This window comes from Polypterus senegalus, chromosome 10 (assembly GCF_016835505.1).
Source record: "Polypterus senegalus isolate Bchr_013 chromosome 10, ASM1683550v1, whole genome shotgun sequence".
Lineage (NCBI taxonomy): Eukaryota > Metazoa > Chordata > Cladistia > Polypteriformes > Polypteridae > Polypterus > Polypterus senegalus.
The window spans coordinates 33460848-33583353 of NC_053163.1; the positions used below are offsets into that span (position 1 = coordinate 33460848).

Below are 122506 nucleotides of genomic sequence, written 5' to 3' on the forward strand. Positions count from 1 at the left end.
CAGGAAGGGGGCAAATAGTTTTCACACCACTGTATATATATATATATATATATATATATATATATATATATATATATATATATATATATATATATATATATATATATTGTAATATCCCTTCCCAGACAGGCAAATGAATCTCGCAGGCAAGTGGTGGTAAATTATCAAATAAAAGAACTAATCAATGGTTTTTATTCACTTTCCTTCTTACTTCAACAAGCTGACAACCACAACATAGTCAGGACAAAAAAAAAAACCAGCAAAACACACCCCACTAAAACCCAACCCACCTACAAGCACCCCAGAGGCTGTTTTATTAAGAGTGGCAGTTGTTTCTCTGCCCGCCCCCTTTTTCTTTTTTTTTTTTTTAACTATTTATAATTAAACACTCTGCCCAGTGGCAATTTCTTTCCCAGATCGTTACACTGCCCACCCCACTAGCTCCTTGCCCCAGAGGACACTTCAAAATGTTGATAACGAGCTGGTAATCGGATGCCTCGTCTGGGCCGCTCAGGACTGTTCTTGGTTTACATCCCGGTCGGCTGGTGCTCCGATCCTTTCATCAACACGAAACCTTCCCCGATAAGGCACCAACCGATCCTGATGCACAAACACCCGACGTCCCCTTGGTGACATCTGCACCCAGTACACTACTTCGCCCACGCGCTCGAGCACTTGGCAAGGGCCCACCCATGCACTGTCAAGTTTGGGGGAGAGACCTTTCTTCCATCGGGGACTATACACCCACACTCGGTCGCCGGAGGAGTATGGGTGTTCTCTGGCTCTGATATCATAATGCCGCTTTTGGGTAAGGCCAGCCTTGTGCAGATGGTCCCGTGTGAATGCGTGAGCCCTGTCGATTCGGTCCTGAAGACAGTGGGCATAGTCTTGTCCAGACTGATGTTCTTCCCTTTCTGGTGGCAAACCATACTCGAGAGAGACTGGGGTTCTCAATTCCCGACCCAGCATCAACATGGCAGGGCCTGGACTGCTGTCCGGTATGCCAGGAGAACCAAAGGTAGTTGCTGATCCCAGTCGCGTTGGTCCTTGTTTACCACCATAGCCAACTGAGCCGATAAAGTACAGATGAATCGCTCGGCCAAACCGTCGCTCTGGGGGTGAAGCGGGGTGGTGCGCGTTTTCCGAATGTGTAGCAGATCGCACACATGATGAAAAACTTTACTTTCAAAATTACGCCCCTGGTCTGAATAGAGTTCTAGTGGCATGCCAAACTACGCCCCTGGTCTGAATGTTTAGCGGCATGCCAAACCTACTAAACATGCCTTCATCTAGGGCAGTAGCCATGGTTTCCATATCTTGGCTCGGAATAGGGTACACCTCCGGCCACTTGGAGAAATAGTCTACCCCAACAGGGATGTACCTATTTCCCTGACGCAAACGGGGAAAAGGCCCCAATATGTCTATTCCAACCCGCTCCATAGGCAGACCGACTAGATATTGTTAAAGAGGGGCAACCGATTGTTCAGGGGGCCCTTTTCGCGCGGTGCACACGTCGCAACGGCGGCAGTGATCTTCAACATCTCGTCGGCACTGCCCCCAGTAAAACTTCTGTCGGAGGCGCTTTAGCGTCTTACTAACCCCAGAGTGGCCAGACCCCACACCCCCATGCACCGACTTAAGAACATCATCCTGTTTCCCCTTTGGCACTATCACCTGCCAAGTGATCTCTCCAGTGGCAGGGGCTCGCCATCTTCTCATCAGCACCCCATCCCAAATTGTCCCACTGGGCCCAGAGACCCTTAACAGTCATACCCTCTGGGGCTACCTCCTCCCAACTAGGGCGTTGATGGTCTGTCACCCAGGCTGTAACTTTCTTTATCTCTGGATCCTGGTTCTGCCAAAACCCCCAATTGCATTGCCCCTTAGACAGCGCTAACATTGAGCAACTGTGTCTCACCTCCACTGTTCGCTCTCGGTCCTCCTGACGGCAGCAGTAATCACAGTTTGTCTGAGCACATGGCCTGTGGGATAGTGCATCTGCGTTGTGATGTTGACCCCCCCCAGCGATGTTGGATTTCAAACTGAAATTACTGTAGCCATTCCAGCCACCTTGCCACTTGCCCCTCCAGCTCCCTAAAAGACATTAGCCATTGTAAGGATGCATGATCGCTGCGCAGTGTAAATGCAGTCCCTTTTAAATAGTGTCGAAAATACCGGATTGCTTCCACTACTGCCAGGAGCTCTCTCCGTGTGACACAGTAGTTTTTTTCTTCTCTGCTTAGGGCTCGGCTGAAATAAGCAACTGCTCGTTCTCCCTGGGAGTATGGTTGTGACAGGACGGCACCTAGACCTACATTGCTGGCATCCGTGTCTAAAACAAAAGGCAGTGCAGGGTCAGGTGGGGCTAAGATGGGAGCCTGGCATAAGGTATCTTTCAGGGCTTGGAAAGCGGACTGTTCCTCTGCTCCCCAGTGGAAATACCGACCCTTCTTTGTTAGCCGGTGCAGGGAAGCAGCCACCGTAGCGAACCTAGGAACAAAACGCCGATAGTAGGATGCCAATCCGAGGAACTCCCGGATTTGCCGTACATTAACTGGAGTCGGCCAGTCACGGATCGCTCGAGTCTTGCTGTCTTCTATGGCCACCCCCCTTTCACTTACTCTGTGTCCCAAGTAGGTGGTGACTTCTCGGCACAGCAATTGGCACTTATCAGGGTGTAGCTTAAGTCCTGCCTCCCGTAATTTTGCTAGTATGGTTCTAAGGGAGTGCAAAGCAGTTTCAAACGTGGGTCCATGTGCCATCACTTCGTCTAAATATACCAGGCATCTGGAACGAGGGATGCCCGAGAGGACACGGTCCATTAGCCGTTCAAAAGTTGCCAGTGCATTGCACAATCCGAAAGGGAGCACTCGAAACTGCCAAAGCCCACCCCCGGTTGAAAATGCAGTTTTTTCCTTGGCTTCCGGGGCTAACTCCACCTGCCAGTAGCCACTTCTCAAATCTAGCGTGGAGAACCAACGCGACCAAGACACCAGATCAAGGGCCTCGTCGATACTAGGAAGCGGATACGAATCTTTTCCCGTAATTGCATTCAACCGGCGGTAGTCAACACAGAAACGCCATTCTCCTGATTTCTTTTTAACCAAAACAACAGGGGAGCACCAAGGAGAATCTGATGGTTCAATAATTCCAGAATTCAACATCTCAAGTACCAACCGATCTGCCTCGATCTGTCGTGCCAGGGGAATGCGCCGCAGATGTTGTTTGATCGGGTGTGCATCTCCCGTGTCGATGTGATGGTGTACGAGGTGAGTTCGCCCGATGTCCTTAGAAGAGGTGGCGAAACAGTCTCCAAATTCCTCCAATACATCCTTAAGTTGTTGTTGCTGAGGTTCCTTTAATCCCTGGCAGCTTCTTTCCCAAAGGTCTTCCAGGATATCATTCCATTGCCCACCGTTATTGCTCACAAGGGTGGGGAAGGCTCCCAGTTGATTGACAGAGTGGGGAGGTGGTCCCGACTGAAATTGACAGCCCATCAATTTACAGGGTGCACTGCCAGATATCAACAGAGTCCCGTGGCCAAAATCAATCTGTGCCTGGGTTTTAGTCAAAAAGTCTACACCCAAGATGCAAGCGTCTCTAATTTTTGCTACCCAAACAGGGAATGTCCAAACATGTCCTCCTATTCTTAGAAGAGCGGTGGACCGGCCCTCCATCATAACATGCTCACCCGTGGCAGTAACGAATTGGCCGGGAATGGCTTGTAGGGAGCAGTTTTTAGGTAGCAGATCACATCGCACTACAGTAGACGTAGCCCCGGTATCTATCAAAGCCTTCAAATCAGTGTCCCAAATTCGAATAAGCAAATGACAATAATCTCCACAGCCTAGTTGTCCCACTGGGATTACTGACTCGTCCCGGCCCGCATTTGTTGTCAGTTGCAGCGGGACTACTAAAGGGTCCGGAAATGTCCCGCTTACTCCGAACCCTGGCCATTTCCCGACATTTCTCTGGAGCTCAGAATAGTTGCTGGACAGAAAGGACAAAATCGATGAAGATGCCCGGGTTGGCCACAGCGCCAGCAAGTAGGTGGTGTAGCGGCCGTAGCTGATGTTCTCATAAGGTTTAGTCCCACCGGGGGAGTTCCTCCTGAGGGTTCCTCTCCCAGACACAACACATAGTCGCGTGGTGGCTGGTGGCACATCCTTTCCCGCCCCCTCTCCCGACCCTCCGTATAAGTCGATTCCCCCTCACATACCAATTCAAACTCTACAGCCCGCTCGAGGTCCGCTTCTAGAGTTGCTGATCGGGCAAGTTGAGCGTGGTGGCGCAACGCTTTAGGTTCAAGTCCCCGGAGAAATGTGTCACGTGCCAATTCATCCCGGACCCTGCGGGGGAAATGTGCATAGGCTCGCCCCACCAGCCCCTGCACTTCCGCGGCAAATGTTCCTAGACGTTCTCCAGACCTCCGAGTTCGTTTGTGCAGTTGCCTTTGAAGTCCTAATATGGTTTCTGTCCTCCCGAAACGACACTCAATGGCCTTCAAAAGCAGTCCTAAGTCTGTTAAATCCTCCCGCGGAACATCCTCAAGGATTTTCAAAGCCTCCCCTTTCAATGCCGCCACCAACTGCACTGCCCTATCCTTGACTCCCCACCTATTCGCCTCTGCAACAACTTCAAACCTGTTCCAAAAGGCTTCCCAGCTGCCCGTCCCGTCGTAGCGTCCCGGTTTCAACCTTGGTAAATCATGCCTTTCCCTTGCGCCTCTCGGTTCTTAATGTTTGACCTCGGGTTCTTCTTTGCACTGCAGTAACCACCAGGGTGGAGGGGGAAATTCGTCGTCCGCCATTTTCACGTCCTCAGTTTTTTGCAACAGCCGTCTCAATGGGATGCCTCGTCCCGCTTCTGACACCAGTGTAATATCCCTTCCCAGATGGGCAAATGAATCTCGCAGGCAAGTGGTGGTAAATTATCAAATAAAAGAACTAATCAATGGTTTTTATTCACTTTCCATCTTACTTCAACAAGCTGACAACCACAACATAGTCAGGACAAAATAAAAAAAAACAGCAATACACACCCCACAAAAACCCAGCCCACCTACAAGCACCCCACCTTCCCAGCAACCCAGAGGCTGTTTTATTAAGAGTGGCAGTTGTTTCTCTGCCCGCCCTCTTTTTCTTCTTTTTTTTTTTTAACTATTTATAATTAAACACTCTGCCCAGTGGCAATTTCTTTCCCAGATCATTACAATATATATATATATATATATATATATATATATTTTTTTTTTTCCTAAGCAGGAAGCAGTTTGAAGCAAACTGGACTAAAACAGGTGAAAAAAAATCAACACTTTACTACTGTATTTACGCGTGTACAATGCGCACATTTTTTCCCGAAAATTAGCATTAGAAAATCAGGTGTGCGTCATACACGAGGAAATGTAATTCTGTAATGTTTACTTCTTCTGCTTGGGCTCACGCGCTCTCTCGCTCGCGCACTCACACTCTCTCTCTCTCTCTCTCGCTCACTCACACTCTCTCTCGCGCTCTCTCTCTAAATGCTTCCTATACAATCACAATGCGCGTCGTACACGGGGCAAAACAATTTCCGCGATTTTCTTTGTAAAAATTAGGGTGCGTGTCTTACACGAGGGCGCGTGGTACACGAGTAAATACGTGTACGTTTTTCAGAATTGAGCGTTACTGACCGAAGAGCAAACACGATCACTACCTTGTGAGGCTACACCAGATGGCCACATTCCTAACACAATTCTCTCGAGTGCTTTTACACCAGCAGTGATGGAGGGTGGGAGCGCCACTGCCTCACAGTAAGGCCATCGTAGGTTTGCATCTCAGGTCCTCCCTGAGTGGAAAGTGCCTTGAGTAGTGAGAAAAGTGCTATATGAACACAACAAATTATTATTTAAACATCCAAAGTTTCAAAGCTTCTGATTATTGTAAAAATGTTAGTCAGGTATTTCAAACATACTGGACAGCAAGGTAAGCTTACAAGGTCACTCAAACAGGTCTGTGGAGACAAGATGGAACTCTCATTTTGATATGTTGGATTCAGTGTTGCAGCAATTTGACAATTGGTCGTAAACTGTTCAAAGATAGGCCGACTGATTTCGAATCAGATATTAACACATCTGAAAGAACTTGTCAACACATTGTTTAGCACCAGCTCCTATCCACATGCTCTACAACAGGGCTATTCAATTCCAAATTCAGTTGGGCCAGATTTTCAAACCAAGACATTTAACTGGGCCAGGCATTTTCAGCAACAGGTAATGACACATTTTAAATCAACACAAATAAATGTATTTAAAAACAAGTAATGTTTATTCATTGTTTCCCTTTTCAATTTGGACACATCTGCACCTACAATCGGAAGGTTGCTTGTATGAATCCCATAAACGCCAGAAGTGACTCTGCTTTGTTGGTCCCTTGAGCAAGACCCTTAATCTGCAATTGTTTCATACTGGGCATGATGTTAATCTTCATCCAGCCAGGTCATCCAATTTACAGGGAAAACTTTGGGGGTTTGTGGCAGGACTGGCACTACAGCCACCATAAAAAAAATAAACTCACACTCTTTCAGTGTGGTGCTGAGGTGGTCCCTCATGTCGTTGGTGCAGCAATGAGTTGTAATAAGCGCACATCTGACTTGGGCACATCTCAAATAAAAAAAGTACATAGTGTTACCAATAACATTTGTTTCCCTTTTGAAATATGAGACCCCCACACACACACACACAGTTTAAGGGTGTGGTCATGACAGGCAAGGGATTTTTTTTCATAGAATTTAGATAGATAGATAGATAGATAGATAGATAGATAGATACTTTATTAATCCCAAGGGGAAATTAGGGTTATCCTAACCCTAATTTAAACTACTTCATTCACACAGTTTTAAATCACTTATATTACAGAGGTTAAATCTGAGCTCCACAACAACGCCCTTACTGTGGAAATTGATTGTTTAAGAGCAAGGCACCACGTATGGCGTGTAAGTGGATTAGGACATTTATTTTAATGATTTGTCTATAAAATGTCTTTGCACAGAGTTCTTATCTGTCAAGTAATGAATTATTAATTATAATTATTACTATTATTATTTTTTTACTAAATCTTATTTTCTATGTTTCTTTGTTGATGAGCTCCCACTGAGTAACTTATTGGTAACAGAACATTCAAATCTGAATATGTTAACCTATTTAAATAGAAAATTAAAATGACGTATAGAGAAACTGCAATAATTGTCACATATAATTATTTAAAAGCATCAACTAGACAAGAATATTGTATAAATGTACTAAGTACTGTTCTCATTATTAGTTTAATATAATTACGCTGTGAAAACCAGTACCAGTGTAGTGTACAAGTGATAGGTGGTGATGTTTTGTGGGCAGAGCAAGAAGGCATTTGGATTGATAACGAAATGAAATTATAAATTAGTCGTTTATCTTCCTGGAAATTATTATCGGTGTAATGTTTGTGTTTATTTTTGTTATTGCCTGATAAATTTCAACTGCTGTTTCATGCGTCTGGAAATTATTTTTGAAGCATTTGTGGATATAAATCACAGAATTTTACTTTTTTCATTCATGAGTGTTATTATTCCGAACCCTGCTGCTTACACACAAATTGTACTGAGCCTTTTGGCCAATAATGCCACCCCCAAAAATGTGCCGCCCGGGGCGGACCACCCCTAGCTATGCCACTGGCCCTGTAGTCTCCTTACTGTGAGGCAGCTGCTCTACTACTTCACAACCCCTTTAACTGGTCCTTTCCTTTAAAAATGTTTTAAGTGTTTTGATGTGATCAATTATGTGTAATTATAAACATTTACAATTTATTAATTAATAAGAAAAGCCTTAAACTATTCTTCTAAAACACCTTTGCACTTACTGGTTCTACCGGTAGTCCAGCTTTCTTTTTTATTGTGTTACATTTTAGCCAATATAATAAGATACTTTTTATGAAATCGTTCAAATTGTTATTTATATTTCTAAAATCAAAATCTAAGACTAACTGAAAATACAAATTCACTTTGTTACTTACTTTGTGACATCTGCAGAGGTGGAGATACAGTATGCCAGTGACGTGCAGTGAGGTTCATGGCTGATGAGGCACGGACTCCTTCAGAATCAGATTTACAAACATATGAACCCAAAAGAGTAGCTTGTTCACTATTCAATTAGCAACATGCACTGATTACTGGTTATGTTTCATATCTCATCAGCATTCTTTACACACACACATAGGTAAGTTACATATTGGCTAAGAAGGAATGTTACATTCATAGCGGCAAGAGAGAGCGGAGAGAGCGGAGACAGCACATTTGCTCCTCACCCTCCATGTGTTCTAAATTTGCCATTGCAAGTCCACAATTCATACTCGTTCAATACAAATGAAAGTATAGAGAGGTGTACGAGAAAGATGGATTTCAATTTGACCTTAATTGAAATATTTAGTTGTTTTTTTAAAGCTTTTAATTCTGATGCTTTAATCAATTTTAATACAGACAGTCCAACAAAAGGATAACAAGAAAAACAAAAGAATATTTTATTTAAGGTCAAAACTTAGTTTTTAAGCATTGGATTGTTTTTTTTTTCTTAATCTGATCCCATTTTTTTTTTTAAATTGAAAACCGTTTATGGTCTTACCTTTATTTATAAACTAACAAAATACCCGCGCTTCGCAGCGGAGAAGTAGTGTGTTAAAGAAGTAAAGAAAAAGAAAAGGAAACATTTTGAAAATAACGTAACATGATTGTCAATGTAATTGTTTTGTCACTGTTATGAGTGTTGCTGTCATATATATATATATATATATATAGCAAAATACCCACGCTTCGCAGCGAAGTCGTGTGTTAAAGAAGTTATGAAAAAGAAAAGGAAATATTTTAAAAATAACGTAACATGTTTGTCAAAGTAATTGTTTTGTGTATTTGGCGGCAGTGTCACAAAGTTCTTTTCGTCTAGCTGCATCAGAAAATGTACCACGACGTCTGACACGTCTCCTTTTTACTGTTTTCTCACAGCTCGGATTGCTGCTGTCATAATGGGTTTGAGTCTATATATATATATATATATATATATATATATATATATATACATACATATATACACTCACCTAAAGGATTATTAGCAACATCATACTAATACGGTGTTTGACCCCCTTTCGCCTTCAGAACTGCCTTAATCCTACGTGGCATTGATTCAACAAGGTGCTGAAAGCATTCTTTAGAAATGTTGGCCCATATTGAGAGGATAACATCTTGCAGTTGATGGAGATTTGTGGGAGGCACATCCAGGGTACGAAGCTCCCGTTCCACCACATCCCAAAGATGCTCTATTGGGTTGAGATCTGGTGACTGTGGGGGCCATTTTAGTACAGTGAACTCATTGTCATGTTCAAGAAACCAATTTGAAATGATTCGAGTTTTGTGACATGGTGCATTATCATGCTGTATCCTGTAAATACATTTCTAGGGTTTACAAAGAATGGTGTGAAAAGGGAAAAACATCCAGTATGCGGCAGTCCTGTGGGCGAAAATGCCTTGTTGATGCTAGAGGTCAGAGGAGAATGGGCTGACTGATATAAGCTGATAGAAGAGCAACTTTGACTAAAATAACCACTCGTTACAACCGAGGTATGCAGCAAAGCATTTGTGAAGCTACAACACGCACAACCTTGAGGTGAATGAGCTACAACAGCAGAAGACCCCACCGGGTACCACTCATCTCCACTACAAATAGGAAAAAGCGGCTACAATTTGCACGAGCTCACTAAAATTGGACAGTTGAAGACTGGAAAAATGTTGCCTGTTCTGATGAGTCTCGATTTCTGTTGAGACATTCAAATGGTAGAGTCAGAATTTGGCGTAAACAGAATGAGAACATGGATCCATCATGCCTTGTTACCACTGTGCAGGCTGGTGGTGGTGGTGTAATGGTGTGGGGGATGTTTTCTTGGCACACTTTAGGCCCCTTAGTGCCAATTGGGCATCGTTTTAATGCCACGGGCTACCTGAGCATTGTTTTTGACCATGTCCATCCCTTCATGACCACCATGTACCCATCCTCTGATGGCTACTTCCAGCAGGATAATGCACCATGTCACAAAGCTCGAATCATTTCAAATTGGTTTCTTGAACATGACAATGAGTTCACTGTACTAAAATGGCCCCCACAGTCACCAGATCTCAACCCAATAGAGCATCTTTGGGATGTGGTGGAACGGGAGCTTCATGCCCTGGATGTGCATCCCACAAATCTCCATCAACTGCAAGATGCTATCCTATCAATATGGGCCAACATTTCTAAAGAATGCTTTCAGCACCTTGTTGAATCAATGCCACGTAGAATTAAGGCAGTTCTGAAGGCGAAAGGGGGTCAAACACCGTATTAGTATGGCGTTCCTAATAATCCTTTAGGTGAGTGTACATACCTATGTACATGATATATACACACACATACATACATACATACACACACACAAATTATATATATGTGTGTGTGTACGTATGTATGTATGTGTGTGTGTATATATACTGTATATATATATAATGTAGATAGGGGTGTGTGTGTGTGTGTATATATACACTGTATATATATACACATACATATACTTGTGTGTATATTTGTATGTGTCTATATGTGTGTGTATAGCTTTGGTCACTGAGTGCAAGGGAAAAATAATGAAATGTAGTCTATAAGTTATTAAACAGTAAAACATTAACATTTTAAGAAGTAAAGCTACATTGAGAGCACTACTGGAGTGGTTTCGGGTAAACTACATTTTAAAGACTGTGTAACACAACAGTTAAGTAGTACTAACAGCAGCTAAAATGTATATGGATGATCTCTCGGTAGTAGATCCCTTTTGAAAGGCGCTACACAACGGCTGTGGTATAGAAATTACATTTTTACATTACATTACGTTCAAATTTCTGCCTCTGGTAATGTGCCTTACCGGCATTACCAGCAATTAAAGAAAATTAGTTTTGTGTCCTCTGCAGTGTTAAGAGAGAAAGGCTTTGGTTTGGGATAAAAGGAAAAAAGGTGTAAAGAAAGGAAAGTTGCCTTTTTCTTTTATATAGTGTAGAGAGATGTCTTCGCTGACGATATGAGCCTTTTGGGGACAGTCGCGGTGGGTCTTGTGTAGACTGGTGAGACGTCCCCGCCATTAATCGGCTGTGATGGCACTGTCAGTCCTCCACTCCTGTGCGTGTCTTCATAATCCGAGCTGAGGACCTCATAATCGTATACGTGCAAAAGAAAGTGTGAATCGCCTTAATATTATTTTGCCGTGGTGTAGAAAAGGGTCCCGTGTTTGCACTTGTCTGGGCTATAGCGCAGGGGAGGATGAAAAAAATTAAAAGTGCTCACTTTGACTTAAGGCAGAAGCACAGTCAGCGTCTCAAAGGCCAGCACAGCTATGCGTGCGCGCCGGCTGCTCGACTTTTGCTGGGCAGGAGACGCCACTTTTTGCAGACACGTTCACGTGATCAAAAGTCTCCGCTCTTTGGAGGTCATTCATATATATATATAGCAAAATACCCGCGCCTTGCAGCGGAGAAGTAGTGTGTTAAAGAAGTAAGGAAAAAGAAAAGGAAACATTTTAATAATAACGTAACATGACTGACATTGCCATGAGTGTTGCTGTCATATATATATATATATATATATATATATATATATATATATATATATATATATATATATATATACATATACATATATACACACACACACATAAACATATATATACATATACACACATATATACAGTATATATAAATATACATCCACATATATATACATATATATATGTGCACAAAACCACGCTTTTATCAAGGCTTCCGTCGGCTAGTCTTTTGAAATGAAATTTTCCTCCAATCAGTTGTAGCAACTCGCTTTCTTCCGCCTGTTACATTTTTGTAGCTCTGATGTGTACATCATTGTAATAGGTGTACCAGGAAATCATGCATTGACAAAAGCTCCCCTTTGCTTGGAATGCAAAGTGTGATTAAATGCGTTATTTTTTAACGCGTTATGAAGCACATGCATCGAAGTTTCTCAGCTGTGCTTGTGCTAAGAAAAGAAAACATTTTAAAAATAACGTGACACGATTGTCAATGTAACCTTTTGTAAGTAGTGCCTGGAGGATTCAGAGTGTGGAGAAACTCTAGAGACAGCGTGTGTATTAATTTGTGGATTGTTCTGTGAGTATTTGGTGGCAGCGTCACAAAGTTGGTTCCGCAAGACTGCGATGCGGAGCTCAGCTCACAACGAAATGAGGTGAATGGGAGGGGAGATGATGACGTGACTCTCCCACCCGCCTTAACTGTCAATCCCCCCACAAAGACAGTCTCTCTGAATTTGCATAAGCACAGCCCTTCACATGCAATTTTAACTTAGTTACAAAGTGATCAAAACTCTCGTTTATATCATGCGTCCTCTCATTAAACTTGTATCCCGCATTAGCCATGGGCATGACAAACGCCAGCGGCAGCCTGTCTATGAACTTAATTTAAACTTTAGGTTTACACCGTGCTTTGTTTCCGAAGTAGCAGCACTCATGAATATGGTTGTAAATGTCAGTCGCTCGCTTCTTATTGTTTCGCTGCCTTCTCAATTATATAATGCATGTTTTCCTCAGCGGTTTTGGAGCTCTTCCTTGTTTTCTACATATTGTGTCGACAGTCAGTTCACGTGATTACGTGGGAGGCGTGATGATGTCACACGAAACTCCACCTCCACGGCCATCGAGCTCAACTCCATTACATTATATGGAGAAAAATAGGTTCCAGTTATGATCATTATGCATAGAATTTCGAAATAAAACCTGCCCAACTCTTTTAAGTAAGCTGTAAGGAATGAGCCTGCCAAATTTCAGCCTTCTACCTACACGGGAAGTTGGAGAATTAGTGATGAGTGAGTGAGTGAGTGAGTGAGGGCTTTGCCTTTTATTAGTATAGATGAAGTCCATGTGCCTATCCTTCTCCACAAAAATCTCGGTCACGTTCTTTTAAAAGTCCCTCCTTATTTTCCTTTAGTTTCAAAAATCTTAGTCTTCCATTTTGGCAGTCAGTCGGAACAAAAAATAAAAATAAACGGACCGCTGCAGTGCACTTGACTTTCTGATATCACTAACTTATTGGCGCCTCTGCGTAGAAGAACAGCAGCAACGAGAACCTGTTGTGCTCACATGCGCCCCCTTCAGTGCAGCACGGTACTGTCTGCCTTAACTTGTGCCTTTTCACTGCGGTTTTATGTCCAGTCAGCAAGACTGAATATGTCACACACAATCATTAAAGATATTAGAAAGTCAGGGTGTATAATAAACATGTCTGCAAACCTTATATTGGCAACATACAGAGAGAAGGCGACGCGCCAATTGCAAGCATCAACCCCGTGTGTGAGGGAGAGCGCAGTGCCAAGTGAGGTGAGGCTCGTCGCTGCTGCACCTCACGTTTCTCTCCTGTATTTGAACAGGAAATGCGCAAATTCAGTGATTTTGACTTTAAAAATTATCAAAATTATTATAAAACAAATTAATAGCACAGACCAGTGGATACATTTATTTATCATTATTAGTTTTTTTACTTCTCATGATGACAGGTGAGGTCACCTGCCTCCCCTGACCGCATGTCCCTGAGATATGCTCTGGAGAGGAGAGTAATGAAGGTCTGTAGGAATGGTGAATGAATGAGTGTCTGCTTAGAATTCCAAGAGCTAAACTTAAAAGAAGTGGTGAGGTGGCCTTCTGCTGTTATTCACCTAAAATCAGGAGTAGCCTGCCAATAGGAATTCGCCAGGCTGATACAGTGGAGCACTTTAAAACACTGCTGAAAACACATTACTTTAACATGGCTTTCTGATAACTTCATCTTAGTTTAATCCTGATGCTCTGTATATTCAATTAATTATCATTACTATTCATGGTGGCTCCAAAATCTGTGCTAACCCCTACTTTCTCTTCTGTTCTTCTTTTGGTTTTCTGTGGTGGAGATCTGCGCCACCACCACCTGACCAAAGCACCGTGATGTCCCTACATTGATGGATTAAAGGCCAGAAGTAGGGCAGCATGGTGGCACAGTGGTAGTGCTGCTGCCTCGCAGTAAGGAGACCTGGGTTCACTTCCTGGATCTTCCCTTCGTGGAGTTTGCATGTTCTCCCAATGTCTGCATGGGTTTCCTGCGGGTGCTCTGGTTTCCTCCCAAAGTCCAAGGACATGCAGGTTAGGTGCATTGACAATCCCAAACTGTCTCTGGTGTGTGTGTGTGTGTGCCCTACGGTGGGCTGGCACCCTGTGTTGGCTGGGATTGGTTCCAGCAGACCCCTGTGAACCTGTGTTAGGATATAGCAGGTTGGATAATGGATGGATGGATGGAGGCCAGAACTCCAAATGGCCATCATCATCAAGTTCTTTCATGTGAACCCTGAATACCATGAGGACTGATTTATGTTAGGTAGAATGCCTAGAGGGGGCTGGGTGGTCTTTTGGCCTGGAACCCCTGCAGATTTTATTTTTTCTTCAGTAGTCTGGAGTTTTTTTTTGTTCCGGACCTTACTTTTACACTAGTGTTCCCTTATTTTACTTCTTATTTATTTTGTCTTTTTTCTCTTTCTTCATCATGTAAAGCACTTTGAGCTCCATTATTTGAAAATGTGCTATAGAAATAAATGTTGTTGTGAGGATGCAGGGAGTAGAGTTGGCGAAGGTGGATGAGTTTAAATACTTGGGATTAACAGTACAGAGTAACAGGGATTATGTAAGAGAGGTTTACAAGAGAGTGCAGGCAGGGTGGAATGGGTGGAGAAGAGTGTCAGGAGCGATTTGTGACAGACGGGTATCGGCAAGAGTGAAAGGGAAGGTCTACAGGACGGTAGTGAGACCAGCTATGTTATATGGGTTGGAGACGGTGGCACTGACCAGAAAGCAGGAGACAGAGCTGGAGGTGGCAGAGTTAAAGATGGTAAGATTAGCATTGGGTGTGATGAGGATGGACAGGATTAGAAATGAGAACATCAGACTGCAGTGCTTCCCAAACTCGATCCTGGGGACCCACTGTGGCTGCAGGTTTTTGCTCCAACCAACTTCTGTTTTTCATTGGACTCTTAGCCTGATTAAGTGAGTCATTTCTCTATTTTGGAGTCAATGTAGAAATTACAAACTAAGTTTGGAAGATTTTTTATTCAAATGTAATAAACAGTTATATCGAGAAATTGTAGTTTGTTTTTTTTAAGTCGTTATCAGTATTTTCAACCTAATTGTCATTCTGCTTTTCCAGGCGTTCTAGTTACTTAATTGATCATTTACTAATCAGCAAGTCTGACACTGAAGTCGTTGCTCCTTTCATCATCGCGGGTGTCTGCTGTGCTCATTGTTAATTGTCTCATTTAGGGTTGAATGAAGGTAGCAAACTATATAGGAAAAGGGGAAAATAATAGGAAAAGAACAAAAGATAGGTAAGCATTTAAAGCTTTAAAACAAAAAACAGAATCATTTCTAAATGTCTTATAAATGTAAAAAACATACTGTTGTGTTTTTCTGAATGCAGAATAACGAGAAGAGTAAAAATGACCAGCTAATTAAATGAGATCAGTTGTTATTGATTATTATCACCGATTGTGAATCTGATTGGAATAAAAACCTGCAGCCACAGGAGGCCCCCAGGATCGAGTTTGGGAAGCACTGGATTAGAGGGTCAGCTCAAGTTGGACGGTTGGGAGACAAAGTCAGAGAGGCGAGATTGTGTTGGTTTTGTCATGTGCAGAGGAGAGATGCTGGGTATAATCAGTGAGGGGTACTAAGGATAGAGGAACAGAGGAAGGCCTAAGAGAAGGTTGATGGATGTGGTTAAAGAGGACATGCAGGTGATGGGTGTGACAGAACAAGATACAGAAGACAGGAAGATATTGAAGAAGATGATCTGCTGTGGCAACCCCTAACGGGAGCAGCCGCAAGAAGAAGACGACTTACTCTGTGACATCATTAAAAAAAGTGGCGATTACACTGGCCAGCGTTACCAAACCACCACCCAGCAATGAGGGGGGGCTAACTAAGCTTGTACTGCCAGAAATCAACCCATGGGCCACTTTGGGGGCTTTTCTAAGGGGCCCCTTTTTACAGCCCCCTTCCACACTGGGCCAGTGTGTAATTTAACTACAGTTTTCCTAAAATGGTGTGCCTACAAGGGGCCACCGTCTGTGTGTTTGCTAAGTGGTTTCACCAGCAGCATTTCCTAATACACTCTCTGGTATTTTCTGCAGTTCCCACAATCAACTGGCTCCTCTCAGAATGCTCCATTTCTTACAACAAATATCCATCCATCCTGCTAATCCTGAGCAGGGTCGTGGGGAACAATCTGTGAACACGGTGCCAGTGCATCAGTAACTCCACAAGTCTTAGATAACACACTGCTGTTCACATTGTACGTTCGTTGGGTCGTTCTGGCCACACGTACAACTGATAAGTCTCAGATTAAATGAAAGCGACGACATGCACGCCGTAATGAATGAATGAAATAGCTGACAGCGTAAGCTCCAGAGTCTCCACCTTCTCCAATGAGCTTCAGTTTTGCGTATTCCAGCTGTAATGTCACTGCTGCTAGAAACTGATAAACGGGGAAAGAACATCGAGAATATTGACAGATCTCTACAAAGACACACACATCATTTTTAAACAGGTTACCAGTGCAGGGAATATGGCGGATAAGGTGTCGTGTCAGAAACGTGGCCATCGCCTGCGTCAGAGACATTAAAAGACAATACAGCAATTTAGTAATCAATATCAAATTAAATTATACAGAAGCGCCTGTCGCATGCATCTTTCTTCTACATTTAGTGTTCATCAAAAACACTTTATTACACAAAGTGGTTGAATTACTGTAAAAATGTTCATTTATACAAAAACAGTTGTTCTCCATAACATTTATTTTTGTAATGAAAATGATACCCTTTGTCCTGAAAGGAGAAAAACAAAGAACCGATTACAATCAAGTAAAAGAACACATTATACATTGAGAAGTTGTAATCGGGGTTTTGTCTCCAGTGCAAAGAAGAGGTAACCATTTTACACAAAGGGTGGAATATGTCTGTAAGCTTAGGCCAGTAAGCTTAATGTGCATCACAGGAAAATTTATGGAATTATTAAGGATACGATTGAGCAACACCTGGCAAGGACAGGAGTTATTCTGAACAGTCAGCATGGGGTCAGAAGAGGGAGGTCGTGTTTTACTAACATGCTGGAATTCTATGAGGATCCAACAAAAGGATACGATCAAAGTGGAGCTTATGATATTATTTATCTGGATTTTCAGAAAGCATTTCATAAGGTGCCACATGAGAGGTTGGGCATCAAACTAAAAGAAGTGGGAGTTCAGGGTGATGTTTTTAGATGGGTGCAGAATTAGTTCAGACACAGGAAGCAGAGGGTGATGGTGCGAGGAACCGCATCAGAACTGGCCAATGTTAAGAATGGCGTTACACTGGGGTCAGTGCTAGGGCCACTGCTATTTTTAATATTATAAATGATTTAGATAGGAATATAAGTAGCAAGCTGGTTAAGTTTGCAGATGATACCAAGATAGGTGGATTAGCAGATAATTTGGAATCCGTTATATCATTACAGAAGGACTTGGATAGCAGACAGGCTTGGGCAAATGAAATTTAATGTCAGTAAATGTAAAGAATTACACATAGGAAGTAAAAATGTTAGGTTTGGATACACAAAGGGCGGTCAGAAAATCAAGAGTACACCTTATGAGAAGGATTTAGGAGTCATAGTGGACTCTAAGGTATCAACTTCCCGACAGTGTTCAGAAGCCATTAAGAAGGCTAACAGAATGTCAGGTTATATAACATGATCTGTGGAGTACAAGTCACAGGAGGTTCTGCTCAACCTTTATAACACACTGGTGAGGCCTCATCTTGAGTACTGTGTGCAGTTTTGGTCTCCAGGCTACAAAAGGGACATAGCAGCGCTAGAAAAGGTTCAGAGAAGAGCGACTAGGCTGATTCCAGGGTTACAGGGGATGAGTTATGAGGAAAGATTAAAAGAGCTGAGCCTTCACAGTTTAAGCAAAAGAAGATTAAGAGGTGACATGATTGAAGTGTTTAAAATTATGAAGGGAATTAGTACAGTGGATCGAGACTTGTATTTTAAAATGAGTTCATCAAGAACACGTGACACAGTTGGAAACTTGTTAAGGGTAAATTTCGCACAAACATTAGAAAGTTTTTCTTTACACAAAGAACAATAGACACTTGGAATAAGCTACCAAGTAGTGTGGTAGACAGTAAGACGTTAGGGACTTGATGTTTTTTTGGAATAAGTAGATAGGACTGGCGAGCTTTGTTGGGCTGAATGGCCTGTTCTCGTCTAGAGTGTTCAAATGTTCTAATGTCTGTGTGGCCTGGGAGGACACGTAATTTCTTCTGATTCCAAGTCTTGCTCAAAAACTGGAACACACAATGGAAGACTCCGGCGAGAGGACTTCAGATTGTTAACACAGATAATCGATGCCATACAGGCATTCCCTCCTTACTGCTTGCCAGATCTGTTCTGCCCGGTGTGCTCACCTCGTCTGTCAGGTGGTGGTGGCGACATGACAGTAGGCCTGGCCGTGTAAGCACCCACAAATGGCTCCAGTATGTAAGGAAGCCAGTTATCTGTGACAGACACAACTGAAGTTGTGCGGTGTCAAGAGTTAACACAGCATTTCAGATTTCACATATGCCAAAATAACAAACTCCTAAAAATCTGTTCCTTTTAACGTGTGGCACCATTTTTACACAACCACAAGGCAAAATAAAAAAAAAAAAGAAAGAAAAAAGAATCCTGTCATGAAATAAGTGACAACAGATGCTTTGCCATGACATCAATATTAGTGAAGAAAGATAATCACCTGGACACCAGCTTAACTTTGTTCGTTTAATCATTAATCTTAAATGTCTAAAAAAGCTCCAATAACTTCTTTTTTTAGTTTGTTTTAACAAAAATCCCCATTTATGTATGAAGAGGAGACTCCACATCCAGAAAATCTATTCACAAGAACAAAGAAGAAAAAAACAAAACAAAAAACAACAACAAAACAAAGTACAAATATTTGTATTTTCTGTACTACAGACATGGTAGCCACTGTCATGCCCTGTTCGTGATCTTGAGATGCGGCCTTTTAACACCCACGGGATGCTGCTTCCAATTTTCATTTTGCTTCAACCCATTGCCTCATAGTGTTTTTAACAGCACATCACATTGCATTGCATTGCTCCTTAATGAAACCTAGTTAAGAACTTTGTTTTATGAAGAAGGAGTGTGGTGGCAGGGAGCTTTGGGCACTTTATGACATGCCATTTAAGTGAATGTAGTCAAAAGCAACAAAATATATATACTGCATATAAAATAAAATCAATGATAAACTTAGCAATTTACATGTACAGTATAAGGGTTTTATGTTACAATTCTTTATTTCTAAAAAGACGACGGATGCTGATGATAACTACATTGGTAAAGAAGAAGAAAGATCAACTACTTAAGCACATCTTAAAAGGAGTAACGCCCAATTTCCAACTATTATTCTCCGTTTAGTGGCTAAATGAGAATCTGAAAGTCAACTGCCATTTTTGTGTATATGGTACCTGCTGAAGCACATCTTTCAAGTTAATGCAAAAAGTCCACATATATGACAAGGAGGAGGGCAGAGAATCCACACTGCCTCAGAGAAGTGGATGGATTAAAATCGCTCTCAGATTAAAGGCTCAATCAATCAATGCCTCTCTTTAAAAAATCCACAGATCAAGGCCTTATTTACTTTTCATCCCAACACCCTTGACTCGGAATCCCAATCCCTGTTCTCCATCGTGGCTCATACAACCCGATCGCAATTTATATTTTAATACGGAAAGCAGTGGCCTGTGTTATTACAGTCGAGGGTCCCGATGACTTAAACAGAGCTTTCAAGATAGTATCAGGGTCCACTTCAGCTTGTGGCTGTGTAGGGGGTCGAGGATTACTGTTGCGCTGCAGCGAAGCAGGATCCTTCTTTTGCCCAGGCGAGTCACTCAGTCTCCTTATAAAAAAATAAATAAATAAATAAAATAAAATTGGGGGTCAGAATGACGGCCACGTTTTCTTTAGGTAAAGTTTTTCAGTAATACATCTACAAACAGATGAAATTTAAAACTTTAGAAGCTACAAGCAAAATCTGTGAAATGAGATGCACACAAATGATTTAGTTCAAGTCAATTAAATTATAATTGGACAGGCAGAGTACTGTAATAATGCTATGAAGTACTAGAAAATAATATAATTGAGGCTCTTCAGGAGAGTTGGGCTTTTACAAATCTATGTGAGTGTTGAAGTACATACATATCTATATATATCTATCTCTCTCTATATCTATAGCTATCTCTATATATATATATATATATATATATATATATATATATATATATACTATATATACACACACACACATATACATATATATATATATATATATATATACACACACACACATATACATATATATATATATATATATATATATAAATACACATATACATATATATATATATATACATATATATATACATACATACATATATATATATATATATATATTTATATTATCTCACAAAAGTGACTACACCCCTCACATTTTTGTTAATATTTGATTATATCTTTTCATGGGACAACACTGAAGATAGGACACTTTGATACAATGTAAAGTAGTCCGTGTACAGCTTGTATAACAGTGTAAATTTGCTGTCCCCTCAAAATAACTCAACATACAGCCACTAATGTCTAAGCCGCTGGCAACAAAAGTGAGTACACCCCTAAGTGACAAATGTCCAAATTGTGCCCAAAGTGTCAATATTTTGTGTGGCCACTGTTATTTTCCAGCACTGCCTTAACTCTCTTGGGCATGGAGTTCACTAGAGCTTCACAGGTTGCCACTGGAATCCTCTTCCACTCCTCCATGACGACATCACTGAGCTGGTGATGTCCACCTTCCATTTGAGGATGCCCCACAGATGCTCAATAGGGTTTAGGTCTGGAGACATGCTTGTTCACTCCAGCACCTTCATCCTCAGTTTCTTTAGCACGGCAGTGGTCGTCTTGGAGGTGTGTTTGGGGTCGTTATCATGTTGGTATACTGCCCTGCGGCCCAGTTTCCGAAGTGAGGAGGGATCATGCTCTGCTTCAGTATGTCAACAGTACAAGTTGCCATTCATTCTTCCCTCAATGAACTGTAGCTCCCCTGTGCCGGCAGCACTCATGCAGCCCCAAACCAGACACTCCCACCACCATGCTTGGCTGTAGGCAAGACACACTTGTCTTTGTACTCCTCCCCTGGTTGCCGCTACACACACTTGACACCATCTGAACCAAATAAGTTCATCTTGGTCTCATCAGACCACAGGACAAAGCTGATAGAGAAGTATCCCAACAGACTGAAGGCTGTCATTAAAGCAAAAGGTGGTTCAACAAAAAGACATTGACATTGGGGGTGATCCTTTATTTATCTCAGTATGTCTTGTTTTTGATCTTTTTAATAATATTTCTGAACTGTAACTGTGATATCTTTCACTTGGATGTTATAGGTTGCATAGAGATAGGCACCCCTGGTAAAGAGGAGTAAAAAATGAAAAATCACTTTTAGGCGAATTACCTTAATCTAACATTTTGGAAAGAGAGAAATCCAACCTTTAACTGAAGTAAACTTATTCTGAGAAAAAATTAATTCCTCATCAAGAAGTAATTATTTTTTAACAAAAACTACATGTGCCACGATTATTGGTATCCCTGTATCTAAGACAGTGTACAATCTCCCTTTGCCAATAAAACTGTAGAATATTCAGCTATAACATCTGATAAGGCTGGAAAACACACAGCAGGCAATTTGGGCCCATTCCTTTTTACACATTCTCTCCATACCATCAAGATCCTCTCTTGTGCAACCTCCTCTTCAGCTCATCTAACAGGTTTTCAGTAAGGTTTAAGCATGGATTTTGAAACAGTCAAAGCAGAGGTTCAGTTTTGTGTACCTTTAACAATTTTTGTGTTGATTTGAATATACAGTGCATCCGGAAAGTATTCACAGCGCATCACTTTTTCCACATTTTGTTATGTTACAGTCTTATTCCAAAACGGATTAAATTCATTTTTTTCCTCACAATTCTACACACAACACCCCATAATGACAACGTCAAAAAAGTTTACTTGAGGTTTTTGCAAATTTATTAAAAATAAAAAAATTGAGGAAGCACATGTGCTTTAATTAATTATGGAACTATTCATAGCACTGTAAACTGTAAAATGAAAGCACAAGTTTGAGCAGTTCTGTACTTACAACAAAATTGGCTGTTCAGATGTGATGACATTTCCTTGTATGTGAAGATTACATTTCATTGGCTGGCCTAAAAAGAAATGTACACAAAGAGTCACATGGAAATGCAGTGCCAAGGAAATAACTACACAAAATAAGCAAGACCACAACTATTGCATATGAGTGTTATGCTTTAAAGGGATATTTTACTGTTCTTTGTCAAGTGTTTTAGTTTTCACCATCAATATGGAAAGTAAAGGTCTCTGTACGGATCTATCACAATATATCTATATCTATCTTGTATATAAACGCCTACGCGTGGAAGTGTGTGTGTGTCTTTATGGCCTAAGAATGTAATGCTCTGATCTTCACCCTTTCAAATAAATGAATTGGCCCGCTGCACAGTGTCAGAGGTGTTTGCTTTAGCCTCTGACGTCTGAGGTTCAATCCCGAAAGGGGACAAGGATTTTATATGGAATGTTGTTTACCGTGAAGTTTTTTTTAAGGTGTATGACATCGAATGGGACAATGAAAATAATATCATGAGTGCCTAATTAACTGGGCCAGTGGGACAACATCAGAGATAGATCCTCATCCCTTGCCCAGAGGCGTTCCTTTCAATTACCTGATCTGATCATCAAACACATTTAACCATTAGTCAAATATAACACAAGTAAACACAAAATGCAGTTTTTAAATGATGGTTTTTATTATTTAGGGAGAAAAAAAAATCCAAACCTACACATGGCCCTGTGTGAAAAAGTAATTGCCCCCTGAACCTAATAACTGGTTGGGCCACCCTTAGCAGCAATAACTGCAATCAAGCGTTTGCGATAACTTGCAATGAGTCTTTTACAGCGCTCTGGAGGAATTTTGGCCCACTCATCTTTGCAGAATTGTTGTAATTCAGCTTTACTTGAGGGTTTTCTAGCATGAACCGCCTTTTTAAGGTCATGCCATGGCATCTCAATTGGATTCAGGTCAGGACTTTGACTAGGCAACTCCAAACTTTTCATTTTGTTTTTCTTCAGCCATTCAGAGGTGGATTTGCTGGTGTGTTTTGGGCCATTGTCCTGTTGCAGCACCCAAGATCGCTTGAGCTTGAGTTGACGAACAGATGGCCGGACATTCTCCTTCAGGATTTTTTGGTAGACAGTAGAATTCATGGTTCCATCTATCACAGCAAGCCTTCCAGGTCCTGAAGCAGCAAAACAACCCCAGACCATCACACTACCACCACCATATTTTACTGTTGGTATGATGTTCTTTTTCTGAAATGCTGTGTTCCTTTTACGCCACATGTAACGGGACATTTGCCTTCCAAAAAGTTCAACTTTTGTCTCATCAGTCCACAAGGTATTTTCCCAAAAGTCTTGCCAATCATCGAGATGTTTCTTAGCAAAATTGAGACAAGCTCTAATGTTCTTTTTGCTTAACAGTGGTTTGCGTCTTGGAAATCTGCCATGCAGGCCGTTTTTGCCCAGTCTCTTTCTTATGGTGGAGTCGTGAACACTGACCTTAATTGAGGCAAGTGAGGTCTGCAGTTCTTTAGATGTTGTCCTGGCGTCTTTTGTGACCTCTCGGATGAGTCGTCTCTGCGCTCTTGGGATAATTTTGGTCAGCCGGCCACTCCTGGGAAGGTTCACCACTGTTCCATGTTTTTGCCATTTGTGGATAATGGCTTTCACTGTGGTTCGCTGGAGTCCCAAAGCTTTAGAAATGGCTTTATATCCTTTACCAGACTGATAGATCTCAATTACTTCTGTTCTCATTTGTTCCTGAATTTCTTTGGATCTTGGCATGATGTCTAGCTTTTGAAGTGCTTTTGGTCTACTTCTCTGTGTCAGGCAGCTCCTATTGAAGTGATTTCTTGATTGAAACAGGTGTGGCAGTAATCAGGCCTGGGGTGGCTACGAAATTGAACTCAGGTGTGATACACCACAGTTAGGTTATTTTTTAACAAGGGGGCAATTACTTTTCACACAGGGCCATCTAGGTTTGTATTTTTTTTCTCCCTAAATAATAAAAACCATCATTTAAAAACTGCATTTTGTGTTTACTTGTGTTATATTTGACTAATGTTTAAATCTGTTTGATGATCAGAAACATTTTGTGCGACAAACATGCAAAAGAATAAGAAATCAGGAAGGGGGCAAATAGTTTTTCACACCACTGTATATATGTGTGTATATATATATATATATATATATATATATATATATATATATATATATATATATACATATATATATATATATATATACACACACACACACACATATACATATAAATACACACACACACCATACACTGTGTGCACAATTATTAGGCAAGTGAGTATTTTGACCATATCATCATTTTTAATGCGTATATTCCAACTCCAAGCTGTATTAACTTGAATGCTTATTGGATTTAAGCACGTCAGGTGATGTGTATTTGTGTAATGAGGGAGGGTGTGGCCTAAGGAGATCAACACCCTATATCAAGGTGTGCAGAATTATTAGGCAGCTAGTTTTCCTCAGGCAAAATGGGCCAAAAAGAGATTTAACTGATTCTGAAAAGTCAAAAATTGTAAAAAGTCTTTCAGAGGGATGCAGCACTTTTGGAATTGCTAAGATATTGGTGTGTGATCACAGAACCATCAAACATTTTGTTGCAAATAGTCAACAGGGTCGCAAGAAACGTGTTGAGAACAAAAGACGCAAATTAGCTGCCAAAGATTTGAGAAGAATCAAACGTGAAGCTACCAGGAACCCATTATCCTCCAGTACTTTCATATTCCAGAGCTGCAACCTACCTGGAGTGCCCAGAAGTACAAGGTGTTCAGTGCTCAAAGACATGGCCAAGGTAAGGAGGGCTGAAACCCAACCACCACTGAACAAGAAACATAAGTTGAAACGTCAAAACTGGGCCAAGAAATATCTGAAGACAGATTTTTTTCAAAGGTTTTATGGACCGATGAGATGAGAGTGACTCTTGATGGACCAGATGGATGGACCTGTGGATCAGTAATGGGCACAGAGCTCCACTCCAACGTGGAGGTGGGGTACTGGTATGAGCTGGTATTTTTAAAGATGAGCTAGTTGGACCTTTTGCATTGAAGATGAACTCAAAATCAACTCCCAAACCTACTGCCAGTTTTTCAAGACACTTTCTTCAAACAGTGATACAGGAAAAAGACCATGATTTTTATGCAGGCCAATGCTCCATCACTTGCATCGAAGTTCTCCACTGCGTGGCCAGCCAGTAAAGGCCTTAAAGATGAAGGAATAATGACATGGCCCCCTTCCTCATCTGACCTAAACCCTATCGAGAACTTGTGGGCACTTCTTAAACGCTAGATTTACGGGGGAGAAAAACAATACACCTCTCTGAAGAGTGTCTGGGAGGCTGTAGTCACTGCTCCACAAAAAGCTGATCGTCAACAGATCAAGAAACTGACAGACTCCATGAATGGAAAGGCTTATGACTGTTATTGGAAAGAAGGGTGGCTATATTAGTCATTGATTGATTGATTGATTTTTTTTGAAATGTCAGAGATGTTTATTTGTAAATTTTGAGGTGTTTGTTTATTATTCTCACTATAACAGATGAAAATAAACAAGTGAGATGGGAAAATTTTCATTTTTCCTTTAGTTGCATAATAAATCTGCACACTAATAGTTGCCTAATAATTGTGCGCACATATGTATTCCCCTGATGATGTTCACACTCACATTTCCGTTGTGAAACATTCAGGTTTCAGGTTTATTAACATTTTGGATTGACTGATAGCACTGTGTTTGTTTCATATTAAAATTAATCCTCAAAAATACAACTTGCCTAATAATTCTGCACTCCCTGTATATACTCATGTTTAAGTTCTCCCCCAGATTAGTCGGGGCTTGATTTTCTTCCGGTATTATAGAATGTCAGTCGTATAAGTCGAATGTGGAAAACTCTATTGGTCCAAGAGATTATGATATGCTAACGCACACCTGAGAGAGTAACCATGGAGCACACTGGCTTTTTTTTTTCCTATGTATTGTGCCTACGTGACCACACAGCAATACCCGAACTATTCCGAAGTGATGATTGCACTGTTTTGTGTGTTTTGGATCTCACACTCTTATACACCTTTATCATAAGAGCATCCCTTATCTACAATGGAGTGTTTGATCAGAAGAAAATATGAAGCTGGCTTTCAATTAAACATCGTTGAAGTGGCGAAAGAAATTGGTAACTGCAATGCTGCAACAAAGTTCGATGCGTCTGAGAAACTGATGTGAGATTGGAGGAAGCAAGAAGGTGTACAAAAAATTAAAATAAAAATGCGTCTTATTTTTGAATGGGTGTATAAGTCGGGGTCTGATTTTATGATCGATTTTTCTGGTTTCAAGACCTGACTTATACGCGAGATCTATATCTATATATATGCAGTATATATCTCTATCTATCTCTCTCTCTCTATATATATATATATATTATACATATATATATAAATATCTATATATGGAACATATCTGTATGTTTGGAATTGAATATTATAGTATTTTTTTCTTAAAAAGAACCATGGCCATTTTTCCTCATTTGTCACTTGGCATCTTTACAACACTTCTGTCAGAGCAAACAGTTTAAACAATATGATAACTGTATTTAAACTAAAAACCAATAGTTAAATTAAAAATGTAATACCGGAAGATGTGGTCTTACCATCAAGGCACCTGTTATTGTATTTCTTGTAAGCAGCGATGGCATCTTCTTTTTTGACAAACACGACTTCTGCCATACCAGCTTTAACCAACCTGGCTCTCTTCAAAGCACCACAGACGCAGAAAAGCTCCTATGAGTAGAAAATGGATTAAAATTAACAAGATCTGAATATCACAAAGAAGCCAATACCAAAACATATTGAAGATACCACTTACCACTATGTCTTCCTCTGTTACTCTTGGATGAAGGTTATTTACAGTCATCTTTGTTCCTTCCAAAGGACTAAATGCAGGCTGCTACAATGTAAACATAATAGTCATACTTTATCATGTAATATGAGACAAACACAAATGAAAAGATGCCATTATACAGTGCTGACTTGTAATTTCATCCAGAGGATGTCACATATCTTGCCTTAGCTTAAAATTGCATGAATATATATATTCTACAAAACCTTAATGTAAAATGCTTTAGAATGAAAATATCAACAAAGCCAACAGACAGTTAAATGGAGGGTCAAACTTTTAACTGCATTCTAAATCAACTGTGATGGATACCTTCACCATGATTTACAATAAGAGATGTTTTAGCTAGTAAGGACCGACCTAACCTGCTTCATATAAGAGGTGGCCAAACCTGCTACGATGAGTCGCGTTCACTGCAAGGTCACTGCAAATGCTGTTCATTTTGTTCTCAGGTTATGGATGTAAAATAATGTACTGTAATGCAGCCCAAAAATAAATGGTATTGTATTTCTAATAGCCTAAAATAAAAACATGCTGTAACAGCCAAATATAATTGCATTATATAAAATGCATGATTACAGTTCAAAGGGACAAATACTTGAAAAGCAAAACATGCCCATATTGCAGAACACTGAGGAACTGTGAACAGTGCGGTTGTATAGACAAGGGGGATTGGCAACATTAAATTGGCCCGTCTGTGGTGTATGGTGTGTGTTTGTGCGTTCCCATGTGATGTACCGGTGCCTGTCCAGGATGATTGCTGGACAAGCTTCAGCCCCTCATGACTGCTCAAGATTAGGTGGGTTTAGGAAATGGTATGGTATGGCACATTTAAAAAATATATTTTAATTAAAGCATTTTAAACCAAATTTAGTTTTAAATGGCATTAATTTAAAAATTATAAATTTCAATCAAAACTGCTAATTCATAAAGTGGATAGTACAAAATTATGCAGAATGGAATAATATTACCACAACCAAAAGACATAAAATTATCAAAATCCAAATTAGAAGAGAAAAAAAACACAGATTTTAGTTTTCTGTCCTACACAAATGGTTCAACATCTTTCAAAAACGACCAGACTACACACTGCACACGTTTTATTAACTGTTAGAACTGCAGCATCAGGAGTTTATGGGGTGTGTTGTCAATTCATTACTTTCAAACTGTAAGTTGAATTAATAAGGTTACCTACCTTTCATTCTAAATGGGTCACAACAACAGAAATAAGTAATATACACTCAGTGGTCACTTGATCAAGCACTAGGCCTGACAGAGCAAACATTTCAATTCAAATATAATTTGAATTTATATAAAAAAATGTTGTGTTCAAAGGCAAAATCTGATATTCCATTGTAAAAGAAAACCCGGTTGTTTGTTTTACTTGCACTAATTTTGCCATCGTGTTACTCCAGATATTCTGTGCAAAGCTGCAGTATTTTACCGATGTGTTTTTGCTCTTTTTTATGATCAGCCTTTTTGTAGTGTTGAACAGCTAGCTTGTTATCTTCATTAGTAAAACATACAGTCAGAACTCTTCACAATGTTGTCTGGGAGATTTTGTTTTACCCAGCTACTCTGCACGTTGATCTACAAAAGTCAAAATTTTATTATCCCTCCAATGCTAGTCAAAAGTGATCAAATCATTCTATGAAAGAGACAGGATTGTGATTTAAATTCCACATTTTACAAGCTAGGTAATGTGCTACTTCACTTTTACAAAGACCTGGCTTCGGTTCTCAACGTGGTCTCCGAAAGTAAAAAGTGGGCATATTTACTGTGTTCTCATGGGTTTCTGCCTACATCCAAAACATGGGCATATTAGGTTGAATTACCTGGCCTGATACTTGTGCATGGGTACAGGAACACACTCGCCAGTTAGTTCCTGCGTTCCTTTTGCTTAAGATAAACTTGAACTCCCAATGACCCAGTAATGAAATATGTGTCAAAATGAATAAAGGAAGCTGGGAAATGGGTATTTTGTTTACAAGGCAACCACTGAGAAGGCACTTTCTTAAACAGAGAAGCAAATGAACTACAGAATTTGCTCTTCCTTCATGTACAGTATATTTAACTCACACAGAAAGTAGAACTTGCATGTTTGAGCCAAAAAGCCTAACGTTTACATTGTGGTTACCAAACGACAAACTTCCCCTGCTCTTATAAGACTCACTCAATGGCAATATTACTGCTCAAATTAGAATCACACCCAATAAACAAAGCAGACTTTTAAATACCTGTGTCGGTGTTTGCTCTGTTGGGGTTTCAACAGCAGTAGTCTGCTGTGTGACCAATGTCCTTGACACACCGGATAGTGTCTTCGCTTGGACTGTTGAGAAAGACTGCTGCTGCTGCTGCTGTTGTTGTTGTGGTTTTGCAGCCGGTGCTGATCCAACAGGGACGGCAGGTGAAGGTGCTGTATAAGCGTCATTCTGGACTACTTTTGTTAATGGCACGGTACTAGACAAAGAGAAGCGGGACCCACCAGAAGTAGACTGCAAAGGAAAGGAAAATGCATTAAACAGAGAAAATTTGAAACATTAAATATTTTGAATTGTCTTAATAATATTTCAGCTCCTTACAGTCAAAAATCATTGACTTTAAATAGGATTCTTCAGCTTTCAAACTCAAACAAATAGTATATTAAATAATACTCAAATTCAATAATTCTTGTTAATATTCATTAATATTCAAAATGAACAGATTAAATCATTTAAAACAGGTGCACAAATAGTAAAGAATTAGGCAAAAAGCAGTTTTTCATTCAAGTTAATTATACAGTTACTTAGGATTCTAAATAAATAAAAAGAAAACAATCACACAGCTTTACTACTCAACTGTCAAAGTGCATATGGGGCAGAAAATGTGTTGTAATGTGACTAAATGTGGAAAAGTTCAAGGGGGCCGAATACTTTTGCAAGCCACTGTGTGTGTGTGTGTATTGTAAAACTGTATGTGGGTACTACAAGACATGAATAACTGTCTCAGATTACAGCAGCGCCACAATACTTTGGATGATAAATACAATGCAGGGTTATAGTGTGGTGAAGACACCTTCTTCATGTGCTTTTGCATTAACCTACAAATCTTGTACGCTTGCCACTTGCTCCGTTTCTGACCTACTACACTGCAGTACTGCACAAGTTTGAAAGGAACACATTGCTTTCACTCTGCAACATGTTACAGATGTTTTGCCAAAAACTTCTGCTGGTAATGTGTAGTTTCAGTTCTCATAAACACAATGGGACAACTTCACAGAGGTAGAATTTTGAGCTTGGCCTTAGCAATGCTTATTTACTGCTTAATTGTGGTTAATTTCATGTGCAGCTTCAACTTGCTAAAAAAAGAGATTCAGAGAAATAAAATAAACCAATCTATATTACTTCTTGTATTAAAGTATATGAAGATGAATGCACTTCATTATCCATATAATCCACGTGTGATATTAAGGAGGTAGCCCATTATGTGAATATGTTCCTTTTCAGTTTTACAGTAAGTGAATATTATGAAAGACAAACAATTGAGTCGGGCAAATCAGCTCACCAGTTTTTGTGCAAAATTATTAGATGTGGTTATCTTCATCTGTTTATTTGGAATTATACCATCTGTGCCTTCATCTTGAGAGAGACCCTGGAGAGAAAAAGAAAGTATTTCAGAGAGATAAATCAGCATAAATCACACCTTCTTATGCTTTAATTTATATAAGAACCATTTCTTACCCACACTGCCCAATTCATAAAATGAAGGAATGTGATTTTCAGCCCACCAAGACTGGCACAGTATGCAGTTATAAAAGGTGACTGCAGTAGCCTGAAACAATACCTGGATCCAGCAGAGCTGTAACTGTTTTGAGGGTGGCATAAACATTCATCACTAATGATGAACTGACGTGCATCTACAGCACATCTCAGAGATCAAACAAATAAAGCAGCCCCTTCTGCACAATGCTGTCAAGACATAATAATGCTGGTGTATTCCGGAGTCACAAGCATCACCATGATATTCAAACGCATAATAAGCACACAATGGGCAAAATTACAATAGAAATGTTAAGGAAACATGTAGTAAAAAAAACACTGGGATGACACCACAACAAATGACAAGAGGGTCACCACTAACTTTAACATGCAGATTAGATTACTTTGCCTGAAGAAGGAGCCAGAGCCTCAAAAGCCTGCATATTGTAATCTGTTCGGTTAGCCAATAAAAGGTGTCATTTTGCTTGGCTTCTCATTGCATCCATAATGGTAAACACGGTACAACACCGTACTTAAACAGACATGCAAGCTTGTAAACAAAGCACAGCCATAGAATAGAAGGCAGACGCCTGTCTTTTTATCGTCTAGATGTGAATTGCTGTTGACACAACACATTGATTAAACTTTAAATTAATGTAAAACCCACTGAAGCAGTACAAGCCCAGCATTTAAGTTACTGTCCCTCAGATCAGTGACAAATAGGCGAATCAACATATTTTAATTTTTTATATTACAAAAGGAAAAATACAACATCTTTCAAATATGTTGACATCCCTGATACTTAATTTTACACTTAAAATTAGACTAAACCTTTATTCCACAAAGATTGCTCACAGAAATTGATTTTTACAAATCAAAACCAAAATTACATTACCAAGGACATCCTACATCCTGCATAAATGTGTCAATTGGTACAAAAATGGCTTTAAAAATAAATGCACATATGAAATATTTCCACTGGACAAACAAGTTCACTCATTGCGCCAGTTTACTTCACCAACTACTGAACTAGTTGTAGGCATATCCAATGAAGAAAGCAGGTACATATCGACCACCAATAAAAATTTGACTTTTAAAGTAAAATATCCAAGGCTCACAGCTGAAGAAATAGAGAACCGTTTGTGCAAAGTAGTGAGAACAGGGATTTGGATTCAGCTTTGACCCTGTGACTGCTTTTGGGATGTATTCATGTTATTTCTTCTCCAATTGGTTTATCTCCATGTGCTCTGGTTGTAGGGCTGGGCGATTAATCGAAAAGTAATCGAAATCGACATTCAGAACCTATAATCGATCAAATTTTTCCAGGTCGATTATTTCGATTACTTTCCCTTTAAAAACACTACCGCATGTGGAGTCACATTACGTTATTCCGCCGACATGTCGAGCATGGAGAGCTTAAACACTGACACAACTGAGCAACAAGAGCAGCGTGTACCAAAGAAAAACGCAGTCTCCGTCATTTGGACACATTTTGGCTTCAGTAAGGATGACATCGAACAAAATAAAGTCAGATGTAGACACTGTAGAAAAACAGTTGAGACGCCCAAAGGTAACACCACCAATTTGTTTCAACACGTGAAGCACAATCACGTTACTGAATATGAACAGTGCATGGCTCAAAAAAACAAAAAGAGACTGACAAGCGCCCAGCAACAAGTGCCTCCGCAAAGCAGATGTCGATAACACAAGCGTTCACAAATGCCACACAGTATGAGAAGAGTTCAAGAAGATGGAAAGAAACAACTGACGCTATTTGTCATTACATCGCAAAGGTTATGACTCCCTTGGCTACAGTGGAGCAAAGCGGGTTTAAACACCTCGTTAAAACTCTCGACAGAAGATACACTGTGCCATCGCAATCACATTTTTCTAAATCTGCGCTGCCAGACATGTACAAGACATGTTGTAAAAATGTAGCTGCTGAACTGAAAAATGTTCAACACTTTGCAGCCACATCTGATCTCTGGTCAAGTAGGACGATGGACCCATTCTTGAGCCTTACTTTGCACTACATTGACGACGACTGGAAGCTGCGCCAGAGATGCCTTGAGACGGCATATTTTCCAGCCGATCACACGGCAGATATGATATGAATGGGACCTCGCGGAAGAAAAACTTTCAGCCATTACGACAGACAACGGTGCTAATGTTGTCAAAGCTGCTGCGCTTAATGGATGGTTACGGCAGCAGTGTTTTGGACACTGACTACACCTTGCAATTGGTAAATACACGTCAGCTTAATTAAATATAATAGCATTGGGATGTTATCAAATTGGGCATATCTGGGGTTTACTATATTCTGGCTATGCTAAATTTGTTCATAAAGCACCTTTATAAATGTTACAATATGCTTGATATTACAGTGTTACAATGTTAAGTTCACATTACAATGTAACAGAACACTACATCATTAGAGTAAAAATCATTGTGTTGTAAAATGTGTTGTTAATCTGATATTATTTAAGAAATATAAGAGGTTCATTAATTTTGGTACTGTTAAAGCTTCAGGTATAAATAAAATATTGTCAATAATAATAAAAAAATTATTAATTTTATGTGTTTCAGAAAATGGATTGAAAGATCAATGTGTGACACGTGCAGTGAGGGTGTGCAAAAACATAGTCAGTGCTTTTTCCTATAGCTGGAAAAAAAAGAAGGCATTAATGAAGGTGCAACAAGAACTGAACCTGCCACAACACAAACTAAAAACAGCATGCGTTACCAGATGGGGATCGATGCAAATGATGATTGGAAGAGTCCTCGAACAAAGGAAAGCTATTACACAGGTCCTTTCTGAAGACAAAAAATCCAGGCACCTTGTTCCATCGTGGGTTGACCTGGATGTCTTAAGAGGCTGTCAGCAAGGCTCTTTCCCCCTTGATGGAGTTCACAGACGCCCTATCAGGGGAAGAGTATGTGACCATTTCATTTGTAAAGCCTGTACTGCACATCCTCAATTCACGAGTGCTTGCTGAGGAGGAAGATGATGTGGAGCTGACTAAAACTATCAAAGCCAGCATCCTCAGGTAACTTAAGGAGAAGTACTCAGATCCTATCATAGAAGAGCTACTGGACACAGCCAGTTTTGTTGATCCTAGATTTAAAGCTACCTACATTTCTGCTCACAATGTCCCCACCATTCAGGAGAAAGTGAAAACAGAGATGGAGAAGATGTCAGAAGCTGAAGTCTGCAGAGATAGTCAGATTACAGAGACTGCAGAACCAACAACTTCATCACCAGTAGCAAAAAAGCAAAAGAGGTCATTAGGAAACTTTTTTAAAGGGAGTGAGGCAACACCTTCAGCAAGTTCAGCTACACCCACTCTGTCACTTCAGCAATCACTAGAAGCAGATATGAGCAGCTATTTGGTGTCCTCCATGCTGGATAGTGAGGCAAATCCACTGGACTGGTGGAGGAAGCATCATGTACACTTTCCCACTCTAAGTAAGGTGGCAAAAAAATATTTCTGCATACCAGCTACTAGCTCCCCATCAGAGCGAGTTTTCAGATTGGGCGGAAACATTGTTACATGCCTCAGGTCCTGCCTGAAACCTGAAAAGGTTAACATGCTTGTGTTTCTTAGTAAGAACTTAAGAGTAAATTTATGTTCATATAGTGACATGACAAGATCGCTAAGATCACCTCATGCAACAGTGTTTAGAGAGTTCTATTTTCATTGCAACAATCTGTTGTTTACATTGATACATTGCACATTAAAATATTTGTTTACAGAAGATGCAAGAAATGCACTGTTTAAAATATTATTTACAGGATATATAAGAGTTATTTTATTTAGAAGAGATACTGCTTATTTTCTACTTTTAATAAGAAAAACATTGAAAATAATTTATTTTGTTTCCAAAAGTGCAAGTTATTTATTTTTACTTTTTTTTATAAGAACAAAGTGACTGTTCGTTTTAGGCAATGTGTACTTTAATTTCAGTTGTTCAACATTGATGTTCAATAAATAATCACAGATAGTAGATAGTAGTGTTTCCTTCAATCATTTTAAAATCAAGTAATGCACCCTTCATTCAAAAATCTCTCACTTGTAATATGTGAGCATATTTACTGTACAAAACTTGTCAGTGAACTATGAGGGCAAAAAAAATAAAAATAAATAAAATAATCGTTCATTAATCGTAATCGAGTTAAAATGTTCAATTAATCGAGATTTTGATTTTAGGCCAAATCGCCCAGCCCTATCTGGTTGTCTGCTACACCAGAGGGATATAAATGTTATGTAAATTCAGTAGGTGTTTGTTTGGAATTAACAACCGTTCTGGTCTAATATTATTAATACTGTTTACATATTGACATATTTGGATGATACCTTTGTCCAGAGCGACTTATAAGAGCAGTAATCATTATAATTATTTTCTTATACATTTTTCTTTCTATAACTGCAGCACATGCACATTAAATTAATTGCTGAGGATCACACAGTAAGTCACAGGCAAGGATCCAGCCAACACTGTGTTTTACACTCTAGTCCATTAGACTCTACAACCAACTGTGTATGGTTAGTTGCTGCCTTGCCCCCAAAATAGCTGGACTAGGACTCCATAACTTATAGGGTGTAGCCATAACAGAGGTTGGAGCAATCCCCTTTTACTCCAAAGGGAAACTGTGCTGGAATGGAAGGGTGGAATACTTGTCTGTATTGGAGTTGAATGAAGGTGCTGGTAGTACAAACCTTGCTGAGGAATAGCAAGTGCATAAGCAGAGACAGAGACCATAAATAAAGCCGCACATTCACCTTGCTAATTGACATGAGCTGACTGACCACCAGCTGACCCAGCAGATATAACAATGCTAGCAACCAAGGACACTGTGTGTAAAAACCTTCAAGATATAACTGCAGTGCTGTCCGCAACCACGTGGTACAACCAAGATGAAGAAAGACAGAAGATGCCAAAACAAAGAAAGAAAAGCACACTGAAGTTCCTTCCATGTGCCTGGAGAAAGCCAACCAGGAAAGGAACAATGCATCGCCTATACCAAATCCTAAGTACACCTGCTTTGATTCCAACACCGATCAATTGTAACTTAAGTTTACTCTATACCTTCTGTTTTCTTATAATTCCAATTATTTAATTTTAACAAACAAGGCTAAACATTTCTCACTCTGTGATAACATAATTTAACGTGAACTGTATGTCTCAGCCAGAAAAATTAAAGCTGGCTGTAAACAAACCTTGCCTGAAGAAGGGTCTTAGCTGCCTTGAAAGCTGGCATATTGCAATTTGTTCAGTTAGCCAATAAAAGGTGTTGTTTAGCCTTCACTTCTCATTGCTACACCTGTGTGTGCACAGCGGGTGCCCTCCGCTCTTGGCAGAGACAAACAGCTTGTGCATACGCTTTGAAATGGCAACATTCATGTGCCCGTTTCCAAAGTATGTTAACGGACAACATGAAACAATTACTCCAGCCCTTATCCTCTAACCCACCTCTACAAACCCGCTTTCCCACTGCCAGTCTGACATACTTCAGCATACATGAAATGTGCACACTTACACATAACTGTACAGACAAATCAGTGGGTTGCTGACATCACATAAGTGACTCTCTTTCTTCCACAGACAACTGCTTGGAGCTACAGTAGCCATACCTGTCCCTTTAGTATTATCTTGCTAGTAACAGGCCTGTTGAGAACATTTATTCAAACACTACTTGAGGACCACATCATCAGGTCTACTGGCCTTTGCTGCAGAAAGGAAGGGAAAATGTTTATGCAAACACACATTACGCAAACTATTCATATTCCATTTCTTTTTTTAAAAACTGTTACTATCTTCTGAGAGAGCCAAGGCAAAAACAGATGTAAAAGCAACTTTTAACTTTAAATATTGAGAATCCCTGAATACCATCTGCACATTGTTACCATACTGTTTCTTCCCAGTATTGGATACATTTACTGTTTGGCCACTAAAATAACTGCTGTAGCACATTCTTTACAGTTTTCTTTTTATTTCAACTTTTTCTACACAATGCGTTTCCAATTTTGTGTGTTTGGTCCACAAATATGGATAACTATTTCTTGTACAGTCTCTTCTATAAAATTTGCAATGTTCCTTACTCTCAAAATAAGGAAGCTGTTTACATTTACAAGCAAAAATAAATGAAATGAAAACCACACCTGAAAGTCATGGTTATAGTTAATGAATTTCTGCAATAAAAGAAAAAACAATTGTATTGCTCAAAAAAAAGAAAAGAAAAATGACAACATAATGCAACAGACCTGCACTCGTAAAAAGCTTTAAAGTTTCATTAACATGATATTTCTTGCCTTATCACGCCCATATATGTAGCCTGCCAGAAACCATCTCTACATTACAGTTTCAGCAAGTCATTCTGCCATAATCTGAGTTTGTCTGAAGAACTATTCAGTTTTTGACATTTTTGTGACACGTTCTATACTACTCTTATTATATAATGTTTATTAAACAGGAAGCAGTGCATTTATTTAAAGTAGTGCAATTACATTTCAGATTTTCCTCCAAGGACGCACAGAGTGCAGTCATCATTGCATAGTTTCACAGACACACTGCTTATACTGTGATGGTACTGTCTGCTAAGAGAAGCATTGGTTTTGCCTTTAAAATACAGACACTGCAAAATCACAAAAACACAAAGTAATCATTGTTCAAATACAAAAAAAATACATATATTGCTGCTGCTATATCCATTTCATATGCATAAGTCAGACTTCAGATAGGCATCTCCATTTGAGCCTTAAAATACACCATAGTGATAAATCACTTAAGAGATCTGTATATAGACAACATCTTTGCATCCTACAAACAATTACATTCCAAATGTAACTTTACAGTAACACATTCCTTTCACTACCTTCAAATTAGAAACTTTGTTAAACAGAACCTGCCCAATTTTCTTCACCTCCTACCCACCTCTATGCCGGAAAAAATATTGCTTAGTCTTGAGGACTCAGACAGCATTTGTGCAATATATAAAACCATTTTACAGTCCCTCCCTTTCAAAGATCCAAGAGGACAGTGGGAAAAGGATCTCTCACTCAATATTTCAGAAAAGGAGTGAAAGGCAGCAATGCAGAGAACTCACTCGAGCTCCATATGCTCAAAGCATAGAATTATTCAACTCAAAATTATATATCGAGCACATCTGTCTCGCTTGAAATTGTCCAAAATGTTTCCAGGGCATGATCCAACCTGCGAACGCTGCAATCAAGTTCCAGCCTCATTGGGCCACATGTTCTGGACCTGCACCAAATTAACATCATTCTGGACCAAAATCTTTAAATGCCTATTAGACAGCCTTGGTGTCAAAATCCCTCCTAATCCACTAACAGCTGTGTTTGGTGTTTTTCCAAATGGGCCTAAAGTGAAGAAGGACAAACTGTAATTGCCTTTACTACACTATTGGCACGTAGACTTATCTTGCTCAACTGGAAGAATCCTAACTTTCCTCTTTTAAATCAGTGAGTAACTGATGTTATATACTGTCTGAAACTGAAAAAAATCAAATTCGCACTTAGAGGATCTGTGCAGAACTTTTTCAAAACCTGGCAGGATCTAATCAATAAAATTTTAGAATAAGCTTTAAAAGCACTGAAGAAGCAGATTCTCTCCTTTTTTCATTTATCTTTATTCACTTATTAATTAATCTATTTACTTATTTTTACTAGCTTTAAGTTTTACTCTTCTGGTGATTTGTTTTTGATCCTATTTTTGCAAAAAAATTATTTATTTGTATGGAATGTTGCGTGATTTTAATAAAATCAATACAATCAAAAATACGCCACAGTATACTTATTTAACCATTTACTCCTTTATGTCCTGACCCAAATACAGAAATTCAAAATGCAAAAACTGACAACTAAAGCATTATTATATTCTGAAATGATGGCACTATCAATGTAGAAATACAACACTACTTCATACCTCTAAAGATTAATTGTTCGTAAAGCAGTATGTGTCAAATGATGCCACTTCATCTGCTGATAAGCAAAATTAATTCTATTACAGGACTGAACAATAAAACAAGTAATGGAGTCCTTGGGAAAAGGTAATCAGTTTTCAATCTGTCAATTCTATGATCTTCAACAATGCATGTCATACCAACTGCAAAACACATTTTTTGTTGGTCTTGCTATTTGTGTGATGTTTTTCCAAATGGACTAGTACAGATCTGCAAGAACAGCAATATTTTTCATCCTAGTTGTCCTTCAGACTTTTAAAAGTCTGTGTTAAATTTCAGCACAGAATAATGTGCATAAACCATAAACTTAGACTCTTTACACTAGAATTATTTCTTAGCTTGGATTATAGTAGTAGGATGATGTACCATGTCAGCCATTATGGATGCAATGAGAAGTCTTTAACTTCAAAACACAGCAAGAGTGAAAGGAATGGGAAGTTAAACTGATGCAAAAATGTAACATATTACAACATGGTTTAAATAAAGACAAGAGTTTTATGAACAGATATGATTGACTATTTCCATCTCTCTGACTGACCCAGAAGATTTGATTACAGATCCACATTGTAAAGAAAACTCATCAAGAACTTGAAAAGGCTTTGTTGGACAGTTATCTTATCAAAAGATCTTGACCATTAATTGTTCACTTCTACTGCTAAATGAATCTTAGACTGGAGAGGTCTGTTAATTTTTGACATTGAAGATGACCCGCTTAAAGGTTTTGTTTCTTTCCTAGTGTATATACTGTATAAACACAGAGAACTCCAGTTTCTGTACTACAACTTGTCTGAAGAAGGGACCTGAGCTACCTCAAAAGCTTGCATATTAATAATACTAATAATAATTCTTTGCATTTACATAGCGCTTTTCTCACTACTCAAAGCGCTCAGTAATTGCAGGTTAAGGGCCTTGCTCAGAGGGCCCAACAGATGCAGATACCAATTGTAATACAGTAATCCCTCGCTATATCGCGCTTCGACTTTCGCGGCTTCACTCTATCGCGGATTTTAAATGTAAGCATATCTAAATACATATCACGGATTTTTCGCTGGTTCACGGATTTCTGCGGACAATGGGTCTTTTAATTTATGGTACATGCTTCCTCAGTTTGTTTGCCTAGTTGATTTCATACAAGGGACGCTATTGGCGGATGGCTTAGAAGCTACCTAATCAGAGCATGTATTACATATTAACTAAAACTCCTCAATGATATAAGATATGCTTCCTGTGCGGTGCTTGATTGTTTGCTTTTCACTCTCTCTCAACCTCTGTGACATTCTCTGCGCCTGACGGAGGGGGTGTGAGCACAGAGGCTGTTTGCCTAGAGGATACGGACGCTTCTCTACAAAATGCCGCTTTATCGGGGTGCTTCGGCATACTTAAAAGCATGTATTGATTTTTTGATTGTTTGCTTTTACCTCACTCTCTCTCTCTGACATTCTCTGCTCCTGACGGCGTTCCTTTGAAGAGAAGATATGTTTGCATTCTTTTAATTGTGAGAAAGAACTGTCATCTCTGTCTTGCCATGGAGCACAGTTTAAACTTTTGACTAAAGGGTGTAATTTCATGTCTAGAGGGCTCTAATAATGTTAACAGTGTGGGAGAGTTTATAAGGGCTTAAAATATATAAAAATAACCATACAAACATATGGTTTCTACTTCGTGGATTTTCACCTATCGCGGGGGGTTCTGGAACACAACTCCCGCAATCGAGGAGGGATTACTGTATGTTTATATACTTTAAACATACTGTAAGACAGTAAAGAGAAATAATCTGTGTCCATCATGGCCAAGGAGAAATCCTAACAGACTAATAAAGCACAAACCTCGGGCACAATTGTATCCATAAACAACTCTTGTTTCTATGTACCCAACAAGTATAAGAAGTCTCAGCTTATTGTCTAGCAGTGTTATTAGTTATAATAAGATAACCAGAGAAAGATTGCTTAACTGCCATAACAGCTCTTAACAGATAGCTAGCACCTGTAGAACTGAATGATAAAATAAGCTGGAAAGCGAGGATGAACAAAAATGCTGCTAAATCTAACAACTTTCCAATGTATTTATTAAAAGCACCTTGAGCAACGCAAAGGTGCTATATGAATAAAGTGTATTATCTCTTATATATATTTCTCTTCTGGTTCGTCCTGCTTCCACTACAAAACTGGTCCTGCCCACACGCAGCCATCACAGCATTTCTCGATTCCTATTCGTCCACTTCCAAACCCTACCCCAAGCTGCCAGCGGTTCCTCTTCAAAACTGGTCCCGCCCCCACGCAGCCGACATGGCATTTCTTCGACAAGCTACTGAAGTACGCTTACAAAATAAAGCAAACTCTCCATTAGGCGAAAATTTACTTCTCCAGCTAGATTCCACGCTCAGAACCATCAACCCCTTCGCTAAATCATACAAACACAGGCATGAAATTGATTTGCATCTATCCCATAAGCAACTCCTGTAAACAAATTTCCATACTCAATATGAATTGTGATCCTATGGTTTACCCACTTTTATTCCCTTACGGAGACATTGGCTGGCACAAAAGATTTACAACATGTTCCCGATAAAAGAACCGCCAAACGAATTTTACACATACAAATTAGCAATGAGGAATACATTTAGTATTTTGCACTCCAGTGGAGAACTATTCCAACAGTACATTGTAGATGCGTATGTTAAAACAGAGTGCGCGCGTCTCAACTATCTCAGATTACATCAACAAGATCTGCACGTGGAACAATACAAAGGACTATCAGACGCGCTGCAAGAAAACTCTGAAAATAACAATGTATGTGTAGGCAAAATTATCATATTACCATCCACATGTCCAGGAAGTCCAAGATACATGCAACAATACTATCAGGATGCCATGGCCATAGTACGTAAATTTGGAAAGCCTAATTTATTTATCACTTTCACATGTAATCCTGCTTGTCCGGAAATTCTACATGCACTGTCGAATACCTTAAGACCAGAGCACAGACCTGATATTATACAGTGCATCCGGAAAGTATTCACAGCGCATCACTTTTTCCACATTTTGTTATATTACAGCCTTATTCCAAAATGGATTAAATTAATTTTTTCCTCAGAATTCTACACACAACACCCCATAATGACAACGTGAAAAAAGTTTACTTGAGGTTTTTGCAAATTTAGGTTTCTGCAAATTTATTAAAAATAAAAAAATTGAGAAAGCACATGTACATAAGTATTCACAGCCTTTGCCATGAAGCTCAAAATTGAGCTCAGGTGTATCCTGTTTCCACTGATCATCCTTGAGATATTTCTGTAGCTTAATTGGAGTCCACCTGTGGTAAATTCAGTTGATTGGACATGATTTGGAAAGGCACACACCTGTCTATATAAGGTCCCACAGTTGACAGTTCATGCCAGAGCACAAACCAAGCATGAAGTCAAAGGAATTGTCTGTAGACCTCCGAGACACGATTGCCTCAAGGCACAAATCTGGGGAAGGTTACAGAAAAATTTCTGCTGCTATGAAGGTCCTAATGAGCACAGTGGCCTCCATCATCCATAAGTAGAAGACGTTTGTAACCACCAGGACTCTTCCTACAGCTGGCCGGCCATCTAAACTGAGTGATCTGGGGAAAAGGGCCTTAATCAGGGAGGTGACCAAGAACCCAATGGTCACTCTTTCAGAGCGCCAGAGGTCCTCTGTGGAGAGAGGAGAACCTTCCAGAAGGACAAACATCTCTGCAGCAATCCACCAATCAGGCCTGTATGGTAGAGTGGCCAGACAGAAGCCACTCCTTAGTAAAAGGCACATGGCAGCCCGCCTGGAGTTTGCCAAAAGGCACCTGAAGGACTCTCAGACCATGAGAAACAAAATTCTCTGGTCTGATGAGACAAAGATTGAACTCTTTGGTGTGAATGCCAGGCATCACATTTGGAGGAAACCAGGCACCACTCATCACCATCATGCTGTTGGGATGTTTTTCAGCGGCAGGAACTGGGAAACTAGTCAGGATAATGGGAAAGATGACTGCAGCAATGTACAGAGACATCCTGGATAAAAACCTGCTCCACAGTGCTCTTGACCTCAGACTGGTGCGACGGTTCATCTTTCAGCAGGACAACGACCCTAAGCACACGGCCAAGATATCAAAGGAGTGGCTTCAGGACAACTCTGTGAATGTCCTTGAGTGGCCCAGCCAGAGCCCAGACTTGAATCCGATTGAACATCTCTGGAGAGATCTTAAAATGGCTGTGCACCGACGCTTCCAATCCAACCTGATGGACTTGAGAGGTGCTGCAAAGAGGAATGGGTGAAACTGGCCAAGGATAGGTGTGCCAAGCTTGTGGCATCATATTCAAAAAGACTTGAGGCTGTAATTGCTGCCAAAGGTGCATCGACAAAGTATTGAGCAAAGGCCATGAATACTTATGTACATTTGATTTCTCAGTTTTTTTAATAAATTTGCAAAAAACTCAAGTAAACTTTTTTCACGTTGTCATTATGGGATGTTGTGTGTAGAATTCTGAGGAAAAAAATTTATTTAATCCATTTTGAAATAAGGCAGTAACATAACAAAATGTAGAAAAAGTGATGCGCTGTGAATACTTTCCGGATGCACTGTAGTACGAGTCTTTTGGATTAAGCTGTGGGAATTACTTAGAGACATTTGTGACGGACAGCCGGGTCCCATGCCCGGCCAGGATGCCTCTGATGCATACGTCCCGGGGGAGCCATCATGGACTTTGCAATACCTCCCCCGGGGCGCTTGGGGGCAGTCTCCCTGGCAGTGGATTCCTCCTCAATCTCCCCCGTGACTCCATGGGACATGGAGTCCACCACAGCAGCCCGGTTGGGAGATGGGGTGGCCGCTAGGGGGTGCTGCGGAGATACAGCCACCACACTGGACGGTTTATCAGCCCCACCCGGAGGTGCAATTAAGATCAGCTGGTCAGGCACCTGGATCACTTCCGGGTGGGGCATAAAAGGGCCTGCCTCCCAGCAATCGAGGCCAGAATCGGGAGGAAGAGGACGAGGTTGCCTGGGAGGAGTGGTGGAGCAGGAAAGTTTGGTTTTTTGTGTGTTTGTGCTTTGGACTGTGTTTGGGCTGTGTGGCACGGGGAAGACGTGTCACACAGCTGAAGAAAAATAAAAAGCCTTTGAGTGTGAACACGTGCCTCTGCGTATTCTATGCCGGGTCGGGCGCTATAAAGCGTTTGTTTACACATTCTACAACAACTTCTTTTTGGGGTTGTTATTGATTATATTTACATAGTCGAATTTCAGAAGCGCACCCTTCCTCATGCCCACATGCTGTTTACTCTTCACAATAATTTTAACCACCAGTCTTCTGCCACGGTCAGTTGCACATGGCTTTTTCTAGGGTTAGATCTTTCGACTCATTATCTGTCGTCTCCACCAAAACACCTATTCACAACTGCGTCTTTCATGAAGTATTTATTTCTTCTTGATTTCTGAATTCCATTCTCACCGTTTTTCGTTCCTATTCTTACACCGCCGTATGCTACGGCGAGCGTTGGCTAGTCATTATTATTAAAGTAATAAAGTATTCTACAATATATATTTTGGGCTTATACTTAACAGTCTGGACAGGCAGTACAAGAAACGAAGATAAGGACAGAGACATACAAGGTCTGAGAGAAGTATTCGCCGACTTCAGCAGCAAAGGCCAACATGCCATTTTGAAAAGGTAAAAAGCTCTGAAATCCACAGAGGAAAGGATGCAGTCTTCTCATCCGGCACAATTACCTAATCTTGTAGAATACTGTAGAATCTCTTGGAGGAGATGGGTGGACAGATGGCCTAGGTCTCCCAAACTGTGTGCTGATTATCAGCAAATTATAAAGAATTACCAAGGCCAGAGGAGGTGGAACCAAAGAAGTGGAGATGTTATTCAGTAAAATCTGTCACTTCTTCCAAGGTTTACTGTTGCGGTGTGATTACGACTGACTATTGAGTGACTCTTGTGAGACGTGCTCCTTGCCTACAATAGTAAGATTGACTCAATGGGAATAATTTTTTCTGTGCCGATATTCATTATAGTGCATGCACATGTCTAATGTGTTTGCTTATACAAAACTCACTCTACATGAAAACATACATTGAATTATGATACCAGATACAACATGCACATCATGCACTGATTCTGATTGATATTAAGAGAGCTACCACTTTATAAAACCTCAATAACCTACATTTTACTTGTAAACTTGCTATAGCACCATGAGCCTGTACTCACTGAAAAACGCTATACAAAAATTATCTGACTTGACTTGATATTGTCAATTATTTTAATTAGAACATTAATGACTTGATTCACCTACAGCAATCATTGAAATTGTTCCATTTTACTACACACTGAAAGTAATTACTGTTAATATATTATTAATAACCTAGAGCCTGTACTCAGTGAAGAGCACGATACAAAAATAAACTGCATACTTTTAGGCAGATAAGCACACTCCACCCCAGCATTTAGACAGCGGAGGTTAGATATAGCTGGGTTGGAAGACCACTGTGAAGAATTTGTATAGATAAATCACTTATTTTGACCTAGGACTTGTCTTTGTATGGTGGTGTCCATGGTTTGTGGCATGGCAGTGCCCTGTACTGTTCACTAGATATACAGACACACACATATTTATATGTACCCCAAAATAACTACAGTATATACAAACACACCTAATATATAGTAAAACATCAAGGGCTGTGAGTGTGTTCCGTCCCAAACAGCAATCTCTTCATTCTGTGGCTATGCAGTCATGAGACAGCAGACTGGAGAGCAGAGGACTGAGCACACAGCCCTGAGGGTATTCAGAACTGAGCGTAATCACGGTGCAAGTGTTGCGGCCATTCCAAACTTTGACCCACTCAGTTCCACAATCATCTTCTGGGGAACAATTATGTTAAATGCTGAACTAAATTCTATGAACCTCATTCTGACATATGTATCTCTTGTTTAACAAGTATGTTAGAGAGGGGTAGGAAGCAGAAGATATAGTGTCCTCAGCGCTCTGGTGGTTCAAAATGAATGTTGCAAAGGATCCAGAGAACAAGGAAGACTGGGCTTTATGTGTGCCATGACTAGTCTTTCAAAGCATTTCATGATAGCAGAAGTACTATGGGGCGATAGTCAAATCATGCACGTCACTAATAGTTTCTTAGGTACAAGAGTGATAATAGTGAATTTGAAGCACACTGGGATGGTCGAATGGCTTAAAAATTTATTTATGATGTCTGTGAGGACATCAGCCAATTCGCTGGCCCATTTCCTCAACACATAACCGGGTATACTGTCTGGCCTCGTGGCCATGCATGGGTTAACTCTGGATAGAGGATGCTTCTCATCAGGCTTTGATGGTTCAGATAGATTTGATAATGAAAAAGGAGACAAGTTTATGGCTGGTTGTCATTTTTTCCAAGTCCAAAATGTGACAAATGCATTTTTTTTTAACTTCCACACATAAGTTACATTTTAAATACCTTTTAACTTTTATAAATTTGAGTATTGCATATGTATTAAAATTCCAGATTATTACATATGAATTATTAATTATAATCACATAATAGTGCATACAGAGTAACGCAGCTGAAAATATTTGCTGAAATCAACCCACTCTTTAGAAGAAACATTACTTGACTGTCACTACTTTTAATAAATGGCTATGCCACTTGATAAGAATGATGGTTGTCAGCAGTCCAGATGTAACATCTTTTTGAACATGGACACACAACAAAAAAGGAGCACCAAATGGAATGTCCTATCTGGATAGGTGTGACACTAACAGTAACAAGAGCAAAGGCATAATTGAAGACTGTAGCTTGGAACTCAATTAAAGGGAATGAACCTGAGGAATTTAAAAACACTCAGATTGCTTTCTTAAATAAGTCTACATAAAGGTTGTAACCATGACATGCTGTAAAAACAAAAACCTACACAAGCAAAAATGAAAGGTTATGTTGGTCAACAATCATTAACTTTGCCTCTGCAGACCAATGCTGTCTAATCATCTCAGTCAAGTGAAAAGGGGATGTGGATTACCTGTCTGCATAAAGTACTGTAAAGTATTTGATCTGAAGTTTAAAATGCTCATTGCAGCCAAAGTAAACATCCTTATTCCTTGAACAGATGGATACTGGAATAACACAAGAGACACACATTACATAAAACATTCAAAAGATAAACTAAATAGATGGCTGGAGCAAAAAGAGTCGCATTGTGTCTTTTATGGGCATATCTACATCTTGTACAATCTTTTTGCCTTCTTAATGAAAAGCCATTGTTGAAGTTTAAATTTAAACAGCCTTCTCAATATGAAATACAGGTAAGGTCACCAACAAAAAAAAATAACAACTAAACTGAAATTATAATTAGAATGAAAAAACGATTTGAAAGGATCATAGCAAAGTGGTTAGAACTGCTGCTTAACAGATCAGCATCCTGTGCGTGAATCACACACAACATTAATGTTTTTGTGGAGTTTGCCCCATGTCCACATGGGTTTTTGCTCCCACATTCCAAAAGACATACAAGTCAGGTGAACTGCCAAGTCTCAGATTCCCAATGTAAAGTATGAGCATGCCACAGGATCTGCTGGCTTCTTTGTCCACAGTTGTTTCTTTCCTAACTTCCAGTGCCGCCAGGACAGGCTACAGCCCTCTGCCAACTGGATTAAGCCAGATTGAGAATGTAAGTATTGCTATTTATTATTTTCTTTATTTGCTGGAAAACAAAGTTGAATTCAAAAAAATCCTCCATGACATTTCTTTTAAAATTACTAGGGGGGTTTGCACCTACTCGCTTCGCTGCACTAGCCACTTCGCTGCTCTGCCGCTCATGTATGGGGAAGTGGATGTACAATTTAAAAAGATTGTTATTTTCATGGGAATTGTTACATATGCATAATAGACCTATTTTACATTACAGCGAGTAATTAACCATAGTAAAAAATAGTAAAACGTAATAAATTGAAAGAAAATTATGGTTCATGTTGCGTTAAAGGTATTAGTTGCATTATACGTTTTAAATCTGTTTGGCTTTGAAATTAACACACAAATACTTTTTCAACTTACACTTTTACTGTGAAACTTCAGTAAAAATAATATTTGGAATTAAATTTTCGTCAATATCGCTTTGAATTTTGATTCCGTGTTTGGAGTTACATCGTGACAACGCAATATATAACTGACCGAGAGTGAATATTGTTTCTATCTCTCTAATAAATAAACCGACTTTTTCAAATGTTTGTCCCTGTGATTTCTTAATTGTCATAGCAAAAGCTATTCCAACAGAAAACTGTAAACATTTTAATAAGAATGGCTTATCAAGATCTCCTTTGGTGTCTAACGTTTTCCGCGGAAGATGTACTACATTACCTTTCTTGTCGCCTGTTAAAATTTTACATGTCAGAATTGTTCGACCAACTTTGAATACAACTAATCTTGTTCTATTGCGTAGTCTATCAGTCATACATAAATTACGCAATAACATTACGATACATCCTTCTTTCAACAGTAATTCGGCCGGTGGAAGACCGGATGGTGTTAACGGTTGTAGATATTCTACGGGATATTGCAAGTTGATGTTTTGATCTTCCGCACAATCACCAACAACTGTTTCAGCATAGTCTATTGATATAGCGTACATTTAACCAATCTGCCGTGTAACCATTCTGACAATTTTCACATTAATTTGTTTGACTTCATCATTTCTCTGTGCTAGGATTGCCCACATACTCATTTCTTCTGTTGTTAACCCTTCAGGATGAAATTCTTCATTAAGATTTGGACATAGTAAGTCTTCTTTTATTGGGAACTTAAAGTGAGGAAAATGTAAAAATTTATATGAGTTGAGAGCGCAGGAAATGTGTCTGACAAAAGCATTCACATGAATGAGTGGTGAGAGGACCGTAGGCATGGGCAGTTAACCATAAATGGTTATGGCTGAAAAAAATCTCTTGGCAATAGTCTTGTCTCACGGGAATTGAAAAAATCTCTTGGAAATAATCTCGTCTCAAGATTTTCTTTTATAATAGAGAGACAAAAATGTCTTAGAGTACTGGCATAGAATCTTCACAGTAAGACTAGGGATTGCTCACTTAGAGCATACAGAATATACATCGATACAACATGTAACTGTAGCTGCTCCTGGCCATATGACCCCATTCAGCTTTTACCCATACAAGCTGATTATACTCATTCTCCTTCCTCCATCCAACCATTTCTTCCACTCCTCGCTTCCAATCTCCCCCAGCATAAGCACAAACCATTCACGGAATCCCATCAAATTCTTCCTGACATTACCACAGTGATTTCCAAACAGCTAACAAAGTCATGCTGGAAAACATCATTGCTGAAGGGAAATATAATTGACATGGAGCAAAATAAAAATGAATGTCCCAATGTGTGTCAATAATGTATTAATTAGACAGTGCAATAAAAACAAAAAAAAAATGCACAACCATTCAATTAAATTCAACCCACCACCTTTAAAAGGTTTACTATGACTAGTGCAACCAGTGCAATATAAAGTGTGTTGCGCCTAATGCTCCCTGGACAAACTCTGTCATTTTGTGACCTAGCACTTGTATAAGCAAGTTTTGGTAAAGCAATCAGGAGAGTACAAAATTTACACTAGAGTAATCCTAACTAAGTTTGCAAGATTCATTTTATTACAAGCTTCACTGATCTGTGATGGTGTACATAGTTAACGGTTCTTTTGTTATGTATAAGTATGTTAAATAACATATGACTAATATAAATTCTCATGAACATTAAGAAACCATTATACTGTTCAGTTTCCATATGCTCCAAAACAAAGTTATTGTATCAGAAAATGAGAACTACTAGCACCATGTTTTTAATGTACCTGTATGGTCTTTGTGATTTTCATAGTAGAAGTAGCCGCGCTGTTTGCTGACCCCATGGTTGGTGTGGTTATTGGAATGCTTCTCTTCAGGCTCAACCTCTCTCGCGCGTCGAGTAACTTTTTGACTCCACCTAGTTGATCTGTGGAATTGCTCCCTGTAATTAGTCCATCTTGGTGTTGCATTTGGTTCTGGCTTTGCTGCTTTCTAGAGTTTATGGTTTCCCTGGCATCTTGCACTTTTCCTCGGATTCGAAAGCGGGCATCTTTCTGACCAATTTTTTCTCTGGCATCTTTTATTGGTATACCACCTAAAAAAGTTTTGAAAAAAAATATATGATTTAATAATACAGCACAGGAGAGAATTCAATATCATGAGCAGTATAATATGCAAAATGCAGTAACTAATTTTGATTGTTTTTTTTCAAATATCAATAAAGAATAAATATATGAAACACTGGAGAGTCATCAGATTAAGGAAGAAACCAAACATACCAGCGCTGACCATGCCACTACTCAGTCGAAGTCTTGCGTCTGTCACACCAATTTTCTGCCGGGCATCAAAAGTTCCACCACGTTGCATTAACAAGGATGCCCCTCCAATAGACTGTTTGATTGGAGGTCCAATTCGAGATCGGATACCTCCAGGACCACCACCACCTCCTCGCATAAGCATTCTGTGAATATAAATGTGAAAACGTATCACTAACACAGCATTCCTTCTCATCATTTCAGAATTTACCATAGAGATGCACTAGATGATGGCCATTTACTTAAACTTTTCAGACCGTACTTCATTTTGTATATTGCAATATCCCCTAGACTTCCAAATTTGATATGCTATATTATTAAGATGAAGACTAACAATAAAAAAATAATACTTATGACTCAAATTTAAAAAAAGGGCATGATAACTGTGTCTTCAGATTTAAAGCAATTAATACGGCACCACCATGAATCCTGCAATATAGATATATTTAAATTTTTACCACTACTGTCTAAACACTTTCAACAGTTTCAAATAGTCTTCAAGTTTTTTTCATAGATATGATACATGTTTTGGATTATGGAAGATCAACTGCTCAGGCTCAGCCTGGTACAATGGATGACAACCACCCAAACATGTAAGCACACACAGTACACTGTACAGATATACAAAGAAAATGTGCTGGCTTAATTTATTCTAAAAGCATATCCCATAACTTGACAAAATTAAAATGATGCTGTAGGAGTATAAGAGCACCGATATGCTATATATACCAACAGTTAGAACAACTGCTATATAATAATCTCAGAAAAAATTAAAAACCGAGTAAGCAAAGCAGTAATCAATTATGTGACATAATTCAATTTTAGAAATAAATACAACTGAATTCTGTCTAGTATCGTTTTGACAGAAATCCCAAGGGTAATAAAATTGGATTAAGCAATTTTGTATTTTCAATGACTGAAGCTCAAACATGAATTTTGCATTCTGGATATCTCTGAATCATTTCAAATGAAAACACAGCAAGAAATCATGTTGCAGACTTCATTTTTCACACATTTGATTGGACTCAAGACAATTTTAATGTCACAAACACTGGCATGAGGCATGGGCAACGAGGTAGCATGAAATTAAACTCAGAATTAACAAAACCAAACAAGTAATTAGTACCAAAAACATAGAATTGCTGGGTGACAGCTCCCTGCCTCAGCCCTTTCTAGATAGGAGTTTGGATGGCTCCCTGTGTTTTCAAAGATTGTTCCCTTGCGGTTCTTAACGCTCAGTCCTCAGGGTCCACTGTAGTCAGTCAGTCATTGTTACCTTTAAAGGATCACATTGTTTAATTAGCTGATCCATTTCTTCCTTTTATTTTGCACTTAGAAAACTGCAGTAGTGTCAGATTTTCACTTATTGGAAATTAATACATACTGTATTTGATTTTTATGTATCTTTAAATACTTATTTATTTTTAAATTATTTTTCTCTGTGGAGTTTACTTTCTTAACCTCCCTAGTATTAGACCTGAGAATTACTTAGGCTGTGAAAACAGTGCTAAAAGCGTTAATCCCGTGTACCACTCGGGCAACTGTATAGGCGCATCTCGCATAAACATTAGATCAGAGGATTACTCAGGCTGGAAAAACGGCAACAGCATTAGTCCTGTGCGTTGCACTGGCAACAGTGTAGGCATGTCTTATATAAGCGTCAAGTCTGAGAGTTACCCAGGCAGCAGAGTAGGCTTGTCTTACGTAAGTGTCAAGTCTTCTCCCAGCCTCATAGTTGCATTTCTTAACAAACTTTTTCAGCTGCCCAGGTGTTGCCCACTTTTGACAGCGATATGGGCAGTGATGACGAAGTGAATCAGTTTTCAGGGAGTGAAATTAAAACAAACAGTGATACTGAAAGTGATTCTATTAAATCTGAAAGTGATGCTTGGGTTTGTGTTTCTGTTAACGCTGCTTCAAATAATCCAGCACCACCTTGTTTTAATTTTGTGTGGCAGCCAGGAATAAAAGTGAACGTTGACAGCCAAGATCACCTTAATTACCTGAAGTTATTTCTTGATGATGTGATTGAAAGAATTGCTGTTGAGATAAACAGTTATGCTGAACAGTGTTGGGTAAATGTTCAAAGATATACCACACAAAAAAGATATTTTGACACTATATACAGTATTACCATCATTACTATTATTTGTCATTATTAACATTATTTGTAACATTAATACATTTTTACACTTCTGACTTTGTACTTTTAGTGTTTTGCTCATTTTACATTAGAATTTTTCAAGTCAAAATAATGATACGCTTTTTAAATGCTTTTTGAGAAAAAATGTAAAGCTAAGGAGGTAATAAACTGTCAATATTCAGATACAATGGTGAGCAGAGCAAACACCTGTGCAAATGACTATGAAAGGAGCAGCTATGTCAGCTTTACTGCATAAGCTGTTATAAGTAATTGTCTGAATAAACAGAACATTACAATACACTGCTCAAAAAAAAATTAAAGGAACACTTAATCATGACAGTATAATAAAAAGTCAATTAAGCCTTGGGAATATCGATCTGTCCAGTTAGGAAACTTAAGCAATTGTCAATCTACTTCACCTGCTTTGGTACAAAAAAAAGTGACAACTGGTACACTGGACAGGCAGCAGCAAGACAACTCCCAAAAGGAAATGGCTTTGCAAGTGGTGGTCACAGATAATTGTTCTCTCCTTATCCTTCCTAACTCATTCTTCTCTAGTTTTGCATTTTGCTCGTGTCCTCATCACTACTGGTAGCACGAGGCAGTACCTTCAGCCAATTCAGGTAGTCCAGGGGCCTCATGCATAACGCCGTGCGTAGAATTTGCACCATAACATGATGTAAGCACAAAAGCCGAAATGTGCTTATGCACAAAAAATTTCAGATGCAGGAATTTGTGCATTCGCCAACTTCCACGTTCTTCCGCTACATAAATCCCGGTCAGCGTGAAAAGTAACACTCGTCCACACGCCTGCTGTCTCACCCCAGTTCCTCCCAGAATTATGCGAATACCAAGTGGAGGCAAAGGAAAAACATACTATTTGTTGGTTTAAACAGTGGTATAAACAGCAAAAGGAAGTTGATCGAGTGACAGAATGTCGGAGAAACTCGAAAGCTCAAGTTCACAAAGTTGCACTGTGTCCGAAATAAAAAAAGAAGTCACATATCAAAGTCGCTGTGAAAAGGCGAGTCGTAGCCCACCGGCTGAGTGTCATATGAAAGCTTATTAGGGTACAGAGTTTATTTTGTCATTAAAGTAGAACATCATAAACTTCATCTTAAAATTGTTTATTAGTTTCTCAAATCCCATCGTAACTAAAGTAGCAAGTTAAATACTTTGTTTTGTATGTGATCTTCTATGTGCTCTGTGTGTGTGAATCACTACTTGCTTCTTAAACTGGCTTTCTCTTCCTCCGACAGGACACAGAATCCATTACATTCGTGATACTATAGCTCTCTGAATAATTAAAATACTGAGATGTATACGTGATATCATTTTCATGATGATAGGAGTTAAAGCATGTTATTAAACATGGGAACACGGTGGAGCAGTGATTGTTCATGTCTCAGATGCTTGCTGCGCCATGCACGACCTTCGATGAAATGCTTTAGTACTGAAGTACTGTCTCATTCAAACGTACTAACCTCCAATTCCTGTCCTTACTTTTCTTTCTCCAAATACCCAATCGTCACACAATCAGCTCTGTAATAGATGTTAAGCCATCTGTAAGCTTAGAACGCCGATTCAGGAACATTGAAATATCTTCGTAGTACGTGTTTAATTATTCTATCCATCTATCCTTCCAGTGTCACGCCAGTCCCAGTAAGAATACTGCGGGAGGCAGGAACAATTTGTGAAAGGAGTGCATGTTTAATTATTAACAATACAGATTATTTAAATGAAGTTAAAAGTTTTATCTGTATAACATAATAAACATTTTTTGCTGTATTTCATCTTAAAAATGATATCATAATCATATGTAAATATGCGCTTTATGAAGTGGCTCAGATTGTGCAATATTGTAACTGTAGTGCAAGTTTACAGTGAGGCAATTCTACTTATAAGTACGAACAGTTTTACAAGGAGCACTTGATTGAGTGCGTTTAGAATTCTTGGGATGAAACTGTTTCTGAACCACGAGGTCTGTACAGGAAAGGCTTTGAAACGTTTGCCGTGTGAAAGCAGTTTAATAGACACATAGCTGGGGCAACACGTGCTTGATGCTGTATACCGATAATTCTCTTTCTCAGCTTCTGTAGATCTTTGATTCCCCACTCAGATACAGTGATATAAATACTCCGAGTGGTGCAGTGAGAGTAATATGGAAAAAGATGATCCACTGTGGCAGCCCTTAACGGGAGCAGCTGAAAGAAGAAGGTGCAGTGAGAGTAACAACGCTAAAGCAGCTATTTTATTTAGAATAGTTTGGCTATTCCGTGGACCATTATATTGTTACTAGTTAATTACAATCAGATGCATTAAACTAATAAACAATATGCGGTTAATTTCAGTATATTTATAAAGCCGCATCAGAGATGTTGATCTAAAATAGAAAGGGTAACCACACAGGAACAGTAGCACTGCTTTGACGCAGGGTGCCGCCAGTCTGCAAAACCAAGTGCAGAACTTGCGTACGACAGGGTATGAGGTACCGTGGAAATGTGTGTGGCTTTATGCCTAGTTTAGGTTTTATACATCGTGATTTGAACGTGGAAACGTTTTTACGCAACATTTCTGTGCATACGCACCGTTTATACTTGAGGCCCCGGTCCTCCAGAATGCCACTTCCATTTGTGCCGCCGCCGCTAGAAGGTTTGCCGTCTCTCCCAGCACAGTCTGAACAACATGGAGGAAATACCGGGAGATGAGCCATTACATGAAGAGAGCTGGACAGGCCTGTAAAAGGGCATCAACCCAGCAGCAGGACTGATTATCTGCTTCTGTGTGCAAGGATAAGGAGAGAGCAATTGTCTGTGGCCACCACCCGCAAAACCACTCCCTTTTTTGGGGGTGTCCTGCTGCTGCCTCTCCAGTGCACCAGTTGTCACTTTCATTTGTACTAAAGCAGGTGAAGTTGATTGACAATCACTTGTGCTTCTTAACTGGCCAGATTGATATCCCTGAAGCTTAAATGACTTGGTGTTAGACTGTGATGATTAAATGTTCCATTCATTTTCTTTTTGAGCAGTGAATACATATTTAAAAGGAAAACAAATTATTTTTACTCATCTAACAGATATACATTCCTGTTATTCAGTAAAAATACAGTTTAACCAGTATGTGTCTTACAGATGATTGTAAAAAAATACAGAAACTGGGAAATAATTTCTTGCTAAATTAAGGCAGGAGTCCAATTAAGAAAATAAATGAGTTGGGACAAAAACCTGCAGGCACAGAGAGCTCCGAGGACTGAATGTTGAGAGCCACTGTTCTAAATTAACCATAAATCAGTGAATATACCATGCAAGAGAGTGGCATCCCATCCATGGGAACTTGCTTCATGCATGCACCAAATGCTGCTGAGATAAAACCTGGACAAAAAACAAAAAAAAAAAAAACAAAAAAGAAAAACCTAAACTGCTTTAAGAGGTTTCAGAAATGGAAAAATTGATTAAATTCACATCTGTAATTTGGTATGGGCAGCACGGTGGCACAGTGGTAACGCTGTTGCTGTACAACAATGCGGCTGTAGTTCATATTCCAGATCCTCCCTGGCATAATCATACTGAACAATGTTAAGCAATAGTATTCTTGAATGTTTTAATTCAACTTAAGACTCACACTCAGCTGTCAGAGATGGTGTTATTAGTATATAAACATGACACAAAATTTTTAGACTGCATCTTCTTATATGGACCCTGCACGCAGTGAGTTGGCAAGAATCACAGATTGGTTTTGCGCTACCCTGTACTGGCACTTCCCTCTTTGGTGTACCAGCAAATAGTATATGCATACTGGTGTGTACCTGCATCACCAGAGAACCTAGGTTGCACGGGATCAACGTATAATGAATCTATACAGTAATTTCTTAATGCTCTCATTATGGTCAGCTAATGTACCCTTAAAATGAAAATCCAGACTTTTTAATGCATATAGGGTGCAATTCAGGCAGGAGTAGTGACATAATGCATGCACCAAACACATTGGGCAGTGATGTATCATGTAGGGTAGAGTATGCTTACAATACACATGCCTGAAAGTTTTGCAATGGCACTCTTAAAAATAGTGTTTCTTTAATGACATTTTATGGTTCTTTATTGGGTTGTATACTCTCATGTTGAACACCTGCTTGACAAATCGCCATTTCATTCTGGTAAGGGTTCTTTGCATATTAAGATGGTTCTACGCGTTTTGAAAAAAAATTCCAAATATGTAGAAATTTCACCAATATGTTACCATCTGTTCATCGTTATTTACTGTAGAGAGTCTGTTCAAGATCTATATAAATGAAGGTTCATTATGGAATCTTCATGTGGATGGGTCTTTTGGGAAGCAAAAATGGTTCCCCTACGGCATTCACTTTGAAGAACCAACAATGGTACCTTCATTTTTAAGCATGTGGCTACTACAGCTCTGTGCAGTCATGTTGGCTATGGTATCATGGGATGCGGGGGGGAAAAAATTATTTGTATAAGCTGGAGGCACTGCAAATTTCTAGGAAAATATTCTGCGAAAAAGGTCACTGGTGAACATAGCCTACTAAAAAAAAAAAAATTTCACCAATCAACTTTTGTGGCTAGCAACTAATACATCAAAATTTCAATAATATGTATAATTTTAGAGGGAAATATAACTGTAAAAGATCATGTACATGACGTGCCTCAGGGAAATGGACACACTTTTGCTTTAGGAAAAAATAGTTAACAGCCATTTCTGGACTATGGTTAAACAAACACACTGGCTCCTTGCTTAAGTTAAGGAAAGAAAGCAAAGAAAGTTCAGTGATGCATTCTTGTTGTTTCCTTATTTCTTTTAGCTACTTTTGTCCAACCATAATGAATAACACATATTTGATTATATACATTTATATGCTGTATATGATGCTGTAGAGTTCATTATGTCAATCCTGGCAAATGTCACTGCATGCATGACTGAAGACTCCAGTAAATCACAGCTTTCCGAGAAAGGATTAAAACACTTTCACAACAGCGTCATTTAGAAAAGCACACCAAAATGACAGTTCCACTAAAACGTAGTAGATGATATAGCACAGGTCCTTAATGATTGCGCCAATCAAAACCAATCTTTGCAACTTGGCATTTCGGTTACGAGTTGAGGATGTTTCCCCCATTTGTCTGCCTTGTCCATTAACAGGGCGCAGGGTGCCGTGACGTCTGTCGGTATCAACGAGTATAAAACGGAAAACAGCCCTGGACTGAACGGCACTCCATCACGGCCGCATTCAAACAACCACTCCACTCTCATCACGTCACTGCTGATCATAGAAAAGCAAAACGTTCACCCAACTGCGGTAATGTAACCGATGTCATTACAAAGAAATGAATGTTGCTGCCACCCCAAATCACTAACTTTTATTACAAGCCGCTAACGTTTAAAAGCGGAAGTAATGCCATTCAGCGCATCAAAGACGCTGGATCCATTTTCTGCAAGTCAGTAAGCAGTAATACGTCCCGAAGACAATAACATTCATGAAAAGTTTAGCGTGCAGCAAGGGGCCTGAAATCAATACACAGTTGGAAACTTGAGTATTAATAAGAGCTCACTACACACACGTGTAAAGTGCACAACAAATCCTATAAAAAGATCAGGAATATTTACTTTAAACTCCAAAAAAGAGGATTAAAAGCAACGCGTGTTTGCCACCATTGTGCCGTTATTAAGCGTGCTTATAATTTTTATGCTTTCTTAAACCAACTTGGCGATACTATGCTTTGTTTTTTTTTTCATACAAACGAAATAAAAGCTGGCCTTTACGATTGCCTACACATAAGTGACATTTACGGAGACGAATAGTAAAATTAAGGTAAAGGCTCCAGCAAATTACAAACGAGAACGCTTAAAAGAGTGACCAATCAGACATTAGAGAGGTGGGCTTTGGGGCCGTTTACACCATGAAAACAAGCACTATAGGTGAAGGAAAAAAGAAAAGAATACTAACAAACTGATAATCGATTACCTGGAACCTCTCGCTAAGTTAAGAAATAAAAATATGTACATTTCAATGATATCTGTCCCAGCTTACCTGTTATTCCCTTTATGATTGAATCCGCGCTGTCGAATCAACTCATCTAGGGACAAGTCCGCCATCTTGTTGCCAGGGAGCGGAAAGAATGGGCAAGACGGCTACCGCGTGAGGACAAACCTTTTAGATGGAACGAGAATTTCGAAAACGCTTTTCTGCAGCCGCAGGGCAAGTTTGTATGGCGCACTGACTTCTGAAGACTACCGAGTCAACTCTAGAATTCGGCAACTACAACAGCCGTATTATTATTATTATTATTATTATTATTATTATTATTATTATTCACAACAATAACGCAACAGCAATAATAACAACAATAATAATAAACAAAGCAACGCTAATAGTAATCGTAATAATAACAGATGTTCCTTTGTGTAATTATACATTAGGAAAAACCGACTAGTTTTGCTCTATCAAAACTCTACCTGGTTATGATCACCACCATACAAGAAAGACATTACTGGACTTGAAGCTGTTCAGAGGAGAGCAACCATATGCATCCCAAGACTTTTGGGCATGTCCTACTCTGAGAATTAAATCTGTTTAATCTTGAGCATAGGAGAATGCATGGGGACCTAATCCAGGTGTACAAAATCCACAAAGGCATTGATAAAGTAGATATTGCAGTTTTCTTTCAACTTAATGGTGAATCAGGTACTCAAGGGCATTAGTGGAAATTAAGGGGACTAAAGCCAGGAAGCACTTCTTTACAAAAAAAAGTTGTGGGACTCTGGAACAAACTATAGAGCTATGGAGCTGAAGCAGAAACCTTGACAACTTTTAAGAAGAATCAGGATGAGATATTGGGGCAGCTTAGCTATTAGCTAAACAAACAGGCTTGATGAGCTGAATGGTCTCCTGCCATTATTTTTTATGTTCTTCTTATGATCTTTCAATGTTCAACACCATTACCACCAATGATTTTAGCTTGACACTTCAACAGATTTTAACACTCCATTGGGTGCCTTTTTCAAAAAGATTTTGTTTAAAAATTGTGAACCACAATTAACCATAACCCATCCAAAACCATCAAGAGTTGAATAATTGCAATTTTTACATCACTTTTTGCCTGTCTATGAAAGCTGCTTCATCCACCAAAGATCTTCTGTATCTTTGAGGAAGAAAATCAAAACAATTAACTTCATCCCTAAACACACCTATGACTAATACTCCGTACAATTATTCATACATTGTCTACCTCACTTCCTTTCTCAAGTAGCAATAACAACATATGTGTCACGTCCTAACTGATATTAACAGGTCGAGAAAATCTGATCCAAGCCTGTGTTATTGCATGCAGCAAGAATCGTTTAAAAATCAGGAACTTGGTGGTATTTCACAAAGTTGATATAATCTGTCCATGGTTATTTACGGGTCTCATTACATATCTAAACAAAAAAAAAGGGTTTGTTCTGGAATCTTCACGTGGATAGCTCTTTTGGTAACAAAAAATGCCTCCTGTAAGGCACTGATCTGAAGAAACACTCTTTGGTTTTAAGAGTGTAGGTATATTAGATAGATAGATAGATAGATAGATAGATAGATAGATAGATAGATAGATAGATAGATAGATAGATAGATCTTTATTTGTTCCCAAGGGAAATTTGGCTTTGTACAGAAGCTCAATAAATAAATAAATGATGAACAAGAAATCCAGCACTCAAATGCAAATCAAAATTATTAAAAGAAAGGAAACATCAGACATGGCTAAAGACAGTAAGAGTGGTCACAATCACAGTCACAGTGAGGAGTTATGCAGGTGTATTGTGTGCACACTGATTGAGTTGTATTTATAATTCTTGGTCTCCTTGCACTTTGCTTTCCATGTTTCGCACTACTGCATGTCTGAGTGAACTTGATGTTTTATGTGAATTATCCCTAGGAATTAAGAAAGAATAATTTGTCCATAGATGAGGTAAAAATAAAGTTGACAATGAACTTTTGTGAAAGAGAATCGAACTTAAGGCAGGATGTCCACAGTCCGTGAAGGCATGCTTGCATTTTGTGACTTTTTGTAAACTCTTAGTTTTAGCTGCTTGGACAAGTCTTGATGCTATCAGGTTTTGTTGATCAGGTAATTTAACCATCCATCTCAAAGACAAGCCCTGTAAGCTTGGAAGCAAACACACCTTTTACTTAACGTGGAACACGTTTTGTAATTCATTTGATAGAATTAGATTGTAACCTGAGGGGTCTACGTGAAGAACATGCTGAAGACCAGCTTTGACTTTGTTATAAAAAGCTTTACATAGCATTCACCGTGTAGGATTTGCGTGTTTAAGGCGTGAATCCGCCTGTGCTTCTTTAATTATTATTATTATTATTATTATTATTATTATTATTATTATTATTAACTGTGTGCTGATTATCAGCAAATTATAAAGAATTACCAAGGCCAGAGGAGGTGGAACCAAAGAAGTGGAGATGTTATTCTATTATTATTATTATTATTATTATTATTATTATTATTATTATTTTAATAAAAGGCTTGACGTTCTTTCACCTAAATTACGAATGAAGATGGTTTCTGCCGAGGTTTCAACCTAGTCTTCTGAAGCGGTTTTACTTTTACTGCTCCATTTTATTTGTATTCTTCGCAATGAATAGTTTCACACTTTTTTTATTTTTTTTACCTCTTCGCTATTTTAATGCAGCTTTTCTTGGCTCACTGCACCACCGTGTCTCCTTGCCAACGCCGGAGACTACTTTATTCTTATTTTCACCTTACCTATACTAATACCAGCCTACCACTGTTCTGAACGTGGATAACATAAGTTCTGAATATATCAACTTGTGGTTAGGGGGCACCCGTAGAGGCTCAGATCATCAGTGCTGAAATAAAACTGCTATAACTACCCAGTCTGCGCCCTCTGCCCTATATGTACCGCACACAACCCGTAAAATCAAATGCGATCATACAATACGCGAGTCCTATTACCGGTGCAGACAGGATTGTCCTGAGCGGGCTACACTGCCGCCTACTGGAGAACATAGGAACCGAAGCCTGTGACCACTGATGTCCTACATGCGATTTGAAAAGGTTCACATGTCACGTGAGTTTCACTGGGATATTCACGACCGACAAAGAGTTCTTTTTAGATCATTCTCTTTAAAAATGTGTACATGTGAAGAGCAGATAATCTGAGAGCCTTTACTGCATCCATCGTCAGGAATCAAAAGAAGACAAGCCTGATCGCACACTAAGTGTGTCACATTGATGTACAGCTCGTGTTATCCTGATGGTTTTGGAGGATCTCTTTCTACCCAAGCTCGTGGTTGAGCTGTGTTTTATAGTGATTTCGCGCTCTCAAGTTTATGTACAGGTTGCTACTGCAAATCATTTATATGAACATGACAGGCTTGCGAGATACGCATTGAAAAAAAATTGGTTATTACACGTGACTTTTTTATTTATTGCACATTTCATAATGTTTGGGAGAAAGGAACGTTTCTCCTTGATTTACACTTTTGCTCCACATTTTAAAATTACAAATCAAACAATTTAGGCGTAATTAAAGTGCACATTGCAGACTTTCATTTAAGGGGATTTGAATACATTTTAGTCACACCATGTGGGAATGAAAGCACTTTTACTCCATGGTCCCCCCATTTCAGGGCGCTATAATGTTTGGGAAACAGCAATGGCAGGTCACATTTAGGGCGTTGTCTCATATCCCTTTGCAAAAAATGGCTGCTTGAAGTCTGAGATCCATAGACATCAGCAGGCGCTAATGATCTCCTCTGATAATGATAGGACAAGCATGTAATGCAGACATCTTTAGCTCCTGCTTGTTTGTCACCTTAAGTGTTCTTTTCAGCATATGGAAGGCCTGCTCAAGTGGATTGAAATTGGGTGACCGACCTGGCCATTTCCATTTTGCAGCTTTTAAAAAATCCTTTGTTGCATCAGCAGTGTGTTTGGCTGACTATCTTGTTGGGGGATGAAGTGACGTACAATGCATCTGTAGGCATGTACTGGAATTTGAGCAGATCAGATGTTTCTGTACACCTCAGAAATCATTGTGCAGCTACCATCAGCAGTTCAATCATCAAAGAAGAGAAATGTGCACTACCATCACCAAGTTTAACAGATGAGGTGGTCTGCTTTGGATCTTCAGTACTTCTGTTTCATTTCCACGCTTTCTTCTTGCCATCACAAGTTAATTTCTGTCTCATCTGCCCAGAAGACCCTTTAAATTAGAATTTATTGAATGAAAAAGAAAAACACAATAAAATCTTCAATGGAGAAACTAAAACATCCCAGAAAAAAAACAAAGGACTGTAGATCTGTATGTTCTAGCAAGACTTTGATAAAGACTTAAATGCTAAGTAAACCAAGAGCCCCCAACCACCAAGTCCTGAGTAACATCGACTGGGTATGAATTGCTTAAATTGAAACAACATCACCTCAAGTTCTTAAATCTAATGGCTTTGAGGTGAAAAAGGACGAGCCACCATAACATGACATGGACCACCAGGGGGTGTACCGCTCCCCAAAACCTGACACAAACAGGCTGAGAAACAAGTTCAACACTGCACACGCTTTACTCAGGTGGGGAAACATTGTCTGTAACTACCCATATCACAGCACAGTACAGAAAGTACCCAACACAATGCATAGCACAGCCCTTCTTCTTTTTCTTCTCTCACTTTCTCTCTCTCTCTCCTGTAGCCTCTTCTCACAAGCTTTGTCCCCCACCTCCCGGTTCCAGCTCACTCAGTGGTGATGGTGAGGTGGTTCATTTTATAATACTCCAGGAAGTGTTCCAGTTGTTTCTTGACATTCTTCTGCCTGTATGTCTGGGTGTAATAGAAGTGGTTCCTCCAAGGACCCAGTTGCACCTGCAGCACCCTGTGGCGGCACCCAAGGAGCCAAACAAGGCTTCTTCAAACTACAAATACCAACATGCCTGATGGAGTTACGAGGTGCTGCAGCAACCCAAGGGGGCCGCATTCTAGTGTCTTGGGAAGATAGTGACAGCAACAAGATTTCTTCCTCGGTCCTCGGCAGCATAAAGTCTTGTGAATGATACACTCCTGCCATTGATCTCCTTTCTTTCTTTCTATTTCAAATATCTGTGGCTATCTCTAAGGTCAAACGCTACTGGAATTTTTGTACCTGTTCCATGGTTTCCGCTGTTTAGAATTAACTAGGAAAAGCTCAAATCAGAATTGGAAACACAATATTTTTTAAAGGAAACAACAAAAAGCTGACAAGCAGACATCATTTTAATATGGAAGATAACCTGCTAAACTACAATGTTGCGCACAAACAAAGAATGAGAAAGTGTTTAGAGACAATTGCTGCAGCCCAACACAGACCATTTCATGCACTACAACCTGCAATATTTTTGTAGATAGGTAACTACACTGAGCATTGCTTCAGAAGTTAAAGATGAGGATTGTTATAAAAATTTAAATAATAAGTTAATTGACTTGGTTAATCTTACTAGACTTTTTGCACTGGCATTAGGGATTATTTACTGATTTTATCATGGGTTGAAAATTTTTCATCACCATCATCATCAAAGAGATTTCAATTCCACTTTTTCGGGTGTTTTGACTATTTCAGATGTTATCTACTAGTGATGATGCTAGCAAGTCTGTTCTCTTCCACTTGTCATCATCAATATCAGGATGCAGTAAAGGATCAAATGTAATAAAAATGAAATACAAGAACTTAAAGCTTTGGTACAAACACAGATATTTCATATAAATGTGAATCTCACACTACAGTGCTTTTCTGAAAGTAGAATAAGAGATGAAGAAGAGCAAAAGACCAGCTAATTAAACAGTTGGAGGTAAAATAACTAATTTATTGTAAAACTGTTTGAAATAAAACTCTGAAGCTACTGATAAGAGCATTTCAAAAGCATCAAGTGTTAAATTTTACAGGCAAGTGAAAGCAGCTAAACAAGAATGATTTAAAAATTGTTTTTCTGGAAAACAGACTTTGGAGTAAACTTTTTATCAGAAATACTTTTGAGAAACTGCAAATCTGAGGTAAAAATGAAACACAAGTAACATATAAATCAAAACAAAATCAGTTTGATAAAATTAACAGTCTGGAGTGCTGACAGAGGGATGTAAAGGTCGATGATTTATTTGGAATTCAAAACATCCACGCATTAAAAAAGAACGACTCTACAAAGACAAAAGGCAGAAGGTGGCATGGCTCTACCTAACTTCCAGTTTAATTACTGGGCGGCAAATATACAGGTGATAAGAACCTGGACACAAATAGAAGAACATACACAGGCATGGACCGCAATAGAAGTAAAATCCTGCAGTACTTCTTTGTATTCCTTGCTCTGCGCTCCAATAAACACAAGTTATCGGCAATACACTAATAACCCAATTGTGCTCCACTCAGAATCTGGAACCAATGTAGAAAGCATTTTAAGACGGAGAAGCTTCTTTCTGTGGCACCTCTGCAAGAGAACCACCTCTTTCAACCTTCACAAACATATTTTAATATCTGGAAAAAATTTGGAATTAACTTGCTTAGAGATCTTTATATAGACAACGTCTTTGCATCCTATGAACAATTACATTCCAAATTTAACATTCCAGCTACAAATTTCTTTCACTATCTTCAAATCAGGAACTTTGTTAAACAGAACCTTCCAGATTTTCCTCATCTTGCACCCTCATCCACGCTGGAAAAAATATTGCTCAATCTCAAGGACTTAAACTCCATCTCTATAATATATAAAATCATTTTACAATCCCTCCCTTTCAAAGATCCAAGAGGACAGTGGGAAAAAGATCTCTCAATTAATATATCAGAAAAGGAGTGGAAAGTAGCAATGCGGAGAATTCACTCGAGCTCCATATGTGCAAAGCATACAATTTTACAACTTAAAATTATATATCAAGCACATCTGTCTCGACTAAAACTCTCCAAAATGTATCCAGGGCATGATCCAACCTGCGAACGTTGCAACCAAGTCCCAGCCTCACTGGGTCACATGTTCTGGGCCTGCACCAAATTAACATTATTCTGGACAAAAATTTTTAATTACCTCTCAGACAGCCTTGGACTCACAATCCCTCCTAACCCATTAACAGCTGTGTTTGGGGTTCTTCCAGAGGGGCTTAAAGTGGAGAAAGACAAACTAATTGTGATTGCATTCACTACACTCTTGGCACGCAGACTCATTCTGATAAACTGGAAGAACCCAAACTCTCCTCTTTTAAGTCAGTGGGAAACCGATGTGTTATATTATTTGAAATTGGAAAAAATCAAATACTCAGTTAAAGGATCCGTACAGACTTTTTTCAAAACATGGCAGGATCTAATCAGTAATATTTTAAAATAAGTTTATAAAGCACAGAGAATTTATTAATTTAGGTATGTTTACAAGCCTTAAATTTTACGCTTTGCTTGGCTTGCTCTCTCTCAGGGGTGGGGATCGATCTGTTCTTAACATAATTCTTTTTTTTTTTGTAAAAACTTGATTACTATGTATGGATTGTAATAAAATTAAAAAAAAAAAAAATTAACAGTCTTGAGTGCTGACAGAGGGATGTCATCTGTAATTAGGAGTCCAGATGGAAATACAATTAGCAGCTAAAGTAATTCCCTATACAGTGTTTCTGGTATAAGGTCCACGTAAATATTAAATTAAAAAATTAAATCCTTCTGTTAAGTATTAAGAAGGTTCTGTAAGGTTTATGTATTTATTTATGTATTTATTTATTTATTATCAAAATAATAGAAACATAATGTGATTAACGAGACGTTCAATAAAATTGATGAGCTCTTGTGGTGATCGGTGCTTCAATTAGCGGCTTCTCCAGCTGATAGGGCGAACGTGCTTTGGGGGCGGAGTCTCCGTCTGTTCATAAAGAGGGCGAAGGCAGGCGGAGTTACAGCAGTTAGTTTCTCGCCGTCTGTTTCTGTAGTTTTAGTAGCGTTAGTGCTTTGCGGGTCGACGGGTGCTTGTACTGCTGATTGTAAGACTGTGCTCTCTTTCTGGGCTCCCGTGGAGGCTAATCCCAAATATTATGGAGAGATTATTCTCCTACGGTAAACTTTTCTTTTATGAAACTCTCGTATATGGATTTTTTTATAAACTATGAATTTTTTGTTATTTTTAAAGGCTTAAGTTTTTAAAACTGGCTGAGATTCTTGTTCGTTTTTCTGTTTTAGCATAGGAAGTGTGTAATTTATCTGACAGACTGGTTGATCTAATGGTCAAGTAGGGTGTATAATCTCAAATTCTTTTGTAGTTTTATTAAACCTATTTTTTTGACTAGTGGAGGCTCAATTGTGTAGCTTGCTGTTGGGCAAATAATGCAATGTAACTTGTGGATTAGATAAAACATGGTCTGGTAAGGATGTAGGTTCTTTTTGCTGTGTTCCAATCAAATGGTTCTTCAGTGTGATGCTATACTGGAACTGTTTCTGGTTTCTGCAAGAATAATTTGAATTAAGGTTCCTGAAAGATCTCTAGTATTCCTGTTTGGCTTAATGTGTGCAGGGTTTTTTACATTTTAACAAAGTACTTTTTTCCTTTTTTAAATTTTCATGAGTTTAAAAAGGACATGATAACATTAACTTTGCCTTCCTGTATCCTCAGCTTGTTTGAGACACATCCAGATGTCCAGAAGCTGTTCCCTAAGTTTGCTGAACTTTCCAAAGAGCAGCTGCAGAACAATCCTGGCGTCCAGGCCCATGGGGAAATTGTGGTTTGCAAGCTGACAGAAATCCTAAAAGGGGAACCTGAGGAAGTTGTGAAGGCTTTGGCTGAAACTCATGCCAAGCAGCACAAGATTCCTCTGGTTAACTTCCAGGTACTTCAAGCCTTTAAATCCAGTAGGGAGTGATTGGATGCCATTTCTCAAAAGAATATGGGAATGCTGGGTTTCTGACAGGGGTGTAATGTGGTGTTTACCTTTCTGAAATGATATGAGAAGACTTTGGAAGTCCTTTTCTGTAACCTTGATAATGCAAATGTATGTGTGTGTGGGGGGTTTGATGCATTAAATGCTTAATTTCCATGATGTTCCCTGAAAGTTGGGAGATGTGAGGGATCTGTAATTTATCCAAATGTGCAGAACACAATAGCCTTAATTTAAAGACCCTCCTTTTTCCAAGGCAATACTTCACCAGTTTACCTGGTGTAGCTGCTCTTCCAGATTTCTGTAGCTGTGAAAAGGTTTTTGTATATGGTGTATACTAACTTCCACTGAACAGATATCAACTCTTCCTTTAGTGAATACAAAGGAAACATTCACAAACCTTTTTGTTTGGTTTAAAGCTTCTAGTGTCTAATTGCATGAGTATGTCTAGATGAAATGCTCTTTCAATCTCTTAGCAAATTATCTAGACATCTGTCCATGCTTAATACTATTGTACATTTCCAAATGAGCTGTTGTATTTCATGCAAGATTCCATTTTATTAAAGTCTACCAAGACTGAGTGGGCTATCAAAAGTGAAATCCAATTATCTTCAGAATTAAGTAATCGATTTGTCTTCGGACTAAGGAGCTACCCCATTCTGCATGGGAATCCCCTCTTCAGACTGTTGCTTGAAAATGCTGGCAGCTCTTCTGATTAAGGTTTTAAGACTGGCATGTCCTGTAGCTGTTTGTTACCTGCTTCCATAAGCTGTTAGTTCTTGGCCTCCTTAGTTATTGCCAGCCCTTTAGTTTGAGCTAACTGTAATTTTCTTTCACAGATCATCAGTGAAGTCATTGTCATGGTGGCAGCAGAGAAGCTTGATGGCTTTGGTCTTGATGCTCAAACAGCCCTGAAGAATGTGCTGAAGCAGTTTCAGATTAGAATGGGAGCTTGCTATGAGGAGCTTGGATTTAATAAGTAGTTCAAATTGTGGTTTGTGTCAACTGTCTCAATCTGATGCTTTTGAGCTCTGGTTTGAATAAAAGTACTTCAAAAGTGGCTACTTGGTCCTTTGTATTTAACTAGATATTCTATCCTTTAGGTCCTATTCTGCCATTCTCTTATGTTTACAAAATAAGTTTCTGCTATTTTTTTTTTTTTAGGCAGGTTTTCAAGACCAGGGGGTTATTTTTCATACGTGGATTACTCGCTTAGCCGGATGTAATAGTTGATGATTTGGCCTGATCCTGGATCTGTCGGTTTTTCTAAACTCTTGCTGGATGTGTTGTCATAGCAGCAAATCCAAATCCTCAAACCTGCTCGGAGCAGTTTTGTTCTATTTAAACAAGGATTAGCTCACACAATCAGTGTCCGTGTGAAGAATTCATTCAGTCCTAGCTTCGCCTCTCATGAATAAGCGACCAATTGCTATTGGTACGCAAATTATAAGCAGAGAATTTCATATAGAGAGGGGTTTGCGCGATATGCAAGACCCTTTATTGTTCCCTGATGAAATTCTTATCAAAAGATACCGCTTTAGCCGAGGGGGAATATTGTACCTCAAAGATTTATTAGTGCCTTGTATTTGAAGTCGGCTCTCAACAACGGACAGTATGCATTGCTTTGAGGGTTTTTTGCAAGAGGCTTATTTTTATTTATATACTGTAGGCGATGCGGAAAATCAATCTAAAAAATGCGGTTTGCCAGGCAATTCGTAAAGTCTGTCTCTGAAATATCTCCTTCGGGGTTTCATAGTGTTTCCTGGACACCTGCGTGTGCAGACAATAAAAGGTGTTTCATGGCATTGCAGGTACACAGGCAAAAACCTCCACAGTTCAATAAAGAGTCTCTCAGTCAGCCTAACATTCTCATTACCCAGGATTTCCAAATGTGATTGGGGAACATGGGACTGATCAGAGTGGAGTTTGATCAAACATTACTTGGAAAATGTATCTCTCCTCCTGATGAATAATCCGCTACAGTGTCTTCAAATATTTGACCTTCGTCAGTATCTCGTTGGTCAGACACCGGTTCTAGGGATATGACATTCCCTGCAACTGACCCAACCAAAAACAAAGAGGGCTATATGGAACATACCTATGGCACACATTGAGGACAAAGATATGCAATGACCATCCTTTACCTGAAATGAAGTGACCACTGCATCCTGCCACTGGTTCTGAGGAGGAGCTTCCCCCTGGAATGACCTCAAACAGGGCCATGGGCATTTTGCTAGACAGCCAACTCTTCTGCAGGGGTTTGGTCTGGATTGTGTGGACCTCCACCTGTTTTTGGCTTGTCTGCTATCTTATTAGCTTTAAAATTAATGGTTTTTATCTTCTATATGATTCTTTATGTTAACCATTCTTTACATGCCAATATTTACCAGTAAGAAGTATATTCTTGTACTTTAACCTGTTCCAATGTTCTCCTTGTGCTCACGTTTGATCTGGAATTGACACATTAAATAATTATTGACACATAGGAAATGAAACCCTGCATTCAGTAAGTACAATGCACACTACTTAGCGTTTAATTTGTCGGCCACTTTTTGCCACTTTTCTGTTTGCGCTGCTTTTGCAGTGTTACCCCTTGTACATATTAAGTCTTGAAATTCTTCATACCCTTCGAATAAAAGGTCCTGCTCCGCTTGTGTGAAGAAAAAAAAATATGCCCGTTCTTTCATTATTTTGTTGCAACCTATCAAAGTCTTGCTGATCATGTTTTCTAGACTCAATATATATGGGCTTTTTACTCAGCGCGGGTGCGCGCAATCATCTCAGATGAAAAACCGATTCATCCCAGATTAGTCTCACCAGCATTCATTCATCCACGATGAGGCATCTGATCTCAGATGATTTAAGCGACGTATGGAAAATACCCCCCAGGATACCCTGTATGGTACAACAATGCAGTAGAAACAATAGTTGGACTTGGCAACCATGTTTGACAGACTGGCTAAGCAGTGTTTTCAACTGCAGTCTGGGCTGAATGAGCATGTGGAGTAGGGTTGTTAGGATCTCTCAGTCAATGCATGTGTTGAATATAAATGTGACATGACAATCAAACTGTTTCTTTGAGAGCATTTTCAGTGGGGTCAATTTTGGAAAGAAATGTAAATCTGTACATGTGATGGCTGCTATTCAAAATATTATCGTTGGTTTAATGTTGGTCTCTAGTATGTGAAATTGCACTGTCTAGAAAGTTCTTTACTTGGCTTTCCCAGATAAAAGTAAATCAAAATTGCATGGCATCTCATTAAATAGGGAATGAGAGTGCACAACTGAAAGTATGTTTTCCACTATCTGGAAACGCCTTTCAACTATCCATCCAATGTGTTTCTGCTCCTCAGTTGAGTAGTCATCTTGAGTAGAGACAGTCATTTAAAACTTGCCATTTATCTGACATCAAACAGCGCTGCTTGATCTGGTCATTCAATTCATCTGGACTATGACAAAACTAGTAAGTTGAAAGCAAACTTTTTTTTTTGATCGGTTGCTCTGCAGACAGTAACTACTGTCAGCTTATGAGTAATTGGTTCAACATCCCGCCACACTGTACCCTGGCAACATGTCAAACGTGCAGACAAACTTGCTGTTATGTAATTACTAAAAAGCAAAAGGTGTAAGTAATTTCAAATGCAAACAGACAAATCTTCACCCCAATTATAGTTTTGCAATAAGTACAGAGGCAGTAAAATTAGAACAAATGAGCATAACATTGTAAATGCTACTAGTTTAACTCTCCAAATCCCATCTTACAAGTAGGTTAATGTAAAGATGTTAAGTTACTCTAATTGTAATCAGTTAACAAAATGGCAGGCAACTGTGAAAGTAAATTTGAAAGACAATTTTAATTGTCAAACTTTACCTGCAGTTGTTACAATAGTAGAACTAACATCTGAAGTGGAAACAATGCAGAAAGCTGGTGAACTGCTAATAGTTCCAGCTGAATGTCCAGGGATTTTTATTAAATCCGTAAAATGTTATGGAAACTGATAAGCATTTTGTAACTGAAAGGTCGAGTCCCTAGAAATTTTTAGTCCTTTTTATGTGCCACACTAATGTAGGGTCCTTGAGCACCTTTTCTGGTTTGGTTAGGAAGTTCTGCACCTAAACCAATTGTCCATCCTCCCTGAACTAAAGGGTTTTGCTGGTCACCCTTCACAAGGGTCTAATCAAACCCTACTTGATATGCAATTTTGTAAGCAGCCTCATGACAAAGGAAACAGCATTGTGGGGTTTTAGAAGGGCAGGATGACTTTAGAGTTGACAGGTCTCTGAATGTTTATGATGGCACACCTCCTCCACTTTGGATTTTTGTGAAACTAATTAAAAGAATTGTACCTCTACCAATCTCTTACCACTCAAATACAGTTCTGTTTACTTTTGATTTTGCTAATGATTAATGTTAATTATAAATGTATATCATAATGTGTGCTTAAAATTGTGTTTACTTTTGTACTCCAAACGAAATGCACATTGAGTCTGTGTTGTGCAGGTCATTAGTGGATTTTGATGCTTTATCTTATTCAGAATCTTTGGACACATTCAGGTATTTCCAGTTTTGTTAAGTTGGTGCTCAGCAAGTTTGAGTGGAATTCAGCAAAAGAGGAGGGGAAAAAATGGTAAGGGGTCCTTTGTCTGGGTTTGTTTCATGCATCTTTTCTTCTGTAGTCGCTTCTTTGTCTACCTCATTGTCTGTGACTCTGCAGAAATGACTGCATGTTGATGCTAATGCCTGAAGTAGTGATACCAGCCTTCTCTTGACTGTCTGTTAGTTCTATCTCATAATCCTCAACTGTAGCACTTGTTTTAAATGTCCAGTGCCATTAACACCACAACAGGGTCTTTTGTTTCTGCCTCTTTTACTGTTTGCTGCGTCAGTGGACTCTTGCTTTGAATGACTATGTAGAGGTTTTATCTTTTTGTGATACTGTAAAGCATCAAATGTGTGATCTCAGAAGAGTGACCTGTGAGACACCTGCTCCAATGATGACCTATTTTTGAAAACCAACCAGAAATCTGTTTTCTTCAATAGATTCTTTGTATTTATGTCTGAGTGTGCAGGTTTAAAAATTGTAAGGGTCGAAGTGGGGCAGGGATTGTGTACTGTATAGTGGTTTGCTGTTGGTGCCTGTACTGTTGGTGAAGATGTGGAGCAGAGCCCCAGTGTGCACACCCAAGTCACCCTGGTGATAGATCCAGCCTTGAACATTAGTCATCTTCAGCCAACCTCACAATCATAGATGTTACCTGTTTGTTGGAATATAAAACTGAAATACTTATTTTATAAAATGCCTTTTGAAATCATGAAATTAGACTTATTTGAACATATTTTCAAATATTGCTATTTAATTTTGGCCATATATTGTGTTTCTTTCTATTCAGTTTTGTCCATTTCCTAATTTTGTGTTTCACAGAAAGTCCCCTCCTGAATATTTTTTGTTGATGCTCAGAATTTTTACATTCTGATATTTTTTTTTAATAGGTGACAGTGCTGTTAAATATTAAATACTAGAAATGTGTAACTATCCAAATTCCACTACTTAATCTTCAAATTGTCTGTTTTGTTTTGTATCCTTCGCAATCTCGAGATTCACGCTTTTTTTTTTTTTTCCTTTTACCTCTTCGTTATTTTAATGCAGCTTTTTTTGGTCACTTCACCAATGTGTCTCTTTGCCAGCACTGCAGACTATACTTTATTCTTCTGTTTGCCATTCTTCCTCATTACCTATTCATACTAATACCTGCCTACCCCTGTTCAGAACATGGATAACTAAGTCCTGAATACATCAACTTGTGGTCAGAGGGCACCCACAGAGCCCCACATCATCACTGCTGAAACAAAACTGCTGTCACTACCCAATCTGCACCTCCTGCCCTATTTCTACCGCAGTGACGTGCGGTGAGGTTCACGGCTGGTGAGGCACGGACTCCTTCTGAATCAGATTTCTGAATACATGAACCCAAAAGAGTAGCTTATTCACAATTCAATTGGCAGCATGAACATTGACTACTGTTATGTTTCATATCTCATCATCATTCTTTACACACACAAATAAGCAAGGTACATATTTGGCTAAGAAAGAATGTGTCATTCAGAGAGGAGAGAGTGCATTTACTCCTCACCCTCCTTGTGTTCCAAATTTGCTGTTGCAATTCTGGAATTCATACTCATGCAATACAAATGAAAGTATAGAGAAGTGTACAAAAAAAAAAACTTTGACCTTAATTGAAATATTTAGTTGTTAAAGCTTTTAATTCTGATGCTTTAATCAAATTTAATACAAACAGTTCAACAAAAGGATAACAAGAAACATAAAAGTATATTTGAAAAAGAACCTATATGTAAGAATATATATAAAGAATATTTTAAGGTCAAAATTTTTTTTTTAATATTAGATTTTTTTTTCTTAGTCTGATTCTATTTTTTATAAAATTGAAAACAGTTTATGGTTTTATCTTTATCAATGAAGTCCATGCGCCTATCCTTCTCCACGAAAATCTCCGTCAATTTCTTGTAAAAGTCCTCATTTTCTTTTACTTTTGTCTTAGTTTTCCATTTCAGCAGTCAGTCGGATCAAAACAATAGAAATACACAGACCGCTGCAATGCACTTGACTTTCTGATATCGCTAACTTATTGGTGTGTCTGTGTAGAAGAACAGCAGCAACAAGCAGCTCTTGGGCTAACATGTGCCCCCTTCAGTGCGACTCTGTTCTGTCTTCTTACCTTGTGCCTTTTCACTGTAGTTTTAAGTCAGATCAGCAAGACTGAATATGTCACACACATTCATTAAAGATATTAGAAAGTCATGGTGTATAATAAATGTGTCTGAAAACCTTATATTGGCGACATACAGAGAGACTGCAACAGGCATGTGCCAATTGTAAGCATCAACCCAGTGTGTGAGGGAGAGTACAGTCCAAGGTGATGTGAGGCTTGTCGCTACCACAACTTGTATTTCTCCCCTGTATTTGAACAGTAAATGCACAAATTCAGCGATTTTGACTAAAAAATTATCAAGATTATTTGAATCATACAGAAAACAAGTTTATAGCACACACCAGTGGACAGAATTTTTTTATATTATCTTTTTTTTTTTTTTTTTATGATGCCCTGCCTCCCATGACCGCTCATCCATGTTGTATCGTTCACAACCCATAATGTCAAATGGAACCCCAAATTACACAAGACATACATCACCGATACAGATAGGAGTGTCCTGAGCGTGCTGCAGTGCCATCTACTGGGGAGCATTGGAGCCGAAGCCTGTGATCGACATGAGATTTGAAACAGTTCACATTGCCCAAGTTTCATGGGAGTCTTGACAACAAATGAAGAGCTCTTTTTAGGTCATTCTTTATAAGAATGTGTACGTGTTAAGAACAGATCATCTGAGAGCATTTACTGCATCATCAGAAATCAAAAGAAGACAAGCCTGATCGCACACTGAGCGTGTCACATTGATGTACAGCTCGTGTTATCCTGATAGTTTTGGAGGATATCTTTATATCCAAGCTTTTGGTTCAGCTGTGCTTTAAAGTAAACTAGTAAAATACCCGCGCTTCGCAGCGGTGAAGTACTGCCTTAAAATTTTTTTTAAGAAGAAAAGTAAACCTTTATAAACTGAGGGAAAATATACCAATAATTATTTGTTAAGGATCTCTATGTATACCATGTTGTCAGTTCGGCCCTCCGGTTGTAATATGACCAAGCTGTGCGCTGAGCTTACTCTTGAGCATGCAGCATACATTTGGCCATGTGAACAGTAATCTTGCCTCAAATCTCACAGCTTGGATTGGTGCTGTCATAATCGGTTTGAGTTTCATCGTTTCTTTTAATTACGACAGTATTTGTAGGTCTTGTGTTGAAGAGACATTTGGCATCTGTCAAGCATTGTAAGCATACAATCGGTTTCATCGATAACTTCGCATTCAGCTTTTGAGAGTTTAAACATTCATAAACATCAAAGTGTCCACTACTGAAATCGTCACCTGTGAATCTAAGATGTTTAAGAGGCATTGGCGGTTGTCCAAAGGTGTAAAATTTCTCCAAGATTATAAATAACAATGTTAGTAATCCCAGAGTCTTATTTTATACAATCGATCGCCAACTAAACCCAGGTAGCTCAAAGGAATGCCTCCTAAGTGCTTCCAGTGAAACCTGTGAGGCTGTCGCTGTATTTTTCAATCAAAAAATTAATGATATTAGAAATAACATAGTATATCCCTCCAACACTAAGGATCCTCCCAAACCCCAGCATCCTGTTATAAACAAATTAAACTCTTTCACTAGGATAGATTTACCTGATTTAATGAAAATTAAAACCCTCCACCTGCGTCCTTGACCCGATACCAACAAGGTTTTTCAAAGAAGTATCAGGCGTGCTAATTGACAATATTCTTGACATAGTAAATTCGTCACTAGATACTGGGGTTTTCCCAGACTGTCTTAAGACTGCTGTAGTGAAACCCCTACTTGAGAAACATAATCTCGACCCCTCAGCTCTTGAAAATTTTAGACCCATCTCTAACCTGCCTTTCTTAAGTAAAGTTCTGGAGAAGGCAGTCATTATGCAGTTAAATGACCACCTCAATAAACATGCTATTCTTGATAAATTTCAGTCGGGTTTTAGAACAAATCACAGCACAGAAACTGCACTCGTTAAAGTAGTAAATGACTTGCGGGTAAATGCAGACAGAGGCCATTTATCTGTTCTCATCCTCTTAGATCTGAGTGCTGCATTTGACACCATTGATCATAATATTCTTAGAAATTGCCTTAGTCAATGGGTGGGCCTCTCTGGCACAGTCTTAAATTGGTTTGAATCCTACCTGACATGGAGAAAATTTTTTGTTAGTTGTGGGAATTACAACTCGAAGACACATGATATCCGATATGGTGTTCCACAAGGCTCTATCCTGGGTCCGCTGTTATTCTCAATCTACATGCTTCCGTTAGGTCAGATTATCTCAGGACACAACGTGAGCTACCACAGCTATGCTGATGACACACAGCTGTACTTATCAATAGCTCCTGATGACTACGACTCTATTGATTCACTAACACAATGTCTGACTTGTATCTCAGAATGGATGAATAGTAATTTTCTCAAGTTAAATAAAGAGAAAACTGAAATATTAGTGATCAGCAATAATGGATACAATGAGGCTATTAGAAATAAACTGGATACATTAGGATTAAAAGTCAAGACGGAGGTAAAAAGCTTAGGGTGATTGTTGACTGCAATCTGAATTTTAAATCACATATTAATCAGATCATTAGGACAGCATTTTTTCACTTAAGAAACATAAGTAAAGTTAGACCTCTTATATCACTGAAAGATGCTGAGAAATGAGTTCACGCGTTTGTTTTCAGTCGACTAGATTACTGTAACGCACTCCTCTCAGGACTACCCAAAAAACATATAAATCGTTTGCAACTAGTGCAGAATGCAGCTGCTAGAATCCTAACTAGGAAAAGAAAATCCAAACACATTTCTCCAGTTTTAATGTCACTACACTGGTTACCTGTGTCATTCAGAATTGACTTTAAAATTCTGCTTATGGTTTATAAAGCCTTAAATAATCTCGCCCCATCGTATATATCGGAATGTCTGACACCTTATATTCCAAATCGTAACCTCAGATCTTCAAATGAGTGTCTCCTTAGAATTCCAAGAACAAAACTTAAAAGAAGTGGTGAGGCGGCCTTCTGCTGCTATGCACCTAAAATCTGGAATAGCCTGCCAATAGGAATTCGCCAGGCTGATACAGTAGAGCAATTTAAAACACTGCTGAAAACACATTACTTTAACATGGCCTTTTTATAACTTCATTTTAATCTTAATTTAACTTAATCCTGATACTCTATATGTTCAATTCATCATAATAACTATTCATGGTGGCTCTAAAATCGGTACTGACCCCCACTCTCTTTTCTGTTTCTTTTTCCGGTTTCTTTGTGGTGGTGGCCTTCTCCACCACCACCTACTCAAAGCTTCATGATGCTCAAACAATGATGGACGGATTAAAAGGCAGAAGTCTACATGACCATCATCATCATCAAGCCCTTCCGTGAGAACCCTAAATCCAAAGAGGACGGTTTCATTTATGTTAGGTAGAATGCCCAGAGGGGACTGGGCGGTCTCATGGTCTGGAATCCCTACAGATTTTATTTTTTCTCCAGCCGTCTGGAGTTTTTTTGTTTTTTTCTGTCCCCCCTGGCCATTGAACCTTACTCTTATTCGATGTTAATTAATGTTGATTTATTTTGTTTTATAATTGTGTCTTTCATTTTTCTATTCTTTAATATGTAAAGCACTTTGAGCTACTGTTTGTATGAAAATGTGCTATATAAATAAATGTTGTTAAAATATTTGGCCATTTCGGTACACTTGAAAGCGACAACTGAACAATTCAGCAGCAGCCATCAACTCACATGCAGAACCATAGGTGAAGGGCTTAAGCATTTCACTCTTCTAGTGCTCCTGTGTAGTATAATTATCTCCTGTACCGTCATCAGTCCACACCTTGAACCTGTCCCAGTCATTCAGTACATAAGCCATGATATGGCTGTGCAATATATGACAAAGAGAATGGAAAAGGCAGGTGCCATCTCCGTGCATGGAAACCACTCGGTAAGTGACAGTTCTTTGATCGATGGTGATCACTTCGATAGACATGTTAATGGGGGTATGTTTGGAATGATAAAGGAAATGGGTACCTGAACAATGTAAAGTAAGTCTAAATATCTACACAATAACTATAATCATAATAAACGAACAATAAAACAGCGGAGAAGCCATGGATTAAATACAAAGAGTTATCAGCAGTGAGGCATGAATCCCGTAGCATAGCAAGGAAGGGAATGAAGAGACCGGAGCAACAGACGGCCTTATATAAGCAGGCAGGCAGCCAACAACATGGGAGGCGTTGGGATGGGGGACCCAACGCCGCCTCACACAGCGACCGAGCTCCAGTCTATGGACGTATAGATGTGCTGTAAAAGATGAAGCAAGAGACAACATAAAGGTTTGGGGTTTCCGGCCCCGTATACTGCAAAATTACCCACAGCAAAAAACAAAAACAGGTCAAATACATGAAAATAATATCTTTCAGTATACACAACGCCAAAGATGGCGTCGGCGGACATTTTATGGAGGAGGAGCCGGAAGTGGAGGAATGCTGGGAAGGAACCGTGGTGGAAGATGGGATTGATGATGTCAGGAACAGTGGACGGAGGAAGGGCAGAAGTAACGTGCTGCGGGAAGAAGGACGCTTATGGCGGCAGAGCGTCTTTTTTTCTGCAAGAAATAAAATGAGAAAGGTTAGCACCCCGCCACTCCCTGCCGGCAAATGTCTTCCCAAGCGTATTAAGGTCCGTCCGCGGTCCCCTACTCGCGCGTGCGTGACACAACCCCCCCCAGCCCAGAACTGTCAGGTCGGGCGGACCTAACCGAGAGGTCGTGAATACGAGAGAGGGCACCGGCATTGGCCTGAAGGTTGCTGCGACGATAAGTGACGGCGAACTTGTACGGCTGCAAATCCAGAAACCACCTGGTGACTCGGGGATTCGACTCTTTGTGTAGGGACATCCACTGAAGAGCAGCGTGATCAGTCACCAGAGTGAATTCGCGACCCAACAGGTAGTAACGGAGATGCGTCACCACCCACTTAATGGCCAAGGCCTCCCTCTCCACTGCCGCGTACCTGGTCTCCCGGTCCAACAGTTTCCGGCTTAAGTGCATCACGGGGTGCTCGACACCATCGACGCTTTGGCTCAACACGGCGCCCAGGCCTGTGTCCGAAGCATCGGTCTGGAGAATAAAAGGAAGACCAAAATCAGGTGTCCTTAACACTGGTGCCGACGTCAGGGCCTTTTTTAAGTCACTAAATGCATGTTCCGCCTTGTCGTTCCATACCACATAGTTGGTCAAGGGTGCTGCCCTTTCGGAGAAACTAACCCCAAAAAAGCCTGCACCTGTTTCTTGGTATTCGGACGGGGCCATTCCAGGATGTCTTTAATTTTTGAACATTGTGGCCTCACCTGTCCTCGTCCCACTAGGTAGCCTAAATACTTGGCCTCTTTTAGACCAAAGAAGCACTTACGGGAGTTTATGCGGAGGCCGGCCTTTGCTAGTGTCGCGAGGACAGCGGAGACCTGCAATAGATGCTCCTTCCAGGTGCCGGAATAGATGACTACGTCATCCAGGTAGGCGGCACTATAGGACTGGTGGGGCTTCAGCACTCTATCCACCAGACGTTGAAAGGACGCCGGGGCCCCGTACAGCCCAAATGGGAGGACCTTGTATTGCCAATGTTCGCTAGGGGTGCTGAAGGCGGTTTTCTCTTTGGCAGATGCCGTTAAGGGAATTTGCCAATACCCTTTTGTCATATCAATGGTAGTCAAGTATCGAGCCGCACCCAGACGCTCAAGAAGGTCATCTATACTGGGCATCGGATAGGCATCGAATTTGGAGACCTGATTTAGACGTCTGAAGTCGTTACAGAACCTCCAGGAGCCATCCGGCTTGGAAATGAGGACGATTGGGCTGGACCAAGGGCTATGGCTTTCCTCGATAATGTCCATATCCAACATTCGTTGCACCTCCAGTTCCACTTCAGCGCGTTTTGCCTCTGGGAGTCTATAGGGCCTCTCCCGGACGACTACTCCGGGGTCCGTGACTATATCGGTGCAATCAGCGAGGTCCGCCCGTGACTCGCCACTACTTGGGATGGCGTGGATAGCCTGGGTTATCTCTCGCCGCTGTAAGGGTGTCAGCTCGTCACCGAGGTTAAGGGCAGACGTGCTAGCGAAAAGGGAGAGGGACCTATGAGTGTCGGGAGGCTTGTCCCTGTCCTTCCAGGGTTTCAACAAATTGACATGGTGGATCCTCTCGCTCGGTCGATGATTAGGTTGCTTAACTAAATAGTCGACGAGCCCCTTTCTTTCCTTAACCTCGTATGGCCCCTGCCAGTGAGCTAGCAACTTGGAGTGGGAGGAAGGAACGAGCACCATCACTCGATCCCCCGGGCGGAACTCCCGGAGGACGGAGTTGCGATTGTAACACCGGGCCTGCGCTGCCTGCGCACGAGTCACGTGGTCCTTTAGGAGCGGCCTGATTTTAGCGAGCCTGTCGCGCAGTTGCGCCACATACTCCAATATATTGGAGGAGGGAAGGGCCTCAGCCTCCCAGCCCTCTTTTAGTATGTCTAAAAGTCCCCGGGGTTGTCGCCCGTACAATAATTCAAAAGGGGAGAAGCCCGTAGAGGCCTGGGGCACCTCCCGGTAGGCAAAAAGCACGAGTGGTAGGAGCTGGTTCCAATTCCTGCCATCGGCGCTGACTACCTTGCGGAGCATCTGTTTAAGCGCCTGGTTAAAACGTTCAACCAGCCTGTCTGGTTGGGGGTGGTAGACAGACGTCTTCAGGTGCTTTATTCGCAGTAATTTGGCAACCTCCCTGAACGTATCTGAGGTGAAGTGAGTACCCTGGTCCATGAGGACTTCTTTGGGGATACCCACTCTCGAAAATAGGTTGACTAATTCCCGTGCGATATTCTTGGTGTTAGCGGAGCGCATGGGAACCGCCTCTGGGTATAGGGTTGCATAATCTACCATGACCAATATGTACTTGTGGTCACGGTTTGAGGGTTCCAGGGGTCCAACTAAGTCCACCCCTATTCGGTCAAACGGGATGTCTATCAGGGGTATTGGGATGAGAGGAGCGCGGTCACTCCTAGGAATCTGGCGAATCTGACATTCCGGACAGGATTGACAGAAGCGCCGGACCTCCTCGTTGATCCCAGGCCAGTAAAAGCGGAGCTTGATTCTCTCCAATGTTTTCTCGGCCCCGAGGAGGGCGCCTAGGAGGTGAGCGTGAGCTAGTTCACATACCTCCCGCCGGAAGGCACGCGGCACTAGCAACAATTTCCGCACCTCACCCCCGTGGGTTGCCACCCGATACAACAGATTATTCTCCAGCACAAAGAAGGGCTTGCGTGGCATGGAACCGTCAGCTTGTGAGCTGCCTGGAAGAACAATCGCATTCCGGGCAAACCACAGGGAATCGTCATTCCACTGCTCCCTTTTAAACGAGGCAGGTGTGGACCAAAATTGGTGGTCCAAATTGCTCAGGGGGTCTTGTGAGCAGGTTGGCGGAAGTGTTCCCTGGCTCGTCCCTTCCCCGGTGGATGCTTCCAGGTCAGAGTCTGTCGCCTGAGAAACTTCCCCCGCCATTGTGGCTTGCCTCAGAGCATGGCGTGGACACCGCGGGAAGGGTGCCTCGCCCCCTCATAACCAGACCTAGTGAGGCCCCGGGAGCGGTGTTCGTCTTACCGCTTTTCCTGTGCGACCAGTCTTGTCCCAAAATTACTGGATAGGGGGGATCGGGCAACACCGCGACCGTCAAGTTGGAAACTTGCCCCTTCCATGTGATGTAACAGCGGGCGGAACGGTAAGACTTGGTCTCCCCATGCACACAAGTGACTTGCAAGTGCTACGTAAGCCACTGTCGCGGTAATACGTAACGGCGAGCGACAATTGTAATGTTGCTGCCGGAGTCAAATAGAGCTACCACCGAGTGCCCGTTTAATAACACCACTCCCGTGTTTGGACTTGCCAGCGGGTGTGACGGAGTACAGTACCTCGGCGGTGGCCCAGCTGCAGTCCATCGGCTCCGTTGGGGTGTTGAGGGGACAGGTCGGCAGTAGATGGCTGGTCTCGCCGCACTTGTAACAGCACGGGGAGGCCAGCTTTTCTTTAGGCCTCTGCGGTGCTTCCGCAGCGCGTCGAGAGGGCTCGGGGGTGGCCGCCCATCCCTGTCGGTTCCCACGAGCATGCCTTTCCGACCCCCCGGCTTGGTAGACCGCGAGCTGATGCTCCAGGACTTCCAGGAGGCCTGGCATGTCCTTGTATGGATGGCGCCGGACCTGCTGGGCGAGGGAGCTTGGCAAGGCGTTTACCAGGCCCTCACAGGCCACCTGTTCTATGACCTTCCGGGCTTGGGGACCTTCGGGCTGTAACCAGCGTCCCATTTTCCCCCAGAAGTTGAAGGCCTGTGCATGGGCTGGCTTCTCCAGGTCAAACTGCCAGCTCCGCCATTTGGTAGCCTGCTGGACCGGTGTGATGCCATAGCGTGCCAGGATCTCCTGCTTTAGGAGGTCATAATTCGTGGCCTCCTCCTCGGGGAGGTCGTAGTAAGCCCGCTGCGCGGGTCCCTTCAGGTAGGGCACCAGGATGGACGCCCACTCGGACCGCTGCCACTCGTTCCGGGTGGCCGTCCGTTCGAAGATGCCCAGGTAGGACTCGATGTCATCCGCCTCTGTCATGGGCACCAGAGGCGGAGGCGTTGGACGAGGCGGATCGGGTCTTACCCTTCGGGCTTCTGCCAACCTGACCTTCGTGTCCTCCAACTCATGGGTGGTGGCGGCTTGCGCCTGCTGCAGGGCCAGGATCTGGGCATTCATTCCCTGCAGCACTGTATTAAGGTCCTGCCCTTCAGTCATCTCTCTCGGGCTGGAATCCTGCCGACTACGCCACTGTAAAAGAATAGAAGCAAACAGCGTAAAGGTTTGGGGTTTTCTGGCCCCGTATATTATAGACAATCCACAATAATTTCAAAAAGAAAGCAGGTCAAAATATAAACAAAACAGTTTATATGCGCGACGCCCTTCAGAGGCGTCGACGGCCATTTTATAGGGGAGGAGCCGGAAGTGGAGGAATGCTGGGAAGGAACTGTGAGGGAGGATGGGACTGCTGATGTCAGGAAAGATGGCGGAGGAAGGGCAGAAGTGGATGTACTGCGGGAAGGCTATGATGGCGGAGCGTCTCTTTTCCTGGAGGTCAAAGGAGAACTCGGGCCACTCCCTGCCGGCGAACGTCTTTCGAAGCGGTTCAAGGTCCATCCGCGGCCTCCTACTCGCGCATGCGTGACAATACATATATCTATATATATATATATATACACATATACATATATACTGTATACATACACACCTATCTACATTATCTATACTAATAAAAGGCAAAGCCCTCACTCACTCACTCACTCACTCACTGACTCACTCACTCACTGACTCACTCACTCACTGACTCATCACTAATTCTCCAACTTCCCGTGTGGGTGGAAGGCTGAAATTTGGCAGGTTCATTCCTTACAGCTTCCTTACAAAAGTTGGGCAGGTTTTATATCGAAATTCTACGCGTAATGGTCATAACTGGAAGCTGTTTTTCTCCATTTACTGTAATGGAGATGAGCTTCAACGCCGTGGGGCGGAGTTTCGTGTGACATCATCACGCCTCCCACGTAATCACGCAGTACATAGAAAACCAGGAAGACCTCCAAAAAGCGCTGAAGAAAACATGCATTATATAATTGAGAAGGCAGCGAAACAATAAGAAGCGAGCGAAAGTGACATATACAACCATATTCATGAGTTCTGCTACTTGGAAACAAAGCACGATGTAAACCTACACTTTAAATTAAGTTCATAGACAGGCTGCGCTGGCGTTTGTAATTTAGTGCCTGCCCATATAAGGCCGTCCGTCAGCGGCAATCCAATAGCAAACTCCACTAAATATTCACGGGTGAAGGACTGTGCTTATGGAGAGGAAGATGAGATGGTCAGGGTGGTGTTTGACACAAACTCAGCGAAACTGCGAGAGAAAGTTTTAAGTGCCAGGACTAAGGTAACATTAAATACAGCCATGGACATAGCACGAGATGGCACCAGCACAGCTGGGAACCTTCGATGCATGTACACCGAGCGGCTCACGTGAACTGAAGCAGTGCACAGATAAAAAGCAACAGTTCCAAAGAGCGCTGAACAAAAACCGAATTACACAATTGAAAAGGCAGCAAAAATATGAAGCGCCTGATAGCATATTCATAAATCCAGCTACTGCGAAACAAAGCACACGGTGGAAAAAGTCAATGTCCCGCTAAAGGAAGACAGTGTAAAAAACCCGTGCATGCAGTGTGTCAGGTCTCAGATAAAGAAGAAGACGAGCTGTTTATTGATGCAGTAAGAAACGAATCGATGAATGAAACCTGTCATCTTTACAACGATTGACAAACACGGAATGTAACTTGAACACAACACATCCTACAAATACGAACCTGATTGAAAGAAATAATGATAATCAAATCCTTGATGACAGCAACACTCAGTAACACTCACAAAACAAATACTGTATATTGACAGTCATGTTACGTTATTTTTAAAATGTTCCCTTTTCTTTTCTAGCTTTTTTAACACACTACTTCTCCACTGCGATACGCGGTATATATATATATATATGTATATATATATCCCGATCTACATACTCGAATAATGGATACTTTATTCGCCATCAATGATTGTTTTGGTAAAGCCATACTCAGTGTATTCATTAGATGAACGGTAAAAAAGTAAGAGCGAGGGGAGGATGCAGGCTGTAGTGCGCGTCAACTCTATCTGAATTGCGCGATCACATTTGAAAAATATATCTTTTCAAGTTCTATTTAGTCCATATTTGTCAAACTCAAGGGCCACGGGCCACATCCGGCCCGGCGTGATCATTTATATACTGTATTATTGTTATTAATGGCCCAGGTATATGAAGCGCTGGTAACACAATAAACTACAGATCCCATAATGCAGCGCTTCAGCTGCCTTGCCGAACACTTACCGTTAATCAAGTCTAGCTTATGATGCTGCAAGTTATTGCGAAGCTAGCTCACGCGATGCTGAAGAGAAAAGTTGATTCTGAAAATAGAGCCTTTAAAACCGATGGGAGGCTGAGTATATGTTTACTGAACCCGTGTGTCTCATTTGTGGAGCTAATGTGGCTGTAATTACAGAATTTAATCTAAGACGGCACTATGAGACAAAACATCAGGGTAACCTGAATGCAATGCAGAAGATACAGAAAGCAGAAGAATTAAATAAGAATCGTGACACTTCAGCGGACGTTTTACCGTGCACAATCACAAAGTGATTTCAAGTGAAGCTGCTTTTATGGGAGACACAAATGCACCAGTGCAACTTTCCCCACTTTCCCTGTTGCCAAGTAATGTTAAACCAAGTCGTCACTACGGTGTTCCCAAATACGCACTTTGCTGATAAACTGAGCGCACTGAGTTTGCACGGCGCTTTGGTGACTTTGAAGAACAAAAAAAGTCCGTCTACATGCGGCTCGAACCTTGTGCATGTTTGGTAGCACATATCTGTGTGAGAAGCTCTTCTCAGTGATAAAGACTAACAAAACAGCACACAGGAGTTGCCTCACTGATGAGCACCTGCAATCCATCCTGAGAATCTCCACAACACAGAACCTCACACCAAACAGAAACGAACCTGTTGCCAAAAAGATGCCAGGCGTCCAGCTCTAAAATGACATATGAGCAAAGACAACTGAATGATTTGATTTGTTATTGCTGAAAGGAACACATTTTATTTATATTTCCAGGTTTTGTTATGCAGCATGTTCATATTTGAATTTGTATAATTTTGACAGGATATATTTTTATGGAGAGCAAAATCTTTTGGGATATTTAAAATCTAAGTTTATTTTTATATAAAATTACATAAGAGTAAAGAAATTTGAATGTTTGTTCTTTTAATGTTTACTTTATTTCTAACTTGTATAATTTAGACAGGATATATTTTTATGGAGAGCAAAATATTATAAGTTGTTTAAGGTTTGAGTTGATTTATTCAGGAATAATATTCCTGTCTGTTTTTACCATTCCTACCAAAGATATTTCTGTCGACTAAATAAAAATTCCTTCTATTTAAAATTTAAATAGAACTTGAACAAATACTGATAGTTCATAATATCCACGCAGACTTGCACGTAAGAGCGGGAGTTATCCGTTTTAACAAGCAGCGTATTGCACTGATACGAAATAGCTGTGTGTGTGTATATGTAGATATGTATGTATATGTATATATATGTATTTGTGTGTATATATGTGTGTGTATGTATGTATGTGTGTATGTATATGTATGTGTGTGTGTGTAAATATATATATGACAACAACACTCATCACTCACAACAGTGACAAAACAATTACATTGACAATCATGTTACGTTATTTTCAAAATGTTTCCTTTTCTTTTCATTGCTTCTTTAACACACTACTTCTCCGCTGCTAAGCTCGGGTATTTTGCTATATATATATATATATATATATGTATTTGTGTGTATATATATGTGTGTATGTATGTATGTGTGTATGTATTTATGTGTGTGTGTATATGTATGTGTATATATGTAGATATATATGTATGTATATATGTGTATATGTATAGATATGTATATATATATGTTTGTGTGTGTGTGTAAATATATATATATATATATATATATATATATATATGACAACAACACTCATCACTCACAACAGTAACAAAACAATTACATTGACAATCATGTTACGTTATTTTCAAAATGTTTCCTTTTCTTTTTCAATGCTTCTTTAACACACTACTTCTCCGCTGCGAAGCGCGGGTATTTTGCTAGTCTATACTAATAAAAGGCAAAGCTCTCACTGACTAACTCACTGACTCACTGACTCACTGACTCACTCACTGACTCACTGACTCATCACTAATTCTCCAACTTCCCGTGTAGGTAGAAGGCTGAAATTTGGCAGGCTCATTCTTTACAGCTTACTTACAAAAGTTGGCCAGTTTTCATTTCGAAATTCTACGCGTAATGGTCATAACTGGAACCCATCTTTCTCCATATAAAGTAATGGAGTTGAGCTTGATGGCCGTGGAGGGTGGAGTTTCGTGTGACATCATCACGCCTCCCACGTAATCACGTGAATTGACTGTCAATGCAGTACGTAGAAAACAAGGAAGAGCTCCAAAATGCGCTGAAGAAAACATGCATTATACAATTGAGAAGGCAGCGAAACAATAAGAAGTGACCGAGTCACACATACAACCATATTCATGAGTACAGCTACTTCGGAAACAAAGCACGGTGTAAACCTAAAGTTTAAATTAGGTTCATAGACAGGCTGCCGCTGGCGTTTGTCATGCCCACGGCTAATGCGGGATACAAGTTTAATGAGAGGACGCAGGATATAAACGAGAGTTTTGATCACTTTGTAACTAAGTTAAAATTACTGGTGAAGGGCTGTGCTTATGCAAATTCTGAGAGACTGTCTTTGTGGGGGGATTGACAGTTAAGGCGGGTGGGAGAGTCACATCATCATCTCCCCTCCCATTCACCTCATTTCGCTGTGAGCTGTCCACAAGTTAATACACATGCTGTCTCTACAGTTTCTCCACACTCTGAATCCTCCAGGCACTACTTACAAAAGGTTACATTGACAATCGTGTCACGTTATTTTTATAATGTTTCCTTTTCTTAGCACAAGCACAGCTGAGAAGCTTCAATGCATGTGCTCCATAATGCGTTAAAAAATAACGCATTTAATCACACTTTGCATTCCAAGCAAAGGGGAACTTCTGTCAATGCATGATTTCCTGGTACACCGATTACATTGATGTACACATCAGAGCTACAAAAATGTAACAGTCGCAAGAAAGCGCGTTGCTACGACTGATTGGAGGAAAATTTCATTTTAAAAGACTACCCGACGGAAGCCTTGATAAAAGTGTGGTTTTGTGCACATATATATATATATATATATGTGGATGTATATGTATATATACTGTATATATGTGTGTGTGTATATATATATATATATATATATATGTTTATGTGTGTGTGTATACTCGTATATATATATATATGACAGCAACACTCATGACAATGACAATGTCAATCATGTTACGTTATTATTAAAATGTTTCCTTTTCTTTTTCATTACTTCTTTAACACACAACTTCTCCGCTGCGAAGCGCAGGTATTTTGCTATATATATATATATATATATGAATGACCTCCAAAGAGCGCTGAGACTTTTGATCACGTGAACGTGTCTGCAAAAAGTGGCGTCTCCTGCCCTGCAAAAGTCGAGCAGCCGGCGTGCGCATAGCTGTGCCGGCCTTTGAGACGCTGACTGCGCTTCTGCCTTAAGTCAAAGTGAGCACTTTTAATTTTTTTCATCCACCCCCTGAGCTATAGCCCAGACAAGTGCAAACATGGGACCCATTTTCTACACCGTGGCAAACTAATATTAAGGCGCTCCACACTTTCTTTTGCACGTATATGATTATGAGGTTGTCAGCTCGGATTATGAAGACCCACACAGGAGTGGAGGACCAATAGTGCCATCACAGTCGATTAATTGCAGGGACGTCTCACCAGTCTACACAAGACCCACCGCGACTGTTCCCAAAAGGCGTTCATATATATAGCTGATTACCCCTGGCTTTGGTCACTGAGTGCAAGGGAAAAAATAAAATGTAGTCTATAAGTTATTAAGCAGTAAAACATTAACGTTTTAAGAAGTAAAGCTACATTGAGCACTACTGGAGTGGTTTCGGGTAAACTATATTTTAAAGACGGTATAACACAACAGGTAAGTAGTACTAACAGCAGCTAAAATGTATATGGATCATCTCTCGGTAGTAGATCCCTTTTGAAAGGAGCTACACGACGGCTGTGGTATAAAAATTACATTTTCTATGTGAACGTCCAAATTTCTGCCTCTGGTAATGTGCCTTACTGGCATTACCAGCAATTAAAGAAAATTAGTTTTGTGTCCTCTGCAGTGTTAAGAGAGAAAGGCTTTGGTTTGGGATAAACGAAAAAAAGGTGTAAAGAAAAGAAACTTGCCTTTTTCTTTTATATAGTGTAGAGAGACATCTTCGCTGATGATATGAGCATCGCGGCGGGTCTCGTGTAGACTTAAGAGACGGCCCTGCCATTAACTGGCCGGGATGGCACTGTCGGTCCTCCACTCCTGTGCGTGTCTTCATAATCCGACCTGACGACCTCATAATTGTATAAGTGCAAAAGAAAGTTTGAAGCGCCTTAATATTAGTTTGCCGCGGTCTAGAAATGGGATCCCATGTTTGCAGTTGTCTGGGCTATAGCTCAGGGGAAGGAGGAAAAAATGAAAAGTGTTTACTTTCACTTAAGGCAGAAGCGCAGTCAGCGTCTCAAAGGCCTGCACAGCTACGCGTACGTGCGCTGGCTGCCCGACTTTGATAGTATTTTTGCAATGCAAGAAACGCCACTTTTTGCAGACACGTTCACATGATCAAAAGTCTCCGCACTCTTTAGAGGTCTTTCTTATTCTCTGCGTACTGCATTTATAGTCAGTTCACGTGAGCCGCTCGGAGTACATGCATCAAAGCTTCTGAGCTGTGCTTGTGCTATCTCGTGCGATCTCGCGATGTCCATGGCTTTATTTAATGTTAGCTAAGACCCGGCACTTAAAAGTTTCTCTCGCATTTTCGCTGAATTTGTGTCATACACCACCTTGACCATCTCATCTTTGTCTGAATATTTAGTGGCAGAGTGTTTCTATTGGATTGCCACTGAGGGATGGCCTTATATGGGCAGGCACTCAATTACGTGGGAGGCGTGATGATGCGAGACGCAAGACGCAACTCCGCCTCACACGGCAACCGAGCTGCCCGCTATGGCCGTATACAGTATACGAAAGTAGGTTCCAGTTATGACCGTTATGCGTAGAATTTCGAAATGAAACCTGCCTAACTTTTTTAAGTAGGCTGTAATGAATGAGCCTTCTAAATTTCAGCCTTCCACCTACACGGGAACTTGGAGAATTAGTGATGAGTCAGTGAGTGAGTGAGTGAGTCAGTCAGTCAGTCAGTCAGTCAGTCAGTGAGGGCTTTGCCTTTTATTAGTATAGATTCTCTCTCGCCAGTTTGTGCTCAGCTTGATACTGCAAGTCATTTATATGAATATGATAGGCTTGCAAGATACACATTGAGAAAATGTTTTGATAATAACACATGACTTTCTTTATTTATAGTGCCTTTCGTAATGTTTCAGAGACAGACATTTTTCTGTTTGATTTACACTTCTGATCCACTATTTAACATTACAAATCAAACAATTCACAGGTGATTAAAGTGCACATTGTAGACTTTCATTTCAGGGGATTTGTATACATTTCGGTCACAGCATGTGGAAATGACAACACTTTTTCTACATGGTCCCCCCCATTTCAGGGAACCATAATGTTAGGGAAACAGCAATGGCATGTCTATTAAAGCCGTCATATTCAGGACTTTGTCACACATCTCTTATTTGCAATGCCTGCTTGAAGTCTACGGTTCATAGACAACACCAGGTGCTGAGGATCATCTCTGGTGATGCTCTGCCAAGCCTCTAATTCAGCCATCTTCAGATCCTGCTTGTTTCGGGGGCTTGTCCCCTTACGTGTTCTCATATCTGCTCAATTGGACCTAAAGAATGATCCATTTTTTTACCTTTAAAAAACTCCTGTGTTGCCTTAGCAGTATATCTGGATCATTGTCTTTTCTAGAATAATGCGTAATGCAGTGCGTTATGAGGCATTTACTGGAAACTTGAGCAGATCAGATGTTTCTGTTGACCTCAGAATTAATAGTGCAGCTACCATCAGCAGTTCCATCATTAATAAAGAGAAGTGTGCCAGGACCTGTGGCAGCCACACATGTCCAAGCCATAACACCACCACCATCAAGTTTAACAGATGAGGTAGTCTGCGTTGGATCTTGCGTAGTTCAATTTCATCTCCATGCTTTGCTCTCGCCATCACAAGTTCATATTTGTCTCATCTGCCCACCAGACCTTTTCCCATTGTTCTGCAGGCTCTTTTAAGTCCGTTTTTGTGGCTAACAAATAGTTTGCATCTTGCAGTGTGGCCTCTGTGTTTCTGTTCATGAAGTCTTCTGCCGATCATCATCTCTGACAGACACATCTGTGCTGTGAAGACTGTTTCTGACCTGTCGGATAGGCATTTCTGTCTCCTGTCATCAGCAGTGCAGGTCCTCCTGGTATTATCGCCTCCAATTCCTATTCAAATCAGTTTTATAAAATTATAAAACCAGGAGCTGTCACAAAATATAAGTAATCATGGTGTCACCATGCTGCTCAAGATTGTAATTGAAGTTATGATATGAATTTCTATAGAAAGATAAGCCTAAAGTACTTATCCAATGATCTGTTGCACATTTGATTTTAATTTGTCTTCTACTTTTATTCAGACTCCAGCCTTGATTAATCAAGCTATTTTTCAATTTCTGTGTTTTAGCATCAATGCTGAACTTACAAAACTGGGTACTCTGTATAATATAAAAGGTGTAAATGCATGTTATGAACACAGTGGCACGTTTGACATTAAAATTCTTCTCAAACATAAACATTAACTTACTTACTTAAATAATAATTCCTGTCCATTTTTGTGAATGACTTGTGAAACATCAAACTTCACATCTTTCACTGTTGTGATTGATTTCACAATTGGCAGAGGTGGTTTGAGGCCTTCAAGACACCAAAGGAGGCAGGCCAGAATCCCACCAGCCTTGCCAGAGGAGGTGCACCAAAAACCAATAGTGTGCTTTACTCTTAAAGTTCTGAAACAATTTCTTTAAAGTCCCAAAACACACTCATAATGCCCCAGAAGGAAAACAGTCACTGTTAACCCCTGAATTGCATGGAGCAGGAATTCAAGAAATCTCCATACATGAGTATTTATTGAATGAAAAAGAAAAACACAATAAAAGCTTCAAAGGAGAAAAAAAATCCTAGCAAAGAAAGAAAGGACTGCAGATCTGCATGTTCTAGCAAGACATTGATAAAGACTTAAATGCTAAGTAAACCAAGAGTCCCCAACCACCAAATCCTGAGGAACATCGACTGAGTATGAATTGCTTAAATTGAAACAACATCACCTCAAGTTCTTAAATCAAAAGGCTTTGAGGTGAAAAAGGACAAGCTACAATAACATGACATGGACCACCAGGGTGCGTACCATTCCCAAAACCCTGACATAGACAGACTGAGACACAAGTTCAACACTGCACACGCTTTACTCAGGTGGGGAAACATTGTCTGTAACTACCCATATCACAGCACAGTACAGAAAGTACCCAACACAATACAATATAACACAGCCCTTCATCCTTTTCTTCTCTCTCTCTCTCTCTTTCTCACTCTCTCACCTGTAGCCTCAACTTCTTCTCACAAGCTTTGTCCTTCACCTCCTGATTCCAGCTCAGTGACTAGTGATGGTGCAGTGGTTCATTTAACAATACACCACTAAGTGTTCCAGGTGTTTCTTGACCTTCTTCTGGCTCTTGTTCTGGATATGATAGAAGTGGTTCCTCCAAGGACCCAGTTGCACCTGCAGCACCCCCTGGCGGCACCCAAGGAGCCATACATGGCTGCTACAAAGTAACTGCCAACATGCCTGGCTGAGTTCCAAGGTGCTGCAGCAAACCAAGGGGGCTGCTTCTAGTGTCTTGGGAAGATAGTGACTGCAACAAGATTTCTTCCTCTGTCCTCGGCAGCATAAAGTCTTGTGAATGATACACTCCTGACATTGATTTTCTTTCTTTCTTTCTTTCTTTTTCAAATGTCTGTGGTTATCTCTAAGGTAAAACGCTACTGGAATTTTTGAACCTGTACCTTGGCTTCCACTGTTTAGCACTAACTGGGAAAAGCTCAAACCAGAATTGGAAACACAATACTTTTTAAAGGAAACAACAAAAAGCTGACATGCAGACATCATTTTAATATGGATGATGACCTGTAATCTCGATTGCTAAATTGCAAGGTTGCAAACACACAAAGAGTGAGTAAAGTGTTTAGAGAACACTGCAGAGCCAATTGGTTCAGCCCAAAACAGACCATTTCATGCACTACAAGCAGGAATATTTTAATAGATTGGTAACTACACTGAGCACTGCTTCTGAAGTTAAGGATGAGGATTGTTATAAAAATTTTAATAATAAGTTAATTGACTGGGTTAATCTTATTAGACTGTTTGCACTGACACTAGGGATTGTTTACTGATTTTATCATGAGTTGAAAATTTTTCATCATCATCATCATCAAAGAGTTTTCAATTCCACTTTTTCTGGTGTTTGACTATTTCAGCTGTTATCTACTAGTGATGGTGCTAGCAGGTCTGTTCTCTTCCACTTGTCATCATCTACATCAGGATACCCTAAAGGAGCAAACGTTACAGAAACGAAATACAAGAACTTAAAACTTTAGTAAAAACACTAATACTTCATATAGTATACACTACAGCGCTTTTCTGAAAGTAGAATAAGAGATGAAGAAGAGCAAAAGACCAGCTAATTAAACAGTTGGAGGTAAAATAACTCATTGGTTGTGAAACTGTTTGAAACAAAACTCTGAAACTACTGATATGAGCATTTCAAAAGCATCAAGTGTTAACTCTTACAGGCAAGTGAAAGCAGCTAAACGAGGATGATTTTAAAATTGTTTTTCTAGAAAACAGAATTTGGAGTAAACTTGTTTTCAGGAATGTTTTGAGAAACTTTTGAGGTCCATGTAAATATTAAATTAAAAAAATAAATCCTTGAGTTAAGTATTAAGAAGATTCTGTAAGATTTATTTATTTATTTATTTATTATCAAAATAGAAAAAATAATGCAATTAACGAGACGTTCCTTAAAATTGACGAGCTCGTCTGGTGATCGGCGCTTCAATTAGCGGCTTCTGCAGCTGTTAGGGGTTACGTGCTTTGGGGGGGGCGGAGTCTCCGTTTGTTCATAAAGAGAACGAAGCCACTCGGCGTAACAGCAGTCAGTCTCTCTGGTTTGGTAGTTTGAGCAGCGTTTAGTTCTTTGCGGCTCTACGATGAGTGCTTGTGTTGCGGATTGTAAGACTGTGCTCTCTTTCTGGGCTCTCGTGGATGCTGATCCCAGATGCTATGGGGAGATTATTCTCCTACGGTAAAATTTTCTTTTATGAAACTATAATAATCGATTAAAAAAAAAGCTAATTTTGACAGACTGGGTTATCTAATCAAGTGTAGGGTTTTTATTATTTAATTATCAATGTCCTGTTTGTAGCTTTATTTCTACTGCTTTATTAAACCCCTCATTTATTTGATTAGTGGAGGCTCAATTGTGTAGCTTGCTGTTGGGCGAACATTACTGAAATGTTGGGTTAGATGATAAATCCTGGCCTTGTTTGGATGTAGTTGCTTTTTGCTGTGTTCCAAGCAAATGGCTCTTCAGATTAATGTTATACTGGAACTGTTCCTGGTTTCTACAAGAACAGTCTGCATGAAGGTTCCTGAAAGAACTATAGTATTCCTTTACCTATTTAACAGCTTAGTGTGTGTGTGCAGAGGTTTTTGTACATCTTCTAAATCTTGAAGTACAAATCCTCCTTGGAATGAAATTGCACTTTGTCATCTATTGCCTCTAGAAACTGCACAACCTAGTGAAAGGGTTTTATATTTTTTTTGAGCCATTTTAAGAGTTGAAGGACATGAGATGGCATTAACTCCCCAACCTTCTGTATCCTCAGCTTGTTTGAGACCCATCCAGATGTCCAGACGCTGTTCCCCAAGTTTGTTGGCCTTTCCAACGAGCAGCTGCAGAACAATCCTGATGTCCAGGCCCATGGGGAAATTGTGGTTTGCAAGCTGACAGAAATCCTGAAAGCGAATGGGGAACACAAGGAAATCTTGAAGGCTCTGGCAGAAAGTCATGCCAAGCAGCACAAGATTCCTCTGGTTAACTTTCAGGTACTTCAATCCTTTAAATCCAGCAGGGAGTGATCGGATACCATTGCTCAGAAGAATGTTATGAGAATGCTGGGTTTCTGACAGGGGTGTAATGTGGGGTTTCCTCGCCTCCTTTCAGAAAGGTAAAGACATTGGAAGCCCTTATCTGTAACATTGATAATGCAGTTGTGTTGCATCTTTTTAAGGATGCATTTAAACCCCTAATTTCTACGATGTCCCCTGAGAGTTGGGAGATGAGGCATCTTTATCCTAATGTGCAGAACACAATAGCCTTGATTTAAAGAACATCCATGTTGGTGTAAAAAGGCAGTAATTCATCAGCTTACCTAGCGTAGCTGCTCTTCCAGAGTTACATTTCTGGAGCTGTGAAAAGGAGTATGAGGTGTATAATCTGTTCCACTGAACGGATAGCCACTCTTTTTGTCAATACAAAGGAAGTTTTTTTGCTTTTAAAGCTTTTTTAGGGTCTTTAATTGCATCAATATCTATGTTCTCTTTGCATTTCTTTGTAAATTGAACTATATACATCTGTCCTTAACTGTTTAATACTTGTGTACCTCTCCAAATGAGCTGTTAATTTGGTTCGTAATGGATGTTTCATTTTATCCATGGAAAAGGCATTCATTTAAAAATCTACCAAGACTTTAGGTTTTAGTTTTGCTAACTCAATTAAGTCTCTTCAGAATGGAGTGTCATTTTTGGACTAGGCAGCTACTCTGTTCTGGATGGAACTGTTCAGACTGTTACCGGATAATGCCAGCAGATTTTTCTTGTTCCTTCCAGGTTTTAAGACTGGCATGACATGTAGCTGTTTGTTACCTGCTTCCATAAGCTGGCACTTCTTAGCCTCCATTATGGTAAAACTATTGAAAAGGGCTGGCAATAACAATGTGTAATTCTGATCTTCCTTTACAGATCATCAGTGAAGTCATTGTCACGGTGGCAACAGAAAAGCTTGATGGCTTTGGTCCTGATGCTGAAACCGCCCTGAAGAATGTGCTGAAACAGATTCAGATTGACTTGGGAGCTTGCTATGATGAGCTTGGATTTAAATAAATCTAATTGTGGTTTGTCAACTGTCTTGATCTGATGCTTTTGCACTCTGGTTTGAATAAAAGTACTTCAAAAGTGACTGCTTACTGGTCCTTGTATTTAACTAGATTTTCTATCCTTTAGGCCCTATATTCTGCTGTTCTCCTGTAGGCTTACGAAATGCGGGTTGTCATGACCAGGATATCTAACCTATATGGTACAACAATGCATTAGAAACAATAGTTGGTTTTCATACCAATGTGTTGACAGACTGGCTAAACAGTGTTTACAACTGCATATTGGGCTGAATGATCTCCTACATGGGGTAGGGTTGTTGGACTTTCTCAGTCCATGCATGTGTTGAATATACATTTGACATGACGTGCAAGAAACTTTCATTGAGAGTACTTTCACTGGTCAAATTTTGAAAAATGTCAAATCTGTACATGTGATTACTATTCAACATAACATTGGTTTAATGTTGGTCATTAGGATGTGAAAATGGCAGTGTCTCTAGCCATTCTTTTTTGCTCGTCTTTGCCAGATAACAGTAAAGCAAAATTGTATGCCATTTATCAACTAGATAATTGGACAGAGCAGCACTGACCGTACATGTTCCTCTATCTGGAAACTCCCTGTGTCAACAGTCTGTGATGGGTTTCTGCTCATCGGTTGCTGCATTGTAATCCGGTGTAAATGCAGTCAAATTACAAATCAGTTTTCTGACATCAAGCACAGCTGCTAGATTGTCTTGGTCCAGATGACTGCAACAACCTGACTAAGCCAGTTCGTTGGTCTGCAAACTTTTCAATCCGTTGCACTTCAGACATCTGTAACAAATGCCTCCATTGCCCATGAATTCTGGCTGTGTCAATGGTGCAGACCATCTTGCTGCCATGTAATTACTGAGAAGCAAAAAAATGGTGTAAGCAATGTCCAATGCAAGCAGACAGAAAATCTTCATGTAATTGTGCAGTTTAGAGGAAGTAAAATTAGAAATCGCTAACATTGTAAAAGCTAGTAGTTTAACTTGCCCATTTGATAAGCAGATTACTGTACAGAAAGTTGCTGTAATTACAATGACTAAATAAAATGGCATGTAACCGTGAAAGTAAATTTGAAAATATTTTAAATCCTTCTTTACCTGCACTTTCTACAGTCGCAGAATCAATATCTGAAGTACTGGAAACAATGCTGAAAGCTGGTGAAGTGTTAGTAGTTCAAACCGCATGTCAAATCTTCAGGGGTTTTTTTTTTTTTGGATTTTATGGAAAGAAAGTTTGAGACCCTGCAAATATTTTAAAGTCCTCATGTGCTTAACATATGGGGTCCTTTGTCTCTTTTCTGGTTTGATTAGGAATTTCAGCATAGTGTGTTTCTGCACTTAAACCAGCTGTCCCTTTCCCTAATCTAAATGGTTTTGGTGGTCACCCTTCATCACAAGGGTCTGATCAAACCCTACTTGATGTGTAATGTTATATGGTGCCTAATGACAAAGGAAATGCCAGTGTGGGGTTTTGGATGGGCAGACTGGCTTTAGAGTTGACAGGCCTCCGAATGTGTATGATCACAAACCTCCTCCACTTTGGATTTATTTCTTTTTTTTTTTTATTACTGAAGTGAGTGTTCCTCTGCCGAACTCCTCAAGGTGAAGGAATGGCCGGATTAGTGTGAGAAAATGTAATCGAAAGAACTGCACCTCCACCATTTCTTACTACTCAAATGCAGTACAGTTTACTTTGATAGGTAGCCATTCTTTTATCATTAATGTTCATTTTAAGTGTATGTATCATAATACTTGTGTTCTTAAAATTGTATTTACTTTTGTACTTCAACTGAAAATACACATTATTGAGACTGAAGTGTTAAGCAGGTCAGTAGTGGATTTTGATGCTTTTTCTTATTCAGATATCTTTGGACACATTCAGGTATTTCCAGTTGAGTAAAGTTGGTGCTCAGCAAGTATGAGTTCTGAGTTTGAGTGGAATGCAGTAAAAGACGGGGGGAAAAATGGAAATGGGTTCTTTGTCTTGGTTTGTTTCATGCATCTTTTCTTCTGTATTGGCTTGTCTACCATATTGTCTGTGTCAGTGACTCTGCAGAAAAGGAGTACATGTTGATGCTTAAGCTGCCTGAAGCAGTGATACCAACCTTCTTTTGACTTTCTGTTCTTATAAGTCTAAACTGCCGTATTCACGACTTATTCAAAGTAACTTATTCAGATCACTTGATTTACTTGTTTTAAATGTCCATGTGATTCTAATGGTTTTGGAGGATCTCCTTCTACCCGAGCTTGTGGTGCAGATGTACTTTATAGTGAATTCTTACTCTCACAAGTTAGTGTACAGCTTGCGACTGCAGTTCATTTATATGAACATGACAGGTTTGTGAGATACACATTGAGAATGTTTTGATTTTTTTACATGTAACATTTTCTATTTATAGTGTCTTTCGCAATGTTTGGGACAATGACATATTTCTCTTTGATTTATACTTCTGCTCCACATTTTAACAGAAATCAAACAATTCAGAAGATTAAAGTGCACATTGCAGACTTGCATTTAAACATATTTGCAAACATTTCAGTCACAGCATGTAGAAATGACAACACTTTTTCTACATGGTCCCCCTCATTTCAGGGCACCATAATGTTTGGGACACTGCAATGGCAGGTCTATTAAAGCCATCATATTTCAGACTTTGTCACATATCTCTTATATGCAATGCCTGTTTGAAGTCTGCGATTCATAGATATCACGAAGCATTGAGGATCTTTTCAGGTAATGAACAGCACAAAATGTGCTTTCCTCTTAAAGTTCCAAAACTGTTTCTGTATAGTCCCAGAACACACTCAAAATGTCCCAGAAGAAAAAAAGTCACTGTTAACCCCTGCCTTGTATATAAGAGAATTTCAAGAAATCTCCATAAATGAGTGTGTTATCATGATATTTCCCTCTTTCTACCCTTTACTTACTTTTTCCAGAGACACATGAACTTGCTAGGTTTGCTATTGGATTGGTCTACTCTCACACCTTACACACATACATAGATATGACACATACACAGCTGGTTAATCTCTAGCACTTTAAACCAAACAAGTGTCTTATTAATAACACATATACAACTCTTACCACTCCAAGAGACTTACTATTTATCTGTACAAACAACATACAATGTACAATACATATATACTAGCAGAATACCCGCGCTTCGCAGCGGAGAAGTAGTGTGTTAAAGAAGTTATGAAAAAGAAAAGGAAAAATTTTTAAAATAACGTAACATGATAGTTAATGTAATTGTTTTGTCATTGATATGAGTGTTGCTGTCATATATATATATATATATACACACACACACACACACACACACAGAAACACACACATATAAACATTTATACATAGACATATATACAGTACATATAAACATATCTACATATACACATATCTATAGATATATACATATACACATCTACATATATATAAATATATATATAGACACATATACATATATACATACATACAGATAAATATACTGTACATACACACACACACACATATATTATATTATATTTTTATATATATATATATATATATATCTATACTAATAAAGGCAAAGCCCTCACTCACTCATCACTAATTCTCCAACTTCCCGTGTGGGTGGAAGGCTGAAATTTGGCAGGTTCATTCCTTACAGCTTCCTTACAAAAGTTGGGCAGGTTTCATTTCGAAATTCTACGCGTAGTGGTCATAACTGGAAGCTGTTTTTCTCCATTTACTGAAATGGAGATGAGCTTGAACGCCGTGGGGGCGGAGTTTCGTGTGACATCATCACGCCTCCCACGTAATCACGCAGTACATAGAAAACCAGGAAGACCTCCAAGAAGCGCTGAAGAAAACATGCATTATATAATTGAGAAGGCAGCGAAACAATAAGAAGCGGCGGTGACATATACAACCATATTCATGAGTTCTGCTACTTGAAACAACGCGACGATGTAAACCTACACTTTAAGTTTATAGACAGGCTGCCGCTGGCGTTTGTAATTTAGTGCCTGCCCATATAAGACCGTCCGTCAGTGGCAATCCAATAGCAAACTCCCACTAAATATTCACGGGTTAAGGACTGTGCTTATGCAGAGGAAGATGAGGTCAGGGTGGTGTTTGGCACAAACTCAGCGAAACTGAGAGAAAGTTTTAAGTGCCAGGACTAAGGTAACATTAAATACAGCCATGGACATAGCGAGATGGCACCAGCACAGCTGGGAAATGTACACCGAGCGGCTCACGTGAACTGGCGCAGTGCACAGACAAAAGCAACAGTTCCAAAGAGAGCTGAACAAAAACTGAATTACACAACTGAAAAGGCAGCAAAAAATATGAAGCGTCTGATACATACAAGCATATTCATAAATCCAGCTACTGCGGAAACAAAGCACACGGTGGAAAAAGTCAATGTCCGCTAAAGGAAGACAGTGTAAAAAACCCGTGCATGCAGTGTGTCGGGTCTCAGATAAAGAAGAAGACGAGCTGTTTATTGATGCAGTAAGAAACGAATCGATGAATGAAACCTGTCATGTTTACAACGATTGACAAACACGGAATGTAACTTGAACACAACACATCCTACAAATACGAGCCTGATTGAAAGAAATAATGATAATCAAATCCTTGATGACAGCAACACTCAGTAACACTCACAAAACAAATACTGTATATTGAAAGTCATGTTACGTTATTTTTAAAATGTTCCCTTTTCTTTTTCGCTTTTTACTATCCAGATCCGATATGTGCTCGCATGAACATCCTCCATTGCCCATGAATTCTGGCTGTGTCAATGGTGCAGACCATCTTGCTGCCATGTAATTACTGAGAAGCAAAAAAATGGTGTAAGCAATGTCCAATGCAAGCAGACAGAAAATCTTCATGTAATTGTGCAGTTTAGAGGAAGTAAAATTAGAAATCGCTAACATTGTAAAAGCTAGTAGTTTAACTTGCCCATTTGATAAGCAGATTACTGTACAGAAAGTTGCTGTAATTACAATGACTAAATAAAATGGCATGTAACCGTGAAAGTAAATTTGAAAATATTTTAAATCCTTCTTTACCTGCACTTTCTACAGTCGCAGAATCAATATCTGAAGTACTGGAAACAATGCTGAAAGCTGGTGAAGTGTTAGTAGTTCAAACCGCATGTCAAATCTTCAGGGGTTTTTTTTTTTTTGGATTTTATGGAAAGAAAGTTTGAGACCCTGCAAATATTTTAAAGTCCTCATGTGCTTAACATATGGGGTCCTTTGTCTCTTTTCTGGTTTGATTAGGAATTTCAGCATAGTGTGTTTCTGCACTTAAACCAGCTGTCCCTTTCCTAATCTAAATGGTTTTGGTGGTCACCCTTCATCACAAGGGTCTGATCAAACCCTACTTGATGTGTAATGTTATATGGTGCCTAATGACAAAGGAAATGCCAGTGTGGGGTTTTGGATGGGCAGACTGGCTTTAGAGTTGACAGGCCTCCAGATGTGTATGATCACAAACCTCCTCCACTTTGGATTTATTTCTTTTTTTATTACTGAAGTGAGTGTTCCTCTGCCGAACTCCTCAAGGTGAAGGAATGGCCGGATTAGTGTGAGAAAATGTAATCGAAAGAACTGCACCTCCACCATTTCTTACTACTCAAATGCAGTACAGTTTACTTTGATAGGTAGCCATTCTTTTATCATTAATGTTCATTTTAAGTGTATGTATCATAATACTTGTGTTCTTAAAATTGTATTTACTTTTGTACTTCAACTGAAAATACACATTATTGAGACTGAAGTGTTAAGCAGGTCAGTAGTGGATTTTGATGCTTTTTCTTATTCAGATATCTTTGGACACATTCAGGTATTTCCAGTTGAGTAAAGTTGGTGCTCAGCAAGTATGAGTTCTGAGTTTGAGTGGAATGCAGTAAAGACTGGGGAAAAATGGAAATGGGTTCTTTGTCTTGGTTTGTTTCATGCATCTTTTCTTCTGTATTGGCTTGTCTACCATATTGTCTGTGTCAGTGACTCTGCAGAAAAGGAGTACATGTTGATGCTTAAGCTGCCTGAAGCAGTGATACCAACCTTCTTTTGACTTTCTGTTCTTATAAGTCTAAACTGCCGTATTCACGACTTATTCAAAGTAACTTATTCAGATCACTTGATTTACTTGTTTTAAATGTCCATGTGATTCTAATGGTTTTGGAGGATCTCCTTCTACCCGAGCTTGTGGTGCAGATGTACTTTATAGTGAATTCTTTCTCTCACAAGTTAGTGTACAGCTTGCGACTGCAGTTCATTTATATGAACATGACAGGTTTGTGAGATACACATTGAGAATGTTTTGATTTTTTTACATGTAACATTTTCTATTTATAGTGTCTTTCGCAATGTTTGGGACAATGACATATTTCTCTTTGATTTATACTTCTGCTCCACATTTTAACAGAAATCAAACAATTCAGAAGATTAAAGTGCACATTGCAGACTTGCATTTAAACATATTTGCAAACATTTCAGTCACAGCATGTAGAAATGACAACACTTTTTCTACATGGTCCCCCTCATTTCAGGGCACCATAATGTTTGGGACACTGCAATGGCAGGTCTATTAAAGCCATCATATTTCAGACTTTGTCACATATCTCTTATATGCAATGCCTGTTTGAAGTCTACGATTCATAGATATCACGAAGCATTGAGGATCTTTTCAGGTAATGAACAGCACAAAATGTGCTTTCCTCTTAAAGTTCCAAAACTGTTTCTGTATAGTCCCAGAACACACTCAAAATGTCCCAGAAGAAAAAAAGTCACTGTTAACCCTGCCTTGTATATAGAGAATTTCAAGAAATCTCCATAAATGAGTGTGTTATCATGATATTTCCCTCTTTCTACCCTTTACTTACTTTTTCCAGAGACACATGAACTTGCTAGGTTTGCTATTGGATTGGTCTACTCTCACACCTTACACACATACATAGATATGACACATACACAGCTGGTTAATCTCTAGCACTTTAAACCAAACAAGTGTCTTATTAATAACACATATACAACTCTTACCACTCCAAGAGACTTACTATTTATCTGTACAAACAACATACAATGTACAATACATATATACTAGCAGAATACCAGCTTGCTTGCCAGAAGTAGTGTGTTAAAGAAGTTATGAAAAGAAAAGGAAAAATTTTTAAAATAACGTAACATGATAGTTAATGTAATTGTTTTGTCATTGATATGAGTGTTGCTGTCATATATATATATATATATACACACACACACACACACACACACAGAAACACACACATATAAACATTTATACATAGACATATATACAGTACATATAAACATATCTACATATACACATATCTATAGATATATACATATACACATCTACATATATATAAATATATATATAGACACATATACATATATACATACATACAGATAAATATACTGTACATACACACACACACACATATATTATATTATATTTTTTATATATATATATATATATATATCTATACTAATAAAAGGCAAAGCCCTCACTCACTCATCACTAATTCTCCAACTTCCCGTGTGGGTGGAAGGCTGAAATTTGGCAGGTTCATTCCTTACAGCTTCCTTACAAAAGTTGGGCAGGTTTCATTTCGAAATTCTACGCGTAGTGGTCATAACTGGAAGCTGTTTTTCTCCATTTACTGAAATGGAGATGAGCTTGAACGCCGTGGGGGCGGAGTTTCGTGTGACATCATCACGCCTCCCACGTAATCACGCAGTACATAGAAAACCAGGAAGACCTCCAAAAGCGCTGAAGAAACATGCATTATATAATTGAGAAGGCAGCGAAACAATAAGAAGCGAGCGAGTGACATATACAACCATATTCATGAGTTCTGCTACTTCGGAAACAACGCACGATGTAAACCTACACTTTAAGTTTATAGACAGGCTGCTGGCGTTTGTAATTTAGTGCCTGCCCATATAAGACCGTCCGTCAGTGGCAATCCAATAGCAAACTCCCACTAAATATTCACGGGTTAAGGACTGTGCTTATGCAGAGGAAGATGAGGTCAGGGTGGTGTTTGGCACAAACTCAGCGAAACTGCGAGAGAAAGTTTTAAGTGCCAGGACTAAGGTAACATTAAATACAGCCATGGACATAGCACGAGATGGCACCAGCACAGCTGGGAAATGTACACCGAGCGGCTCACGTGAACTGACGCAGTGCACAGACAAAAAGCAACAGTTCCAAAGAGAGCTGAACAAAAACTGAATTACACAACTGAAAAGGCAGCAAAAAATATGAAGCGTCTGATACATACAAGCATATTCATAAATCCAGCTACTGCGGAAACAAAGCACACGGTGGAAAAAGTCAATGTCCCGCTAAAGGAAGACAGTGTAAAAAACCCGTGCATGCAGTGTGTCGGGTCTCAGATAAAGAAGAAGACGAGCTGTTTATTGATGCAGTAAGAAACGAATCGATGAATGAAACCTGTCATGTTTACAACGATTGACAAACACGGAATGTAACTTGAACACAACACATCCTACAAATACGAGCCTGATTGAAAGAAATAATGATAATCAAATCCTTGATGACAGCAACACTCAGTAACACTCACAAAACAAATACTGTATATTGAAAGTCATGTTACGTTATTTTTAAAATGTTCCCTTTTCTTTTTCTAGCTTTTTTAACACACTACTTCTCCGCTGCGATATGCGGGTATATATATATGTATGTATATATATATATATATCCCGATCTACATACTCGAATAATGGATACTTTATTTGCCATCAATGATTGTTTTGGTAAAGCCATACTCGTGTATTCATTAGATGAACGGTAAAAAAGTAAGAGCGAGGGAGGATGACTTACGAGGCATGCAGGCTGTAGTGCGCGTCAACTCTATCTGAATTGCGCGATCACATTTGAAAAAATATATCTTTTCAAGTTCTATTTAGTCCATATGTGTCAAACTCAAGGGCAGCGGGCCACATCCGCCCGGCGTAATTATATCCGCCCGCGAGATCATTTTATATACTGTATTATTGTTATTAATGGCCGGGTATATGAAGCGCTGGTAACACAATAAACTACAGATCCCATAATGCAGCGCTTCAGCTGCCTTGCCGAACACTTACCGCGTTAATCAATTCTACCTTATGATGCTGCAAGTTATTGCGAAGCTAGCTCACACGATGCTGAAGAGAAAAGTTGATTCTGAAAATAGAGCCTTTAAAAACCGATGGGAGGCTGAGTATATGTTTACTGAACCCGTGTGTCTCATTTGTGGAGCTAATGTGGCTGTAATTACAGAATTTAATCTTAGACGGCCCTATGAGACAAAACATCAGGGTAACCTGAATGCAATGCAGAAGATACAGAAAGCAGAAGAATTAAATAAGAATCTGACACTTCAGCGGACGTTTTTACCCGTACACAATCACAAAGTGATTTCAAGTGAAGCTGCTTTTATGGGAGACACAAATGCACCAGTGCAACTTGCCCCACTTTCCCTGTTGCCAAGTAATGTTAAACCAAGTCGTCACTACGGTGTTCCCAAATACGCACTTTGCTGATAAACTGGCGCTGCTGCGCACTGAGTTTACACGGCTTTGGTGACTTTGAAGAACAAAAAAAGTCCGTCTACATGCGGCTCGAACCTTGTGCATGTTTGGTAGCACATATCTGTGTGAGAAGCACTTCTCAGTGATAAAGACTAACAAAACAGCACACAGGAGTCGCCTCACTGATGAGCACCTGCAATCCATCCTGAGAATCTCCACAACACAGAACCTCACAGCAAACAGAAGCGAACCTGTGGCCAAAAAAGATGCCAGGCGTCCAGCTCTAAAACATATGAGCAAAAGACAACTGAATGATTTGATTTGTTATTGCTGAAAGGAACACATTTTATTTATATTTCCAGGTTTTGTTATGCAGCATGTTCATATTTGAATTTGTATCATTTTGACAGGATATATTTTTATGGAGAGCAAAATCTTTTGGGATATTTAAAATCTAAGTTTATTTTTTATATAAAATTACATAAGAGTAAAGAAATGTGAATGTTTGTTCTTTTAACGTTTACTTTATTTCTAACTTGTATAATTTAGACAGGATATATTTTTATGGAGAGCAAAATATTATAAGTTGTTTAAGGTTTGAGTTGATTTATTCAGGAATAATATTCCTGTCTGTTTTTACCATTCCTACCAAAGATATTTCTGTCGACTAAATAAAAATTCCTTCTATTTAAAATTTAAATAGAACTTGAACAAATACGATAGTTCATAATATCCACGCAGACTTGCATGTAAGAGCGGGAGTTATCCGTTTTAACAAACAGCATATTGCACTGATACGAAATAGCTGTGTGTGTATATATGTAGATATGTATTGTCAGGGATGCCAGGGGCCATGACCCGGCCGGGACGCCAGGAGGGACCGGAAGAGGGTCAGAGCCCTGCCTGGATCACGTGGGGTTTGCCTTCGGGGTTGCTTTGGGGGCCACGGGTCAAGGGCATGGAAGCCTTTCCCTGTATGGGCCCGTGGTCACGCCAGGAGGCACCCAGTGCCTTGGGGACCTGTTACCCCAGCACTTCCGCCACACCAGGAAGTGCTGGGGGGAAGATTTATGACGGCGCCCGGAGAGCAGCCGGGAGGACAGCCGGCACTTCCGCCACACTGGGGCGTGGCCAGAAGAAGATTGCCGGGAACACCTGGGGCTCATCCGGGTCCTCTATAAAGGGGCCGTCTCCATTCATTCGAGGCTAGAGTCGGTGGAAGAAGGACGAGGCAAGAGGAGTTGTGGAGGCGGCCCGAAGACAAGGCATTGTGGCCAGGACTTTGTGTGTGATTTGGGGTTTGTGCACGTGACTGAGGTCTGAGTGACCATTGGACTGGGTCTGAGTGACCTATTATTGTAAAATATTGTGTTTAATAAACATGTGGTGGTTTTAAACAACATGTCCGCCTGTCTGTGTCCGGGCAAAGTTCACAGTATGTATATGTATATATATGTTTATATATGTGTGTGTGTATGTATATATATATATATGTATTTGTGTGTATATATGTGTGTGTGTATATATATATATATATATATATATGTGCCCCGGCGGCTGGAGCCGGCCGGGCGTAGGAGGACGTGAGGAGGGCTTGTGCCTCCTCCAGACCGCGAGGGGGCGTCCGTCCTGGTTCTATTGGGAGCCACGGGTCGAGGGCATGGAAGCCCTACCCTGTAGGGGCCGTGGTTACCGCCAGGCGGCGCCCGATGCGTTCATCCCGTGTGGCCCTCGGCGGGGTGGAGCCCGGCGGGGCGCTTAGAGGACCGGAGGAGGGCGTGTGCCTCCTCCAGACAGAGTGGGGCGTCCGTCCTGGTTAGGCAGGGGCCTGGGTACAGGGCTTGAAAGCCCGGCCCTGTAGGGCCCCGTGGCCACCGCCAGGCGGCGCCCCGGTGCCTAATTATCCCGGGAGCCCGGCACTTCCGCCATACCAGGAAGTGCGGGAAGACTTTGTGTGGCACCGGAGAGCTGCCAGGAAGACAGCCGACACTTCCGCCACGCTGGGGCGTGGCTAAGGACGGAACACCTGGGGCTCATCCGGGAGCCTTATTTAAGGGGCCGCCTCCCTCCAGTCATTGGTGGAAGTCGGGAGGAAGCAGACGGAGCTGGAGAGCGAGGACAGGAGGCGGCCAGGACAAAGGCACAGAGACTGTGGGCCCTGGACTTTGGGGGATTCAGTGCCAAGGGCTGGGGTTGTGAGTGCACGTGATTTGAACTTGTCATTGTAAATAGTGTAAATAAACAGTGTGTTGGGCAAAAATATGCTGTCCGTCTGTCTGTGCCGGGGCCAGCGTTCACAATATATATATATGTGTGTATATGTATAGATATGTATATATATATATATATGTTTATGTGTGTGTGTGTAAATATATATATATATATATATATATATATATATATATATATATATGACAGTAACACTCATCACTCACAACAGTGACAATACAATTACATTGACAATCATGTTACGTTATTTTCAAAATGTTTCCTTTTCTTTTCATTTGCTTCTTTAACACACTACTTCTCCGCTGCGAAGCGCGGGTATTTTGCTAGTGATTTAATAAACATCTTACACATACAAGCACAGAACGCCTCTCATTCAATACATAGCACGGCTATACAAAGTTACAAATATATAGAAAAGGGAGAGAATGACAAAGCAAAGCCTTCTATGAATTTTAGTCTAAAAAAGGGAAATGCCTTTGCCACAAATATCACGGAAGATGCTGAAAAGGAAACTCAGGACACCTTAATCAAGAGGTCCGTCACAGGCACTTAATGCCTTTAAAAAACCTTGTGCCTTTTGTAGCGACCAACATATCCTTGCTGAATGTAAAAAAAATCAAAGAACTGCCACATAAAGAAAGAATTGACTTTTTAAAATCTAAAGGTTTATGTTTTCGCTGTCTCAAAAAGGGCCATCAAGGTAAGAACTGTAATGAAAGAATGAAATGTCAGACATGTTCCTTACAGCACCCAGATATCCTGCACATTAAAAAGTACAACGGAGCAGCATCTAAAGCTACAGCTAGTGAGGTAACATCTACAGAAATGGAAACCGAGACTGGAACTTGTACCCTTACTGGGGCCGGAGAAGAATGCGCACTTCAAATAGTTCCTGTTAAAGTAAAATCTAAGAAAAGTGAAAGGTATGTAGAAACATACGCCTTTATAGACCTCGGCAGTACAGTAACGATTTGCACTGAAAGGCTCCAGAGACAATTATGCCTTCAAGGGAGAAGAACAAAAGTATTTCTCAAAACTATGAGTGATTATGATGATAATTCAAAAATGCTAACCCAATGTTCTGTCTTATCAGATTTACAAGTCTGTGGTCTCAATGAAGTTGAATATATTGATTTGCCAAAGGTCTTTACACAGGTCTCCATTCCAGTGAACAGAGAAAGTATTCCACTTCAAGAAGATATCGATAAGTGGACATATCTTAAAGAGGTACGTCTATCTCATATTGACTCTGAAGTTGATCTTTTAATAGGAATCAACTATCCAGAAATCTTCAAGCAGGCACGAATCATACCTAGCCAAGGAGGTGGACCTCACGCCATGAAGACTACACTTGGATGGGTAGTTGGTGGACCATATAAAGAGATAGATGACCTCGCAAAACAAAGTGGTAAGATGCCTAAACATCCAATCAATCGTGTGTCAATAACAGAAATTGAAGATATGCTGCTGCAACAGTATAACACAGATTTTCCAGAGCGCAACTGTGAAGAAAAAGAGGAAATGTCGCAGGAAGACATCAAGTTCATGCGCATAGCTTCAGAATCTGCAAGACTGGTAGGTGGCCATTATTGTTTAAATTTGCCTTTAAAGGATGAAACACTTAAAATGCAGAATAACCGCTGCATTGCTGAACAGCGTGCTGTTAGACTCAAAAGAAAATTGAGCAAAAATTCAGGTTTCCACGAAGACTATAAAGCCTTCATGAAAGACATTATAGACAATGGTTATGCTGTTAAGATTCCTAAAGAAAGCCTGAATTGCAATGAAGGCAGAGTGTGGTACATCCCACATCATGGTGTGTATCATCCAAAGAAAAATAAGATTTGTGTAGTCTTTGACTGCACTGCCACCTGCCAGGGGATTTCACTTAATGAACAATTACTAAAAGGCCCTGACCTAACTAACACACTCATTGGCGTCCTTACAAGATTCAGAAAGGAGCCAGTAGCCTTAATGGCAGACATTAAGTCAATGTTCTACCAAGTTAAGATACCAGACAAAGACACAGATCTTTTACGTTTTCTATGGTGGCCTGAAGGTAATCTAAGTAAAGACCTAGAAGAATTCAAAATGACAGTACATCTTTTTGGTGCTACTTCTTCACCCAGTTGTGCTTCTTATGCTTTGCGTAGAACAGCCGAAGATGCCAGAGATACATTTCCTGAGGAAGCTGTTAACACCATTCTCAACAACTTCTACGTGGATGACTGTTTAAGGTCAGTGACGACAGAAGAACAAGCAATAAAGCTGGCAAAGGACCTCCAAGCTCTATGCCTCAAAGGGGGATTCCATTTGACTAAGTGGGTGAGTAACAACAGAGCAGTTTTATTGTCCATACCTGAAGAAGACAGAGCTCATGAACAAAAGGACTTAGATTTGAGCCACAGTCTCCTTCCCACAGAGTGTGCCCTGGGCATCCAGTGGTGCACAGAAACTGACAGTTTCAAATTTCAGATTAAGTTGCAAAACAAGCCCGCTACAAGGCATGGTATTCTGTCTGTTGTTAGCTCAGTTTATGATTCCACTTGGTTTTCTAGCACCTGCCTTAATGCCAGCAAAGCTTATTCTAAGAGACTTATGTAAAGAGAAATGTGGGTGGGATGAAGAAGTAGAAGTCAAACACATTCAGAAATGGAAAAAATGGATGGATGATTTGAAGTTACTTACAGACTATAAAGTGAACAGATGCTTCAAACCTATTGGGTTTGGAACCATAAAGACAGCACAAATGCACCATTTTGCAGATGCTAGTGAAGATGGATATGGCACTGTCACTTATCTTGTTTTAACAAATAAAGAGGGCAAAAGGTATTGTTCATTCCTGATGGGCAAGTCAAGAGTTGCACCATTGAAACAGGTCACAATTCCAAGAATGGAGCTGACAGCAGCCGTTGTGGCAGTTAAAATGGACAAAATGCTTAAAGGTGAGCTTCAAATGCCCTTACAAGAATCTACATTTTGGACTGACAGCACCACAGTGCTAAAATACATCTCAAATGAAAGCACTAGATTCAAGACCTTTGTTGCCAACAGAATCTCCGTGATCAGAGATCATTCACAACCTTCACAGTGGAGGTATGTCATATCTGTCCTTAATCCGGCTGACCAAGCTTCTAGAGGGCTGAGCATAGAAAACTTTCTTAAGAGCACCACATGGTCACAAGGTCCAAGTTTCTTATTGAAGTCAGAACGCAAGTGGCCAAAAAGACCAGATCAACTGAATGATTCACTTTTTGAAGATGATCCAGAAGTTAAAATCTGTGCAGTTAACATGACAAAAATAGAAGAGACAACTGAACCCATCAACAAACTAATCACTTACTTTTCAGATTGGCATCGCTTGAAGAAAGCAGTGGCTTGGTTTCTCAAGTTTAAAGACATACTGTTGCACTTAAGAAATGAAAGAAAAAAATTACAACTAGAAACCAGTCAGACTAAAGGTATTCCAGAAGAACAAAAATCACTCATCACAAAGCACATGAAAAAGTATAAACAGACTTTAAAACCAAGTCCAATTTCTCTAGATGACTTAGTTAAAGCTGAAACAGAGCTTATCCGTCTAAGTCAACAGCAGAATTTCCAGAAGAATTAAAAGCTTTAAAGAAAAAGACTTGTGTTAAAAAGAACAGTCAAATCTATAAACTAGACCCGATCATACAAGATGGAATATTAAGAGTAGGAGGAAGACTCTGTAAACCTGCAATGCCTGAAGAAGCTAAATATCCTGCAATTCTACACAAGCATTCACATGTTGCTTCTCTCATATTGCAGCACATTCATAAACGAATCAGTCATTGTGGGCGCAACTATGTGCTCGCACAACTTCACGAGAAATACTGGATACCTCAAGCAAATTCAGCTATCAGAAAAATAATTTCGAAGTGCACAACATGCAGAAGATACAATATGAAAGTAGGTGAGCAAAAAATGGCAGATTTGCCAGAAGACCACCTAGCATCAAACCAACTACCATTCACTAATGTTGGAGTTGATTATTTTGGCCCCTTCCTGGTCAAAAGAGGAAGAAGTCTAGTCAAGAGGTACGGAGTAATCTTCACATGTCTAACAACCAGAGCTGCACACATAGAGATCACACATAGCTTAGACACTGATTCTTGTATCCAAGCCATACTCCGATTTACGGATAGAAAGGGACAAGTTAAAATCATGCGCTCAGACAATGGAACAAATTTCGTTGGAGCAGAAAGAGAGCTACGAGGAGCTATTAAAAAATTGGAACACAAAAAAATCAGTGACGCTATGATGCAAGAACAAATCAAATGGATTTTTAATTCACCATCAGCCTCTCACCAAGGTGGAGTGTGGGAAAGACAAATCGGAAGCATAAGAGATTTTAAATTCAACACTAAATCAACAAACACTTGATGACGAAAACCTTCCTACAATAATGTGTAGAGTGGAATCAATACTCAATAACAGACCCCTTACGAAGACATCAGATGACCCAAATTATTTGGAACCACTCACACCCAATCACTTGTTATTACTGAAGACAAAACCTGAAATACCACCTAAACTCATTTCAGAAAATGAACCATACCCAAGAAAACGCTGGAAACAAATTCAATACATGGCTGATTTGTTTTGGAAAAGATGGACAAAAGAGTATTTGCCAAAACTTCAAAAACGTCAAAAATGGCTTGCACCAAGAAGAAATTTTGAACCAGGGGATGTTGTTCTAATTGTAGATAAAGCTACACCTCGCAATTCCTGGGTAATGGGTCAAGTCATCAAGACAATGCCAGATACCAAAGATGCTGTCAGAAGAGTTTGTGTGCAGACCAAAACCAGCACACTGGACAGACCCGTGAATAAACTGTGCCTGCTTCAAGAAACAGTCGATGTTTGAAATATGAAATTTTTAAAATGTTTGTTTGCAGTGTTATTGCTAATGATTTGAAAAGAATAGTTAATATAAAAGTAATTGGCTCATATTGAAGTAAAGTATAGTAATTGTCTCCGCTCCTGCATAGCCAATTAGGGGCCGGAAATGTAAGAGCCAATCTTAGAAGGTAAAGTTTTGAGTTATACATACATATTAATGTTTGCTAATTTGAATAAAATATAAATTCCTTTCATAGCCATAACTTATGTTATAGTCCTTTCCCCCTGTAAGTTATCAAGAGATAGAACCTTCTTACTATAACTGAGTAACAGTGTGATAATAAGCTCAGTTTGTTTAGAACTGGTCCCAGTAAAGAGGGACTTGAAAGACCCATTTTAAGCTTAGAAATGGGATAAGCATACAGTTTTCTGACCATTTTGAAATGGTTCAGAAATGTTGAACAAATAGTAACAATTTGAGATGTAACTAGATTAAGCTTAGAATATAACTTTTCTTAACATTAATTTTTTCTTTTTTTTTGCTATTTTAATTTTCTTTTTTTTGTGTAAACTGTTTTTACTTTAAAACTTAACTAAACTTTAAAAAACGAAGATACTTTGTCTGTGGAATCATTTCTGCGCGTCAGGCTTTTGTTGAATCCCATTTTTGAGTTGAAGCTGCAGAACTTTGATAATTTTGGGAAAAACGCCGCTACACTCTCCATACTGCAGGTTTAACACATTTGTCAGTTTGAATTCCTACCAGGAAATGATCGCTCATCATAATCAATCTCCCAGTCACACAGAGCAGCTCACCTACCAAACAGCGATACAGATATCATTGGATAGAATATCTCATCTGCACTGGACTTCAGTTCTCAGCCTGCCTTCATAAGTCTGCAGGTGGTCCTTTAACATTCATGGTCAGGTGGCCTCTCCTCTTGGAGACCCTCACAGAAAATAACAGAAACAAGAGAGAATAGCAAGACACACATAAATCCTGAGGGCAGCCCGATGGCAAAGTGGTAACACTGCTGCTTGGCATTAAAGAGGGCAGATTCTTTGTCGAAGGTCCTCCAATGCAAGGAGTTTACATGTTCTAATGGTGTCTGCATGGATTTCTTCCTCGTACTCCAGTTTCCTCCCACAGTCCAAAGACATGCAGGTTAAGTAGACTGGTGATACTAAAGTTGGAATGAATTGACTTTAAATCACCTTTATAACATTGGTGCCTATGTGTTTTGAAATTCATATTCAGCTTTATTATTATATTGATGGGCTTCACCCCTTCAATTCCCTTTTATTTCATGAATTTAGATCTGCATGTTCTAATAGGCCATTGATTAAGACTTAAATGTTAAATATACTGAGAGTCCACCAACCACCAAGTGTTGAGGAACAACAACTGGCTATAATTTGTCTAAACTGAAACAGCATCACCTCAAGTTCGTTGATCAAATGGCATAGAGGTGAAAACGGACAAGCCACAATGACAAGTTAAGAACACAAAGACTATGGGATGGCGTGAACTGCACACTACAGGTCTGGTAGGACATCAATGACTGCACAGCAGGGTGTTTGGTGCTCATTGTCAGGTCAGCAAGCAATTAAAAAATCCATCCATCTATTATCCAAACTGCTATATCCTAACTTCAGGGTCATCGGGGACTGCTGGAGCCAATCCCAGCCAACACAGGACTCAAGGCAGCAAATACACGCACACACACACACCAGGCACACACTAGGGACAATTTAGGATTGCCAATGCACCTAACCTGCATGTCTTTGGACTGTGGGAGGAAACCAGAGCACCCTGCGGAAACCCACACAGACACGGGGAGAACATGCAGACTCCACGCAGGGATGACCCGGGAAGCGAACCAGGGTCTCCTAACTGCGAGGCTGCAGCACTACCCACTGCACCACCGTGCCACTCCACTATTAAAAAATACTTTTCAATATTCGTGGTTATCCGCACTAAGACTCTGGGCCTGTTTGAAGCAGGAGCAGCACACTTGTGAATATCCCATCAAGTGAAAGGAGCAAACTGACTTCCATCCTGGTTTTCAAGTTTAATGCAGTCCTCCATAGTGGAAGGTGAAAATCAAGAAGCAGCGTAATGTTTTGTGAATGATACATTCCTGCCATTGACCTACTTTCCTTCTTTTTTTCTTTCTTTATCAAATGTGAGTGTTTATTGCTCAGCTAAAACGCTACTGGATTTATTGTGCCTGTTCCTTGGCTTCCAGAGAACACTCTCAGGGCCAATTGCTCCAACCCAAAACAGACCATTTCATGCACTGAAAAATGTTTATAGATTGGTAACTACAACTGAGCATTGCTTCAGAAGATACAACTGAGGATTGTTGAAAAAATGTAATAATAAGTTAGATTATTTACACTGGCATCAGGGATTATTTGCTGACTTTATGATGGGTTGAAAATTTTTCATCATCATCAAAGAGTTTTCAATTCCACTTTTTTGGGTGTTCTGACTACTTAAGCTGTCATCTACTAGTGACGATGCTAGCAGGTCTGTTTTCTTCCACTTGTCGTCGTCAATGTCAGGATTCAGTAAAGAAGCAAACGTCACAGAAACGAAAAATAAAAATTTAAAAGTGTTGTTAAAGCACAAATATTTCATATAAATGTACATCTCACACTACATCCGTTTTCTGAAAGTAGAGTAAGAGATGAAGAAGAGAAAAAGACCAGCTAATTAAAAAACTGGAGGTAAAATAACTCATTGATTGTGAAACTGTTCGAAAGAAAACTCTGAAACTACTGATATGAATACTTCAAAAGCATCAAATCCTAAACCTCACAGGCAAGTGAAAGTAGCTACTCAAGGAGGATTTTAAAAATGTTTTTCTGCCTATAGCAGATTTTGGAGTGTTGTTGTTTTCAGGATAATATTTTTGATAATCCGCAAATCTGAGTTAAAAATGAAGCACAAGTAAAATAAAAATCGAAACAAAATCGGTTTGATAAAATGAACAGTCTCGAGTGCTGACAGAGGGATGTAGAAGTCAATAATGAGGAGACTTCAATTGAAAGCTGTCATCTGCAATAGATGGGACGGAATTAAAATGAACAGCAAATGAGATTCCCTATACAGTAATTGTGGTATAAGTCTCGTTTATTTTCATTTTATTTTTTTCAAAATAACAAAAAAGAAATAAAACGATTAATGATACCTTCTTTTAAATTGACGAGCTCGTGCGCGTCTCGGCGCTTCAATTAGCGGCTTCTCCTGCTGGCAGGACTCACGTGCTCAGGGGGCGGAGTCTCAGTCTGTTCATAAAGAAGATGAAGCCTGTCAGGGAAACAGCAGTCAGGTTCTCTCAGTCTGGGCTTGTAGTTTGAGTATCGCTTAGTGTCTCTACGATGAGTTCTTGTGTTGCTGATTGTAAGACTGTGCTGTCTTTCTGGGCTCCCGTGGAGGCTGATCCTAGATGCTATGGGGAGATTATTCTTCTACGGTGAACTTTATTTTTTGTTAAATTTAGTGTGTGTGAATTGTTTGGCGTTTATATTTTAAATATTTTTAAAGTTTTAATCTTTTGCGAGGTTTTTTGTTTTAACATTAAATAGCAGAAATTAGAGTGTGTGTTTTTTTGAGAATCTGGGTGATCTAATGATAAAGTGAAGCTTAATTCTGATTACATGTTTGGAGTTTTATTTTTACTGCCTTGTTAAACCCCTTGTTTTCTTGATTTAGTGTGGGGGCTCAATTCAGCTTTTTGGGCAAATCTTAATGCAATGTAACCCATGGCTAAAGGATTATATAAAACCTGGCTTTAAGCTGTTTTGCTTACTGCTCTGTAAAAGGCACAGGGAAGATGCTAGAGTGACTCTTGAAATTGATGCCATTGTAAAACCATTGCTGGTTTAGAAAAGCATAATCTGAATGAAGGAACTAACTTCCTGATTGTTGCTATTTAATAGCTTAGTGTGTGAAGAGTTTTGTGCATCTTAATCTTTAAGTATAAAGAACCCTTCCCCATAATAAAATTACTTTTTCTCAAGTAGTGGCTACAGGAAGAACTATACAACCTAGTAAAGGTTTTAATATGAGCTGTTTTGGAGTGCAAGATGGCCGTGATATAGCAGGGCAATGAATTGTATTGAAATTGGCACAGTTGATGGCATTAACTTCCCCTCCCTGTATCTTCAGCTTGTTTGAGACCCATCCAGATGTTCAGAAGCTGTTCCCCAAGTTCGTTGGCCTTTCCAAAGAGCAGCTGCAGAACAATCCTGGTGTCCAGGCCCATGGGGAAATTGTGGTTTGCAAGCTGACAGAAATCCTAAAAGCAAATGGGGAACACAAGGAAATCTTGAAGGCTTTAGCAGAAAGTCATGCCAAGCAGCACAAGATCCCTCTGGTTAACTTTCAGGTACTTCTCTCCCTACTGAATTTAAAGGCTTGATGTGATTGATGCCCTTGCTTAGATGAATGTTATAAGAATGCTGGTGTTTCTGACTGGGGTGCAATGTGGTGGTCTAACCTCCTTTCGGTAAAGGAGACTTTGGAATTCAATTTCTGTAACATCCTATGATGCATATGCCAATGTAGATATCTCTTTTTAAATTCAATGTTGTCCCCTGAGAGTCTACAGCTTTGAGATCTCTACTTTACATCAAGGCTGTATATCATTCGGCACATTAGTATAAAGACCATCCATGTGTAAAGGGCAGTGATTGATCAGAGTTTACCTGGCAGCTCCACTTTCTTGCTTTTAATTTCTGTAGCTGTGAAGGTTTCAGTAGACCATGTACTCCACATTCCTGTTATGCACTCTTTATTCTATGTAAGGGAAATCATTCCTACAAATACCTAAATTAAACCCTTTAAATAAATCGAATGTTTAACTGCTCTAACTCTCTAGATGTTTCCACTCCTTTGCAAAATGAGCTCTATTTCTGTATTTTTCACAAATCTGTACTCTAATACTGTTTCATTAGAAGCCACCAAAGTTTATTTCTTCCATTATCCTTGTAAGAACTTGTTGGAACGGAGTACACTTAGTTTTGGACTAAGCAGTTACTCCATTCAGGAAGGAACCCCTGTTCAGACTTGCTGGATAGTGCTGGCAGTTTGTATTAGTTATGCCAGTCTTGATACCATGAAGGTACAACATGTAGATGTTTGGCTGCTGGCGGTTCTTGGCCTCATTGGCTCAAACTACTGAGTAGGGCTGGCAATAATAATGTGTAATTCTGATCTTCCTTTACAGATCATCAGTGAAGTCATTGTCACGGTGGCAGCAGAGAAGCTTGACCGCTTTGGTCCTGATGCTAAAACAGCCCTGAAGAATGTGCTGAAGACAATTCAGATTGACTTGGGAGCTTGTTATGAAGAGCTTGGATTTAAAGAATAGTTTCAATTGTGGTTTGTGTCAACTTTCTCAGTCTGATGCTTCTGAGCTCTGGTTTGAATAAAACTTCAAAAGTGACTGACTGGCTGCTTGGTCCTTTCAATTTAAATATTCTGTCATTCTCCAGGGTGTTAAGAAAATATCAGTTTCTGCTTTGTCCGGGCAGCTTGTACCATACAGCATAGATATTGTGGTCATGACTACAATGGCGTAGAAACAATTGGACTTGACGCCAATGTGTGGTGGACTGGTTAGTGTCCAGCCAGTCTGGGATCTGTTCTCTCTCTGAGGAAGGGTTGCACTTCAATAGGCATTTAAATGGTGGGCTTTCCCTGCCCCTGTGTGTGTTTGAATATACATGATATTATGGACAATTGTTTAAAATACACACTTTGACAACAGTAAATGCTTAATTTTAGAAAGGGGGGGGGGATCTGTTTCTGTGACATTTACTGTTCAATACATTCCTCATGTAATGCTGGTCACGAGTTCGTACAATTCCCTGTCTCTGCAGTCATTCTACTTGGAGTTTCTGGATAACTAATACAGTACACAATTTTTGTACTGTAACAGTAAGGTTTCCCTGACAGCAGAAACGGTGATAAATTCCTGTGTATTCTCATCCATGTATGGTGGAGTTGTAATCCTGAGTAAGTGAATTGTCTTAGCAAAGTTAACTTGCACTGTGCCGTTATCTGCCATGATGATGATAAACTGCTTGATTGTCTGGGTGATCATTCAATTCATCAGGACTAACCTAAGCTAGTCAGTTGGTAGCATCAAGTTTTCGATCAGTTGCTTCAGACAGCAGCACAATTGGATTGAACCTTTTGGACACACTGTACTCTGGCTATGTGTCAAAGGTGCAGAAAAACTTGCTGCCATGTGATTTCTGTACTGAAAAGTAATTTCAAATGCAAGCAGACATAGAAAATGTTGATCCCAATTATAATTGGGCAGTAAGTCTAAATATAGAGAAAGTAAATGATAGTAGTTAAATATAAGCAAAACTAATCCTATTAAACAAATTACTGTAATTGTTAGAATAAACAAAATGGCAGGAAACACAAACTAAATTTGAAAATATTTTATAAAATCATACTTTTACCAGCAGTTAATACAGAAAAATAGAACTAACATCTGATGCTGAAAGCTGGCAAATGTCACACCTCCAGATATATATATATATATATATATTATTTTTTTTTTTAAATCCATGGTTTTATGGGAATGGACAGCAAGAAATTTGTGACTGGTGAAAAATGGTTGAGACCTTAATTTTTAAATCATTAAGTGCCACCCTAATGTGGGGTCTTTTGAGGACCTTCTCTGGTTTGGTTGGGAACTTCAGCACAGTGCAGTTCTGCACGAAAACCAATTGTCCTTCCTGAACTAAATGATTTTGGTGGTCACCCTTCATCACAAGGGTCTGATCAAACCCTACTTTTGATATTCAGCCTAATGACAAAGGAAATGGCATGGTGGGGTTTTGGAAGAGCAGGATGGCCTTGGAGTCGACAGGCCTGAATGTTTATGATCACAAACCTCTTCCACTTTGGATTTATTTTTGTACTCCATTGAGTGTTCCTCTGCCAAACTCCAAGGTGACTGGATGGCCTGTTTAGTCTGAAAATGTAATTAAAGAAATTGCCACTCCATCTCTTACCACTCAAATACAATTCATTTAACTTTGATATGTAACCATTCTTTTATTCTGCTAGTTAATGTTCCTTTTAAGTGTATGTGTCATAATACATGTGAGCTTAAAATTGTGTTTACTTTTGTACTTTAACTGAACATACACATTGATTCTGATGTGTTAAGCAGGTCACTGGTGTGTTTTGATGCTTCATTTTTTTTTTTTTTTTTTATTACAATCAATACATAGCAATCAAGTTTTTACAAAAAAAAGAATTATGTTAAGAACAGATCGATCCCCACCCTTGAGAGAGAGCAAGCCAAACGGTGTAAAATTTAAGGCTTGTAAAAATACCTAAATTAATAAATTCTCTGTGCTTTATAAAATTATTTTAAAATATTACTGATTAGATCCTGCCATGTTTTGAAAAAGTCTGCACAGATCCTCTAACTGAGTATTTGATTTTTCCAATTTTAAATAATATAACACATCAGTTTCCCACTGACTTAAAAGAGGAGAGTTTGGGTTCTTCCAGTTTATCAGAATAAGTCTGCGTGCCAACAGTGTAGTGAATGCAATCACAATTAGTTTGTCTTTCTCCACTTTAAGCCCCTCTGGAAGAACCCCAAACACAGCTGTTAATGGGTTAGGAGGGATTGTGAGTCCAAGACTGTCTGAGAGGTAATTAAAATTTTTGTCCAGAATAATGTTAATTTGGTGCAGGCCCAGAACATGTGACCTAGTGAGGCTGGGGCTTGGTTGCAACGTTCGCAGGTTGGATCATGCCCTGGAAACATTTTGGAGAGTTTTAGTCGAGACAGATGTGCTCGATATATAATTTTGAGTTGTATAATTGTATGCTTTGCGCATATGGAGCTTGAGTGAATTCTCTGCATTGCTACTTTCCACTCCTTTTCTGATATATTAATTGAGAGGTCATTTTCCCAGTGTCCTCTTGGATCTTTGAAAGGAAGGGATTGTAAAAGGATTTTATATATTGTAGAGATGGAGTCTAATTCCTTGAAATTGAGCAATATTTTTCCAGCATGAGGGTGCAGATGAGGAAAATCTGGAAGGTTCTGTTTAACAAAGTTCCTGATTTGAAGATAGTGAAAGAAATTTGTAGCTGGAATGTTAAATTTGGAATGTAATTGTTCATAGGATGCAAAGACGTTGTCTATATAAAGATCTCTAAGCAAGTTAATTCCAAATTTTTCCAGATATTAAAACTGCATATGTTTGTGAGGTTGAAAGAGGTGGTTCTTTTGCAGGGTGCCACAGAAAGAAGCTTCTCCGTCTTAAAATGCTTTCTACATTGGTTCCAGATTCTAAGTGAGTGGAGCACAATTGGGTTATTAGTGTATTGCCGATAACGTGTGTTTATTGGAGCACAGAGCAAGGAATACAAAGAAGTACTGCAGGATTTTACTTCTATTGCTGTCCATGCCTGTGTATGTTCTTCTATTTGTGTCCAGGTTCTTATCGACTGTATATTTGCCCCAGTAATAAAACTGGAAGTTAGGTAGAGCCATGCCCTTCTGCCTTTTGTCTTTGTAGGGTCGCTCTTTTGATGCGTGGATGTTTAGAATTCCAAATAAATGAGGTTATTGTTGAATCTAATTGCTTAAAGAACGATTTATTAATGTATATTGGTATGTTTTGAAATAAAAAGGAGCTTAGGAAGAATATTCATCTTAACAGTGTTAATTCTTCCAGCTAGTGTGAGATGAAGGGTTGACCATCTATGCAAGTCTTGTTTAATTTTTTCCATGCAGACACGAAATTTTGTTGATAAAGAGCTTTATGTTTACTTGTGATGTTTACCCCGAGGTATTTAAACTGTTCTGCAATGATAAAAGGAAGGGTGTCTAATCTAATATTATATGCTTGAGAATTCACGGAAAGAGTACACTTTTATTCAGATTAATTCTGAGACCAGAGAGCTTTTGAAATTCTGTGAGTGCTGCTAAGACTGCAGGCACAGAATTTTCTGGGTCCGATATATACAGTACCATGTCATCTGCATATAATGAGATTTTCTGTTCCAGTCCTTCTCTGCTAATCCCCTTTATCTGATCAGTATTTCGACAATGTATTGCCAGTGGTTCAATGGCAATTGCAAACAGCAGTGGTGACAAAGGGCATCCTTGTCTTGTGCCACGTTCTAGTTTAAAGTAGTCTGAGCAAATGTTATTGATGCAAACTGAAGCTTCTGGGTTAGTATACAGTAATTTAATCCATGCACAAATGTTGGGCCAAACCCAAACTTCTCCAAAATAGTAAAAGGTATTTCCATTCAATCATGTCGAATGCTTTTTCTGCATCCAATGATAATAATATTTCTGGGGTGTTTGATTTATTTGGTGAGTATATTACATTAAACAGGCGTCAAGATTTGAAGATAAGTGTCGGCCCCTAATAAATCCAGTTTGGTCTTGTGATATTACTGAGGGAGCACTTTCTCCATCCTTCTAGCTATGATTTTAGAGAGTATTTTAACGTCGTTATTCAGAAGTGAAATTGGTCTGTATGATGCACATTGTAATAAGTCCTTATTTTGTTTTGGAAAGACAGTGATTAGTGCTTGGCGAAAGGTTTGTGGAAGAGATTGGTTATCTCTGGCTTCTGTAAATGTTGCTAATAGGAGGAGAGCTAGCTGAGCGGAGAATTTCTTGTAAAACTCTGCAGGGTAGCCGTCAGGGCCTGCTGC

General features: G+C 39.8%; 4 protein-coding genes across 5 annotated transcripts in view; 3 read left to right on the forward strand and 1 right to left on the reverse strand.

Annotated features, from left to right (window-relative positions):
• Positions 1-18897: 18897 nt before the first annotated feature.
• On the reverse strand, positions 18898-58631 carry poldip3 (polymerase (DNA-directed), delta interacting protein 3). The gene is made up of 9 exons (XM_039765668.1): positions 58547-58631; positions 50325-50506; positions 49833-50140; positions 30792-30878; positions 29486-29743; positions 27219-27299; positions 27004-27133; positions 22336-22402; positions 18898-20049 (listed from the first exon to the last, which is right to left on the reverse strand). The coding sequence occupies exons 1-9, from the start codon at positions 58609-58611 to the stop codon at positions 19866-19868; spliced, it is 1362 nt and encodes a 453-aa protein (XP_039621602.1). The 5' UTR covers positions 58612-58631; the 3' UTR covers positions 18898-19865.
• A 1618-nt stretch (positions 58632-60249) lies between these two features.
• LOC120538154 (myoglobin-like) lies at positions 60250-68437 on the forward strand. Its single transcript, XM_039767592.1, has 4 exons — positions 60250-60262; positions 66338-66578; positions 67132-67345; positions 68233-68437. Exons 1-4 carry the CDS (start codon positions 60250-60252, stop codon positions 68374-68376), a joined length of 612 nt encoding a protein of 203 aa, XP_039623526.1. The 3' UTR covers positions 68377-68437.
• Positions 68438-94075: 25638 nt separating this feature from the next.
• LOC120537060 (myoglobin-like) lies at positions 94076-96127 on the forward strand. The gene is made up of 3 exons (XM_039765676.1): positions 94076-94248; positions 94832-95051; positions 95967-96127. Exons 1-3 carry the CDS (start codon positions 94154-94156, stop codon positions 96105-96107), a joined length of 456 nt encoding a protein of 151 aa, XP_039621610.1. The 5' UTR covers positions 94076-94153; the 3' UTR covers positions 96108-96127.
• Positions 96128-116080: 19953 nt separating this feature from the next.
• Positions 116081-122506, forward strand: part of LOC120537058 (myoglobin-like) — a 70907-nt gene continuing 64481 nt past the window's right edge. Inside the window, exons 1-3 of one of the 2 annotated variants that reach the window (XM_039765671.1) lie at positions 116082-116261; positions 116957-117176; positions 118017-118235. In XM_039765671.1, coding sequence (XP_039621605.1) covers positions 116167-116261; positions 116957-117176; positions 118017-118160 — 459 coding nt within the window. In that variant the 5' untranslated portion in view covers positions 116082-116166 and the 3' untranslated portion in view covers positions 118161-118235. Of the gene's footprint in view, positions 116262-116956; positions 117177-118016; positions 118236-122506 lie in introns of those variants that run through there. The other variant, XM_039765673.1, reaches the window with a different exon arrangement.

Bases quoted from the DNA above. Each gene is read 5' to 3' on its own strand.
- poldip3 (XM_039765668.1), bottom strand. From the start codon at position 58,611: ATGGCGGACTTGTCCCTAGATGAGTTGATTCGACAGCGCGGATTCAAT. The intron at 30,879-49,832 runs GTACATTAAAAA...TTTTCTCTCCAG, and splicing joins AAATCACAAAGACCATACAG to GGTCTCTCTCAAGATGAAGG. The intron at 22,403-27,003 runs GTAAGACCACAT...ATTTCTTTTTAG, and splicing joins CAATAACAGGTGCCTTGATG to GCCAGCCAATGAAATGTAAT.
- LOC120538154 (XM_039767592.1), top strand. The intron at 66,579-67,131 runs GTAAACTTTTCT...CTGTATCCTCAG, and splicing joins GGAGAGATTATTCTCCTACG to CTTGTTTGAGACACATCCAG. The intron at 67,346-68,232 runs GTACTTCAAGCC...TTTCTTTCACAG, and splicing joins TTCCTCTGGTTAACTTCCAG to ATCATCAGTGAAGTCATTGT.
- LOC120537060 (XM_039765676.1), top strand. From the start codon at position 94,154: ATGAGTGCTTGTGTTGCGGATTGTAAGACTGTGCTCTCTTTCTGGGCT. The intron at 94,249-94,831 runs GTAAAATTTTCT...CTGTATCCTCAG, and splicing joins GGGGAGATTATTCTCCTACG to CTTGTTTGAGACCCATCCAG. The intron at 95,052-95,966 runs GTACTTCAATCC...CTTCCTTTACAG, and splicing joins TTCCTCTGGTTAACTTTCAG to ATCATCAGTGAAGTCATTGT.